Raw genomic sequence first — 137,318 nt, 5'->3', positions numbered from 1 at the left:
GTCGCAATTATAACGCGCTCATTTAGTGCTCCTTATGGTACGGGACAGTTCTGAGCGCACTGCTTAAAGCGGGCAGCTAACTGCGTTATGCGGTCGACTGTAGCCACACGCGAATAGGCTTGTAAACTTAATTAAAACGGAACGCAGTGATTCCGTCAGTTCTGCTCGAGGTCTCTACGACGTCGAACGGTTTTAATGAGATCGATAAGAGTATTGAGAGAGGGAAGGGCGAAGTGCAGCGTCGGCGGATAGAACGAGGGGGGGGGGGGGGGTGAGACCTGAAAAGGAAGGGAAAGAGCGTGCAATGTCGCCTTTCCTCCTTTCCAGCTCCGGGAACCGGTGCTCACCGAGCGCCTTTTGGATTCCAAACAACTCAAACGAAGAAAAAAAAAAAAGAAGAAGGACCGACGACGCGGTCTCCCTTGGGTCAAGGCCGCACACGCCTCCTGGGGGCTCAGGGGAATAAGAAGGGAGAGGGGTGGGGGAGAGAGAGAGATGCTGATCCAACGCTGGTGCAGTGCAAAAGCTGTGTCCGCCGTGCAGCGGTGAACGAACGAATGCAAGGCTTGAGTTGTGGTGGATAATGGTAAACGTGCGTGGTAGAGAAACAGATAGGAAAAGAAAAAGAAAGAAGCGCAGTGCGCTTGAGAAGTGTTCACAGTGCTTTGCCGCCGACACGTGTCTGGAGGGAAGTTGTTTTTCGACCGCACGTAACCTATACCAAAATCAGACGAAAGCCGTGCAGGGGAGACGGAGGCAAGACGAAGAAATACGACAGGGGGTTGCGTACAGTTCGGAACCTCCTCCTGTAATACTGATAATTCCGTGTACAGTCTTTGCCAAAAGTAACCAGGCTGCACGGTTTACTTCTCAGTCGTATAGTTTATAAAGCTATTATGCCAGCCCTCAAGCTCTATATCTCTGTGTGGCAAGGAGAACCCTTGTCATTACTTTAAAAGAAGTTTTTGGTGTTTAGGGAAGAAGTGAGGCGTCTACTATACGAATGAGAAGGAAGCCGTGCAGCCTGGTTACTTTTGACAAAGACTGTACGTGTGTCTCATGATGAAAAGAAAATATGATGATGAGGATGGCGATTGTGAAGGCGTTCTTCTCGTCTGCATTCGTCTAGTACCTGCGTCTACCTGCGCAGTCTTCAGCCAGTTATAAAAGTGGTAGGATTATAACCTAGTTAAACCGAGTAGAAGTGCGAAAGCATGTGTTTAGCCTGGTTAGCTCATGGTTTTGCTGGGTTGTCGGCACTTCTGGCGGCGATAGTAGTACTAGCAGATAGTAGTACTAGTTTATGAATACGGTGTGCAATGCTCAGCACGAGCGTGTGTATATTAGTTCAATGGTGGTATTAGTTGAAGAAGACGACAATGTGCACTGCACAACGCGAGAGAGTGTTGGTGGCCAGCGGAGCTGATCTGTTTTCACCGCCGCGAGTTCGATTTCCAGTCGCGGCAATATTGATTTATCATTTGGCCAAGGTCACCCTCAAGGTCAGGCTTCACACAAACCCGGTACGCCGGTTAGGCCTCGTGAAGCGGTGCATTCGCGCTAAAACCACGTGATCTAAAGCCTGACAGAGCAGGTTCAGAGGGAGTCAACCTTGGAAACATTTTTACTGCATTCCCAAGATTTTCCTGTTTCCTTTTTTTCTTTTTTTAGTAAACCCTTTCATGGCAGCGTATACGTATGTTTTGAGGCCACAACACCTTAGCTTTCGAATTACACCTCACTTATCCTCAATTACGCCTCAATTACGCGTTTATCGGGAAACACGAATGCGAATAAGAGCGCTAATACACTCGCGCAAAGAATGTGCGCAGTCGTGTAATGAATGCAACCTCCGATGGGATGCATAACTCTGCGGTGTGACACGGAATACATTGGCAATGGAAGTGGCGTGCGTGCATTTCTATCGGTTCCGGATCACGGCGCTCCGACGATGATCGGACGGGAATAGGATCGGAATACATTTCAAAGCGACCGTTGGGCTTGGGAACTCAACGACAGGAAGGAAACATAACTGGAATAAATTTATACAGGTACTCTCCGAGAGTTCAATGACCTAAACATTTAGAATCAGAATGACCCGCAGAGGTCTTGTTCTTCGGAAAGTAATTTAAACAAATTAACCCAGTAAAATTGGCGCAACTCGTAAAGTACCTCTCGGAGACTTCAGGCGTAGGAAGAAAATGTCGCGAGGACAATTTTAAATACTTGACCAACACAAAAATTGGAGGCAATAAAATCGGAATAAATTTTAAATCTTGGTCATTATTGACAATCGAAGGGAATACAGTTGAACCTAACTAAGTTTAAGGGGCCCGGCGATTACTTCGTTATAGCCTGTGTTGACCGAGCTTCCAAGGGTAATCGTCATTCCTTCGCTATATCCATTATTTCGTTACAAACCGTTTCGTTATAACGAGGTTCGATTGTACAAGTCGGAGTAATTTTCAACCCCAAGTGTTGTCTTGTCCAGTTTATCCACCTAGGGGGAGTGAAATCCGAACAAATTTCGGTGGAGGTGTTGTCGGCCTTGTTGCACATATGTCATACGCAGAAAAAACATTCATCTACAAAAAAAATCATCCATCTTTCACTGTAAACGTTTTCTGCTCCCATTGTACAGTTCCCAGTTAATTGCATACGTCATCGGTTACAGGAAAAAAAGATAGTTCGGGAACACATCGTTCTCGTACTTGGGCGAACTTCTCATATTTCAAACGCGCAAAGAAAAATGCGAAGACATGAGAAACATTTTGTTCTCTGTTGCTCCACCTTTAATTCCTGTCTGCCGATCAAGGTTCAGCAGCTTTCAAGTGACATGTATGCTTAAGTAATTATACCAGTGTAAAGTAACACATGTTCGTCTTGGTTGTTTTGAGGACACCGTGAACTATGCAGTCGCCATAAATCTTAACAATCCCCATCTGTGGAGTCCAGCTGCCAAGCCTAAAGTCGAGGGTTCGATCCCGGCCGCGAGGGCCGTGGAAAAAAGGCAGTGGAAACGTAGTAACGGCTGCTGTTACAACCTTTTTTAACCCTTACTACCTTTGTACTATGTTCCTACGACCTTGTTACTACCTCAAAACAAAAATTAAGTAGTAACAAGGTCGTGGCTTCTGCTGTTACTATGGTTTTTGGCAGTTACTACACCTCACTATAACCCTGGTAGTATCCATTACTACCTTGATCTGGAAATAGATGATCGGAATATGCACATGTGTGTATACCAACATTCCTGGTGACATTGCTACTCAATGCCCCATGTTTTTATATAATGAAAAGGGTTTCCTGAACGGCAGCAAATCGAACAATCTAGCAAATCTAGCAAATGTGACTGCAGGTAGGTACTGTTGCTACCTCTCCAGAGGCAGTAAATGTTACTACCTTGCAGTTACTACGCACAGTTACTACATAGGTAGTCATATATGTGACCGCCGCGGTGGCTCAGTGGTTATGGTTCTCGGCTGCTGACCCGAAAGACGCGGGTTCGATCCTGGCCGCGGCGGTTGAATTTCTTTGGAGGAGAAATTCTAGAGGCCCGTGTACTGTGCGATGTCAGTGCACGTTAAAGAACCCCAGGTGGTCGAAATTTCCGGAGCCCTTCACTACGGCGTCTCTCATAGCCTTAGTCGCTTTGGAACGTTAAACCACATAAACTAACCAACCATATATGTGACGGTTGTTGCTACCCCAAAATGCAGTAACCTCAACTACCTTTTTTTTAGAGTGTAGAAGACAATAAATTTGAAGGAATGTTAGTAAAGCTGCCGGTTTCCCAAAGCACTCAACTGTTATGTGACCTTGCGCCAACGCTTTCTTCGCACTTGTCCAATTTTAGCCCATGATTACAGGTGCGCGTCTCCTTTGGCATGTTATTTGCAAGGTGGCCGCGTCAAAAAAAAAAAAAAACTGTTACTGTTGGCGGCCGGAAACGCTCGCGCGGCCGCCGTTAGCGGCAGTGAGTTTCACTAATATTCCCGCTTAACGACAGTGCGCGGCTAACGCGCCTATAGCTATGATCTCGTTCCGGCCGTTCACGAGCCTGACGTTTTAAGGCCATGGGAAAACACACGTTATACTATGTCCTGGCTCACTAAGAGCTTTGCGCGACAGCTCATCGGGAGCGCTATTTATAGCTTACAGACCAACGTTCTACGATGTTCCGCTGTTTCGTGGCAAATACAGGTTTTAGGAGTATTTATTTTTTGCTTATTTAATCACAGTACCCCCGTTAACTCATTTAGAGGGTATTACGCAGGGGGACGGGGGGAGGCGGACCCACGAAAGTATGAAATCGAAACGCCCTTAGTTTTCACTAAATGACCAAATTCGTACTTTACTCATTCGTACCACATGTAAAAGCATCAAAGGAATAACGCGTTCGCAGACGAACTACTCAAAAAAGTAGGCTTTTCGCTGGTAAGTCTTTGAATAAAATTATGAGATGGTTAGATGTCATCACCGATGCAATGCAGATGAAATTGAGTGAGATCCGGGAGGCAGTGGAGGACCGGAATGCCTGTCGTGCTTTGGTACATAGGGTCACGGAGAGTCGTACGCGACTTAACTACCGAACGTCGACCTGACCCGCTATGGTTGGACCGAGAGAGACGCACAGGTCCGGAGGCGAAAAGGGATTTGAAGTCACTGATATTGGTAAATATTTTTGTACATGAAGCGTATACGTATAGCTTTGTGCAAAGGATGGGGATTGGTTCTGTGTTGAGCAATACAACGCAAGGGTTCTTGAGTGTTGTGCGAGATTCTCGTTTGTAGGCACGGAATAGCCATCCTTCTCTGGCGAATGATTTGTGTTCGAAGACGAATGTACTGTTCACTGTATACAGTGGTATGAGTGGACTGCGTTTCTTCTGACGGAAGAACAAGACGTCGTATGCTACCCGGAACACAAGCACACGATGTTACAGAGCAGCTCAGGGTGACACCGCCCTTCCATATTCCTTGTTCACATCCGCCGTCAGCTATCCGGAACATAAGCAGAAGACGCCGCAAAGCAGGCGCCATATCCCTTTCGTAATAGTTGAAGTTGCACGTCGTCAGCTACCTGTAGCACGGGCATAAGACGCCACTGAGCAGCTAAGCGTAATACTGTCCTTTCCGTACGCTTGAGCCTGACCATCGTCAGCTACCCAAAGCAGACGACACCGCACAGCAGCTAAGCGTTACACTGTCCCTTCCGTATTGCTTGAGCCTGCACATCGTCAGCTATCCATAACACAGGCAGACGATGCCACAGAGCAGTTAGATTAGTTTAGCAGTTAGACCCGTGTACTGTGCGATGTCAGTGCACGTTAAAGAACCCCAGGAGGTCGAAATTTTCCGGAGTCCTCCACTACGGCGTCTCTCATAGCCTGAGTCGCTTTGGGACGTTAAACCCCATAAACCACTAGAGCAGTCATGCGTGACACATACTACCGTAGTGCTTGAGCCTGCACATCGCCAGCTATCCATAATACAAGCAGACGACGTCACAGAGCAGCTAAGCGTGACACTGCCCCTTCTATATTGCTTGAGCCTGCACATCGCCAGCTATCTGTAACACAAGACATTGCCATGCATGACACCAAGGACCGCATTTTGTTGCGATCCATATCGTTTTGATTCATTTGGTCCTCCGTCATTTTTCGCCGCTCCCTGTGACATACATAGGCGGTGGGCATTGTGGCAGGAACGCGCCAATGAAGCCACTTGCATTATCCGCACTCCGCCGAGGCCGCATCGACGGACCGCTGCCGGCGCTTACGAATGAAACAGCACGACCAAGCCCGTTTGACACGCCTGACGAGCCTTGTCGACACTTATCCAATCTCGGGAAAGAAAAAGAAACTATGCGCTGGATGTGCGACGAAACTGGTGGAGTACAATGGCTACGGCTGGACTGAATGCAGTGGCGTCGCGACCCCACAACACGCGTGCCTGTGATCGATGGTTCGCCTTCCCGCGTCCTGTTGCTTTTGTCACGATTGACGACACGGCCAGATGAAATAAATAAAGAAGAAATTACAAAGGACGATCCTAGAAAGCTCTTCCTTCAAGTAAGAGACGCGCTGTATTCCACACCTCAGTTGTCGAAAGCTGCGAGCTACATTTTTTTCAGCGCACTGCACATAGCGGCCTCCTTGAGCGTGCCTCGTGTTCAGCCTTAAGGAAATTTCACAGCTTCACTGAGACAGTGGTGCCGATTTCCTCGGGCGTGGCAACAACACTTAAGCACTTCCGCTTTGCGCAATTTCAGTCCTGTGCTCGAGCGAGGCTGCGTATACAACATCAACAGCGTGAAATTCCGCTCGCCCGGTACACCCTCTATACCGCCTTCACTTCGGAGTCTGTGGAGCGGTTCTTTCGACTCTGTGGAGCACGAAGTCACGTTGGCCGAGAGTATACACACACTCGCTAAAGCCTTTGTTACAAAGGAGGCGCTTTTTATTTCAGATTATTTTTTTCTCCCACTCTGTCACGCTTCGCTCCGTTTTGGGCCTCCCTGTTCGGAACGCCGAGCCGGGTAATTGCAGCCTCGTTCTCTCTATAGAGTTAAAAAAAAAAAACTGTTTGGAGAGAGGCTGCGTATCTACAATTCCCACTCATTAAAGTGCCGGCTCTGAGGTTATCGATTAAATCCACTGGAGGACGTAATCCGAGGCGTCGACAACAGCTGAGGTGTATTTTAAACGCGGCTATGTGGAAAAAGAGGGCGCTGCAAACATACACACGGAAGTGGCCCATAATTGAACACTTAGCCTGAACACCAGGGGGCGTTACATTCCTTCCTCAAATAGAGCCCCTGCAACTTTATCCTCAAACCGCGAATGCGATGGAAGTTGAAAAGCGGTTTGTATATGGTATTGATGAAGTTGAAGAGACGCATAATACTGCCAGGCAAATGCGGGTCCTTACTGTTTATATGTACCTCGGGCTGAAGGTCATGCACGCGAACGCACTTGCGTGGATGACATAACAACCGTAAAGGGAAGCAGTCGTTAGTAGAGAACGGCGACTTGCCATGCAACGAATACGTCTCGCTTAAACGTTCGTAAGGCAAGCATATGAGGCTTTTTTTTTTTTTTTTGCATAAAGAGCATCTTGAGGTCTGTTGCATTATCGTGCTGTCTCATTCGTACACGTACGACTGACAGAAATGCGAAAAAACATATATTAGTGCTCCTTTGTACCGAACGCACTGTCTCCATCTTTATTACATCACTTACGAATATGCATTCCGAATTCATTTTGAACATTACTGACAGCCTAATGACGCTAAAGTATCTCGACAGAAGCCCATTTAAACTTTGAAGGTGTCGCCGCTATAAAAACTACCTTTCACTCAAAACTAATTCTGCAGAATTTGTAATATATCACCATTGACTGTAAGGACATCAGAATTGTACTGCATTTGTTCCGTGCCTATTGCTTTAGACTCTCTGCACGGGTTCTATATTGATGTAAGGAACTAATTCAATAAAAATGTTTGGTCAGCGATTAATCTTTATGAAAACTATAAAGTTTTCATCATGCAGCCAACATATAAAGCCACTCCGTAGCAGCACGATACAGTGTCTTGAGTATAATCGTTGATTACATCGATATAACCAACTATCGGGACTGGGTCGTGTTGGGTGTGTTGAATGTACCTTGAGAAGTTAAATGGCACATAAACTCTCTCTATTCCTGATTATTACATACATTCATTATACACTGCGTTGTCTTCTTGAGAAAGATGTTCCGAAATGCAAGCCGAGCTTTAGAACATATTCCCTTTCAGTGTCAATGCTAATCATTCCCTCGCTGAAGCGGCTGTGATCACAAGGTAAGAGACTGAACAGGCAGCGAGCTCTCAAGTCTGTTTATACTGGCCGCAGGACACATTGATAAGCAAAGGTTTTGATAGTCGTCCCTAGAACAAAAACGTTGAGATTACGCTTCTCCTCTGCAGAACAACTGGACTTTTTCTTAGCTCCATACAGTTATAGCAGCGAGGCGTCTTTCGGATGTCTCTTTCGAGCGTTGCGCCTTTCAGTCCAGTACATGGTGTCGATTTCCTCGAATTCAAGGAAGATATAGAAGCACGCCTCTGTGTTTCCTCCTCAATAGTCTCGTACGATGCTAACATGATTCCGCGAATACGGCATCAGACAGGCACAAGCCCATCGACGAAGCTTGCTGACGCTCGAACGCAGGGCGATGCGATCAACTCGTCTACGGACATTCAAAGTGCGGTCACCAGTGACACCCACGCCGACAACATTCGACAGAGACCAAGCTACACTGGACAATGGTCACCAGCAACGTTAGACAGCGCTCACCCGTCGTGTGACAAAGATCACCGATAACTGATCGAAGGGACGCTGATTACGATTGCCGATAGTGTCAAACACACAGAGGTTATATATAGCCCTAAGCGAACTCTGGACAAGCTTCGTGAACGTGATCCTCGCGTCGGCACAGCAGATTGTTAACGACGAAAAAATAACACTCCCGAGAAGTGTTCGCGGTCTGTCCGGGTGTCATACGTCGCACATATCACTCCGCACAATGAAGAAAAACCACCGCAGAACAAGCATGTTCGCTGGCCACTACACACAGTAGTGCGCACGACCACAGCGCGGCGAGCGGTTGCCGTCGCACGGCGGCAAGTCGTCGCTAATCCTCGACTCACCCGAGCGCAGTCGGCGGGTGGCGGCGCGCCTTGGGCGAAGCAGCGGCACGGATGCCGTCCTTCCCCGGAGAAAGCATGTTCCACGCTCGTCGTTCGCAGTGGCTGTGGGGGCCCGGCGCGTCGCTCTCCCAGTTGCGAAACGTCCCTGCCGCCGCCGCCGCCGCCGCCGCTGGCTCGTCGAGGGCGGGCGAACTCTGCCGCAAGCGGGCGCTAGTGGTCAGAAAGCGTCCTCCTCGTTCGGCTGGTGTGCGCTACCATTAGGTGGGCGCGGAGAGCGGGAAAATAATTAGCGGGAGGAGGGCGTACGAGCTCGAGTGCTCGAGGTGGCTTAGTGGCTCTCCAGTACGAGCGCTGTCTTTGGTGTGGCACGTTGTGTCACCAGTCGGATACAAGTCGAGAAAAGAGAGGTTTTGCCCCCGTCAAAGGATCCCCTTCCAGCCAATAGCGTCGGCCGATTATCATGAGCCTGCTAGAGGGAGTAACTTTACAACGCAGAGAAGGGACAATCACCGACAATGCAGGGAGAGGACTAACCCCTTTCATCTGCCTCTCCCTGCATTGTCACGTTAGCAGGTTGATGAGAATCGGCCGACGCCATTACCTGGAAGGAGGTCCTTTGAGGGGGAGAAGCCGCTTCTTTCTTGAGTTGTACCTACTATAGCAGTCCTTTATCTCAGCATCGTTCCTCGCCTCTCGTCATAACGTAGTGCATTGCCCTCCGATTTTTTTTTTTGTCTTTCGAAGACCGTTATAACGGCTAAACTGCAATGTGAATCCATGGAGTGTCGGTGGTTACCTTATGACCACCAATAACGTCAGGCATCCAATAAGTCCAATAACATCCAGTAAGTGATGGATTTATCGCTACATTGGTACAATCATCACGGCTGTGCCGATGCTTCTCTTATACAGGGCAGTACTACTACCTTTACTTAATTATAATGTCGAGGTGTCTGATGCCCAATATTGGGTGTAACAAATATTGATTATTGGATGCATTGGATATCGACACAGATGAGCGTGGCTTTCAGAACCATTATTAAGTTACGATGTCGAAATGGCTGACAATTATTCGATATTGAATCTTGCCAAGCTCTAGCACAGGTTAGGAGGGCTTCCAGGACCTTTATTAAGTTACAGTGTCAGTGCGTCTGATTGATATGCAATACAGCTCAGCAGGGCTGGCACAGTCTTTGTTAAACCACAACGTCTGAGATTCTGATTGGCATCATATGCTGAATGTACCTAAATACGAGCCCCGCTCACCTGGGCTTCTTGAACTTTCGTTACCGATTCTCCGTCCGATTTTTTTTCTTATTTTTGCCCCGAATACTTCTTTTTTATTTTTCCGTGTTGTTCGGTCACGCATAGACAAACTATTATCCGTCCCCTAAACTCTCCTTCATTCTGTTGAACTCTGAGAACCCACGACGACCAAATGTCGAGCTCCCCAAAGTTCTAACGCCTTGCTTTTAATGGCAGCATACCCTTCTCCCACATTTCATGTCTTGAATGGAGGAATGTGGAGTTACAGAAGCTGAGTAGAAACATTTTATCCATTTCGATATTCTTCCCCCCTCTGTCCCATCCGCATTTCCCAATCTTCTCTCTTCAAGTTCCCCCTTTCTTTTTGTATAATGCGTATCTGTCGTCGACACGTGTCGACCTCATCCTCCTCACACTCTCTGCTTTCAGAAGGCGGGAGAAATCAAACTACTATCAACTGCAATTACCGACAAACCTGGCTCCATCCGCTGCTGGTCCATCCTCACTCACGCAAGCACACACCCCTTCCCGTCTACCTGGGACGACAGCGAGACGTACCCCGGCAGCCTGTGAAAAGCGTGCAGCACTGCGGAAGCTGCTTCACGCTTTGGAAACGCTATCTGTATCTATCTATAGCTTTATATCATTTACCCTCTCATACATGGCACGAGTCACGAATCGTTTTAACTCTTTTTAATAAGTCCCACCATACGTAAACCTTCTTGTACAGTGTCCTGACTGGAAGATATACAGCCGTCATTCCAACTGCTCACGGAAATCTCCCAAGGTGGAGCGAAATGCAAAATCCTTCACCTTGGCTACGCGCAGCCGGATATTAACTGCAATTATTCCTTACAGATGACGCCAGCAAATTGGAAGGCGAGGGCCGGAGTGCAATACAAGTTGTATTGCACTGACCGGAGTGCGATACAAGTTCGAACAGTGTAAAAGGGAACACTGTGTTTGTTCTCAGGAGGCAAACTTTTGTTTACTTCTGTACATAATTTGGAAAGACGTTCAAAACTACGCACAACCTGCGATTTTTTCGCTCGTACTTCAACGGTAAATAGTCTGTTTCCTTTCATATTGATTCGGCCTGTGCTGGGCCAAATAAACAAGAACAACGGTACAGAATAGATTGGACCGCAATACAGAATAGAACAGGCAACTTAAGGTGACCTACATTTCTGCTGTATTGCACAATGGTGAGCTGTTCTATGTCTTTATGCGCCAGACTGAAGCTTTTTTTTTCTTTCTTTTGTAAGAGTGCAAGAGCATGGTTGCGATGTGTATGTACTTCTTGTTTGTTAATTTTTTTAAATATTCAATTGCTAGCTAGCGCTAATCTCTAAAAAAATATCTGCACTCAGCCATGGCACGCACAGCATGCCGGGAAATTAGGCAGTATGCTCACAGGCGAGTTGATACCCGAAGCATTCGGTCCCTGATGTGGCTGGTTGCAGCTGAGGAACTGCACGACAGCGCGGTAGCGTGTAGCCTTCCCAGCACTGCATCGTTTTAACGATACAAAGCGTGGTTTCCAACGTTTCTTTTTCCCCACGGTCCGTTACTTTCGGTTTACCAGGAAGTAGCGGGCGAAGAAGGAACGCGTGTGTGAGCGCGGCTTACGCACCAAGAAAGAAATCCGGCTGACACCGCTACCCCGCGGCCTCCCCTTCTCTTCTTGGCGGATCGCGCGCCGCGGGCGGCGAATAGTTGTACTAGCGAGATTAAGGACGACCTGGGCAGGGTCGTGCCCGGCTCAGAAAGCAAACCGACGCCTAGGCACACACGCATACTTGACTGAAGGCTCGCTTCGCCGCTATGTACCCGTATGTGTGTACGGTGTAGGCCCCCGGGGGCGTCCTTTGCGTCTCTTCTTTCTAGGTGTACGCGGTCACTCTCTCCCCTTCTTTTTCTCTCTCTCTTTCCCTCCTTCCTTCCTTCCCCCGCACACACAATTGCCGCCCACATATACACGCCACGCAGTTGCATCCGGATACCTCTCTTCACAGAAATACCGCATTGACGCGTTCATAACAACCACCTCTCCGAGCCCGCCACCATATTATCCAGCAATTCCTGTCATTCCTTATTTTGACGACCGAATTTTGTGGACAACACGAGCGAAAAGTAGTGCTGAACTGAACCGCGCTTGGACTCAAAAGAACACCGGCTTCCTCATGTTCTTTTCTCTTTTTTCGGCAGTATTCCAGGTTCCTGCCTTCGTCCCAACCAAATGTAATTCCAGGGCATGCGCTTAGTGAAAAAACAAACAAACAAAAACATACGTAAAGGGAAAATAGTGAAGGCCGCTTAAATTCGGGTTAAAACGGTATTCTTACGGAGGCGCAAGCTTGTTGCAGCCGGGCGCGTGGAATGTTGCTGCTGGCGCAGAGGTCTTGTACATACACGACTCTCTACAACCATCCTGACCCTCTCACCTCATAACACAACTGCCCTGCCACAATATCTCCGAAAAGGAGAGTCGGAAAACAAACGAAGAACGAAAACAAAATATACATGAAAAAAAGGAACGACACAGGTGCGCGAATCTATTCCACGGGTATACGTATGTATCTGACCTCCGATCACCGCTGTGGCCGCCTGCCTTAGGAGCAGCCTCGGTTGAGGCCCGAAGACGTGCCACTGATTGCAACGAAATCGGCGGCCACATCTAGCGCACTCGTGACGACGTCGCTGTCGCCCGTGTGTCTGTATATTCGCGTGCTCAAGGGTCGGCCTTCGCTCGAGAAAACGGGTCTTCCGGCCAGAGGCAGCTAATGGGAGGACGACGGCGCGGTTTGCTCAACCTCCTGCTGCATGCGAGTTTGTCGTTATTCCGAGGCCCCTTCTTCCAACGCCGTTTCGGACGGTTGTTGGTGGTGACAGCTCGTGCAGATAGACGCCGTGCTTCCAGTTTTGCTGCTTTTAACCTGGAAGGGAAGATCGTGGGGTCGTTAACACCGCAGCGCCGCCCCCGGGTCATGCCCACGAAAAGGTAACGCTCATATATAGGTTTCTTGGGGAGAGTTTTAGCGTAACGCTACTCCGCAGCCGTAGGCTGCGCACGTACAGTCTTTGTCAAAAGTATACAGTCCGAGGGATCTACTTCTGAGCCCTGCAGCGCGGTTCCTCTTGCATAGTCAGGTACCCTGATCTCACGAAAGCAGGAGGAACTGAAGTCCTCAACCCTGCCAAGCTTAAGACTGTTAAATGTGCTTAAGAGCCCTGCTACACGACTTGGAAGCAAACCCCTTGGGCTGTATACTTTTGGCAGAGACTGTACATTCTTCAGATTCGCAGTTCCTTGCAGGCTCGGTAACGTCCAGTAGCGGTAGAGCAGGAACAAAGTGTTCTAAGGTCTGTTCACGCAGTATAGTAACCCGTTCGTATAGCTTGTGCCTGAAGGTAGTGGTATGCGGCAACGCTATGTTAAAACTCCAAACTACAGTTTCAGCCTAGAGCTTACATGATGTGCTAAAACTCTCGTTATTCGGGTTCTGCTAACGGCTCCCGTTGTTGGTCCTCCTACAGTGCGCACTCGCTTAATAAGCTGCAGCTGCCTCCGACTGGGTCGCCAACGCGCAGGGGCACCGCACCACGACTAGACTGGTGGTCCGCTAAAACTCTCCAAAAGTCCGGCACTCTGTTTGATGTGGCGTGTTGCATGTATCCAGCGGTATAATAGAGAGAGATATGGCGGGGTGTTCACGATGCCCTAGCTTATGGCGTGGTGCAGACTGTAGATCGACACTATGTGGAGTTCGTGGTCCGCCACAATGCTTCAGCGATATCAAGATTCACGTGACGTTATGCTTCGCATGTCTGACCCTTTGCTCCCGAGGGCAAAACTTTTTGAAAATAGACTGCATTTAGAACTGGAATTCACCCGTAGTCGATATATATACCATATCAAAAATATTTCCATCAGAATGCATTTGGAACTTTAGCATAGTGCACTGAATTGTGAGTGTTTTCACTTTGCAAGATCGAAGCGCTCAGCCGAAAAAAGGCATTCGCCACCTTCTTCGGAACACGTCCCGGCGACAGGGCAGCTTTCGTGGCAGAGACATCGGCTCCCTTGCAAGAGTTCTATCTCAATGAAAGCTGCCATGCCACATCGTTATGACACATACCGGCATGATTGAGGAGATGGAAGTATACAGGTGTAGTGTGATTGCTTGCGTTTAGAATATGAGTCGAATTCTGCTTCTGCTGTCTGTTTCGAGTTCTCCCGCGGCTTGGTGGATCTTTGACACTGGATGACAAAGAAGAAAGTGGAAGGCAAGGCAACGAAGACAGCGGCAATCTTCATCAAGGCCGGATCGCACGCAAGCAAACTAAGTGATTGATTGATTGGAAACGTTTATTGGAAATCACAAAAAGTATTCATGGTAGAGCATTTTGGGTCCCTATTCCAGGTCTCCACTATCTCTTGCAGCCTTCTCAACGGCTTCGATCAGATTTAGCTGGTCGTTGAGGTCAGAACTGGCCAGCAGAGCCTCTCGCTGTTCTCGAGAAGTGCATATGCGTTTTCTCAGATACAGCTTGCGCTCACATTTCCACGTTATGTGGTCTAACGAAGGATGCGAGTCGTCGCACCAGGGACAATCCTCCAGTCCGATACATGCGGTTATACAAGAGTAGGTTTGGATAAACCCCATTTGAATTTTTCGCGGGAAGCCTGCAGGGACTTCATGAATGGCATGATCGACATGAACACCCTCAGAATTATGAAGCAAGAAGAAAATCCAAATTCCACGCCGGTATACATTTATTGGACGCCGGGGTATGAAGGATTAACCGGAAACCAGGGAGCAAATAGTCTAGCTAGGCCGCGGCGGCTGGAATTTCTTTGGAGGAGAAATTCTGGAGGCCCGTGTACTGTGCGATGTCAGTGCACGTTAAAGAACCCCAGGTGGTCGAAATTTCCGGAGCCCTCCACTACGGCGTCTCTCATAGCCTTAGTCGCTTTGGGACGTTAAACCCCATAAACCAAACCAAACCAGTCTAGCTAGAGCTTACACCAACCGTGCGGCACCTATGCGACCCTCAACACTGGGAGTCACGTCCTTCGCTGACCGCCAAAACAAAAGGACCCAGCTATAGCGCGAGAATATCCAGCAGTGACAGCGATAAGGCCATGTACGGACATGAATGCTCTCGTCACGGTGACACACTTCATTCATGTAGTCGGGTGCAGGTTCGCCACATGCGTGATGCATCGAGCAGCGTTTGACGAAGCAGGGCATGTAACAGGTCCGCTGATAACTTGCAATTCACTAAGCCGTTTTATGCGTACGTCTATGTGAAAATGCGTCAAATATTGGGATACAACTCAAGAACCAAGCGACAGACGCCACTCAGAGCAGATGCTCCAGTCAATGGAGTCGACCAATTGTCATGAAGTCGTGAATAATCGGGGTAATCCATGGTTAATCCTCCTGTACTTGCCAGCCCGTTGCAGTATGCAAGGGGATTACCCGACAGGAGGGATTAACGCGAGAACAGGAAGTGGACGCGGAAGAGCCCCAGTGCTGAGACTAAAAATGAAATAGACTTCATACTGTGCGTTCACCCTGGCATCGAGGAGGATGTGGAGGTCCTCGGAAAGGTCCGTTGTAGCGACCACAGAATGGTAAGGACTCGAATTATTCTAGACCTGAAGAGAGAACGAAACAAAAAATAGCGAGGCGGAAACGCATCAACGAGTTACGGTAAGAGGGAAAGTAGAGGAATTCAGAACAGATATTCGGCTTTACTGAGAACGACGACATTAATAATCATGCAATGAACGATAATCTCACAGCTATCACTAGCAATACCGGCAAGCTGTTTAAGGAGACGACAGATCTGAGTTAAGAAACGCCAAAGTATGAAGGAGTCTATCCCCACGGACAGAACAGAACATGGCCGCGCTATTAAAGCTAATCAACAAGCGCAAGGTAACCGACATAAGGAAGTTTAATACGGAGAGAATCGAGCATGCTCTGAAGAACGGGGGTAGCCTAAAAGCGGAGAAGAGGAAACTATAGGCATAGGCAAAAATCAGATGTACGCGTTAAGAGACAGAGAGGGCAATGTCATTAGCAATATTGATCGGATAGCTAAAGTAGCCGAAAAGTTCTACGCGAATCTATACAGTAGCCAATATAATCATGACATTAGTGATAGAGAGAGTAGAGCACAGCGATGGGATGTCCCGTCAGTAATGAGAGAAAGTAAAGACAGCCTTAGGAACAATGTAAAGGGGGAAAGCACCTGGTGAGGATCAGGTGTGGTAGAGATATGGCAGAGGCCTTTGTTCTGCAGTGGGCGTTTTCAGGCTAATGATGGACCATGGGGATCGACCGAAAGCTAGGGGCTTAACCTAAAGGGGATCAGATTCATTCATTTGCGCCATTTTTCCTCAGTATACACTCATAAGCGACAATGAGGTTAATGAACCACAGGCACTAAATTAAACCGGAGCCCTCCACTATAAGGCGCGCCGTGTAAAATGCAATATTGAATGAATCGACGCATAAGTTAATAAATCTATTCTGAAAGGGGGGTCCATTGTCATATAATGGAAAAGTGGTTGGGATTATGTTATAGGATTTTGTTCCTGGGGGAGACCAAGACACGCCATAGTGCGAGCGGTTGTACGACTGCTGAGTCTTATTCCCCACCAGCTAACTAGACGCCACACTCATGATCATGTGAAGCTTTGCTGCCGTAGAGTCCAAGCTTCTCTGGGAAACGGCGGACAACACAATTCCCAGAGTATCAATCCAATCCAATCAATCAATCAATCAATCAATCAATCAATCAATCAATCAATCAGTCAATCAGTCAATCAGTCAGTCAGTCAGTCAGTCAGTCAGTCAGTCAGTCAGTCAGTCAGTCAATCAAATAAAGGAAAGACTGGACTGTGCCCATTTTAAGAATGAGAAGTTAACGGTAATGGTAAATATCGACTAGTAATTCCGTCCGTGAATACTTCACCACCGCCTGCTGAAGCCGCCGCGGTGGCTCAGTGTTATGGCTCTCGGCTGCTGACCCGAAAGACGCGGGTTCGATCCCGTCCGCGGCGGTCCAATTTCGATGGAGGTGAATTTCTAGAGGCCCATGCACAGTGCGATGTCAGTGCACGTTAAAGAACCCCAGGTGGTCTAAATTTCCGGAGCCTTTCACTACGGCGTCCCTCATAGCGTGAGTCGCTTTGGGACGTTAAGTCCCCACAGACCAAACCAAACCACCTGCTAAGACAACGAAGAGGGAAGCGGAAACGGAGTGTGGGTTTGTAAGGCCAACAACAGCGGAGAGACGAAGACGAAGAAATGGCTTCGTCTGCAGCAGCTCGCTGACACCGCCAGCGTGGTCATAGATCGCGCATAGTGGCGGGAGGCCGTGGTGCCGGCATGCGGCTCATACTGGCCAACGGGCTCTTCTGGGGCAATGCCCTGGTCGCCGGCCTGGCAGTGGGCGTGGCAGTGCTGGGCGCTGGCTTCGGCGTCCGGTGGAAGAGACACATCCTGGCCCTGATGCCCGGACACCACCTGTCACTGGTACGTATAAGTGCCGGCTCTATAGAACCTCATTAAAGGGTCAGCGACCGTACGCAGCTTGTACTAGTTGGACTTGATCTAATAACAAAACCTCATTGAGGTTGTGAAAGCCCTCTTCAGGTTTGTCCATGTTGGAAGTGATCCGATACTCAATATCTCTCAGACGACAATAGCGAAACTTGATGAGCTGTGCAGCTTGCCGTCTCTGCAATTAGTCGCTGCTTATTAGCGCCGGACGTACACTGCAAGTTTAAATTACGAAAGACAGTACTATAGAAAAAATCTAATTTCATCCCCAAATTTTCAGGCGCCCTGGAATAGATATATGCAGCTCACTTTTTTGATTGTGCGGATTGATTACACAGTGCAGTTTTAAAATTTTAGCAGTCCGCCGCCTTCCATAAACTTTTGACGACGGGCACGTGTACGTTAGAAAACTAGTGTGGCAGACAGTGTCAAATCAGCGAGGAAGGGAGTGCAAGAAGTCACACTGTGCCCAGCGACTGACATTCATTCATTGTCATATAGACCACGCATTTTTATAATAACCCCAGGTGGGCGAAATTTCCGGAGCCCTTCACAACAGCGTCCCCACAGCCGGTCGCTTTGGGACGTTAGACCCCCAATAACCGAACCTAACCAGGAAAAAAAGTTTAGGGAGGAGAGGGTAGTGCTCGCTGAAGGTAGTGGAAATGAAGGGGGGGGGGGGGGTGCACCTGTTATATGGGCCTGATTGCGTGGCAGGAAGCCTTCATCGGTGGTGCAACATTAGCTTGTATAGTCGTCCCGACAGGTGACGTCACAACGCGTCAATTTACGTCACACAGCCAAGGTATGCCCTGCAACAGTTCCACCGGTCGGCCACTGCGGCGGCGCAGGTCTCCCACTTCTTGGTGGCCAGCGGCCTGGTGCTGTTCGTGGTGGCCGTGTTCGGGCTGTGCGTCTCGTGGCGTCTACGTAGGCGCAGCGGCGACGGCGCGACGGCTGAGCGAGGCGCCCGCGGCTGCGGCGTCTACGGCGCCATGGCGCTGGTGGTCATGGCCAACGTGATCATCAGTTCGGCGATCGTCTACCGCTACGTGATGCAGGCCCGGCTGGACGTGGACGAAGACCTCAAGTACGCCATGTACCAGTACTTCGTGGACGCCTCGTCGCGAGACAAGCTGGACAGCCTGCACCGCGAGTTCAAGTGCTGCGGCGTCAAGAACTACACCGACTGGACCATGGCCACGGCGGGCGCCGTCCTCGGGGGTCGCAAGTGAGCCCAGTCGTCATCGTCATCACCACTATTTCACTGTCATCATCTAAGCTCATGGAGGAAGGAAAGCTCAGGAGAGGCTCTTGCTATCCGAGCTGCACGTCAGAGCCGGAAGTCACGTGCTTTCGCAAGGACTGCTGGGAGTCCTTGGCCAACCAATCAAGCAGTCAGTCAGTCGTTCCATGGATCGATCAACAACTAGGGGGACATTTAACGCAGCTCCATAAGAGTGGAATGCGATAGCATTAGAGATCCCCATTGGTGCTACTTTGGTGTGTCTTGTGTCCGAAGCAGCGAACTGGTTCTAACCGGATTTGCCCGCCGTATTTCCTTGATTCTCTTAATTGTCTTCATTGCTCTTTCTGCCTTCTCTTCCTTCCGTAGGCAGGCTGGTTCTACGTCACCAGGTCACACGACCTCTTTCTGTCAATCATTAATTTAATTACTTTGCACTTGCCCCGGCGGGCAGGTTATGATGACGTCACAAGACCTCCAATCCCGTGGGCCTGTTGCCACCTGCCACAGTAGGCAGGTTCTGACGACGTCACAAAGTCACGTGACCTCTCTGAGCCAATCAGCGAATTTCGTTGCACAGCCCGCCATTTTTTCAGAATGTGGACTAATGCTATCGCATCAATAGGTCAGTCGCTCAGTAAATCAGTCAGTCCATCATCAACTAATCGATCCCTCTTTCCACCATTTTCTGCACGCAGGTCGACAGGTTCGTCTGCGCATACGTTCGTGCCCCGCACCTGCTGTGTGGTGGAGAGCGCGGAGGGCGCCTGCTTCAAATACTACGAGCAGGGCTGCCGCGACGTGCTCGTAGACTACCTCAACATGATCATGCCGTCTGTGCTCTTCTGCGCTATCTGCGTCGCTGTTTGGATGGTATGTGCGGTGCCGCGCGACGCCGCCACTTCCCGCTGAGCGGCGCCACTATAGATATTTTCATCGGGTGAGGGAGGTGTCGAAACGCGTCCTTGCTGGGCTGTTGCAAACAGGTTCCGCCGCCATTTCCACCGCGCTTGCGCGAAGTGCACACAACATCACAACGGTTGGGAGGGTCGGGCCGTGTCTGACGCTGGACCACGCATGCGTGCGCGCAGCCGGGATAGATATCACAACACGCTATCACGTGGCGCGATCAGGGTGACCGACTCTCTCTTTTTCACTTTTTATGACTAGGCTTCAAGGCTATCGCCGGACGTTCCCTCCTGAGTTTTCTTTCCTCCATGGTCATAAAATTCGAGCATTGGCTGGAATGATATCACGTCACCAGGTCAGAAGTGACGTCGCTTCCTGTGAAGGCACCAACATTTGCTAATGATTTCGCATTGTCAACGCTTAATAGAATTTGGTGTAACTCTGATATTTTATTTTTTTTGCCATCAATTTTGTGTGCACTAGTTCCTGAAAACCGCGGACGCACGGTTTCTGTCTCACGTTGTCTGCCGGGGATTGGCGCCTGTCCGTTGTCTCCTCGTCTCTTTTTTGTCCGTGTGAAATTACCAAGTTTCAAGATGTTGGCTACGCTGCTCGAGTTTCATTTCTCCCGAAAAGTGCCGTTTTTTTTTTAGCTGTTAGCCGACGTCACCTGGGGCACTCGTATATACCGATTATAACGTACCTCGTACTACTAATAAATAGATAAGCAACGCAGGTATTCCTAAAATCGTCGCTTACACAACGGAGAATTAAACTAGCTCCGGCAGTTTCGACAAAAGCATGTACGCCAATCATTTCTAAGACAATGTAATGCATGGTCAGCAGTAACTTTATATGGTTGAGAATATAGAATATGCATAATACTGTGTTGCGCATTTACATGATTTTTTGCGTACAGCTATTCCATATCTGTCTGGGCACTCTGGCTATAAGTTAACTGCGCATTTGGCGATGCTTTATTTCTCTTCACCAAGTTTTCACGGCAGCAATTAATAGACAAGCAACAATGTTGAATTAAAATGTATATCTCTCTAATTCTTTGGCTATTCAGAAAACAAAAACTGCAATTGAAAACAAATCAGTTGCAACGTGTGCCACTTAGTTTCAGTCAGGTTTTAGGAATTTTTTATTTTTTGTTCAGCAAAAACAATTCTTTTATTTCCAGTTATATAGGCAATGCAACTCAAAAAGAGACGAGAAATGGGCCAACCAATTTGAGCATGGTCGGTCATACATAACAAGAAAAATAATGATATGGTCGGATACTACTCGAGTACGAAGCGGCGAATATGGTCGGATACTACTCGAGAACGAAGCGGCGAATATGGTCGGATACTACTCGAGAACGAAGCGGCGAATGCCCCTCAAAAGAGGCACTTCAACCATGGATGACTCCGACCGATGGCGTCGATCGATCTTCATGACGCTGCGGTTATACCACGATGTCATGAGAATCGGTTGACGCTGTTAGCCGGAGTTCACCCATTGAGAGGTGTTTTCGCTTATAGTTTTTCAGTTGTATGCGACTGTAGTAACACAGAAGGGGACATGTTTGTGTGTGGCTTTAAGAGGGCAATAATTATCAGTAAATTGTTAACACTGTGGCAGAGATGTTTGAGGTGGAAACGAGTTATCGCAGAATGGAAGAGGGACGGGGAGTTGTATCCCGCAGACAGCGAGGAAAGGTTGGTTATGAAAGTGGGAAAAAGAAAAAAATATTGAAAAAGGTGGAGGGGGGGGGGATAGTTAAAAATCAGTGAAATCTTGATATATGGCCCAATTCAAAGCCGAAACTATTCTCTCTGAAGTGTCGAAATGAAATCGTAGAGTATAATGGTGGGAACGAAACGGAGGAAACTAGATCAAGAGAAAGAACAAAAGCAGACGGGTTTGTATATAAGTGAAGGGAGCCATTAGACTGTTGCCCCGCGGTGTTGGGCTGCTATGTCACTGGACTAAAAACGATGCATTTCGCTCGTCTTGAATGTGATGACTGCCTACCGGCCACGCGCAAGCCTATCTTTCGGTTCCGAGTCGGTCGTGTCAAACGTTCAAACGGGCTCACCACCCACTCAGCACTGTTGACAAATGCCTATACGCTTCTTTGGGGTTCCGCATACACTCCATCATGATAATCAGTCCGCACCTTCTTGAAAGAGTGGGCCAGATCCACGCAGTACCGAAGCATGGTAATCCAAGGCTGGCTCATGTTGCGTCCCAGACTTGCACAAAAGAAACATCAAATTCGACGCCGCAGTCAAGGAAAACGTGTTACGCTGTTTGCCGCTTTTCACACAAGCTGGAAAAGCTCCCGTGTGGAAGCGGGAGAAGTGGTCAGCGCTTTTAATAGCAAAAAGAAAAAAAAAAAACTTGCGGCCACGTGCTTTGAAAGTTTAATAGTTTGTTAGCATTTCGCACTCAAGATTTCAGATTGCAAGAAATGTTTGTGTCGCGTGTCATGTAGGGAGAAAAAAAAATTAAGGTCTCACCGAGATTTGAACTCGGATCGCTGGATTCAGAGTCCAGAGTGCTAACCATTACACCATGAGACCCTAACCATATTCCGACGCCGGGAATCGAACCCGGGCCTCCTGGGTGAGAGCCAGGTATCCTAGCCACTAGACCACGCCGGAACGGGTGGCGCAGCGTTTACTGGTGGTTTTATCGACATTTGAAGCCTCTTTCTGAGTTTCACTTGCGTTTTATAATAATAAGTTAAAGCTGTTGATATCGGTGACTGTTTCAGCCACGTTTCAACGCTTGGCATGCTACGCGCTCATGTCAGTAACCCTAACGCTTTCTTAAGTGTGGCCTCCGAGAGCATAGTTTTTCGTGAGAGATATCTCAGAGATCAGGTCTTACCGTGATTTTTTTTTTTTTAGTTCTAGGCTGTCGTTTTATGAAGCGCTGAAAAATTCAGTCAGCTAGCGTAACTATTTTGCTGCGTCATTAGAAGTTGAAAAACTGACGCAAATATTTCGTTAACAGAGATGCCCTGCCACCTGTCGGCGCTTCTCAACACTTTAATACATTTAAGCTTACTATCAACAGATGGCGCGACAACGTAATAAATTTTAATATTACTGGAACTTTGTTTTAAATTTTAGCGCGATGTTGTTTTAGGCTGCCTTGATGAGGACGTGTATAAAATTTCAAGATAATTTCAAGGACGTCGTGTGCCTATCGGAAACGCAAGCACGTTTAACGTGTGTAGCACACAGTTGCTTCACATTCATTCTTATGAGCCAATGAGCCCAACGTTACACGCACCAGCTATCTGTACAGGTAAAAACTGCTGTCTTATTTTGCAGTCCTCTATGATACTGACGTCTCATCGGCTGCGTAGGATTCTGCTCGAGAACCCAAACCTGTAAGGGTAAGTTGATGGTGCACACTTGCATGTACTGCACCACCTTTGTGCACGAATCCATGGCCTTCTCTTTTGCCGTTACAGGTGCATTCATCGAAGCTCAAGACCGGGGCAATAAAAGGCGAAATCTTCATAATTAAGTGCACGTATTCTTGGTTTCTTCCTCAAAAATAACAGTAGTCACGAACAAAAAGACGATGCGACGGCCGGGAATCGAACCCGGGTCAACTGCTTGGAAGGCAGCTATGCTAACCACTATACCACCGTCGCACGGGTTCCGATCCTTGAGTGGGAGGTAGATAAAGATCAGGATAGCCATTGCTTTTAAATAATGCACGTCAGAGGGAACGTAAGTTGCCAAAATATGCAAGAAAATGGCAGCTATTGTTATTATCATTTACGTCATATATAAAGGAAACTGACGGCTGCGCCAGTGCTTTCTGATTTAATCCTGAAACTGGCCGCAGCACTTGTGCAAAAACTCGCGCCACCTAATGGTTTTTGTTGCAAACTGTTGTGAGCAAAAATGTTAAAACTAATTATAAATACAATTATCTAATTTTTTTTATTGCAAATTTTTTTAGTAGTTATTAGCTTAGAAAGTGGAATTTCGCAACTGGCATAGTTAAGGGCTTTGGGCCTTGCTTTGGGCGGCGCTGCGCGTCTTCCGCAACTAAAGTCACTTTATCCGCAACAAGCCGAGCCGAGCGGCGAGGATCGTCGCGAATTTTCTAGATACTCTCCGCTGGAGTACGGGGCCAAGCGTGAGTGAACGGCGTCGGTTAGTTCTGCGCGGCTGCTCCTGCGGTGAAGGTTTGTCTGTCGCGAAGCCAAACCTACCTGTTCGGTACCAGCGCCTAGCGCGAGCACACCTCTGAAAATGGCCAAATGGGGCGAAGGTGACCCGCGTTGGATTGTGGAAGAGCGTCCCGACGCGACCAACGTGAACAACTGGCACTGGTGAGCAGCACGCTTGGTTTCCCGCGAAGAGTTTTCTAAATCCACTCATCCATTGTCTAGAACAGTACATTAACTGCACGGTAGCCTAGCTGTAATGAGACACCGGACGTGACATGTGCATGCTTCCCCACGCTTCAGAATGAATGGGCAAGTCACTATCATCTCCGCTTTGTCCCCTTAGGACCGAGAAAAACGCTTCCTACTGGTCCAAAGACAAGCTTACCGAACTCCTTACCAACCTGGAAGTGAGTGATTCGAGAGGTAAGTCTTTCGAGGGGATCTCCCGCTTTTTTCTCAGTTGCAGTTTGTATCGGGCGGCTCGCATTCGTGCTTCCGTCCGCACCTCGGACGCTACACGATGAAATTAGCTCCGAGTAGACAGTTGCATTTAGCATTTGAATTTTCGTTTCTTTGTTTCACTGTTTGCGAACGAGTTTACATGCTTTCCGGCGTCGTGTCATTTTCGGAAGCTGCGGCCGCGGTTATGCAACTAGACGCGGTAGAAGCCTCCCTCACCTTTTCTACAGGCCTTTTTGAATGTCGCCTGATAACTGCGATAGTTTAGTGCGAGTTAAAATGGTGAAATTGGTTTTCATAACTCTGCACTGATTTCGTTTCTGGTCAGTGCCCCTTAAATGGCCCTGCGTGATGCACATGGCAGCCGGCCCATTCGAATAACGTGCTGCGTAGGAGGTCTAGATTTAGTGCAGTATTGTGTAGTGCCGTGGTTGGCAACCGTACGAGGGCTGCTTTGTTTGCGCGTTAGATTTGTTCAGCCGATGCTTGCAGAATGGGAATGGCGGTGGCTGTTATGTGTAGTCAGTCGCCCACTGCGAGTTGAAATAACATAGTGTCCGCTGGCCCTCTGGCGAGCTGTACGGGAATCGTTGCTACCCGGGCTTGAGCCTCAACAACAAACACCTTCAGAACAACGAGTGTTGTTCTGAAACCATAGAAAGAGAAATTGAAAGATAAGGACCTTTGCCAATGCCGCGAAAGTGTAGCGGGCTGCAAGTAGTCATTTACAACCGAAACTTGTCAGATTTCGGCAGCAGTGAGCTTCAGGAATCTGTAAATTGGTTTGAGTGAGGAAATAACGGTACAACCTCGTGTTTTGATCATAGGAACCTGCAAGATAGTGGAGATGCCGAGGTGCGAAGGAGAGGCAGTTGCCAATAACAGAAAAGCGAAGCTCATCTTCTTCTACGAGTGGATCATCGAACTCAAGTGGCAGGGTGAGACTGATGACAGCGATGAGACCATCGAGGGAAAGGTGGAGATACCCAACCTGAGCGAAGAACACGACCCGGAGGATGTGGATGTAAGCAGCCGTTGTGCGGACCATTTGCACTTTTCCATAGTCACGCTGACTATGGAAAACATGGTTGGCTCAACTATTCGTTGAGTGTGTCTGAAAAATAGAACCCTGTTCAGTCTTTATTTCTTTGTGAACAACTTATGGCTTAATCATTTGTCGCTGCAGTTAGTGGTTTGCCTGAATGAAAGTTCTGTGACAATTTGTAGCGCTTGAAAGACACAAGACAGATGCACAGTAGACAACACGTGCGCCAATTTCAACTGAAAGTACACGTGTTGTCTAATTCGTATTTGTCCATGTCTTTCAAGTGCTACAAAGTTTCATCATGATGAACCAACTCATCCGAAAGTTCCGTGACAGTTTGTAAACACTTCTGCTGCTACAATTGCTGCTGCAGTTGTCTATCCTGATGTGCTTTAGAGTGACAAAATAACGTGACATGATCTGTTACTAAGAAAGAATTGTTCGCAGTATTAGTAGGCCATTGAAGCTAGCTTGGTGAGCTAAGTTTCAAGTCAAGTTTTGACTTGAGCATTGATGTGAAATTTGAAGGAGAAAGCCCTCTAGGCTTAAAGCTGTTTTATGCTCAACATACGTGAAATAGCACAGCTGAAGGACAGTACAAAATATACTTTACTTTTGTCGTGGCCTTTACAGTGTGTTTGAAAACTGATTTCCCCATTATATTAAAAATTGTTGGCGGTTATTGCCAAATTTCAGTTGCTGAGTTAGTGTGGACTTGTTGATTGCTGTGGAATGCTGAACTCTATATAGAAAGATGTAGCCAGTTTAACCAAACTGCCTTTTTTTTTTCACCCAGCATAGTGTTTCATTCTTATGCTAGGAATGCCGTAGTCATGTTTGGTTGTACACTATATTTGCTTGCCTACTTGAAAAGCACTTTTTTTGCTTATTTCGCATTGTGAGGAGTGAATGTTCATACTGTCTCACACATTTAGGGTGTACTGTAGTAGTACATTTTTATTACAAAGCTGGAGTATAGACAATGCTTGTGCAAGCTGAGTAGTTCAAAAGAAATTAATTGTATATCATGGCGTTCACTTCTGGAATGCATCATCCAGTGGTTATCGTAAAGTTTTTTGAATGTTACTTTCTAATGGGAACCTAAAAGATGCATGTAGAAAGTAGTGACATTTAGATTGTGCTGTGCTCCTTGTGGCGTATGCCCTGGAAGCGATGTGGTGAAAAGTTGTGCTTGTGTTCGAGGTACATGTTAGGACCCTTCTATTGATAACACTCAACCTCATCTCTTCGCTCCAAAAACACTTGTATGATAAAATCATGATAAGAATCAGTGCTTATTGTCACTTTACATAACAAATTGTTAGCAAAGAATTTTCATTATAGTGTTGAAGAGCATGTCGAGAGTTCCTGCTGGATGTTCGTGGTTATCTAAGAAAGAAAGTTGTTTGTGCAATGAGATTGTCATTCAATGGATCCTTCATGACAGCAATGCACAAATCCTCGCTCCACTAGTTGTCAGGGTTCTGGAAAGCTAATCCCGGGGCTTTAAAGGGACACTGAGGAGAGCACTATTAATATTTTTTTTATAGTAAAATCCGATAGTTCGGCATGTCATGGCTTTGTTGCCACTTGGCCGGCAGCGAAAGATGCATGTATTTGTAAGAAATTTGGATTCGAAGTTGAAAAAGTTTTTCCCGACTCTCTGATTCAAACTTGGGATTCTGCTATGACGACACATGACTAAGCGACGTGAAACATGACGTGCGCATGACGTACCGCAGACTCCGTGATTTCTGGCAGCCAGCAGTGCGGCTATGGTGGCTAGCATAGTGCGGCCTAGCAGCAGCCGAAAAGAAAGCTACCGCCGGCCGCACGTTGAATGCATCTATCGGCTATTGCGGCCGTCGCTACAGTCGCTTCGATTACGTTTGCACTGGCGTTTTGCCAGCGTTACGATGGATCTCGTTCTCGAAGTCGTCAACGAAGTTCTCGCAAATAGACACCTTTAGCATACCGTGTACCTTGTTACCGCTAGCGGAATACCGGGAGCCCGCCTACGGCCGGAAAACAGGCGCTGATTGGTCCCGATGCTTCAGGAGCGCGTAGTTGCCGGGCACGTGGCGCCATCTGGCGAGGTCAAGGACATTTGCGCATGCATTGGCTGCGCCTCAGGGATTTGTGGCTTCTCGAGTCCTAGAGTTGCTAGAACCATTGGTTCTAGCAACACTGCTTTGTCCTATGACGACATCACGCTTGTACTTGCGAGTTTGGCCTGTGGCGGCGATACCTGTATTTTGGTTCTTGCTCTTTTCTACGTTACAAGTGCTTTGTTGTCAGTATGAGTGGCGTTTTTGTAATCAGGAGCTGGTATTCTGTCGATACAAGCCAACTTCAATTTCTCCTCAGTGTCCCTTTAAATTCTACCCAGAGCCAAGACTGGGCACTGTAAACCTTTTTTCTTTCATTTTAAAGTTCATTATTTCACTGATTGGCCAATATCCAAAACCATGACACAGGCTTCTGACATGTTCTTAGGTGAAGATTTGTAGCCAGGCAATGGGGTGCTGGAAACTGTGTGTACATTCTCAAAATTCATACTTAAACTTGTCAGGCTCTGCACACATCTCAATGCATATTTGTCATTTATGGGATTTAAAAAAAAAGTACCTTAGTCTAAGTGCTACTGACAGTCAAAGAGTGCACAGCACTCCCACGTAGTCATCTTTTCAAGAATTGTGTAATAACAGGGACACTCTGAGCAGCGTTCCAAGTTGGTTCATTTGTCTCAGTCAGATTTCTGCTCCCAGTAGCCCGATAGTTCTCAAGTTTCTCACGCTTTACCATGAGAGTATTTATTTTGATTTAGATATATATTCTGTTGTGTGTGTATTTAGCTAAATATACTTCATGAGACGTTGCATGTTCCTGTAAGCCCAGAAACTCAGAGCAGAGAAAATGGAGAAAAACTTGCAAAGGAAGAACTGTTGGATCTAGGGGTGCAAAATTGCGTGTATATTCATGGAAACATTCAGACTTGAGAAATGTATTTGGATTAAGACTCACCAGCCAATCTTTTGCTCTGGCCTGAGAAGGTTAGAAGGACATGCAGAACTCTAAATTCTTCTCTCTGGAACAGTCCTTAAGAAGTTACTGCTTCCGAAGCGCACCTCATAGTTTAAGGGACATTAGCACTGCCTTTGAAACATACCAACAACGGTGGTATTGAACTGTGTAATCTTACTCTTGCAGGTGACGGTGACAGTCTCGTCATCGGGTGATAAGGCTGACGCACTGAAGGAACTGATGAGAAGCAAAGGCACCGAGCTGATCCGGGAAAGGCTAGCGACCTATATATCTGCACTTAAAAAAGGTATGGTGTCTGCTGTGTTCACTGTATAAGTGAACTGGTTTTTCATCTAGCTTTGAATAACTAACCTTGTTTGGTCAGTATTTTACTACAGGCTGGTACCGTATTTTCCGGTGTATAAGACGCACCCCTGTATAAGACGCACATGCCATATATGCAGGCTGTCATTGAAAAAGTTGGTATATAAGACGCACTCGTGCATAAGACGCACCCCAATTTAGCCAGTTAGGCTAGTGAGGCTTAATTAAACACGCTTGCGTGACCATCACGAAATTCACCGTACTGGTGAGAAATTCTTAAGCAACGCTAAGTGATCGAAAAAGGCAACACTCACGCCATACCCGCCCACGTTTTAGAAAAAAGAAAGAACAAAAGAGCTCTACCATATGTCCATAACAACATTTTATTTCTATTTAAAACCTTCGAAGTCTTCATCTTCAAATGTGCTATCAAAAAGTTCGCCCATTTCTGGAGGCAACGCGGCTGACACATTCTCTTCTCACTACGTACACGGAGCAAAGAAAGTTGCAAAGGGTGGCTAAAAAAGAACGCCGGCTTGTCTTGGCTTGTCCTGACAATGGTGAGAAGCGTGTTTGTCGCCATCTTTTGGCATTTCACATTACTTTTGCTTGGGGCCTCGGAAACGGTGCGTGTTTGTGATCCAGGAAGTCGTCATCCCCGTCGTTTCATGATAAAGTTCACTTAAAAAAAGTGGCGCATGGCGGTCCACGAATTGAAGTATTAACCGTGTTACAACAGCGTCATTGGTAGTGATATTTTTTCGGTGAAAAAAACTTGAACAAGAGCCTGAGTAATTTCTGAACTCTCAAAAAAAGGAAAAATTAGCGTATAAGACGCACCCTTGTATAGGACGCATCAGCAAAATTTTTGAAAAAAAGCCGCGTCTTATACGCCGGAAAATACGGTATTTATTTCACTTGCTTGTCTAAGCTTTGCTCGTGGTGGTGTTTTTTTTTTTTTTTCGGTGCATTTGGGGGGGGGGGGGGGGGGCTTTAAATCTTGTGCAAGTGTTGTATTACAAACTCTTCAGTGAAGATGTTGTAACATAGAGCAGTTTAGAATGTTAGTTTGCAATTTTGTCTAAGTGCTGACTGATGTTGTTGGAGTGGTGCTTAGAGCCCACATGAGCAAATTTTGTTTTTTTTTGCCCTCTCTACAAAGGCACAATATGTGAAATTTTGAATAAAATGAGAATTAGTTTTGTAGCCTTCCAAGAGGAGAAGGCAGTCACATTTCTAAATTTCTTAAGTGCCAAACTATTAGTATTCTACTCTGTTCCTTTCAAGCAATAAATTTATTGTCTAGTGGTGAAGCTAATTAGTGTTCTCAATGTGTGCAGAATTCTCTCAAGGAATGATTTTGCCTACAAAAACGGATTCCATCAACCAGGTGAAGTCGACGGGCACGACTACAATCAACTACAAGAAAACAGTACGTAGCTATATTGAACATGCGAGTTCGTGAACATTTTTATATAGTATGGCGGACTTCTTTTCTTTTTTGCACACCGGGTTTTGCTGCGCTTTCTTAGGCTATTTTAACTGTACTTTTGTATAATGTTAGTTTTAAACAATTTAAATGTGTAGGTTTTGGTTTTGAGAAAAGGAAAGAGTGCAGTAACTGGCTCATTTCTCGGTGGATAGCTGTACCACGCCTTGGGGGAAGGGATAAAGGAGGGAGTGAAAGGAGGAAGGTGGAAAGAGAGGCCATAGTGAAGGGCTCCATACTAATTTTGACAATCTGGGGTTCCTGAACGCGCACAGATATCACATAGAGCACGGGCATCATTTGCATTTCGCCTCCATCGAAACATGGCCGCCATGGCCTTCAGGCTTGGCAGCTGAGAGCCCTAACCACCAAGCCACCAGGCTGGCTAATTCAGGCACATTCAGTTCAGGATTCCTGTGCTCAGCAATTAAGATAGCACTGTTTTAAAGCTGTGTTGACTGTGCTTTGAAGAGGTCTTAAGAACTGCTGAACAATCACTGTTGCTGTAGCTAATATTTTTAGTAACCCAGCAGTACCATGGCATGTTGTTTCGGTTTGCTTTTAACTCTAAGGGGGAGTTGGTTCTTAAAAAAAAAAAAATTGTTAATCTAGTTAGTTATGGCATCTTCAGGGAACATGTATTTTTGTGTGCAGATTCCAAAAATGTCATTTAATTTGATGTAAAACAATTCCTTGGGCACTTTTTTAATTGTTTTATAAGTCCTGTGAGGAGCTTTTAGGAAAATGTACAACACGGAACTTGCTGAAATGTGTGTTATCGGTTCTGTTAACAAAGGAATGTAATAAGGGTAAGATTGTCTTCCTGCCTGTCATAAAAGTTGAGTTATCGTGTTTTGAAACTGTTGCATCAGATATGTGAAGAAAAGTTTGTATTCCTGTTTCTGAAGTGTCAACTTCAATGCCCTATAACTCAAATTCTGTGACTGATAGGCAGGATGGTAATTTTACCCTTATTGCATTCCTTGATGTCACGAGAACACAAGGCATACATTTTAGCATGTTCCTCTAGCAAACTTTCTTGAAAGCTCTTCACAGAAAACTTTGATAACAATTACATAAGTGCTCGAGGAACTGCTTTACATGAAATGAAGTGACATATAATAGAATGGCACGCAAAAATACATGTTCTCTGAAGATTTCATAACTGTGACTACATTAATAACAATTCTTTTCCAGAGACTGGGCTCTTCCCCCTCAAAAATATTAGGTGCTCTGCAGAAGTGTTTGTATTGCACAACAGATTGTCAGAATTCATTGACTATTGTGAACGCTCCTTTGGTCAACCCCTCAGCATCTCTGCCAATGATTTAAGGGGGGAAGAGGGTCTTAAAAATAAATTTTTTAATAATGAAGTCGCAACTATGAAATCTTCAGGGAACATGCATTTTTCCGTACTGATTCCAAATATGTAATTTAATTTTATGTACGACAAGTCCTTGTGCACTTATGCAATATGTTAGGTAACTTTTGCCGAGGGTTTGAAAGAAATTCTACTGCAGGGAACTTCTTAGATTGCATGCCATTGGTTTCTCTTGACATCAAGCTATGCAATAAGTGTAAAATTATCATCCTGCCTGTTATAAAAGTCAAGTTATAGGATTTTGAAGTCATCAGTTTCTACCCGTTTGTGAAGTGGCAAATTCAAAACCCTGTAACTCAACTTCTGTGATAGGCAGGATAATAACTTTACCCTTATTGCACAGTTTGATCTCAAGACAAGCCAATGGCATGCGTCCTAGCAAGTTTCCTGCAGCAAAATTTATTGAAAGCTCTCGGCAAAAGTTACATAGCATATTATATTAGTGCACAATGACTTGTTTTACATAAAATTAAAGTTACTTATTTGGAATCAGCGTGCAAAAATAAATGTTTTTTGAAGATTCCATTATTGTGACTTAATTAACAAAAAAAATTTTTTTTTCTAAGTACAGCTTCTCCCCTTAATCCGATTTGAGCAGTTTGGTTGGGAACTTCAAACCGTTTCCCAAATGAAGCATTGCCCTTTCTTTTCGTCTTTGCAGCCATTAAATGGATCATCAGGTGACAGGGCAGTAGCGCACTCCAAGGTGGACACCACGACCATTACGCAACAGGAGACGTTCAAATGCACGGCTGAGGAGCTCTACAGAGCCCTGACTGTCAAGGAGGTGAGTTGCTGCAGCCAGGTTGCTCTAATAAGGCCACAAATTGTACATTCCCTACACCGCTGGTCAGTCTCTTGATTCAGTACCATTTGCACCAGCATTTGTCACCACTATGTCACCACTAAACTGTCTGTGGTCGCCAACTTCTTCTAGTGTTTTTAGTTGTTGGTTTTGTTACCGTATTTGTTGTATTGCCTTACTAAAAACTATTCTGTGTGACACTATGCACCCATCTCCCACATTATTCCAATTATGTGATATTCTTTTAGACCTATTCCTATTATTATGTAATGCTCTTTTAGACCTTAAGTGGTGCGTAATTAAATGGTGGTGTCTTTGTGCTGCAAGAAATGTAAGAAATGAGCTCCTGTGTTTTATGTTCCTATTATGTAATGTCCTCTTGGACCTTAAATGGTATGTAATTATATGGTGGTGTCTGTTTGCTGTAAGAGTTGAATTAGTGAAACTGATACAAGCCAATTGGTTCAGCATGGCCTGTACGACCGACTAGCATGAATCACAGTAGCTTGTATTCTTGCTGAGGAGTTGGTGCTGCTATTGCAGAAACTCTGGCTATGTCGATGTAGTGGGGCTTGATTGATGAAACTGAGCCATTTTTATTTGAAGTAGTTAACAGTGAATCGAACGTGTGTCGAGTTCACAACATTTTGTCTCCGACAGATGGTGCAGGCATTTAGCCAAGGCTCGTGTGTGTTGGAATTGGAGAAAGGAGGCAAGTTTGAGTTGTTTGGAGGCAACGTCAATGGGACTTTCTTGGAACTGGTGAGTTCCTTGTTTTGGATTTATGGCTGGTGGATAATGCCAAGTTGTCGTCTAGAATGTTAACATAGTAGTAGAAAAGCTTTGCAGTATGACTACATTTGCTGAATTTATACATCTCATGTTATTTTTGAAAATCATTCACAACAGTTTTCAGTAGCACTCCTTTGTTAGCAAAAAAAAAAAAAAAGTGCTTGCTTAGGATTTATATCAGTGCACTCAGTTCTCGATGAACAGGCAAGTGCCACAGGCAGCATAGTAACGAATAAAGACAGGATGTGTATGCAACCGCTTTCCTAAGTGCCTAACATGCTTTTATTGGGGTGTTAGTGTAGGCAGGATAGAGTTTCACTGTGTTTTATTACGTTCGTGCATGTTGTCTTTCATCTACGAGCAGTATGGTAGAAAGGTGTGATAGTTGACTGAAGAGCTGTTCAGCTATGTTTGGCAATGGATTTAATTAAGCCAGCTTTTTTTTTTCTACTTTTTTTTTGCTACTCCGGCCAGTTATATGTACCTTTGAAAACACGCTTTTGGTCTGTGGTGCGACTTGGCTGCTGGAACTAGCTTGCATGGTTCTCATTGTGTACAGCATCTTGTCAAATGGTCGTGTGATTCAAGGTGTATGGCAGCACGATGTAAATAAAGTATGGCTATGTGAATATTTGAAGTTTTCGAAAAGCGAATCAAATATCTTATTTGATTCGATGAACAAATCAAATAGTACATGTTCTACATTATTTTAAACTATTCGAATATATCTTCAAGTTAATCAGATAACAGGTATTAAGAAATAACTTCTTTCACCAAGTGTCCCGAAAGCAGTGCTGCGATGCGGTCTGTGTGTATGCCAGCGTTAATAATGCACATATGTGCGGCCTCAAGCTTTGCTAGCCTGGCTGCAATGGCCAGTCTCCGAGGCTAAGTATCATAGCTCATGCCCCTCTCATCTGCTGAGGTGGGGGGCTAGTTCATTCACTGTAGTCAGCAATAACAGAAGTTATTCCTAACATGTGTCATGTGGGTGTCAGAGTTAATATAATGACTATCTGTTGCTTCTTTCCGCTGCTATGGCTACAACTCCAAGAGTTATAGTGCTTTACCGCAGTGCTATCGCTAGCGCTTCGCTGTTTTTGCTCATGCACCATAAGTCCGGTAGAATGTACTTAACATTTGTATAAACTTTCTATGTTCAATACAGTTTTAAAAAAGCACTTTTCGTACACCCCTAAAATAGCAGCTAGCTATAAGCCTCCTCTGTTTTACTTCACTATCATTGATGGTGCCCGTGAACCGCTGTGCTTTGTCATAGCTTCTTCCTTCATTTGGTGAGCTCAAGTTCACTCAGTAAACTGTTTTCTTTGTACGAGTTTGTCATGCTTCATCTCCTTCATCCATCAACACTGTGTTATGGACATCTTAAATCCAAGCAGCTGTGGCGAGATGTTGCTTCCTTACTCCTGCAGGGTCCTGATTACACATTGTCGATGAGTCTGTCATACTTTAGTACTCTTCTCTACTACTAGAGAAGTCTAGTCTAGTCTCTAGTCTAGTCTCTAGTCTAGTTCTTTTGTGCTCTAGTCTGTAGTCTAGTTCTTTTGTGCTCTAGTCTCTAGACTAGTTCTTTTGTGCTCTAGTCTCTAGACTAGTTCTTTTGTGCTCCAGTCTCTAGTCTAGTTCTTTTGTGCTCCAGTCTCTAGTCTAGTTCTTTTGTGCTCTAGTCTCTTCATCTTTAGTGACAATGAACACCGTTTGCGCAGGTTCCAGACAAGAGGATCCGCATGCGGTGGCGGTTTGGCAGCTGGCCCCAGGGGCACTTCTCCGAGGTGACCATCGACATTCAGCAGAAAGACGACTGCACCGAGCTGACCCTGACGCAGGAGGGGGTGCCCCAGGGTGAGGCTGACCGCACGCGAGACGGCTGGCAGCGCCACTATTGGGACAGCCTGAAGCGAACGTTTGGTTTCGGAGCCATCCTGCTCTAAGAGCAAGGATGACGACTGTGCCTGCACTCGCGAGGGAGGACAGTTGGTTCCGGAATGCTCCTGACGTGTTGGAGCCACTCCGTATGGGTGCTGCAGAAGCGTGGGTTGTGCGCTGTGGACTTGTGCAAACGTGCTTGTTGTGTTCGCGATGTGGCCGTGCTCTGACTGGGATTTCTGAAGGTATTAGACTGTGCTTATCGGGGACTTTGGCAGACGGATAGGGTCTCTGAACTAGCTAACATGCACATTTCTACTGCTTCTCATTTTGCATCGCTCGCTCTGAAGAGAGCATCACGTATCATTGATGACGGTATGTGCGCCTCAGTGAGGAGTTTGTTTCATCCCTCATTTTTTCTAACTGCCTTAATTCTCTGCTGAATTGAAGACCTTACCGATCATGAAAGCTTCCAACAGCTGAGATGAGTGAAATCACTCGATTGTGGCACATTTACAAACCATTTTTCTGCACAGTTTGCAAACTGTCTTGCAGCTTGCTTGTGTAATGAACTGAAACCACTGGCCGTGGGGTACTTTGTGATTTAGCAAAGTCCTGTTTTTTCCTCCTATGCTTTTATGTTATTTAGGCCTCTCCATGTCTTAACAGTCCTGCGAAATTTTACGACTGATGATGTGTAACTAGTACCGGTTTCAACGCGTTTCACAAACAGCATTTCAAACTGCATGGAGCCACGACGTAATGAAATGCAGCGGGCAACTCGGTTCTACTCCTCAGACATTGTCCATTTGCTCGGAGACTGTCCAGCTCCGGTGATAACTCCCAAAACATTTGTGTTCAAGTGTTATTGGAAGGGTGTAAATAAAGTTAACATAAATATTCCTCTGCTGTGGTGTGTGCGAAATTAACACAGATTCTTTGGAACAGTTTGACTGTGCGACACTATGTCAAATTTCACCTATTTGAAAGCTGTGCAGTGATTCAGCGCGTTTTTTTAAACAGATGAGTCATGAAGCTTTCATATCAGGAAATTCGTCAATGACCAATGGGTGTATAGCTATACACTACACTTTATGGAATATTTTTTAATTGGGAATACTGAAAACATGCATCGTGATCTCTGTTGGTGTATCGTCTGCTTTATGGTTGATTTTTCATTTCTTCATGCAGTCAGGCCACCAGTACTGAGTCATGTCAGCGAATGCTAAATGGTGCTACAACAGGAAAACATGTGCATTCCTCTCTTCGCATTCATTAACAATGCATCGGGTAACAAGTGGGTCATCGTTGCTATGGACTACCTCGCCCAATACGCGGAAACATCAGCTCTGCCAAGTGGCACAGCTGTGGAACTTGCAAAATTCTTTCACCGCAATGTTCTGCGCTTTGGCACCCTGGAAACTTTACACTGACCTGGGTACTGCATTCACAGCTCAAATTTTGCTGCACAATCATACAACCCACTGGCGGACATCATATCATCCTCAAACGAACGGTTCCACCGTTTGTTCAAACGACTGAACAAAACGCTCTCTGACGTGCCCTCAGTGTGTGTTGACTTCCTGCATAAAACCTGGGACAACGTGCTACCGTATGTCTCCTTCGCGTACAGTATGGCAGTACAGGAAACAACCAACATGCCACCATTCTGCCTAGTTCACAGCTGCGAAGTACCCAATCTGGACGACGACATGCAGTCTAGGTCTATGACGACATGCATGCTATGCTCACACTTTTCTGCACCTCGCCGAAGAGGCCGTCAGCTGGTAAGGGTGCAGATTCAGAACCAACAATGTCAAGATGCTCTGTACTATAACCTCAGAGGCTGTGATGCTCGGTACACAACTGGAGACCATGTATGGGTCTGGTTTCGCAATGGCTGATGAGGGCTCAGCTAAAAGCTACTCTGCCGATATTGTGGACCGTACCGAGTAATAAGGCCAGTTGGGGATGTAAACTATGAGGTCATCCCTGATGGCTTTCAAAAATCCCGACTATCTGTGCTCCCTGAGGTGGTCGACGTGGTCCGCCTCAAACCTTATTACGGTCAGTAGAGTTTGGCCTTTCTTTTTGTGCGCAGAACTACTCGTCTCTGCACCATTTTGTTTTTAGGTGCACTCTTTAAGCATCTGGACGGTGCTTATTTTTGACAGGGGCCAATGACACTGTGCATTCTTTGTCTTTGCGCTGTTCTCAAGCACGTGTCTCCTCAAGGCAAGGAAGCTGAAGTAAATGGTTGAGCAGCTGCTGTTCAAACGTCACAGCCTCACCAAGCTCTGTGGTCCTATGTCCTTTCTGGCCTTCTGGTCCTTCCTGGTTCCGTGACAATGTGTATTAGAAAAGTGATTCACACAGAGGCCCTTTTGTTCTGTTTAGGCTACCATCTTGCAAGTCAACCAACCAAGGCCTAGGAAATTTTTGTGCTTGGACAGAACGTTGCAGATGTGACCAACACCAACGTCGTCCATAAATAGACATTAATGCATGCCTGCATAAATACACAATATATCGGCACACCCCTGGTGTGGTTCTAAAAGCAATGTACAGCCATAGCAAAAAAGCAGTGAAGACTTCCTTCCTTTACCTTTTTTTTAGTGAATGCAGGAGGCCATGTAGCATTGCAAGGTGCATGCAGTTGCTTCATTGCAATTTTCGACTGGTTTTGGTTTTATGGAGTTTAATGCACAAAGCAACAATGGCTATCGGAGGCATCGTTAGTGGAGCGCTCCGGACAATTTCGACCACTTCCGTTCATACATAAATGCAGGTCGAGAAGCGTTAAGATGGTTTTGTGTACCTGTTGAAAATGACTGCCTGTACTAACCATTGTAAGTGTGACGACTGACAGTCCATGTGCACTGTGGCCGCATCACCACATGAGAAAATGCAGAGGTTCTCTGTAATGAGCGCAACTGAGCACTGTAGTGCAAGGCGCAAGCCTTACTTCAGGGAACTGACAGCTACGTGAGGTGCAGTGGATCATACTTAAATTATCTTTGTTAATTAGAGCAGTTTTAAAATCCAAGACCTTGTCTTGCTTCAGTGCTGGGCTACACTGGTTTCTATGCTGAGCGATATTTTTTTGACAACAGTGTTAACTGGCACAGTGAGAAAAACTTTGAGCACTTCCAGTTGAGCAAAAACTCAAGGATTCTACTGTGCAGTTTGTTAAATTAAACCACTGCAGAGCTCACAAGTGGCCTAATAGCTGTTAAGACTAGACTTTGCAAAACAGCATGTGCAGTTTGCTTAATTTCATGTAGACTCTAGACCTGGTGCTTATATTTGTATAACACGTTTCCAGCCAGTTGGTTGTTCATTGAAGACCAAGAACAGCACAAAAACGACACAAAGGACAAAGAAACGGAAGACGAGATACTAGCAATGAATTTGATGATGTTACAGCAAGCCATCAGGAGCTTGCCTTGTCGAATCAAATGTAAACTCCAGTCCCTTGTACACAATTCTAAGTATGTTTATATCACGGTGTAGTTTATATGGAAGGTTTTTTTTCTTGTTCACAAACATCAGCCCCCCTCCCCTTTCAGCTCGCAACGAATTCTTGCTTCAACGCTTTGTTGCATCTGCAGAGCTCTTGCTTGCAATCTGGGCTTGGGCTGCCGCGCAGGCTTCGGCTAGCGTGATTTTCTGCACGAGTTGTTCCTTCTCCACACGCATCCGCTCGATCTTGTCTTGGTTCTGCCGCAACCGGTTCTCCAGGCTCTGGAGCAGCGGACCGCTCACAGATTCCGCGATGTTGCACAGAGCCCTGACGAAGACTGAAACGTGAACAACACTGCGCTCAGTAACGAAAATGAATGACACAAAAAACATAAAGCGAATTTCAATTAAAGGGGCTGCGGAACACTGCTTGGGGGGATACCGGCTATACTTCAGGTGGGTTCTTTATGTCACACAGATGCCGACTTAAAAAGAATTACAGGAATCGATGCACAGGAACGGGAGTTATTCAGTGAAGAAATTTGAAAATACAAGCAAACAAAACACTGCCCTCAACTCTATTTTGGCGGGGCTTCCCACTTCTATTTCGCTATCCCAATGACGGCACCTGGTGCAACCAATCAAAACAGCCAGCCAGAGCACTTCGCGGAAGTTTGCGCTCCATGGTTGCCTGCTCTCTAACTCGTTCTTGCTGAGACTGGCAGCGTCGTTTCCATGCCAGAGCGCCCCTGGTGGTGTATTTTTATTTTACTTGCTTTGCAGGGCTTTTATCTAAGACGAACAAGTTGTTTTTGTTGATCTAATATAAAACGCAGACAGGTGACAAAATGTGTCTCTATTTATTCACACAATTTGCAGTATATTTACTGTTTGTCCGATCATCAAGCTCGCGCCAGGTGATGTCATATCCGCTGCTAAAAACCCGCCACTGTGTGGCGACACCATCAGAGCCATGAAGTTGTTTTTGGGAGGACATTAAAATATTAAAAAACGGAATATACGCGGTATTACTGACGCTAATAGCACCATTATAACTCACTGTATGCAATCAACAGGCAAAACCGTTAACTAAGATTGTGTTTCTGGGCCCCTTTAAGAGTTAACTTCGGGGACCTCCAAATTTTTTGTAACATACCGGTGACAACGAAAAAGGATACAGTCCTAAATTTTGGAGACACATACACCCTTTCTCTGTTATAAAAGGGTGTGCCTCCAATTTCAGAAACAGCAGTGCGCACCAAACAAGCACTTCAGTGTCATAATCATCATCAGCCTGACTACATCCACTGCAGGACAAAGGCCTCTTCCATGTCTCTCCAATCAACCCTGTCCTTTGCCAGTTGCGGCCACTGTATTCCCGCAAACTTCTTAATCTCATCCGCCCACCTAACTTTCTGCCGCCCCCTGCTAGGCTTGCCTTCTCTTGGAGTCCACTCCATTACCCATAAGGACCAGAGGTTTTCTTGCCTTCACTTCGGTGTACAAAACTGCAATCCCATATTTTAAAAATGCAGAGGGCACACAGCCACAATAGGATACACCCCCTATTCTTGGAACAGCCACGTGCGCAAACAACACGTGCTCGTGCATTCCCTTTCACATCTCTTGCACCTGTACAGCTTGACACAAGTGGCTCTGACCTGAGTTGTTGTGCATTCTGGTGAGAAGGTCCAACCCCGGCACCTGCTTGGTTAAGCTGTACATGTCCTGCTCCTCTTGGCACAGGATCTCAGGTAGCCTCACCAGGGCGTCCAGGCACGGGTTGCTGATGTGTGTGCTTGGCACAATGTACAGTGGAATCTCCATTCGCACATACCTGGGCGGGCAACACAGTTCCAATTGTGGCAATGGTTCTACTCTACAGTAAGCACATGCTACGTCTGTCAAAGATCACTTCATTTGACCGCAACAGATTAGAGCACTTAGAGGTGGACACTGAAGATTAAAGGGGCATGAGGACAACCAATGAGCAGCCAAAGAGAACTGGTAGAGGTACATCTTTGGGAGACGAGGCTGTCAGCAAAGACAGCTCAGGACAGGAGGAAGTAAACGACATTCACTGGAAAAAGCGACCCCACACAGACAGGTGGGTTAAGCTGAAAGAGAAAGGAGACTTCAACACCTGACTCCATTTTCACATTTTTGGACCCAAGCCACCAGCTAAGCTTCAGTTGCTGCTCGCGTGTCCTGGAAACTTTTGGCACTGACAGTACATGAAGCAACGGGCTAACTACTGCTTTCTGACAACTGCGCTTCAAAATTGCATCACTGTTGCAATGGAGTAAAAAAAATGTGCAATAGAAAGGGCTGTAAGACAACACATTATTGGCACCCCATTTCACTGTGCTGGTAGATTAGTTGGCAAATCAATGGGGAATTTATCTGCTGGTCTATGGCTTGCTTTTGAGGACTGCTCCTCGTAGTACAGCGAGTGGTGTGAAGAGCAGAAAAGCACTGCAACAAGGCTTGAAAAAAAAAAAAAAAAGCTGTGCACTCCTTTACTCCACTTTAGAGATAACTGGTAAATCATGTTCAAAATTTACCGTGCAAGCAAGGACATGGATGACAGGCAAGAATGGGACATCTTACTTCCAAGATATTGGTAAGCTGTTCGTTTGTTAACCATGACATCATTTTGTGCAGTATCCATTTAGCATGTGATAGTGCTTTGGAATGGCCTTGTTTATAGCCCACGTCTTCACCAGCACAAGAACTTGTGAAGCAGACTTTGCGTAAAGTGCATTACTTTGCCATCAAGTATGACGATTAACAGAAACTATGAATGAAAATTAGAGCCACCACCAGGGCAGCCCTGTGCACACTTACGCCTAATGCCTACATCAGATATTGCACTGTAAATTGCCTGTCTGCTTACCTCATTGCCCCGTTGTGAGCAAGGCTCTCGTGCGGGAACTGAAACATTCTCAAGCTTTTTATTTTTCCATTTATGATCGGTGTTTCTCATTTTCAATAGGGGTTCACCTGATATAAGGCTGCATACAGCAGTAACATCCCCCTATACATTCTGTGCTGGAATAGCAAGAGCATGCTAATGACCAATTTTCAGTGCGGAACAGCCTTAGCATAACTGAATGAGGGACGCAGTAGTTTGCATTTGGTCTTTTTAATTGGTACAAAACTGGCAAGCAACTTTTTGAGTGGGCACTGAAGTGCATTTGGGGGAAAGCTTAAGCTCACCTCTGTGCTTCACCATCGGTGGCCTGGTTGACCGACTGGAAGCATGTGACTTGGACTTGGTTGAGCTGCATCAGCATACAACCAAAATGTAAAACAGTTTGCTGGCGTGGCGCACTTCAAACTAGACGTTTTAGTGTAGCTCCTAGGCACCAATACTGGCTTTCACATCGTTGCCGACTTAACTGGCCGAGCTATAGCAAAGTGAGGAGCACCACTTTAGATCTGACCATATCAGATCCTGCACTGTACAGCAAAGCCTTGGTGCACAAGTGTTTTTGCACTTTGCCTCTACCGAAATGTGACTATACCGCCAACAGGAAAGTGTAACAACCAACACTTCAAAAATGTTCGAACGACTTTGTGTGCGGCAAAGCTTGGCTGGACACTATTCAGAATGTCTCTTACGGTGCTTGTTGGCTTACCTTGGAGGTTGCGTCTTCACTGAAGACAGAAAATATGAGGCCGACGAATCCTTCGTCCATCATTTGGTATATGGCTTGCGTCTGGACATCTGCGCCGAACATTGTGTGTGAAAATGTTGCACTTGTAGGAATATGAGAATTCACGCACGAACAAAAAACAAACAAACAAAACTCACCAACGTGTGAAGGCCACACTGTGATGTGTGGGTGAGAATGGTACCAGCCTAGAACCCTCATCGGCTTCCTGAGGTTTATAGCCAGCGTCTAAAAGAAAACGAACACAAACATCGTATAGAAGACACCCATACAAGACTTGCACTTTACAGCTCATTGACAAAACGAGGCAGCCACTGAATACTAAAAATTCGCAACACACCTCAGCCTGGGTAGAGGCGTCCGAGAGCTGTTCGGGCGAAATTTCGACGCGATCTTTCCGCTTGTCAGACCTCCGGAGCAAAATGACCGCAGATATGTGTGCCACCCTCGTCTCGTCGATCTGAGAAATATAAAATGAGCGGCGTAAGTACCAGCATTTGAAGCTCTCACCGCCGTTTTCTGGGCGTGAGCGTGACAGAGTAGGATAAACGATCCGAAACTTCGCGACATTACCTCGCCTATCAAGAGTCCCATAACCTCTTCCTTCTCCGTGGAAAGTGCATGGCTAAGGCAGACCATATACACATCAGCTAACAAATTAACTCGAACGGTTGCCATTACTGCAGCTGCAGAGCTAAAATGAACAAATGTAATGGCCTAAACAAAGCTGTACGAATAGCAGCCTACTACAACAACAGCCATGACAGGTACTTTGATTTTGGCTTGACTAGATTGCCAAACGACCATTACCCTACATTATCCCCCAAAAGTAATGTTTAAACTAAAACACTTTTATAAATGTATTTTTAAATAAATACATTTGTAAGTTTTTAGGCTTTAACTAACATTAAACTTTTTATTGAATTATTAACAAAATTGATCTTAGTATTTTAGTATGCTATCATCATCATTATCTTAAAAACGCGGCGGACAAGCATGGAGGGCGACCTGCTACTGCATGCTTCGTAAACTCCACGGTTATTTTTGTGAAAGGTTCCAGTGGTCCTAAGATAATCGCGTCATATTTTAGCACCACATGTTCGACAGTTAAATCGGGCGTTATACGCGGCCAAACCTCTCTGCGTGGGCATATTACGTGTACGTTTTCTTTCATTACTCGTCCAGTTGCATTAGGTTACGGCATGACGATAGTGTAGTCGCGCAGGAACGGAGACATCATACTGTTTTGCCTAACTTGGATTTGCAGCCGTGTCTCCTGCATCATCACCGCCGACTCGCAAGCTATAATGGTTCTACCAGCTTTGTACGCCGCCCTCCGCGTCTACGCTCCCTACATCACCTTCCCGGTGGCTGTGATCGTCGGCGTCATCGGATACAACTTGGAGGGCATCATCTCGGACCGGCGTACGCCCAACAAAAAGCAGAGCATCGATGAAGAACGTAAAGAGCGACTGCTACATGAGTTGGACTCGCAGAAGGACGTCACGCGAGTGGATCCGCTCAAGGACAAGACTTTTGTGCCGAAAACCGTGCTCGAAAGGAATGTCTCGCCGTCGCTCAAGACCCTAGACACGTGATCTGGCAAGACCTGCAGTTTGAATATGGTGTGCTTCGGGGTTGTCTGTCCCTTGTATGGTTTTAGCAGGATAAGCAGTAACGTCGCAGAACTGTGACTAGTTATTTGTGTCGATCAAAGATGAAGAAAAGTCTACGGACTGTTCTAATGTAATGTCCGGACGGGAAGGAGTAGGGGTCCAGGAGCACTTCCTTGTGCACCTCTCTGTTCCTCAAAGCGCTTACTGTTGCCAGCAGGTTGCTATGGGACGAACACAGTGGATGTGAACCATTATGAGCTGTGCATTGGAAGTGGAGGCAACTTTCTAAAGTAGGCCATGACCCTTGTTTCATTTTGTGGGACAGTTTATTTGTTAGCATCTAGGAATAAAATGAATGGGAATCACAGTAGTATGTTTTGCTTGTCATCGGCTTCATGGACATTGTCACCGGTCTTGTTAACCTCATTGGCCACTTCGGTGAAGAGGGTGTCCCATGTCCATACAACGTCTGGCTGCAAATGAAAGAAGTCATGTTACGGATAGTGCACCAAACCAGCATCATGGCCAGATCGCTATAGAGTCATTAGTTATTAGGAAAAGCGTAAATGCTAAGTTTACATCCGGCCTTGAGGTCCAGTACTGAGGTGCTATTTCTTCCAGTCATTGTCGTGATGCCAGTTTAGTGTCATTGTGGCTTCTTTGCACGGCCTGTGTTCTCTTGTAAAGAAAAGCTTTGTCTATGATCGTGGTCGAATGAATCATGAACAGGATGGTGCCCAGGTTTCAAAGGTAGAGGAATTTTGGTTGATGGAGGAGGACTGATCCACCATTAGTCTTTGCTTACAGTGCATGACCACTCTTGACAAGTGAAAATGAGCTCGACCGAAATATTTTTATTTTTAATTTTCCTATGTATTTCTTTTTTCATGTTTTGCTTATGCATAATAGTGCAGAAAGGTTTTGTGCCGAGGCTTTTACCTCTTTGAGGTATTCTTCCGGAGTCAGGTACTTTGTGAGCAATCTAAGATCACATCCGTCCTGTGGATGAAGACGAAATGAGAAAAGTTAATTCGCATACCAGAGAAAAAGGATTTCGTAATTGCAGTGGCACACAATCCAGAGCAAAAATAAAATTGATGTAGCGCCTCTTTGTGGCTCCTTAACGTTAAGTGTGTCAGAGTACTCACAAGTGTAGTGAAGGCTGCCTGCTTGAGCAGTTCATTGTCCAGTTGCTGAAAGGTGTCGGCCTGGTTCATAGAAATGCTGCAAACAGCAAAAGAGTACTTAAGGAAGACATGTTTAGATGGTGAAACAATGACTACAAAGTTCTGCACAAAGAGGTCACCATACAAGGGAGAAATGCTAGAGTGATTACTGGAACCCACTTATTTCGAACCATTCGCTGAAAAATATTCAGCAAGCCTATCAAATAATCTAAGTAGATCAGATGGTTTGAGCCTAAGCATGTTGTCTTGTGCTCCAGTCACTGTATGTTTACTATGGAGCTTGTTTGAACGAAAAGTTTTCTGTGCTGCTGTTTAAAATGTTATCTGCACATTATGGTTCTTACATGTCATTGTCTGTTAGTGCAGACTGCTTAGACCAATTTTCAGTTTCAAAAAAAGAAGGTGCAAACAGAAGTGTGATAAGAAATTTCAATTTCCTGCTACAAGTAAACTGTTGTGTTTGATAGATGTATGTACATGATCAGGGGCTCCTCTAGTTAGTTTCGTGCATGTCCTCAGTTGGTGGAAAGCCTAAGTTTTTGTGCAGCAAACTTTATTTTTTTAATTTTTTACCTGGGGGCTTGGGCCACCTGAGTGGTAAGGTCCTCACGTTCAACATCTCCTAGATCCGGTATGGTTGGCATCTCTGAAAATTTTTTGCAGTTTTTTTTTCAGTGGGCCTATAAGCAAAAGAAATGCTTCACTCTCGCCTGACCTGAGTCGGAGTCATCCCTTTCCAGAACAGTCTCATTCCTTGTCATCTTCGGGGCCTCTCTAAGGAATAGGCGACAAACTTGAAGCCATGTCTGACACATGTACTTTCTAACACATTTGCGTGAAACTTTTTACTTTTGCTAGGTCACTTGTGATCTTCATCAATGTGGTCCACACCACGTACTACACACAAGTTACAAAACAAAAGTTTAAGTACCAGGTGCGTAGATGGTGCATGCATGTTGTGAACTGCAATGGCCAGATTCATTTCGACGCATATTACAGAAGAGAGCCACATCATTTGCTGTTGCAGAAGTGCCGACAATCTCGACAACAGCCGACGAGAAAGGTGCAGGATAATCACATTGGCCTGTCAAGAGCCCTGTTGTGACAGGAGGAGTGTGACTATCATCGCAATCTTCCTCCACTGTTTATGCAACAATATCTCGGGGACATACCACTTATGGAGCTCTGGACACTTGGGCCAGTCAGCAAATCTTCGCCTTCTCATTCTGGTGGTATTTACAACATACTAAAACAATTGCCTTTTTTTTTTTTCGCAGGCAGTATTGTTATATGCCCTGACACTCGATCGTGACAGGTATCCATATACACCCTCACGCCATACAATCAATTTGTGCGACTTAACATCGACTTTTCGTTGTTAGTGGCAACATTGCTCGACAGAGTTGCCATGGATCAGGAAGAATATATATATATGCATGCCAAGTGGGAAACATGCACGAAGACAACACACAAATGACTCACATCGGGACGGTGCTCTGGGGACGTGCAGTAGACGACCGCCTGAAGCTGTGAGTCGGCAGAAATGGGAGAAATATTGGCCATTGAGTTGTGCGGTTTGGTGCCACGGGTAATTGGTAGAGTGCCCCGTGCGTACCACTTGTCATTGGAGGTTAGGGATGTGGGTTTGATAGGAAGGAAATTGGTCTATTTAATTCATCCTGTCAAAGAAAAAAAAAAACGAACCGAAACAAACCGGACGACGAATTATCTTCAGCCCATCCGCTGTTTCTTCTTGGTTTAGGAGGAGCTTTGGAACTGTCACTACCCTGCAAAACGAAGCAATATGCATGGCAACGGAATGTACGGCTCAAAAAAAAAAAAAAACAACTCTGTAACCCTTCGACGCACCCCATTCGAAGTGAAGGCATTGGTAGGTATGTCGGTAGAGTTGTTACCGAATATGTTCAGTCGGCGCGCACGACTGGTAATGGTCTGAAAAAGTAGCAGTTAAGATTTGAGTGAAATTGATTGCATCTCTTTCAGTACACTGCTTTAGAAAACTCACTTTTTTCACCGGAGACTCCAAATCGTCAAGCTCGTCTGCATCCATGGCGAGGTGTAAACAAATTCGTTGCTAGGCAACAAAAGTGCTTTAAAAATATATAATGTATGTAGTTATAGTATCATACTAAATTAACACTTAAAGATTACTATAAAAATAAAAGTTTATTATTTGAACAGTTATCAAGGCGTAAGACCGTGATACACTGGAAAAGCTATGCTGTGGACCGACTGAAACCGTGTACGACTTCATTTGAGGTGGCAAGATGGCAGCTTGCGCACTGGGCCGAGGAGTTTCGAGGTAGCTGAAGCTTTTTCCATTTCCGGAGGGCGATCATGGACGACGCCCTCGCTGACAAGCTCCTAAACGAGCCGGCGGTTAACCTGTGCTTCCACAAAGATGTTTTCATGCGTGTGAGTGCTCAGTGAATGCTTCTTCTCCCTTGCCGAGATCTTTCGGGGTGGGCCGGTGCAAGCTGTCGCACCCGGTTTCGTCCTCTTTACGATAGTTTCTGAAGTTTGCCGCTCACGAAATTCACCATCGCTTTCTTTGTCGTGTTTTTACAGGAGAACTTCTCTGTGGACACATTCGTCAGCGAGCACAGGAAGCGTGCTAGTTTAGAAAAGCTGCGGGACGACCTCGTCGTTCATCTGAAGTTTCTCCGATCGTCCATGATTAAACTCATCAACAAAGATTATGCAGATTTCGTTAACCTGTCAGCAAATTTGGTAAGCACCGGCGAAACCTTCGCTTCACATTTGAAGCGCGAACCGTGGTAAATTGTTGCATTGTGTTCCTGCTTTCAGGTTGGGTTGGACAAATTCATAAAGAACATCTCTAAGCCACTTGAAGAGCTCAAGCAAGAAGTGAACGTATGCTTACTTGTTTTCTGACAGCTTGTGTGTGACTGACGCTTGCGAAATGAGCACCTATTCTGCAGAGACTAACGCCATGAGAGCTTCGCCTAATTAGAGAAATCGCATTTTCAGGATGCCAATGCCACCTTCGAAGCGTCACTGGCCCAAGCTAAGAATGAGCTGGCCGCTAGACGCGCTATTCAAGAAAAAAAGGTAAAGGGTTTTGTCCTCTCATTTCTCTGCCGGCTGCAGCTAAAGTAACCCACGCAATATGTAAACAGATTGGTATGCTCCTAGCCATGCCCACTCTTTTTGCTCTCTGGGGCATGCAAATTCACTTTTAACTTTTCGGCAGTCATTGGAAGCCGTTTAGCGCTTCCATTTGAATTTTTGGCCAGCTTCTGTAGCTCTTGACTTGTGGTAGTTGAAAATTTGACAGTCGCTGTTCTTTAGTGGAAAGTGTACGATAGAAACCAACAGCCTTTGAAACCAGATTATTGTCTAAATTAAGCGTTGGATGTGGGGCTGGTAGTCAGTCTGGGAGCCACACATAGCATAAATACCTTACATAGTAGAAGGTGGGACAGCCTCTGACATGGCCTATTTGGTGTAGCACAGTACACCTTATGTGGTGTGGTCGCAGTTTGGCCACTGCTGGCTTGTGGTTGTTTTCTCTTGTGTTTAAAGTGACTACTGAATTAAATAGTAAATTGTTAATTATGGGGTTTAACGTCCCGAAGTGACACATGCCGTAGTGGAGGGCTCCGGTTTATAACAGACCACCTACGGTTCTTTTAACTTGCACGTAGGCATCTTTATATTATGCCTCCTTCAGAATGCGGCCGCTGTGGAAAGAATCGAACCCGCGACTTCGGGATCAAGAGCCAAACACCAAAGCCACCTGAGCCACCATGGCAGACAATTGATTAAATTTCCTTTTCCCGGCCGCGGCGGTTGAATTTCGATGGAGGCGAAATTCTAGAGGCCCGTGTACTGTGCGATGTCAGCGCACGTTAAAGAACCCCAGGTGGTCTAAATTTCCGGAGCCCTTCACTACGGCGTCCCTCATAGCCCGAGTCGCTTTGGGACGTTAAACCCCATAAACTAAACCAAACCTTTTCTGTGCATCAGCCCCACAAAAGTACTACCTACACATGCTTCTCTTGATTTCAGAGGCTGTTGGCTTCATTTGTACATGTGTCCTAACTAGTGCCTCATCTGCCCTGTTCTTGTCTTGTGTTAATACAATGCTAATTCCTTCTTTGGTTCTTTCCGCGTAGGCCTTGTTGCAGCAGGCCATAGCCGTTTCCAAGAGTGTGGACAAGATAGAGCGGCTGCTTCCATCTCCCGATCGCATGGATAGGTGAGACATAAATGTCAAGCGCTGTTTGCCCATTTCAGATGGCTACGTCCAGCCATTATATAGCAGTAGCTATATGAGGGGCTTCCTATGGGGCTTAACGGCATCTGCTGTTCACTGGTGGTGATGTTGCCCATTGTTAGTGTTGCATATCACTACGAAAAACTCGTTTAGAATGGGATCCATGTGGGCTGTGCAGTCCGGGCAGTCTGGACAGGGAGCGAAAGAGAAAATATCTTTTACACAGCACCAAAGCCAGCATTAAGAATACAGCACAGCTGTAACTTGCGTAATTAGGTCTTCCTGGCGTGTATTTCATTTCATTTTATTACCTTAAAGGCCCAAAGAAGGGTGCTACATAAGGGTTGGGAAGAATAAGAAAACATAGTCGCAGTGACAGGAAATTTTTTTACATTTTCAACCAACTGTGAAGAGCAGGTGACGATGACAAACATAGTTTGGTGGTTTTCATTTAGTTTTCTTTTATTTATTCAATCTGCCAGTCTCATCAGGGATTGCAACTCAAAAGGGCAATGAAAGGATGCAATGACAGAGATGATGTGAGGTATCTAAAGCCGTTATAGCCGCCGCGGTGGCTCAGTGGTTATGGTGCTCGGCTGCTGACCCGACAGACGCAGGTTCGATCCCGGCCGCGGCGGTTGAATTTCTTTGGAGGAGAAATTCTAGAGGCCCGTGTACTGTGCGATGTCAGTGCACGTTAAAGAACCCCAGGTGGTCGAAATTTCCGGAGCCCTCCACTACGGCGTCTCTCATAGCCTTAGTTGCTTTGGGATGTTAAACCCTATAAACCAAACCAAACCTAAAGCTGTTATATAAAAGCTTCGACAGGGTTTCCATTTTTAGGGCTCTCTCTCTCGGTCTGCCCATCTGAAGCTTCGGTTGACAGGTGGCAAAGTGGAAAGAGGATGAATTGGTTTGTTTTGGATGATATGAATTTTTCCGCGCCCACCGGGATCTGTATCATCGAGATTGCGCCGTAATTATTTTTTCAGGTTTATAGGAGCAGCAGCAGAATGAGCATGACATAACAAAAAACTGGTTTTCCTCATTAATCATGTCTGTGCAGTCATCGTGCATTTATCTATTTGAGATACCATAAAGGCATAGTTGGGCATTACATAAAGGGTTAATGGGAAGGCATAAGAGAATCAAAACAACCAGCAGGATAGGAGACCTTGTTGCTGTCGAGATAAACCAGGATAATATAGGATATCTGCAAGTGTAAGGAATGTAATGAGAGACAAACGATGTTTGAGAAAATTGAGTTCGAGAAAAAATTCTCACAAAGTAGCATTAACATCTTAGGGATGGACTGAATGAATGTGGGGGCAGTTTCCATAAAAACGAGGCACCAAAGCACATGCCAAGCTTAATATGAATGTTACTGTGAAGAGTTTTGCGATACCCTGAGCTTCGTTCAAGCTCAGTAAACTCGGAAGGATTTGTTGCTTCTGCACACAGGTGGACCAATGAGCAAGTGGAGCAGGTGGCCATCGAGGTGAACCAGGTGCTCTTCTACCTCAGCAAATGCAAGCAGGTTAAGCTGGCTGGAGCACTGGCCGAGGTGCGTTCCTTGCAAAATATTTCGACCTGGAAGTTTAAACGCGATTTTAATTACACTGCACGAAAGTCACAGAGTGAAGAGGAATAGGGAAAAGTGTGCCTGCCTGTTTTGACACGCCATTTCATTCCCTTATCTTCTGTGTTAAAAGGTTGCTTGAAGTGATTTCCCAGCACACGCCACTACGTTTTAGATTAAGCTGCGTAACCGTGCTTCGCGTTTATTTATTTGTAGGATGCAGGTAAAGAGAGAACACCTGATGACTTAATAATTTGTTGTGGGAACAACTGCTTGCAATGTGCTAATATCTTGCATGCTGTTTTGCCTGTGTTGGATTGGCTGTGTTCAGTTTAATTAACTGCTGATGCTATGTAAGCATTTTGACTTTAGAGAGCCAGGCCTATAGTTTCTGTGAGATCTGTGAGGACTGAAAAATTGCCTCTCAATGTTGTCACTATACTGTCACAGAAGATGCCACTTAGTGAGTGAGGGAAACGCAAATTGCCTTATTGAAGTCACTCTATTCATAAGAAATATGCATGCAAGTCAGTGGTGGTAGTCTGGAGGCTCTGACCTCTTGTTTATAGGAGCTTAATGGAGAATGCATGAAACCTTCTTTCATTTTCCTTCATCCATTGTGCCTCTGACATGGTTGATGAAGAAAAGTATGGAAGGGCGCGAAGAAGAAAAGCCACCACTTTCTAATTTCGTGGAACTTAGATCCCTAATTTTAGAAGCACATTGCATCAAGTGATTCCTACCGACTGATCACTTATTTTAATTAAATACGTTCCCAGCACTGGCCTTTGATTAGTTGATCACGTGACAGAAAACCATCTTTTCAACTGAAACAGGTAGGTTAGCATGGAACCTGAACAGCCTTTACTGGGCAAATATGCATCTTCACAGGAAAATAAGTAAGACAGTGGCAGTGATAATGACACTAGCACATAGGTGGTCAGTGGGTTCATATTAGCGGTGGCTGTGAGTGCACTGTGTTTAAGCAGGACTCTGTACTTTTGAGACTGAACTCGTACTTTGCTGTGAGACCAGTCTGCAATGTCGTAGAATGAGCCATGTACAATTATGGTTCTTGTGAACGATCTGGCCGTGTACATCGAACATGTTCCGGTGGCCTTGCCTGCGTGCAGAACTGAAAATGATAAAGCCTTGCACTGGTGGCAGTAAACATATAGTAATGAAGAAATACCAAATACTTTGCTACTATTCCAACAAATGGTGTGACTTCTTTCATTTTGAATGATTTTGTTGCGAAAGTAACACTCCGACAGCCAAAGCAAGACATCGGGTGGCCACCGTTGCGCCGTAGCTGCGCTGACCTTGTTTCAATTGGTCGAAATGGTCATGTCGTTACAGTGCACAAATTTCAAATGGGGCCAATTATACTTTGGCTAGTAACCATGCAACCAATTAAAGGGATCGTATAGTGATGCTCCAAGTAAGTGGGACTGAGTTTAGTTAATTGCTTAAATAATCAATTAGCCTAATTAACCTTTCTAGTCAGTCCAGATAAATAAAGAAAACCGAGTAGGAAATTGGTCGAGTTGGGGAATCCAACCAGGGTCTCCGGAGTGCGAGAGGAGCATGCTAACCACTCTGCCACGCCAGCTGGATGGTTTGGAATGAACAAAGGCGTGTCTAGTGAATAGGGCGTCTTCGTTCACTCCCATCTTCCTCCCTTCTGGTTACAGCGAGGTTCAGGTAGATAAGTGAGACAGATACATTTCCTTTCCTCAAAAACCAATTTACGGATGAGCAAGGCGTACAGCTGAATGGGTGATGGCGTTCTGTGGACTCCCTGGCAGCGTTGCAAGACGCTGTCGTGTTCCACATTTAGAGGCGAAGCTTAACATCTTAACCACACATCAGTGACACAAGCAGCAACACCATGCTTGAGGCGAAATTTAGGTCAACAAAGTGCCCCCCTGTTTTTTTTTTTGTGAGTGTGGGGAGGTTTGGCTCTCAACTACTACTTCAGTTGTCTGCAATTGTCTTGGTGCAGAGGGTGAATGCGGTGACGGAGCTGCTTCAGAGGCACCTGGAGGACAGCTTCCTGCACGGCCTCAAAGTGGACAGCCAGTCTGAGCTGAGCTCTGTGCTCAGGATCTGCGCAACGCTCGACCGAGTGGAGGCGGTCGAAGAGCTCTTCCGCCGGCGCATTGTGACGCCCGCTCTGGACGAGGTAGGTGGGAACCACTTGTGGGCTAAAATGGAGAGCTCACGGTGTGGAGACACCTAGAATTATCTCACCTTTGTTTCGCTCAAAGATGCCGCCTCAAAATCAGATTGCTCAAGTTGCAGCACCTTCTGAAACCAATGCAGTAATTAGCAAGCTAGCTGAAATGTTAGTACAGAGAAACCTCGATGTAACGAACCTACATGTAGTGAATTCCGCGATGTTACATAGTTTCTGACTTCCCCAACCTCGCTTTCATTGAAGCATGTGTATCGTGAATGAAGTTGTTGCGGCGGTTGATCTTGATGTAGCGGATTCGCAATGCCGACTGCATTAGGTAATGCTGCCTTGCTTGAAATTTGGTTGAACCATACATGTTTGATTGCTATAGAACGAACTGCCATGAAAGGAACGTCTAATATCGCAACGAGCAAACACTGCAGTTTGACGCGCAGCATGAATCTTCACAAACAGAGGCCTACCAGGATCTGCACCGCATATTTACCTGCGCTACCCAGCCATTTTCAAATGCGGACATGCCTATGAGCCATTCCTATTGTGTATGGCTCGTCATCAATGAGTTGCTGATTGAAGAATGGACCCTTTACATGGAGTGATGAGTCACACTAGCTGCTTGCTGAAGCTGAACACTACAAGCTGAACATGAAAGGTCATGTTTCATTCACAGATGGTACTATGGTTTAATTCCAGCCTGATATACTACAGCATCCACAGTGCATGCCTAGAAGCATGAATACAGGGGGCCAGTACGAGGTTGTTGAAAAATAAGAGCCGGATTTGAGAGCTAATTTCAATGTGCCCTTTAATTCAAACGATTCAAACTGGTCTTGCGTGTCCAGACTGAAATGAATTTTTAAAGATTTGTTGCGCATCATAGCGTTTCCTCAATTGAGAGCAATCGCTTCAAGTAACTGATGAATTCTTGTCCAGATGGTGACCGAGAGAGTGGTTCAGGAGGTTGGGCTGGATGGCGTCTACAACCAGGTCATGATGTTCGTCAGTACTCGGTGTCAAACACTTCTTGACCTCACTCTGGGGGCTGCCAGGTTTGTGATGTTCTCCACTGCTTCGCTTCTTTTCATTTGCCTGCCACACACTGCTTTGCATTTTTCTCTGCCTGATAGTGCAGGGAGGCAGCATGTTTTTTTACCTGCTCGCTCTGTTTTGGCTATTTTGCTTTTCTTTTTTGCTCTTTGTTTATCATAAACGAACTGTGTAATCATCGTAAATTGTTTTCGCATTATTTTTGAAAGCATATCACCGAGGTACTTTATGTAGAAGACAGCTAATGATGTTGATGATGGTAAAACATACAGTGGTGCTGGAAACACTTGTTGTGCCATGATCGTGACTCCCTAACGAACAATGTGGAAGATAACAGAATGACTTTTGCTTCCCAAAACTAGTGTATGACCTCTTTTCCCCTTTTCTCGATGTCTCGAACAGTGTCGCAGATTCAAGCGCCAGTGGGTACGCGTTCCTGGAGCGCGCGATCCTGCCCCAGCTGGTCCAGATGCTGGAGGACCGGCTGCCCTGGGTGTTTGGCGCGGGTGATCCGGACTCCTTCCAGCAGCGCTTTGCGGCCAGCCTTGCGTTCCTCGAGCGGCTCGAACGCCTCTGCCACAATGTCTCCCAGGTGGAGAACCTGCGGGCCCAGCCATGTTACGTGCGCTTCCTGTCCAAGTGGAACCTCGCCATCTACTTTCAGATCAGGTATGCACGCACTGACACCTTGAAGCGTGTTTCGATATTTTTCAAGCTTTGCAAGCATGCCGCCGCGGTGGCTCAGTGGTTAAGGTGCTCGGCTGCTGACCCAAAAGACGCGGGTTCGATCCCGGCCGCGGCGGCTGGAATTTCTTTGGAGGAGAAATTCTAGAGGCCCGTGTACTGTGCGATGTCAGTGGACGTTAAAGAACCCCAGGTGGTCGAAATTTCCGGAGCCCTTCACTACGGCGTCTCTTATAGCCTTAGTTGCTTTGGGACGTTAAACCCCATAAAGCAAAGCAAGCAAGCTTTGCAAGCTGTTTGCAAGCTGTTTGCAAGCTGTTTGCAAGCTGTTTGCAAGCTGTTTGCAAGCTGTTTGCTTTGCCACATAAAGAGGCAGCTAAGAACTTGCTGAGTGGTTGCAGCAACTGTGGCATTTTGTGGCTTGGTGTGAGCCCACAGGTTTAATTTGCGGCCATGATTGTCATATTTTACTAGTTTAAATAGTAAATATAAAACACTCATGCATTGTGCCTTTGGCACCTGTTAGGGAACCTCAGGTGTGGTCAAAATTGCTGCAGGTATGGTAAATAAATCCAGAGCCTCGCTACGGCATGCCTTTCAACTTAGAACTTAATTGCCCTCTACGAGTTCAAGTTATTGAGTGTGGATTGTACTGTTAAATTGGGAAGCTTAATGCCTAGTTATATAAACAGAGTTGCATGCCAAAGCACTTGCGTGTTGCTAGTGTTTCTGAGCACTTGTACAAAATGCGTAGTATAAAAAAAAAAAAGCAACTTGTACACAAATCCTACCGCATGTATCAATTTTTTTAAAGCTTTTTTTGTCTCATGAATGAGCCCAAAACTTAAATAATTTCATGTTTGACTGGCAATCATCACGTTTGATGGAGAGTTGATATCAACACAGCATCAATCACAAACATTCCCAATGTGAAGCATCTTTATGAGATGATTTCGAGAGTCATGATGCTATGTGTTGACAAACAGTGTTAAGTTTATTTTGACGTTGAGTTTTGATGAAGTGTTTCAAGTTGCATGCTTTTTTTCTGTTGAACGTTTTTGCATTAGGTTCCAGGAGATAGCTGCTCAGCTGGAAACTGCCCTAATCCAGCCGTCACAGCGTAGCAAAGGTAGGAAAAGCAAGTCATCGCCATCAAAGCTCTAATGTAAAAGCATCAGTATATGCCAACTTTAAGTTCCTGTGGTTGCCCATTGTCTTACATGTGGGACGCCGTTGAAATGTCCTAGTAGTTACTTTTGATAAGTTAGTGCAGGAAGGCATTTTCCGAAAGTTGCGTCTTTGGTGTCTATATCTGTGTATCAGCTATTGAAGTGTAATTGAAGGTATTCGCTGAAGTGAAATTTTAAGATTTCATGAAGAGAATCATTGTAACTGTTTCCTTATTAGAAACCTGTTCGACGCAGCTCAGTTGAACTTGACAGGTTAAACTTAAATTCTGTAGCTTTTATACATGATAGCATACAAACAGCAGCGTATACCTGTAGCCAAAATTCTAACAGAAAAGATAATAAGCAATTCACAGCTGTATTATTCAATTAGTTTGTTGACCCATAATTGTGGCGGTGCCCTTAAGAAATGTAATTCATATTATATGCAGACATAATTGCTTAAATCCGTTTCGGTGAAAGTTTTACAGTGCAGCCTGCCAGTTTGATATATTGGTTGCAAAATGATGTGCACAAGAAGTAGCCAATTTTATGTCCTGCACAAAAATGACTGCTTATTTTGAATTGTCCTTGGCTGAAAAGCATGATGCGATATAACCTGAATTATGGGACCTCTTGTTGAATAACCCGATTTGCGCCCGCATTCTAGCCGGAAAAATATCGCCCGATTTTTACCCCCCCCCCCCCCCTTGAGTTCCAGAAAACTCAAAACCCGAAAATGAAGGGCCCTTTTTATTCATCATTAATATGTGAGAGCCATTAAAGGTGCACTGAAGAGGAATCTGAACTCTTCTTTTTGCCGCGGAAACTCGATCTACACGTTCCAAGCATTCTTATAAACTTCGACTTATTGCTCTGTATGGTCGTTTTCCGTAATTAAATCGAATTAACGTCCGGCTCCCGCCTTTATTTTTTGAATTCTCCCCATACGGTGGGCGGAGTCGACCAACGCGTGGAGTGCCTTTCAGCCAGCTCCATGGAGGCTTTGCTTTCTCTTTATTTTGTTTTTTAGGTTTCCATGAATAAATAGTTTCATTCGCAGATAACATAGCCACAGAATAAGCCCGCAGAAATAAAAATGTGCGCAGACTATTTGCCTCTACGGATTACTACGTATTACTCCGCTGGTGGCAGAGCGGCAAGCCGCCACGGGACTGGGTGAAAGGCACTCCACGCGTTGGTCGACTCTGCCCACCGTACGGGGAGAATTAAAAAAAAAAAGGCGGGAGCTGGACGTTAATTCGATTTAATTAGGGAAATCGGCCACACACGACAATATATCAAGGTTTCTAAGAATGCTCGGAACGTGCAGATTGAGTTCCCGTGGCGAAAAGACGAGTTCAGATTCCTCTTCACTGCACCTTTAATCAGGTGCTAAGATGAGCATGCAGAGTTCACATGGTGAGCCATAACACGTGGACCGTGCAGGTGACGAGTTCTTCCTGCTCTGTCACGAGATGCTGTGGGGCGCACTGCGGCGCTGTTGGGACGAGGACGTCTTCCTGCCGCCCCTGTCGCACCGGTTCTGGAAGCTGACCCTGCAGCTGCTGGCTCGGCACCGGGGCTGGCTGCAGCAGTACGTGGCTCGGACAACCGGCGCCCGAGAGGAACCGGCGCCGGCACCCGAGGCCGGAGACAGTGAGGACAGCATGTCCTGTGATGCATCGCTCGACCTCGCCAACCCGCAGGGAGCTGTCCTTCTTGTGATGCTTCACTGCGACACGCACAAGGCCGCTTCCATGGTGAGTTGAGGCTGCCTTTGGGAGAATGCCTGTCTGCCTTGCCGCTTAGATTAGGCGCGCACATGACGCTGACAGCCGTATCTACATGTGTCTAAATTTATGCTCCCAACTTTAATCTTTATGACTTGTGATTACTGTTCGTCCCCTCTTATGTAATGCCCCCTGGGGCCCTTAAGGGTAAATAAATGATGATGATAATGATGACGCCATGCTTTGCATTGTGTAATATTGAAGGAGGAGCAGATTCTCAGTAGCTGACATAGAACAAAGAGACCAAGCCTATCAATTTGCAATTAGAGTGCCTATTTATACTTGGAGGTCATATCACATACACATACATAGGCAAAATAGTTAACATAAGATAACACTTTGGACTATACACAAGGTTTCTTGTACTTGGTTCCACAGAACCCTTGGAGTGACTCAACCGCTACCCTCCCTATACCCTCCTTTCCTTTTTCTTTCAAAAGGAGCCTTATTTTATTTGCTGTACTCTTTATTTTGTTACATACTGTTTCATGACACAGTGAGAGCTCCTTTCAACATCTGTTGTCAGGGTCCAATTTTCTAAAGGCCCTGCAGACTACTAGTTTTACGTTGCCACTCCGAAGCTCTTTAGTGTATTTTCGATGGTTGTGGGGACTAACAGATGTTTACTATTCCTGTAGAGCTTGCCTGAGTTCTGGTAGATTTGCTTCTTGACTTTAGTTTTCATCTACAGTAGACCCCAGATATATCGAACTCACATACATCAAATCATTATTTATATCTAACTGTTGATACCTAACTATCTAGCTGTGGCGCGCTGCTAGCATGGGTACACAGATATGGGCTACAGATAAGCTTATCTGCTGCCATGTTTTATATATTGATATGGCGAACTATTTCGCTATCCCATTCGAGTTCGATATATCTGGGATCGACTGTATTTGGCTATCTAGGTATTTGTTTTTGCAGTCTTGAAATAGTGAGGCTTGGCCCAGTTGTTTAGAGACCACCTGTCCATTTTTGTTTGTAGCTGGGGTCCCTCCTTACAGACACGGTGCAGCCCAGATTGCAACAGACAGGCTTCACAGAATTTCAGCTGTTGCAAGGTAAGACATGACTCTGCTTTATATCCTCAGGTTTCCTGGGAACCTTTATCATTTGCTTTATAAGATCTGTTAGAGTGGAGAAGACATGAGGGCATTTTACACATTGTTTAGCCATGATGTGGTGCTGTTAAATCATTTCTCAACTGGTCACCGTTAAAAAGATTGGTAACTGGCAATCGATGAGCAGACTCATCTTAGTTCAGGTCTCGTTGAGTTCTGCGACTTACCCGGCGAGGGTAAGCACTGGTGAATTGTTTCCTTACATCATTGTTACTTTATGCACTAGCTCACACTAATTGCCAAACTCACTAACTCAGAGGCTCACTTACCTTTGAATTTGCAGTCCCCCAATTCAAGGAAACAACTACCTATCTATAATTAGGTCATTGGTCAAAATAGCAACTTTCACTTTAATTAGCTGTTCCTGCCCATGCACGAGTACACAGAAACACCTTTTAAGATGGAAGACTTTAATGCCTCATCGTTGTAAGCAGAAGCTGTCGACAGAAATGTCACGCTTTTCAATTGGTCGAAATGGTCGTGACATCACAGTGCGCTATAATTTCAAACGGGGCCAATTGTACTATGGCTACTAGCCATGCAACCAATTAAAGGGATGGTATAGTGATGCTCCAAGTAAGTGAGATTGAGTTTAGTTAGTTGCTTAATTAACTAATTAGTCTAATTAACCTTTCTAGTCATACCAGATAAATAAATAAAATCGAGTAGGAAATTGGTCGAGTTGGGGAATCGAACTAGGTTCTCTGGAGTGTGAGACACGCACGTTAACCACTCCACCATCAGCTCGATGGCTTGGAATGAACAAAGGCGTCTAGTGAATACAGTGTCTTTGTTCACTCCCATCTTCCTCCCTTTCCTTACAGCGAGGTTCAGGTGTCCACTGAGATATGAGAGACAGATACATTTCCTTTCCTCAAAAACCAGTTTACCGATGAGCAAGGCATAGAACCGAACATGCGATGGGGTTCTGTGGACTCCCTGGCAGCGTTGCAACATGCTGTCGCGTCCCACTCTTAGAGGTGAAGCTTAACGCCATCAGTGACTCAAGCAGCAACACCACGCTTAAGGCTTCCGCCTCAGCGCACTTTAGGTCAACAAAGTGCCCCCTGAATTTTTTTATGCCTGATCTGTGAGCATGGGCTGTAAACTATCCATTCCTTGTATTTCACGTGATAGATTTTAGAGGTTGGCACGTCATACCTTTTTTTATCTCTCTGCGATTCCAACAGAAGGGCTGGATGAGTGCTCGCAGCTTCTCACCGGTCTGGGGCCCAGCATATCTGCCCGCCTGGTGTCTGACGTTGCCAGGGCCTGCTCTGTGCAGCTCAAGATGGTCTCCGACATTCCGCGACTCTACCGCAGGACCAACCGAGAGGTCAGTTGTAGATATTATTCATTACCGTTGCAGTCGCATTCAGGAAGATGTGGCGAATGTCAGCCCAAAATGCAGGATTTCGGTTTCTTGTAGTTTATAGCTAACTTTCCGGTAGCTCTGAGGAAAGTTACGAGTTGAAATTATTGGTGTACCTTTGGACCCTGTATTTTCTCAGGCCCTTGTGCTCACGCCTCTCTGTGGATAATCAGCAGATTCTTAACTCACTCTTGAGTGTCTCGTCTTGTGTATCAGAGCATGAGCTGCTTAACATGCACTTCTTTATTGGAAATCTGAATCCACGAACTTGTAGGCAGTAAGAACTTTCGCAGCTCTGCTGCTGTTACAACGTACGAGCGCAGAGTATGCTGTGCATTGACTGTGGAGTCCTGAGCAAATGCCCTCTTTGCCACCACTGTAATCTAAATGCCACCTAGGGATAGAAACCCGACTTTTAAGGACAGGATGAATAGATGCCATTTGGAGTTGATTTCAAACGTACAGGTTTACGTGCACAAGTGTAGTCTTGGAAATAAAACAGGAGATTGCCATTTCTTTTTTGGCATAGTTATGTTTATTAAGCACCTACTTATGTAGTGGCGTGTGTGAATATCTGTGCATTTTGTTAGATTAACATACCCTGCTTCACCTTCAAGTGCTTCTAAAATGGAAACACAGCACGGCGCATCATAATTTTGGCTGTGCAGTGTAACAGCACTAGTGAGATATGAAAAGTGCTTGCTATCAGTCTTAGGGGGGGAGCCTGGCCTTGAAAAAAAAATTATATTAATGGAGTCACAGTTAAGGAATCTTCAGGGAATATGTATTTTTGTGTGCCGATTCTAAATATGTCATTTATTTCATGTAAAATAATTCCTTGAACACTTATGTAATTTTTATGCATGTATTTTGGGAAGAGCTTTGAAAAATATTTATTGCACAAAACTTGCTGAAATGTATGCCATTGGGTTCTCTTGACACCAAGGAATGCAATAAGGGTGAAATTGTCTTCCTGCCTATCATAGAACTTAAGTTATAGGGTTTTGAAGTTGTCGCTTCTGAAATGAGAAGAAAAATGTGTATTCCTGTTTCTGAAGTGGCAGCTTCAGTACCCCATAACTCAAGTTGTATGATAGCCAGGATGATAATTTTACCCTTATTGCATTCCTTGGTGTCAAGAGAATCCAATGGCATGCATTTCAGCAAGTTTCGTGCAATAAATTTTTTTCACAGCTCTTCCCAAAATACTAGCATAGAAAGTGCATAAGTGCTCAAGGAATTGTTTTACATGAAATTAAATGACATATTTAGAATCAGCACACAAAAATACATATTCCCTGAAGATTTCTTAACTGTGACTACATTAATAAAATTTTCTTTTCAAGACCAGGCTCCCCCCTTAAGCTGAATGTGTATCATGATGTGGCAGTGCAGTTTTTGATGTGGTAGCCTTAGGAGGGCCATGAAGGTGAAAACTGTACGCCACCTGTCCCCCTCTCCTCCTTTCCACTTGTAGGGGAGAGGAGGGAGGTGCCTGACAAAGAATAACTGAACAAATTTGAAAATGGTTAAGAAACTTATACCCCTGTCAAGCGGGCAAGTTAAGTGCACTTACAGAGAGTGTACTTCGCTGTAAGTACACTTTGCCGCATCTAAACGACGCAAGTGAGTGTCACTCGCGGAAGAGTGCACTTCGCTGGGAGTGCGTTCACAGACCACACTTTGCTGGCCGAGTGCGTAGCCTCGACGCCAGTGATTCCAATGGTACCAAAATTTATAGTGCATAAAAAATACTTACAACTTTATCTTACGTGCTATAACACTGCTTTCAGAAAAAGTTTGTTGGTTATAGCTACAGCGAAGCAACAAAACAAGTAAACGTGATCAGATGCAACATCGCTGCCTTCCGCCATCTTGTTTGTTGTCAAAATTCTGGATAGTCTTGGCTGGTCTTGGCTTTTCTTCTGTGTATTTTCATTTTGTTTTCATCGTTAAAAACTGTTGAATCTCGTTTTATTTGCACTATCACGTTAAGCAATCAGATATTATGAGTCTTTATTTCTTTTCCATCGTCCTGTTCAGAAATTCCGCTCATTTTCTGTCGGCATTTTTTTTTTACTACGAGTGCACTTTGCTTTCCCGTTTAGCACTGCGTAGCCCAAAGTGTCACTCGGGATGCCGAAGCGCACTCCCCGTAAGTGCACTTAACTTGTGCGCTTGACAGGGGTATTACTCAGACATGAGGCCTACATGCTAAACATACAGCCCCCTGAAGAAACCGGTAGTGGTATGAAGGCTCACCGCGATCTGTCAGTGTGACACATTTTGCGTAGTTGCATATTCAGAACTGGAGTGGAATCAGAATTGAATAGAAATTGGGGAGTGAAAGGCAACGAACTCAATATTGGAACAGGATCAGAACTGGCGACTGAAAGAAGAATGTTATCGCATTTCCTCTGCATTAGTCCAGTTGATCGCCCGTAAATTTTTATTTCCTCTCGCAGGCTGGTCGTAAAAATTTTCTCGTCCTTTCAATCGTTATCTTGCAGATGCCATCCAAGCCGTCTGGTTATGTCCAGCAGATCCTTATGCCACTGGCAAGCTTGAAAGATCTGGCCGTGCAGAATTCCAGCCTGAAGTGGGACCCCAAATGGACCACATCAGTCCTTGAAGAGGTCACAAGACAGTGAGTTCTGGCTATTTGCGCTACTTGTCCCATTACAAGACGGACTTGTGTGGACATGCTGCACATACTAGCACAGTAAATTCAGTGTGGAGAGTGAAATATACTTGTGTGAGCAAACTTGAAGTCATTACATAACTTGTCTTCTTTGAATAATGGAGAACTTATTGCCAACCTGAGATACGTGATGCACTTTAATGGTGGCTGTTCATCAGAAAGATGGTATGTGTAGTACTAGTTAGTCCATTGTTTAGGGGGAATCTCCTATGGTGGAGTATGTTGGTAAAAGGGAGTAAAAGAGAATGCCCCATGGTGGAGTATGTTGGTAAAAGGGAGTAAAAGAGAATCCCCCATGGTGGACTATATCGGTAAAAGGGAGTAAAGGAGAATCCCCCATAATGGAGTATATTGGTAATAAGGAAGTAATTACTTGTTAGCATCCACCAAAGAGGAACCATACAGCTACAAAGGAAAGCTGTACAGCTTTCTCAGAATCTTTTCAGTTTTTTTGTAGCCATATAGCTTCGCTTAGGGGGGATTCCCCTAAAAACTGGACTAACACAATTCCCTCTTCAAGTTTTTGATCAACTTGTTCATGCTTTACTATCCACTGGCCGTTCTGATTAGCCAAGTTTGTAGAGCAACTGACCCAGACAGGCGGTAGTCCCCAGACCAGAGCGAATTTTTCTTTAGCTGCAAAGATTCTGTGAAATCTGCATATCTTTCCTTTGTAGCCGTATGGCTGCTCTTGGGTGGATGCTAACGAGTAATTACTCTCTTATTATATATCTATAGTTGGTGCAGCTTTTATTATATATGAGGTCTGTTGTAGTGCTTGATATGAATTTCAGTGTATTTACATAGTTGACCGATCATGGCACCATATCTGAAGTACAACATGAAGAATCATTGCTTCATAGCATTGGAACATGAAATCTACTCTGCGCAGTGCTAGTAAGAGTTTGTTTTAGTTGTTTTATATGATCCCTAACCCTATGCACATGTACATTAAGCATAAGCACAGCTGGTTCTGCATAGTTTATGTTGTGAACGCAGAGATTCGTTGCCGCAGTTTATGAGACAGAAAACTTAACATTGCTGTCACTAAAATGCCCTCATGTCTTGACCAGGAAAATTTCCAATGCTTATTTCAATTTCCTTTCATACCAGGTACATGACTGTGACAAAGGATGTGCTTGTATCAGTGAAGAAAATGGAAGACAGCTTGAAGAGGCTCAAGCGAGCTCGGGACCGAACACCACTGCCAGAAGGGGCTGCGTCAGATGACGATAAAATCCGCCTCCAGCTCTACATCGATGTGGAGCACTTTGGCATCAAGGTGAATAGTCTCATCTGCACTATGTTTCCTCAAGGCTTACTCTGTAATTGCAGTCATAGTAGGCATCATCAGCTGAATCACATCCACAGTCTGACATGGTTGCGTTCCTATCTTGAACTAGTTTTGAGTGGGGGCAAGTGGCACCAGCTGGGCTGATTGGTACCTTACAGCTTGCAGAATGCAAAAGGAACACACAAGACAAGGCCCTACACTGTTCTATAAGAACAGTGTAGAACAGTGTAGGGCCCTACACTGTTCTAGGTAGCAGCTCCATTCAGATAGTAAATGCTGTCCATTGTACTTTGCATCCATTTTAACATTTTGGTCACCAGTATCAAAAATCAACCTGTACACCATAGTAATCCATTTTGGAGTAGCAACAAGATATTTTTATCTCTCTCAACAGGTGGAAGAACTCGGCACGCCGAAATCAAAAGTTCCAAGCTACGGAGCTCTCATGGAGATAGTGGAAGCAGCCAGAAGTTCCCCAGCCTTGTGATGGCTACGACGTGACCGTTGACACTTTTCCCAGTGACTGCACCAATCCAGCAACGAATTAACGGGACTGTGATCACTGGCATGCAAAAGTATCAGTCTAGGGTGCCTTTCTCCGAGAAGGCTTGTGTAAATACTGGTGGCGCTGTACATTTCTGTAGAATACTGTGGCTTGTATTACTGCTGAGCATGTGTTTTTTTTTTTTTTTTTTGCATCACACTGCGTCCGGTTATATAATGGGTATTATTGGCCCATGCATATGAAAATAAAGTGAAAGTTCGAAAAATGGTTTGATTCGGGCATATTTACGAAGATTTAACTTCCAGACTGCTTGTTTTGGAATAATACATCGCACTTCCTCCTCATTTATTTGTTTCTCGTGATGTTCGGGGCTATACTGCAACTACTTCCAACAGTCGTCATTAATCGACTGCCCCAGCTACACCTAGCAAGGTACGGCAGCTTTGCTTACAAGTGTACATTAACATGCAAATCAGCGCATATGTAAATAGACAGTTGAACATGAAGTGTCACGGCAGTAACACAGGCCCACATCTGACATATACTTGCCGGTGAAAACGGAGATGTGTTTATAAGGCTGAAAGTGCAAGCAGCAAGCACAGCACGACAAAAAAAAAGAAAGGGGGGAACGGGGACGTGCCGTAGGTTCAAGCAAAACATTGCGCACCGGATAAGAAATCCACGCTTCGGTCCTTCGTCAGTGCAGGGGCAGAATACCCATTGTCAATTGCCGCTCCAAATCCTGCGCTGTCAAGGACCCGTCAATGGCCTCCACGTTCGGATTGAACACCGAGTAGGCACTAAGCTCGCCGCGCACGCGCGGCCTCTTCCGGAAGTTCGTGAACATCACGTAGAACACGCTGACCACAAAGAACACGGCGCCGAACTCGAGCACCACGAAGAGCGTCATCAAGAGGCACCACAGGGTCAGTTTGGCCGCAAACGTAGCCACGTCGAGCTTGGTCCAACGCGTACAAGATTCCTCATCCACCACAGGTTCGTCCGTAATCATTATGCGAGAAGTTGACGAAGCCATCGGGGTTTCGGTCACGGCACGCTTCCTTCGAAGCTTGGTCAAGCTGTCTTGCTGAAAAAGAAAATTTGAAAGAGTGTCAAAACGGTTTGACAAACGTATTTGTTGACATCGAACATATGGGTTTCGCGACATTAGACGAACAGGCACCTCACCGTGTTTTCGATGACGCGATCAGTCGTGTTCTCAGATTGAATTGCTGACTCAGTAGGATCTGAGAGTCCAGGTCGCTTTTCGTTGGATTCCTTCTGTTTTTCTCTGAGACGCGCTCGAAATTTAGCTAGTTCTTCTTCCATACTTTCCATTTTCGCGAGCTGCTCATGCTGGCAGCTCGTTCGATCGCCCAGCTGTTACTTCACAATGTTGCCGGCTCTTGTTTCGTTTGTTTCCCATTCTAGTTGTCTTCATATTTTACTCGCTCTAATCGCAACTCCATCTTTTCGTGCGCCTTTGGGCGAATTGGTGCTTGACATTAAACGCATGACGCTCAATTTTCTTGCGAATCAAGAATAGTATAATTTTGTTTTTATGTTGAGTCCTTGCTCTGCAAAGGGCAAGTAGGACGACTCGATCTCGCAAGCCCCCAAATATGCCCTAGCGAAAACGCGCAGTAGCAGCAGTGATGTCGGTGCGTTCGATGGCGTAATACAGACGCGTTTGAAGCTCGCGAGGCGCGCTTCGGGCCTTCATCGGTCGGCCTCGTCAGGAATAAGCGTCTACCAGGCAAGTTTTTGCGCTGCTGTTTCGGTGGGGCGCCTAAATTCGCGATTGTGTGCAACCCCTGTTGCTTCCTGTCCACGGCTCTTCTAGGAGCCGACACCCGAATTCACAGTACCGGCCGTCACATACGGGCCATGTGAGTTGACACCCTGTTTTCTAACTTCCTTCAGGTGGAAACCTACAGTAGATGCTGTTCAGAGGTGTCTTTGGAGTTTTCCTAACGTCTTGTTTTGCCACATTTACAATGGCGTGGAGGTCACACGGCAAAAACAACCTCGATTTGGTGCGCAACCTGAAGCGTAAGTACTGCACCTACCTGCCAGCATCGGGCAGTGGTCTCGCTTCGTGCGGGATTTTAACGCCGTGCTAGACTTAATTGCGTGCTTGCGCTCTGCAGAGAATGGTATCATCAGGAGCCACAGGGTAGAGCAGGTAATGAGCAGCGTTGACAGAGGAAAGTACTGCCCCAACAACCCCTACATGGACTCTCCGCAGAGCATCGGATACGCTGTCACAATCAGCGCACCGCACATGGTATGGCCCCGTTAACTCAGCACAGCCATTGCATTTAAGGAGAAAATGGTTTACGAAGTGTAATTTCGGTTACCAGTTAGAGATGCGTGCGGGTCTGTTGATCTGTGTCGATGTGTGCATGCATGGTCACATTTCAGTGTGCGTGCATTGTTTTTAAGTTTTGCTACCCTGAGAAATTTGGTCTAAGCCAAGAAGAGCCGACTGCGTTGACATGCTTAACACTTCAGACCATGGTTTAAGCTCTAGTTTGGTTTGGTTTATGGGGTTTAACGTCCCAAAGCGACTAAGGCTATGAGAGACGCCGTAGTGAAGGGCTCCGGAAATTTCGACCACCTGGGGTTCTTTAACGTGCGCTGACATCGCACAGTACACGGGCCTCTAGAATTTCTCCTCCAAAGAAATTCAACCGCCGCGGCCGGGATCGAACCCGCGTCTTTCGGGTCAGCAGCCGAGCACCATAACCACTGAGCCACCGCGGCGGCACCAAGTGTACTGGGTGTTTTACAACTAACAGCTACAGAAGTACCCATCCAGAGTGTCAGTTCCTGAGGTGCGTTTATGTCAAATTTTCTAGACCTTTCCGAGATGAAATTTTGAGGCGTTTACAGTTTAGTGACAGTTTATTCGCTGTGAAGTGTGACCTATGGCTTCCGGGCCTGTGTGGGCTTGAGAGTTCTAGTGCATGTTTGCCATTGTCCAAGGAGCACACATTCTGGCACATCAGCGTAAACCATGGAAAGGTTCATAGTTTGCTTTTCTTGTGCAGTGTGCATTTTATTTTATGTAGTGGAGGGCTCCGGAAATTTCGACCACCTGGGGTTCTTTAACGTGCACTGACATCGCACAGTACACGGGCCTCTAGAATTTCTCCTCCAAAGAAATTCAACCGATCCCAGCCGCGGCGGTCGAATTTCTATGGACGCGAAATTCTGGAGGCCCGTGTACTGTGCGATGTCAGTGCAAGTTAAAGAACCCCAGGTGGTCGAAATTTCCGGAGCCCTCCACTACGGCGTCTCTCATAGCCTTCGTCGCTTTGGGACGTTAAACCCCGTAAACCAAACCAAACCTATGTCGAAAATGCTTCATTAGACAAAATCTTTTACTGATTCCCCATTACAGTGTGTTGAAAGGTTTGGTTGTCCTTAAACCGTTCGGTACTTTGGTTTTCAACTTTTTCTATTTATTTCTTGAGAGTAAAATTGTCATTAAATGTAGTTGACTATTTTTTCTGGCAGTCTGCTTTTATTGTATTTCCTCGTTTCTCCTTAAATTAATAAGATTGCTCTTGAAAATAAGGGGTCAGTTTTAAAGCATACTTTCTATAGCCTCAGCAGTAGGCATGAAAGAAAACTGCGTAGAAATGTGGTCTCTAGTTCACTTACTTCTTTAAAAACAATTTGCACATCACATCCATATGTGATTGAACTATCCCTATGTCCTTTCTGAGTCTCTTGGATTAATGTGACGCATTCTATAGTCGGATGCAACTTAAGTCTGCAGTGAAGCTCCTCCCACATTCAGCCTCCGCGCACAGAATTCCTCCACGACGAAAAAGTAGTCCGCTGGTTAAATGTTTCTTGTTACGTAAACAAGAAGCTTATGACAAGAAAAAAAAATTATGAGCTCTATTATTTTGATATGTGGATTGTTTGATATAGTCAAACATTAAAAAGCTGATTTCGTTTACAGTTGCGATTGGCCAGCGGAGTAATACAGGACGCCACGAACCGCGGCCCAGTGTTAGCAACTGCTGTTTTTTTAAGTTGTATCCTACTACAGGATTGTGTGCTTGGCTTTCGCCGTGCAGTCAAAGCTGGCTTCCGTTCGATGCGCATGTGCTGTGTGTTAATTACGCTTTCAATGGAAACGAATGAAACGGGTGTTAATATTTTCAGTCTGCATACCTGTTGCTTCTTCTCTGTTTGTACAGCATGCTCAAGCATTGGAGTCCCTTAAGGACCACCTCAAAGAAGGATCCAAGGCTCTTGATGTGGGCTCGGGGAGTGGCTACCTCACAGCTTGCATGGGACTCATGGTGAATCCTTTTCCATAGTTGTGCATGTTATGTGTTTTTTTTTGTTGCCTGTTGAATGTGTAATTATATACAGAAGATTGATGTAAAGCTACTGTTCTGGAGCGCTATGTGGTTTAATATGTGGAGTCCTAATTTTTGGGATCGTTTGCTCTTCATTTTAATAAGTGTTTTTACTTGAACAGTATTTTTGGCTGCTGTGCATTATGAGAACAAAAGCTTTGTTGTGAAATACAACAGTTTGTTTATTTAAGACAATCTAAGGGCATTGCAGTACGCTAAGAAATAAGACAGGAAAACGGATTAGCACAGCAGCTTAGAATCGGGGCTGAAAGAGAGTGATTGGTGCCTTAGGCCGTTGCCAATGTTTCAAATAGGCAACTTTTCTAAGAAGTCTGCTTCCCTTTTCAGTATGCAGAGGGTGTTGAACTATGTGTGTGAGAACCTAGTTAACATTCCTGAATTCCCATCATCTACTGTCATTCAAACACCCTTGTGAATAGTTTAGTTTGGAACCAGGGTAAGGCGCTACCATCCTTGTTTGGTGGGAGACAATGAATGACTGGCTAAAAGAACATGCCATGTGAAGCTGGTGGATTTTTTGTTAGCTGGCAGTCTCCATGTGCATCCTATGAATGCTTCTTCTGTATTGTCAAAAAATGCAATCTTTTCCAAATGTGTATGCAGACAGTGCAGTAAAACTAAGGTAGGGGCCCTAGCTGGTTACCAAGGTTACAGTTAGAAGCCAGTACGTGTGTTCAAACTTTGAGCTTCAGGTTTGAGTACGTAGGAAGACATTTCATCTTGGTAATGTGCGCTTTGTATTGTTAATTGCACCCTTGACAATGTACACCCTTCTACTCCCTTGACTTGAATTGCACCCTTGACAATGTACACCCTACTACTCCCTTGACTTGAATTACACCCTTGACAGTGTACACCCTACTACTCCCTTCACTTGAATTACACCCTTGACAGTGTACACCCTTCTACTCCCTTGACTTGAATTACACCCTTGATAATGTGAACAAAGGAGTCCAACCCATGGTGTTAGCAAGGGGTGCTGGTTGCTTGGGTGGACAGCATAGAGCTCGTTCGTTTTTTGTCACAGGAGTAACATGCTACTGGGAAGGACAGTTTGTCAGCTAAAGGTTATATATTTAAATGAAGTGGGCAGGAAGGCACAGTTGGTCACTCCAGCACTTAAATCTCGACAGGTGATCATCTAGTGCCCTTCCTTGAGTCTAGTTGAAGTGAATGAATGGAGAGCCCAGAATAATGCATTGATGTTAGACTTGAGAAAAAGGGATGTAGCTGCCATTAAAATGTACAGTCCTATGTTGGTGTGTGCTTCCAAACCCAGATCCTATATTTATTTATTGATACTGCATGCCAAAAACTGGCCCTAGAAGGGGGGCACTACAGTAAAAGGTGGGAGAATGCAAAACAACAATAAACATATATCAGCACGGTGTTTTCATTTTGAGGCCTGTCGGCTGACGTCAGCAATGTGTTGTGGCTTGTGTTTGCGCAGGTTGGCGAGACTGGCTTGGCCGTAGGCATTGACCACATTCCAGAGCTGGTCAATGAGTCGATTGCCAATATAGAGTCCGACCAACCTGATCTGATCAAGTCCAAACGGGTCAAGATGGTCGGTGCGTAGATGCTTGTTTATTGTGATCCGTGGCACTTGCTCTTTGTACAGATAACACTGTAATGGTAGATGCATCTTCTTGCTAAGAATTCTGCGTATGTAGTGATCACTCATGGTGGATTGCAGTGAAGAGTCCATCATTAAACAATAATTTAATTATAACATGGTTCTTTTCAACGTGGCTTTGGTTTTCAAAGCTGTGAGGCTGAGTGCTGTTCACAGTTGCATGACATCGCTAAAAAGGTGCTGAAATACTGCTAAGCATGCAAAATAGCTTAGTGTGGTGAGAATTCAGTACAGGAATACATGAATTCTAGCTAAAACAGGATTGAAGAATTGCACATTAAGATGCTCATCTTCTTCCAGACTACATAATTGGCGCCATTTACCAGTAGCATCATGCTGAGTTGCATGTAGCACTAAACACTTCAGATGAGAAAATCAGTACTGTTTCAAGGAAATGGATATTGGATCCTTTTTTTCACTCGTAGCAGTCTCTTTTATTTCAAGCAGAAAAATAAAAACTTAAATTTTTGTCAGTGCCAGTTTAACTCTATGTGTAAAAAAATTGTAGACTGTACTAGAGCCCCAAATGTATTGGCTTGTTTGTGCATTCCTTACTATCCTTGTGCCTCCTTGGGTGTTAGGGCAGCTTTTGTTGGTTCATTAAACGTAAGCCCTCTACATTTAGCCTGTTTTGTTGTGTGGTTGGCAACCAGAGCACACTTGCACATGTAATGATAGTTGTGCAGTGCAAAAAGACCAAGGGGCGGCACAAGAAGACACATGGCAACACAGTTCTTGTGTTGTCCCCTAGTTTTTCATGCAGCGTGAGTATTGTTACGAATACGCCAGTTAGGCCAAATTAGATCTTTATCAACTCATCTGTACGTCATCAGAGAAATGTAATAAAAGAAAGGTAGTGCATTAACATTTGATTGACGGAGCACCATAGCCTTTGGAGATGTGGCTTCAGGCCTGCTCTGGTACCTTCCAGCATGCTAGCGTTGCTGACAGGACAGAAGTCTCGAAAAGAGACACAAGGCAGTGCCAACATAATACAGAGCTTAACAAGGGCACTCATGTGAAAGTTTCATCTTGTGTGTGTGTGTGTTTTTCTTATACGCTTGGAATGATTGCAATGTAATTGCTGATGTGTCAGACACAGTGTCAAACTTGAGGGTGATAAGAACATAGCTCAAGCCGACCCCCGAAAATCGGTACACAGAGTGGAAACTGAGATCCAGACAATAACATTTATTAGAGGTTTTCGGCTGAGTGAAATTTGAGCAAAAGAATGTGAAAAGAATGTTCCTGCACACTTGTCTCTCTGCAGAACTTTAAGAAGGCACAAAAACTCGTCATTCCTTATTGTGATGTTTGTTCACTCCATTTAGAGATCTCAGAGCCATGCTTTGCCACCTCAGCTTCATTTACTTTGTAGGAGACAGTATGTGCACTTAAAGGGATACTGAACCAAACTTTTGGAGCTGCTCTTTTGCATGTAAACGAGAGCTTGACTGCTAAAATCGGTAAATATGACAAGCATTTTAGCGAAAAAGGCGGATAACACGCTTTTTTTCGCGATTTATTGCCGTATCGTTGCACCTGGCGGCCGCCTGTGGAAGCTGCGACTAGACGTCATTACACCCGCGTGCCTACCGTTCTCGCAGAAGCATGATTGCCATCGCTACTTGCGGCTTTTCCATGTCTGTCGTCTGCTCACGGCATACACAGATATGTCAAAATGTTAATCGATGCTGTCTACATACCATAACAGTATGCACGCTTACGTCCGCTAAATGCAGCTACTTTTTCCGGACCTTACGCCATTTCTAACATTCTCACTTTTAAAACAGAAGCCCGACGATGTTCAGACTGGTGGCGCCATCTGGTGGTTAGGAGGGGAAGCATTGTTGTCAACAAACCGACACCCGTCTTAGTCTAAAGGGTACAGAATCGTCACTCTAAATAAAAAATTAAGCAAATTTACTTCTCCTAAGTTTTTTTATGGGCAACAGGAGATGAAGCGAAAGACCGGTTGCCCGTTTATGGCCAGTGAACGCGCTGAAGAAGCCAGTAACAACGACGCAACCAGTCCGAAGCGAGGTTTCATGCATCGAAGGGCGCCGCCATATTTGTCGCCGCGGGAGGGTGCCATGACGTCACGCTCTTCACCTCGCGCCGGCCGGGAGGGCCTGGCGCGCGCTCATGAAACATCGAAAATAAAACCATCCGCTGAAAAATATGCGCAGTGACGACTAGATTTCGGTGTAATCACATTCTGAGAATCTGTTTTCAGCGTTTTTGTTTAATTTTCAGATTTTGCTTCAGTATCCCTTTAAGGGTTGAGATGTCATCATGAAGATTTGGCATTCTAATTGCTTCTTTCTTGCTTCTCCTCTGCAGTGGGAGATGGCCGTGAGGGATACGCTGAGGAGGCACCCTACGATGCTATCCACGTAGGGGCCGCAGCTCCGGACATGCCGAAAAAGGTCAGTGCTGTGTGTTGTACATCCACCATCTTTAACCTGCGCTTACTTCTAACTGCTTTAAGAAAAGATAAATCACCTGATATAGTCAAAGGCAATGTAAGTTTTGAGCCTATGTTTAGCCTATGCCTCAGAAAAAGCTAATGGACTATGCTTCTTGCGAGCACATACTCTCAAGAACAATCCAAGAATTATTAGGCCAGTTCATTTTGCTGCTTAATTATGCTGCATTGGGATAATGCTAGACTTCAAACCAGACTTTCATACCTACTTGTAATGCGCCCTAATACTGTTGAGCCATTGATTTACGTATTTCTTCTTGACGTTTTTTATCGCTGTCCTTATTTGTATTTTTATTTTTGCTATTTTGTGTATCATTTCATGCCTTTTCTTGTTGTTTCTGCCTTTTTTCTCTTTCGGAAATGTCTGTTTTTATTTCCTTATATCAATTTTATGAATATGCTTGCACTTTTAAGCATGAAATGCTTTTAGCTCCCGTTGTCAGCATTGTGGTGACGTCACGCCGAGACCGAGAGCCATCTTTTTTTTTGTGGCGTTTATCCCCATTTCTGTTTACCTTTTGTGTTTTACCCCTGAGGGCCCTTGAGGGTATCCTGAATAAAAGAAATAAATAAATAAAATCACCCTTGAAAAGCACAGCTACCAAAATATGCATGGTTTGATTCATGTAGTGGAGTTTGTAATAACTTTATGTGCCTTCATCACGTCTTTTTACCCAGCTTAGAAAATGTAAGGGCTTGTCAGTTAAAGAGCTTTGTGGATTCAAAATTCACTTCAAAGGCACCGGACTGCTTAAAAGAACGTCTTGCTGGGCAAGTTGCTAACTGTTCATCTTTGGTGACAGGCACGAAATAAGACAAAACACAAGGCAGAAAGACGGGACGAAGCGCCACTCACAACCAGTGAGTGGCGCTTCGTCTCGTCTTTCTACCTTGTATTCTGTCTTATTTCGCGCCTGTAACCAAAGATCACCGGACTGCTGTTTGGGGACCATTGAGTTAGAGCTTTGGGCTTGTCGGGGGCAAACGCTGGGAGACTGGTGGTCTGCAGCAACATGTCTGGCAATTATGAAAGCACCTCAGAGTGCCTTTCTTTTCTTCTTTCACCTCTCTTAAGGGGGGACACTGGTCTTGAAAAGAGAATTTTATTAATTTAGTCATAGTTATGACATTTTCAGGGCACATGTATTGTGGTGCGCTGATTCTAGATGTGTCGTTTAATTTCATGTAAAACAATTCCTTGAGCACTTATGCACTTTTTATGCAAGTATTTTGCGAAGAGTTTTGAAGAAACTTTGCTGCGGGAAACTCGCTGAAATGTATACCATTGGGTTCTCTTGACACCAAGGAATACAGTAAGGGTAAAATTATCATCCTGGCTCTCATAGAACTTGAGTTATAGGGTACTGAAGCTGCCACTTCAGAAACAGGAATACACACTTTCTTTCTCATTTCTGAAGCGACAACTTCAAAACTCTATAACTTAAGTTCTATGATGGGCAGGAAGACAATTTCACCCTTATTGTATTCCTTGGTGTCAAGAGAACCCAATGGCGTACATCTCAGCGAGTTTCCCGCTGCAAATTTCCTTCAAAACTCTTCGCAAAATACTAGCATAAAAAGTGCATAAGTGCTCCAGGAATTGTTTTACACGAAATTAAATGACATATTTAGAATCAGCGCACAAAAATACATATTACCTAATACATATAAGATTTCGTAACTGTGACTTTAGTAATGAAAATTTTTTTCTCAAGACCAGTGTCCCCCCTTAACTAGTTTGCAACTGCGTTGCATCAAGCACATGCTAACGCCGCATGCGGAGTTTAAGCCTGTCATGCTGGTGCGTTGGCGCCACCTTGCAGCTGGTGGAGCAGCTGAAGCCCGGTGGACGCCTCATCTGCCCCGTCGGACCGGCCGGCGCCAGCCAGACGCTGGAGCAGGTGGACAAGCTGCAGGACGGCACCGTGAAGCGTACCTCCCTCATGGGCGTTGTCTACGTGCCACTCACGGACAAGGAGTCCCAGTGGCCTGGAAGGTGGCGTCAGTGATCCTCGCCTCTCTCTCTCTCTCTCTCTGTCCGCGTGTGCGCTCTCTCTGTCTCTCTTTCTCGCTCTGTTTGTGTGTGCATGTGTGAAAGTACCTTTCGTTCCTGCCTCTAGTCAGGGTGTGCATTCACCTCCTTCCTACTTTTTCTTTCTTTCTTCTTCTCTCCTTGTTTCTCGCAGCAGGGTTGCGAAGAAGACGAGTGCCGTGTTCTGATAAGGTGCTACCTCTGTACCTATCATTGCACTTGTGTGTGTGCGGAGAGTGTGTTGCTACCTCTTGCGTCAGTCCTTTTGTGCACCCCTTTCCACTGGCTGCCACCCTTTGTGGCTTTGTTTGCACTGAGGCGATGAGCGTCAGCAGGGATTTGAAATAGAAGGTCATTATTGGCTGGCTCTTTGCTGGAAAAGGCTGTGAAAGAGGTGCAACGTGGTAACGTACGATTGGCCAAGAATCACGAGAATTACAGCTGCTAAACTGGGCCTGTCTTCTATCTTCGGCCATGCTAGTGGTGATTGGGAGAGAGGATAGAGAGTTGACGAAACGACAGCCAGTGACTTGATGGATAGTGGAATGCTGGTGCAGTAATAATGTTACGTGGTTCAGTGTTGGGAGTTGAGAGTTGTTGACTCTATTCGTCAACACCGGTTTGAGCAACACTCAAGGCAGGAGGAGAAGCATGTATTTCGTATATTTTCATGAAGGCACCCTGAGCTCATGCACCTTCTATGCCTCGGAAAAAGCAGCTCAAGGGCACAAGGCTGCAGGTATAAAGAACATGCTGCTGTACCTCACTTGACAGTCTTGTGTACTTACACCATGTGTTTCTCATTGCAAAACCATTGGGTCAAAATGTATACCACGATACCTGGCATGGGTCATTCCCAGTAAGCAGTGGGGCTGGGGAGTGGCTTTGTGTTGTTACAAAAAAAAAAGGTCTTTCCTCATGCCTTGTGAGACAAAGTGGCTGTGGGAGCTGTATTGTACCGTTTGTCGCACCGCATCTGACTTGACAGTAGTTGAAAGCAACATTACTCAAAAGTTGTGCAGCATATCATGGTCTAAAGAACTGAGACAGTGTACGCTTAACGACATCGCACGAATGCCATACCTATGGCAGTTGAAGCCGTAGCTGCTCCATTGAAAAAGCTTGCCAGTGAAGAAAACTGGAATGTCGATGCATACATGATTTGTGATAGGCTCCATGATTAATCATGTATTCCTTCAGAGAGGTATAAAAGCTGCAGTTTCTTTTAGCCCCTGCTTCTTTGAAGGGACACAGTGACTTCAGGCATTGTGTGTGTTTGCCTTGAGAAGCATGATTTGAGTTTCTCCAGGCTGTATTTTTGGTGTTTTGTGCATTTAATTCCTTTTTTTTTTATTTTCCTCGAGGAAAGCACCTTCCGTGAGGTTCTTTGTATTGTCTCTGTTCTCAGCACGGCTAGCGAAATTGTCGTAAGACCCATTGCACGATTTCTGTGTGGTAATCGTTGCCAGGGGAGGTGTCTCCTAAACTTAACTTGGTCATGTTGGCTTATCTCTTTAATGGCATGGGCCAAAAGTTGAGCCAACATGCTTAAGCTAAAATAATCAAAGAAACATGTGATCATTACATCCAGCTCTTTTGTTATGCAGAAGCAACACATTGGTTGCCATTACTTTTTTCATTTTCTTCATAAATGAAAGCTGCGGAGCTTGGCGTGAAAGCCCAGCAGTGTCAGGCATGATGGAATTTAATTGGTGACCTTTTAACGAGTAGTTAGCTCATACGTTTAGCATCAGCAGAGCCAAAGTGGAAACGAACAACGAGCACACTCTCTTACTGTCCCAGGGGCAATGGTCGCAAGCCATCCGGTTCGTTCGGGACGAAAACGCCTGCTTCGACCCCGAAGGATAAGATAAGCGCGTCCCCTTCTACTTGCCTGCACTCCGTGCCGTGCTTCTCTGCAACACTGGTCTTTTCTGCGGCTTTAATAAATCTTGTGCACTGAGACGCTTGGTCACACCATGTAGCTTTACTCAACTCTTATCTAGGTTGTAGCGCTTTGATTTTGTCATAGTGTTGACATGCATTGAGAAATTCGCAGATATTTTCTTTACTTGTTCACTTGGCTACCTTCTGGATGTCGCACGTGTGCAGAATGCTCTGAATGACTGTCATCCTCACATTACCCTACATATCTGGCCGTTTTACTATAGTTTCACTCTCCTGAGGCCACTTCGTTCTTGAAGAAATCACTTTTTTTTTTTTACACTTATCATATTTTTTTTCCCTGGGACAGCAGGGCTTGGTGCCATACTGATCATTCGGAAAGATTGGCGCATTTCTGGCATCCACTCGAGTACTGTGGAGATTTTGTGCTAACACTCTTTATCACTAACCGTATCCAGGTCACAGCTCAAGAACTTGTAAGGTAATCTCTCGTAAGAGATAAGCTTGCAGTGGGGACGTGGGGTGTACTTATTTGTGTGCGCTTTGTGCATGGCTGCACCGTAGAACAAGCTGGACGATCTCACTAACTTTGTATGCATCTAGCCTCAAGATCCTCCGTTCCACTCTCACTTAGCGCAGATATAGCATCGCGTGCGAAGGACAACACAGTGTGGAGTGGGCATGTGGATGACGCTGTAACGAGCTTTTGTGTAGAGGATGTCCTTAAAATTCGCACTAACCAACTGTGCTTGACATCATTGTTTGCTTGAAGATCAAGCTCTGTGAACATTCGTAGTAGGCTATGCCTTCTGTTTTGTCGTGCCTGTTTTGGCCCGAAACAGATTCTCCCGGTGATTTGAAGGTAGTAAAGTCATGTATCGTTTTGCAACGGTTCACAGTAAGCTGCCAGGCAAGGCCTGGTGCAGATCTTTGCTGAGTGTTCTGCTGTCGGCCAGTAGGGCTTTTCTGTCCGTTGTACGACTGACATTGGGAGCTGGCTTTGTCATGCATTGGTCTCCAGGGTTGTCTGCACCACGTTGTAAGAGCCGACTCCCGGTGGCCTGCTTCTTGCAGGTAAATGGCTGCGTTTGACCCCCGCACACAGCCGTGGGTCTTTTTTTTTTTTTTTCCCGTGTGCATGCCTAGTGCATCAGGACTAGACATTTGAGCGGAATTATCGAGCATGTCTCAACCAGTGGTGTTCTAGACTTGAGCCTCTTGTGCGTACGTACATGTTGTTGAGCTGTTTGTTGCAATCTGGCTTTTTCCAGCATATAGAAAGGTATGTTGCACATAACGTGGTGTTATGTTTTTTGGCCAAGTAAGTAGTCGTATATAGTTGGATTTCAGAGTGGCAAATGTAGTCGCGCATTTCCGGTTTTGCAGTGAATTGCAGACGCCCTAGAACAATTTTGCAAAAATTTGAAATTGTTGGCGTGCTTTGCAGCATGGGCTGTTCTCACCCCCTTTGTTCTTTTTTTTCTTTTCTTTTTGCATAAATGCTGGCCATTAGCACTTTCTTTGTGTGCATGAGGGTAGGCATATTCTGTTGGATCTTATGAAAACATGAGCATTCAGTCTTAGGCTTTGCCATCACTGTAATTGCTGTGGAGTGACAACTGAAAATACCGTTTAAGGGGTGTAGAGCTCGGATTAACTGTGTTGCCGGTATGTTTAAAATGAACGGCAGAAGACAGAAGAAAGATGTAAGGGCACAGTTCTTGTCTTTTTTTTTTTTTTTTCCTTTCTACCTTTGCATGGGAACTTTGGTTGCCAATTTTGTTGTGGCTGCCTGTGGAGCCAGCTTTTGACTTCGTGTTCCTTTCTTACTGAGTCGATCTAATTGTCTTGAACACTGTTTTGTTGTTTCCTTGTGTTCATGCTATTTCATTTGTGTGATCTCTTCGTGTTTGGGGTGCAAAGACTTTCTTTATTTGATGCAGAATGATGAGATGAAGGTTTTAAGATAAATTCAGGTGACGCAAGCTGATTGTTTTGTCTGTTGCTCAAAGCCAGCGTTAACTTAATTTCAACCGCAGTCTGTATATTCAAAATCTCGTACAAACTGGGATGTTGGGAGTCAAGGCAGAACTGCTTTTAAAACTGAAATAAAAAAAAAAGCAACAAACTTGCCAGCTTTCTTTAGATGTGTCTTTTAGTGCTCCATAAGCAGAGATTTCCTGTAAGAAAAGTGTTGCTGATATTTACGCTTTTCTGACGCTGTAGTCATTCGTGAGTTGTCTTGATGTCAACTATGTGTATCTGCGGTTGCAGATGAGTTGAAGTGTTGACAGGTTTCCTCCTTTTGGTTGTTTTTTACAGTGGCCGCGGTGATGAACTATAGGAGGCGGGTGGCAGAGCAGAAGCGCAAAGAGTCGTCGTCTCGCCAGACTGAGTCAGCCGACGAGACCTAGTCCCTTCTTATCCTCCAAGCGGCAGCTCGAACATGCAAGCAAGTGGTGATCACACATTTCGCTCCAGGTTGCCGGTGACACCTGACCTGGTTGAAACGCACCCCTCACCACCCTTGATTTTTTTTTCTCCTGGCCCCCCCACACGTGTGCTGACCGTTGACGTCGTATTTATGAACCTGACGTTTCCTCGCCAGCTTGATGTTGCTACACAGGAAGGACTGGAGGGCAATCCTTGAACTGTTGTGGTTGACGACGTTGTGGTGTTCGTGTGGCCGGGGGTTTTCTGAAGGGATGAAGAGAGTGTAAGCTATGGTGTGTTGTTTCCGTACCTCAAAGAATGCAAAAACGCAAACAGGCCTTGTCAATGCTTTTCACCTGTAGCAAACACTAGCTTTGATTTTTTTTTGTGTGTGTAAGCACATGCACTGGCCAGCTTACTTTTGGGGCAATATAAGGTGTGCTGTTTCAATAAACCTCTTGCTATGGGTTCCTTTTGACTGTTCTCAGTACATCTGTGTGATTTGAAATGCGTATATACTTTTGGACCGGTGGGGAAAAGCTGGGTGGATGCTTTAATGTTGTATGACTGAGCCTGGCATTAAGTGTAATGTGGCAAGAATGGTTCCAAGTAAGCGTGGAGTCTTGATTAGCATTCTTGTAGTTCTCTGTGATGCAGAGGACATTCTGTTTGTCCCCTTTGTGGTGTGGATTACATGCACTGCTCAATTTCTCTTTAGGAACAAACGAACAAAAAAAAGATTCTCTCTAAAACAGTGGAAAAGTTCTCTAGAAAGCTGTCACTGCTGAACGCAGTTGCCTTTTGAGACATAATGCACCTTAAATTGTTGAAATTTTCATAGGAAGCCTGCAGCATTGTTGGTGAGTCAATTTATTGCATGCTGAACACATGGAAATTGAAATGATTAGAAATGCTGAGATCTGAAGTTAAGTGATGAGCTAACTGAATCTTGACACTTGTTTGCATTTGTTTAAACTTAGTGTGGTTTATTTATGATGTTATCTTGCTTTTGAAGCTTTCTTCAAAGTAACTGTTGTTTTCATCTCACTGTGTGAGTGAATGTTTGGGAGCCAGAGCTGTGCACTGAATGGTCTGAAGTGAAAGTTTTTTGCTGATCTGTCAAATAAACTGTCAGTGTTACCCGCACTACATCTTCGGTCATTCCTCTCTGCATGAATGTAAAAATGCCCCAAATATGAGGGGTTGTCAAATGTGCTGGGTATTTCGTGGAATGAATTGCTCTAGTGTATATTATTTCAAACTGCTGCAGTAGCTAGGTGGCGGTCGCAATGCACTGCTAAATGCAAGTTTTTGGTTAAAATTCCTGATCATTGCTGCCACATTTGAGTCGTGCCAGAATGCAGAAAAACTTAGAACTAAGGTTTCAGACCACTGCAATTCTGATAATCCATCTAGCAGTAAAGAAAAAATTTCTATGTATACTATATATTTATTCTATGTGAGGTGTTCACCAGAGAACACCTGATGTATTTAATTTATTTATATACCTCTCAGTTACTTGTTCTTTGAATTTATGCCTGGTTTTATATGAATATATAACTGTTATATTCAGTAGCAAATTGCATGTTCATGTGTTAAAAGAGTTTGTTTTCTCTAAGCTTATGCAAATGTTTAAGCATTTTCAATCAGACGCTCAAAGAAACTTTACAATCTGAAAGTGCTTAAAGACGCACCTGTGTTTATATGTAAAAAAAAGAAAACTTGTGCTTATGACATGACAACTGGGGCATATCAAGAGTTCCATCATTTGCAACTTTTGTTTTTATGTGACAAAGCACTTTTGCAGAGATTTTTCTTATCTAATGTATTTGCTGCACTTTCTTTGTTCTTTATTAATGTGCAGTGGAGACGCACAGTAATAACGATGTTGTTTGGTTTAGGGAAGAAAAATATTGCGAAGCTAAATTTCATGACAGCTTATTTAATAATATGTATCTGCAAAAAAGCAAATACATTTTATGCACCGTGAAAGGAGAAACAGCAATATTCATACAGTTTGTTTTTCATATTGAGTTTTAGTTGGATTACTGGCTAGCCCATTTTCTGAATGTGATTAATTCCAACTTGTGTTTTTCTGCTTGCACGTTGGTGATTGTTGATACGAGATACTCTCTTTGATTCAAGAACTGTTCAAACAAAATATTCAACATATTTTTTTCAAGTACGAAATCACTTTTTGCACATACTCAGTTGTCCCACAAATATCTCAGTTCAGCATGATTGTGTACACACCAATAAAATGCAAACCTATGCAAAGGCACATCATGTGGAACACGGAGTACATTTTTTGAAAATTTTTATTTCATCATAAGAACATGAGGACAGCTGCTTGTAATGCTGTTGAGAACCCGCAGAGAATGTACATCCAAAGTTGCAAAAGCAAGCAATATGCATCAGAATCAAGGCAAAGCTGCACTGACATTAGCCTTTACTTGGCTACAGCTACGGCTCGGATTGACAGTCTTCTCTCCCAGACCACAGGCTACCTTGCTGTGGTACATGTCTACAAACCTGCACTTTTAGAGTCATAATGCTAGCAGTTGGCTGTTATTTTTCTTGCAAGAATTTTGGTTTGGTTTATGGTTTATGGGTGTTTAACGTCCCAAAGCAACTCAGACTGAGAGATGCCGTAGTGAAGGGCTCCGGAAATTCCGACCACCTGCGGTTCTTTAACATGCACTGACATCGTGCAGTATACGGGCCTCTATAATTTCGCCTCCATCGAAATTCGACCGCTGTGGCCGGGATCAAACCCGCGTCTTTCGGGTCAGCAGCCGAGCGCCGTAACCACTGAGCCACTGCGGCGGTGCAAGAATTTTGGTTACAGAGTTCAGATTTGAGGTTGTAGATGTGCAAAGTTTTTATTTTGTTGTTATCGTTTTACTTTTTTGCATTAAAGATGTGAGGTAATTAGTGTGCCCATGTTCAAAATGATTTTTCAAGACATTTGAGTGTTTGATTAAGATTGAAGATGTTAGCGGTCATCTAATGCATTATTCCCTGATAAGCTGTTATGTTCCCATGCATTGCGGACATAAAACAAATGACTGCCATATAAAAGCCTATGTTGTTGCACACTACTTTCACTGTACAAATATTCTCTACACATTAACTGTCTAAAGTCTACACCAAGCCACCACTGCAGATTAACAAATATTGACTCTCTTAACATCTTTTGATCTTGTTCTTGCTTTGAGATCATTGCGACGATTTCATTCTTGGCATGGTAGAAAAAGCGAGGATTTTCCCCATCACCTGATGACACAACTATGATTCATTAACGTTTGTCTTCAGCATAATTCATGACTGTTAACCCTGCCGTTAACTGCTGGGGAGGTATATACAGTCAAGCCCACTTATAACAATATTCAAGTGCCATGGAAATACCATTGTTATAACCAATAATTGTTTAACAGGGTTGTGCCGAAAAAAAAGAAAGGATGACAAACTTCAGAGCATTTATTGACACTAAATAACCAGGGGTTTGATTGTTCTAATGCCTGTAAAAGCTCGTTAAATCGAACTTCAGGGAACCGGAACAATGTTCACCGTTCACCGATGACCAAAGCACCGCCATCACTGCGCCACCGGGAGCTTTGCGCACCTCCACGTCACAGGAATCAAGTCGGCTTTTTGGAAGCTATCCTTATGGGAAATTCAAGAAGCATGCAGAACCAAGGGTGCGGTGACAGCTGACAAGAGAAAAACCGCACTGGCTGCATGCACGCGTGCTGCACTGACTGATTAGGGGTACGCATGGCGTGCGTAGCCAATGCAGCAATGCAGCAGCTCTCGTGACGCGATGACGCCTGCCTATTTTGCTTTCGTGGCGTTGCTGCGCCAGCTTAGTCCATTGGTCGGACCCACACACGCACGCTTTTGTGTTGTAAGCATGGTTTTGCTGGTGTGGTTGTAGCATTTTTTTTTTTTTTCTGTAATGGTTGACACTCAATTACCAGATTTGATTGTTATAACCAATAATGTGCCTTGACAGCATTGCTATAAGCAGTTTACTTTACCATAGAACACATGGCAAAGCTGATGGTGCCATGACCGACCATTGTTATATCCGATATATTGTTATAGCCAGTATTGTTATAAGTGGACTTGACTGTACTCAACTTCTGCAGCCATGTTGCCACTTTTAACCCTCATTTCATACCTTTGTATCAAACTGAGGGTCACTAAGGAGCAGTAAATATGTAAAGAGTGCTGATTTACAATACATACAATGTCATTTTTGTGACAAACAAGAATGCTACATCCACAGTTAAGTACGACATCCATGCTTTGTGATGTCACAATTAATGCAGTGCCATGTCTGATTTTTTTTTCAACTTCGTATTATGTAGTATTGTGATTGAGTGCACTTCTATCAAAACCACCCTTGTTGTTCTTGGTCTGTTGAACATTGATAAGCTATTGATTTTTTCATTACATTAATCTCAGGTGTGTTGAATTCTAGCAGAAGCCTTTCTCATTTGTAGATTTATGTTCTTGTGCATTAATTGTAGGAGCTGTGCCTGGATGTCTCTGAGCATGTGATCAACACGAACAAAGTTTCACATTTGATTATGAACACGAAAGTGAAAGTGGGTATTGAAAATGGAGGTACATCCTGGTTGTCCGATGCTAACAAGTAAAACATTGTTTCCTTCTGCAAAGTCCTTTAACTTGCGACAGTATTGTGTGTGGCTACAGGACATATGTGCAACGGTAGCGCCTCTAGCCAGACGTGTACATTTTTAACAGACAATTCATATTAATAGTCGCCTTTAAATGGAAACCGCAGTTTTTTTTTCCCTCGGGAAATGAACACTCAATAGGATGCTGCGTGTTCCAGCCTCGTTACGTGCCTCCCGTGTTCAGAGTAAGCGAGTTTGTCAGAGGTACATCCCGTTAACCAAATAGTCTGCATCATGTGCGAGCGACGAACGGCCGCCTCGGCGTGCTAGCCGGTGTCGAGCCAGCCGAAGCCGGCATCCGACCAGAACCAGCAGGAGCCCTGTGATGCACAGGCCCAACGTGAGTGCCAAGACTGCACTGCCCGATTCCGGTTCAGCTCCGCGGCCTCCTTGCTCGACTTGAGTGAAGCTGACCTGAAAAAAAGAACACAGCAGCGTTCATCTGTGGGGAAGCCAGCATTTCTGGAATAGACTTAAAAGTTCAGAAATTTGACAAAGAATTATTTTTGTAGTGTAGACGGTGCTGTCTTCACCTTCAAGAAAATGTCAGTGCCATGTTGATACATGGGCCCGTACCACAGGAATGATTGTTTGTGCCATACAAACCTTAATTTCAACAACATTTGTGTGTCGCTAAGTGAAGACCTCGTGTGCATTCAAGCATATAAAGTTAGTTTCATTTGTCATCTAAGGTAGCTTCGATATTCTAACTGTGATGATTAGTAACAGATTTCTGCTGCAATGTTTCAGCTCGCAGCATGCCCGCAGTACCTTAGTGCCTAAGCAGGCTGTTGCTGAGCTGCATCAAACGAGAATACAGTACAGCATTTGTTGTAGTTTAAGTTGCTCCACTGCCTACTTTTTAAACAGTGAGTAAGGGAAGGGCAGCGTAGCAGGGGGCGGCAGAAGGTGAGGTGGGTAGGTGAGATTAAGAGGTTTGCAGGGATAGGGTGACTGCAGCTAGCACAGGACAGGGTTAAATGGAGAGACATGGGAGAGGCCTTTGTCCTGCAGTGGGTAGAGTCAGGCTGATGATGATGAAGTGTCTACCCATAAGAACATCATGTTTTTAAGAGCATTAGCTCTTACTTATCACGTTTTGAGATTTCGTGGGTTCTGCTACCACCCTGAGATCACAGCGCCATCTGTGGCAGCAACTACTCATCACGTTTCGAGGTTTCGTGCGGTCTGCTACCACCATAAGATCACAGCACCATCTGTAGCACCAACTACTCATCACGTTTTGAGATTTCGTGGGGTCTGCTACCACCCTGAGATCACAGCGCCATCTGTGGCAGCAACTACTCATCGCGTTTCGAGGTTTCGTGCGGTCTGCTACCACCATGAGATCACAGCACCATCTGTAGCACCAACTACTCATCACGCTTTGAGATTTCGTGGGGTCTGCTACCACCCTGAGATCACAGCGCCATCTGTGGCAGCAACTACTCATCACGTTTCGAGATTTCGTGGGGTCTGCTACCACCCTGAGATCACAGCGCCATCTGTGGCAGCAACTACTCATCACATTTCGAGATTCCGTGGGGTCTGCTACCACCCTGAGATCACAGCGCCATCTGTGGCCGCAACTAGAAAACAGCACATCTCGCATCTCGTTCATATCAATCCTAGTAAACCAAACAGCTAACGCTCGTTACTTCGTCTTCCAGACGGTGGCAGCCTTTTTAACTCTGTGTGTGAGACATAATCGCCTTAGCCTGTTTTAAGTGAGTAAACCCAGCTATCTTGCTCCCTCACTCACCTGCATGTTCGCAACTTCGTGGAGTCTGCTGTACTGAACAGGTCGGTCGTTGTGATGATGCGGCACTTCAGACCCAGCGGCTGCCTTTGCTTGTTTTGCACTGGGCTCTGCAGGAAGAAGAGAATCGCCATTGTGCACTTATTGGGTTTGGCATGCCATTAATGGTCTTCTCTTTTCTGGTGCAAGGTTGTTGCAAGACTCACTCTGCAGATGCTTTGTGAGGTGCTTTGAACTACTTTGATGGGGTGCCGGTGCTGGGGGTGCCACTTCGACCACAGGCTGATAGAATGTGTCTGTGCCAACGAGAAAAGTGAGTGCAAATTCAGAGTGCCAAGTTTGTCCGGTTGGTACGCCTGTCTGAGCAAAAATAGTGCACAGACGGGATGGAAACGTAAGTGAACAATAGCACTGGCAGTGTTTCAACCACACTTTACTTTTCACAGTTCAGGAAGTATGTCATTGAAGAGGGCGAAGAAGTAAATAATTAAAGTTGATTAATCTAGCGGTACCATGACCACCGTATGGAGGAATCCTGTGCAGTGGTATCAATATATAATTCATGCAAAAGAAGCAGCATGCTTAAAAACACCCTCTATTAGCTTATAAAATAGCTCTCATCTCTGACATTATTCAGGTTTGCTTTTTGCATGTATTTATAATCTGGTTCATATTTGTCTGTGAGACTCGTAATCTGTGTTCTGCAAAATTGGCCATATGGTTGAGTTTAGATTGAAGTAGCTGCCTGTGTTGTGAGCATAGGCAGCTACTTCATATTCTTTCAACAAACATATACAAACATATGTTTGTATATGTTGTAAACTTCATATACAAACATATTCTTTCATGCAAAATATAAAAAATGTAGCTGGTTGCATTTGTGTTGCAAAATACAAAGATGTAGAGACCTGCAAAATCTTGTCGTAGCATGATTGGCATTCCATTTCTGAACTCGTTTTTTTTGTGTGTGTGAAGCCTTGGCTCGGGACACTGTCATTTTGGAAATGCAAGTTAGTACATTTAGGTTCATTGCATTTTCTGTGTCTCTTCTGCAGGTCGCATGCATGGTAAAATGTTCTTTTGCCAACGTTAATAAGCAGCTTTGTTTTGAACATGTGCACCATGTGTTCACTATCCTGGCTTGGCTTAGTCACAAAGTTCACTATTTAACACTAATCTCAATTCTATGAGGTTCTTGTGCTTCCAGAACAGGCTTTGGATCATGTGCAGTTCTTCACCTGTACATGCAGTTCTTGAGATGGAAGCATAACAGTGTGCTCAAACTCTTAATGCCTCAGGACTCAGCAGGACTCCTGTTGACAGACATTTTTCACTGTATTTCGCCATTTTCAAAATTTGTCCATTAGCTACAGAAATCGATCTTTTTACTGAGGTCATCTTCAGAATTTTTTTTTACCATTGCTTTGGCGAAATGACGAGGGGAAATTTAAGCTGGATATGACAATTTGTAGATATGTGATTCCTTAAATGGATCAATTTAGTTTTGATTGATGATTGTGCAGCTATTTTGGGCCACGAAGACAAAAATAAATTTTGACCTATTTCTGTCCCATGCAGCGTACTTCACTGCGGTTAACCTGCCAAAAGCAAACGCATCTTGTATCTTGTCTGACAAGTAAAGATTAGCTGAGCTTGCACAGCTGAGCAGCAATTTTTAAAGGGACAGTGAGGAGAGCTCTATTAATATTTTTTTAAAAGCAAAATCCGATATTTCGGCATTTCATGGCTTTGTTGCCACTTGGCCGGCAGCGAAAGATGCATTTATTTCTAAGAAATTTGGATTCAAAGTTGAAAAAGTTTTTCCTGCCGCTCTGATTCAAACTTGGGACTCTCTTATGGTGACACAGGACTAAGTGACGTGAAACATGACGTGCACATGACGTAACGCAGACTCCGTGATTTCTTGCGGCCAGCAGTGCGGCCAAGCAGCAGCCAAAAAGAAAGCTACCGCCGGCCGCACGTTGAAGGCATCTATGGGCTATTGCGGCCGTCGCTACCGTCGCTTCGTTTACGTTTGCACCGGCGTTTTGCCAGCGTTACGATGGATCCCGTTCTCGAAGTCGTCAATGAAGTTCTCGCAAATCGACACCTTTAGCATACTGTGTACCTTGTTACCGTTAGCGGAATACCGGGAACCTGCCTACCGCCGGTGAGCAGTCGCTGATTGGTCCCGATGCTGCAGGCACACATGTAGCTGTCGGGCACGTGGCGCCATCTGGCGACGTCAAGGAGATTTGCGCATGCATTGGCTGCGCCTCAGTGATTCGTGGCTTCTCGTGTCTTAGTGTTCATTGGTTCTAGCAACACTGTTTTGTCCTATGACATCATCACGCTTGTACTTGCGAGTTTGGCCTGTGGCGGCGATACTTGTATTTTGGTTCTTGCTCTTTTCTACGTTACAAGAGCTTTGTTGTCAGTGTGAGTGGCGTTTTTGTAATCAGGAGCTGGTATTCTGTTGATACAAGCCAACTTCAATTTCTCCTCGGTGTCCCTTTAAAACATCTCTGCCTACAAACCGAGAAAAATATTCTACAACGAACATTTTAGATGAACTTGCAATCCTTCACAGGGGCACTACTAAAAACATGATTCTGGTTTCACTTAAACAGCTGACGAACAGAGCATGCCTCACCATCTTCGCTTGCGGCTGGCGCGACTGGCTTTGCCGGCATGACAGGATGTGGCTTGAGCTTTGGCTGCTCCTGCAGCGAGGGCTGTGGCTCCATCTGTGAGTCGGGCTGCGATTCTTGTGGAAGGCTCTGTTGTGGGCCTGGGGCCTGGTCTGCACCCTTGCTGCTGGGCATGTCCTGCGGTCGGTTCAAGTGGCCACCGATGCCAGGGTGCAGGTGTCGGCCGTAGGGAGCCACGGTTGGAGGGTACTGCTGTGGTCCATAGTTGTCACCCTGGTCTACAGGAGCCAGTGGCCTGCAGGGTATCCAGACGTTGTGGCAAAGGCAAGCTGTTCATTCAGTGCGTATGAAATGTACTGAGGGTCATTTGATAGAGTACGGCATTCTTCATTGCCTGAGTCACTTTGTGACGTTAAACCCCTGTAAACTATTTGATAGAGTACGAAGATGTTCTGAGCATCTGTCGCTTTGAAGTTAGAGACATTGCCATTGGGCACGCCCAGATGTCAAAACACCTGCCATTTGGACTGTTGTGAGCAGGTGCAGAAATCTATAGCGTCAGCGCTTTCGTTGTGTGCCAGATTTCCTTAGCACTCTGGCAAGCAATATGGTGACGCACAGGGGCACTTTTTGAAAGGCCTACACACACCATCTATCTACTTTCCTGATTTTTTTTTTTTTCATCACAGAAGGCTTCTTCAGGGCTCCAAAAATACTCACTGACATTTCAGTAACACCCTTATTTTGCAAACATTTTGACACTGACCTAGTTTTTGACCAGGTGGTCAAATTTTTTCGTATAGTTAGGCCTGCAATATGGTGCAGTTGCTGTGTTGCATTGATGCATAAAAAAATGTTCTCGATATCTTTCCTAGAAAGCAGGAAAGTTTTATCGCATGAGTGTTTCACATTGTTTTGTGAAGTTTGTGGTTTCTTTCATTATGTAAACTTCGCATCTAACAACTTCCAAACTACATGCCCTTCTAGGCGTTTAAACTACTGGAAATGAATTATTAAAATAAGTAAATAAATACACCTTCACGCTCACTGCATTCAGCAGATTGCCAGCCTCGGCGCAAGTTGCTTACTGTGTCAAGTGCACGAAATTGTCGGCTCACCCACGGCCCATTTTCCAGTGACTGGGCGGGTAGTCCTGTACGGGCGATGCTTGCTGCTTCTGCTGCTGCAGCTCGTGCTGCAACTGCTTCAGCTGGTGCTGACGAAACTGCTGCTGTTGGAAGCGTTGTTGCTGCAGCCTTTGTTGCTGCTGCTGCTGAAGCTCTTGCTGCTGCTGTTGCTGCTGCTGCTGCTGGTACTGGTGCTGTTGGAGATTCATCCTTGGCTTCTGCGCTCTGAAGTTCTGCGGCTGCATAATGCCTGCACAAGGAAAGCAGGGCAGTAATGGAGGCACTAAATTTATTTATTTATTTATTTATACAAAATACCCCTAAAGGCCCTCGAGAGGGTACTACATAGGGGAGGGGTACAGCCAATTGATTAAAATAAAACAAAACCACAAATAAACCACTTAGCATGACATAAATAAGCAGAAGAATCAAAAGTATGGCAGCGCGGCAAAGAGTGAAAATTACTACAGTATTAAAATTGTACACTCGCCGTCAAAAGTAAATGGAAGGCGACTTTGTCAAAAAAAATTAATTTCTTTAAATCTAAAGCAAAATGGTCCATGCTTGTTGGTGCAGAGTGCAATTCGCAAAATCACAATTAGGCTGCACGTATGTATTCAAGGATGCATGAATTGAGCGGGCAATGATTAAATTTTTTCGTGAATATTGCCTTCCATTTACTTTTGACGGCACCTGTACAAACAGAACACTAATGCAAGAATCATTTTAGTAACATACCCTGCAAAAAAGGAAGCCATGAACAAATAAAATGACAATGTATGCAAAGAGTTAAGGAGTAGTTATTGAAGATATAAGATTAAAATATTTATTAGGATCAGTGGTGGTTGCGATATGCGAAGGCAGAGTGTTCCAGTCAGATATTGTGCGTGGTAAGAATGAATGCGCATAGTTAAATGTTCTGCATGTGAAACGCCTAACTTTAAAGGGATGATCGTGGTGGAGTGGATGAATGGTGAACTCGCTTGTTTGCATTAAAGGGACGCTAAGGACGAATTAAAGTTGACCTGTATCAACTGATTAATGCATTCCGTTGAAGATGCTACCCGCTTTAATGTAATCTCATCACCTTTCGTGAAAATTGCAAGTGTAATGCTTTGGGCTCTAGGGTTGTCGGAAAGCACAGAAGGGAGTTATGTTAACTAATTAATTTGCTGTTTTAAAGTTCTCCCAGCAGATTTCTTAGCATAATGCTGCTGCTGCCAATGTATTCTCAAGTTCATGTGCAAAAAACATTCACTCAAATTTTATTCATCCACTATAACTGCAGTTCATACCATGAGGATTGGCCCCGCCGCGGTGGCTCAGCGGTTACGGCGCTCGGCTGCTCACCCGAAAGGCACGGGTTCGATCCCGGCCACGGTGGCTGAATTTCGATGAAGGCGAAATTCTAGAGGCCTGTGTGCTGTGTGATGTCAGTGCATGTTAAAGAACCCCAGGTGGTTGAAATTTCCAGAGCCCTTCACTACAGCGTCCCTCATAGCCTGAGTTGCTTTGGGACGATAAACCCTAATAAACTAAACTATACCATGAGGATTGTTGGTATGACCTTACCGTCGGCAACCATGGGGTAGAGCTGCGTGTCAGGGTCGTTAATCCAGTATCGGTAGCTCTCTGGGTAGGCCTGTCCATAGTCATAGTACTTGGCCTGTTCTGGTGTGAAGGGTTCTTCGTACGGGTCCCTGTATTCAGGTCGCAGGTGGTTGCGGCCGCTTTCATCTCCCCACCGAAGCCTGTTGTTGTGAGGCAATGGTGGGAAACTGTTGTGGCCACCCAGCATGGGCTTGGGCATCCTTCCTGCAATCAGTGAGACAGAGCGTTACCAAACAGAAACGGGGCTGAGTTGGCGATTCTCATTTCGGAACATTTCACCAGTATAAAGAACGGAGACATAGAGGAGGAGTACACAGTACAACACAGTAGAACAGTCTGGCAACACTGGCATATCAGACAATGGGTACTGTTTGCGAAACTACCCAGTACAACTGCCGGACTGATGTAACAGAAGAATTCAGACATTAAGGCAGAAAACAGAGGGGCCTGGTGTATTGGAAAAGACTAATTAAAGCACAAAGGTCGGCAAAGCCTTATTGTGTTTTTCTTTGACATGATGTTACGGCACACAGTAAGTGGTGCAGCAAACCAGCAGGTACATTTTGCAATTTAAAGGGCAGCTTCGGAGGTTTTTTGAACATTTGGGTAAATGGTCACATCTCATTCCTTAGAGTCCCTCTCTCTGCCACAACAATCCAGTACAACAATTTGCCACTACATTTTGTGTGTATACACACAAAATGCGGTGGCAAATTTTTAAACCAGGACGGTGGCAATTTTTTTTTCACGTCTGCTGAGCACATTGTCGTGCTCAAAGGACATGATGGTGTTAGCTACCTGTTGAAATAAGTACAGTTATATTGCCAGTACTGAAACATCTTATCATAGGCACATCAGGTCTCACAAACATATCTTTTAGCAGGTGTGTTTGACAGCATATTAAAGAGAACTGCTGAGAGCCACTGAACCCCACAAATTTGGGACTTCAATTTTACAACTCTGCAGCTCTTTGAGGAAATGAATGATCAGAGCAGTTAATAGTTTGCACATTTTGCAGTTTATAGAATGTTTCTGCTAAGAACTGAAGGCCTATATAAATTTACTTTTCTTTAACTGGTTGCTTGAGTTACACTCGGTTTATTTAAATGCAACAAGTTTCATTCGAATTAGTGAAGCTAGTGCCTGTAGTGTAGCTTTACATTTCCTGCCCCTCTAAATTGAAAAATAGGTGTTGGATCCGATCCAGAACACACCCAATTTTTGTGCCTTTGCTGTGAGGTTTGTACTGTACCGACCTCCAATGTCCACTGCCGAGCTATGTCGGGGGCTGTCGTCGGTAAGGGAGGGTTGTGGAGAGTTTGCTGGAGGCAGCCTGTCCTGCTGTTGCTGCTCGCTGTCTACTGCGGTCGTGCTTCCCGACTTAGCATGTTCGGCTGTCGTCGGCAAAGTGGTCGTTGGTGTGTTCACAGCAGCACTGCTGGCCTCAGGTACCTCTGTTGAAAAAACACAGAACCCACATATGCCACAAAGAGGAAACAGGAACACATTGCAAATAAAGTTGGGATCTTTTTCAACGCTAAGTATGTGTGACTTGTGGCAAAACATACGAGTTTTATACAGGGTGTTTCACCTAAGACTTTCTGCAATTTTTAAAAATAAGCTATTTGAATTAGATGCGCGCTTTTTCTGGCATAGCATTGTCAGTGGTGTAGTACATCATAATTCAACTAAGACGTGCTAACTAGCAGGCTTGTTAACCAATATTTGATAGTTAACTTTTAAACTATTACCGTTGGGCTCCTTAATTATTGAGAGGCATGCAGCCCACCGTAAGTAATGTCCATATCCGTTTTTAGAATTTCGAGAATGCGATTATCCTCGGCGCTGTGGCCCAATAAATTTCGCCTACATCGCGTCAAAGTACATGCGGTTTGAGAAGCTTGCAGGCAAAGCAACCTCTCCAGTGAACCTAACTCGTCGAAATAGCCAAAATTTGTTGGGCCACAGCGCCGAGGATAATCGCGTTCTCGAAATTCTAAAAACAGATATGGACATTACTTACGGTGGGCTGCATTGGTTGGTAACAACTTTATTCATAGTCCTGCAGAGCTTTGGTGGGCTGCATGCCTCTCAATAATTAAGGAGCCCAACGATAATAGTTTAAAAGTTAACTATTAAATATTGGTTAACAAGCCTGCTAGTTAGCACGTCTTAGCTGCATTACGATGTACTACACCACTTACAATGCTATGCCAGAAAAAGTGCGCATCTAATTCAAATAGCTTATTTTTAAAAATTGCAGAAAGTCTTAGGTGAAACACCCTGTAGATAGCCACCGTAATCTTTACTTGTTTTATCCTTTTTTTTTTTCACATCACTAACTATACCGCCTGTTCCGTATTTATCTGTCCGTGTTAGAAAAAATTCTCCTGCGCAAAGTACTGGACTATATGGGCTCAAACGCCGACTACAAAGTAGCGTATGATGGTCTTCGTCTTTCGATAAGTAATTTAACATCTCAACTTGCCTGCATTTTCAGGAATCAGCGAAAAACTGCATTCGGCTGCGGCAGAACTTTTCGTCTAGGCGAGCAAAGAAGCCAGTTTGACAGGCTGCGCCACCTGGCGAGCGGCGAGGCAACCGATGTCACGGCGTGAGCCCCAAGCCTTGACATCGGTTGCCTCATCGCTCGCCAGATGGCGCAGCCTGTCAAACTGGCTTCTTTGCTCGCCTGGACAAAAAGTTCTGCCGTAGCCGAATGCAGTTTTTCGCCAATTCCTGAAAATGCAGGCAAGTTTAGATGTTAAATTACTTATCGAAAGACGAAGACCATTGTAAGCTACCTTGCAGTCGGCATTTGAGCCCATATAGTCCAGTAGATTGCGCAGGAGAATTTTTTGTAACAGGGACAGATAAATAAGAAACACGCGGTATAATTGAGGTTTTCTGCAGTTTACAATGAGGTAATATAGTAATACCAATGGCATATGTAGTAACATCAATGGCATACATTTGTTTTAATTGGCCATGTCAGGCATTAATGTGGAACGTGACCGATGATGACCTACAGTATAGTAACAAAACAAATTGTGTTCCGGTAAGGTTTTATCATTATAGTGTGAATGTGGGCTTTAGTCACCCTCAAGCTGCATTATTGGTAAATGAGTCTTTAGCTCGCTCATGCTGATGGTAAAGATGGAGCTCTTGAGCTCCTGCTGAAACTTACTAGCTCCAGGGCACTTGAGATCTTCAGCCTCATCGCTACCATCCACGCACTGTGGAATGCCATCGCAGACGTTGTAGACGGCTATGCATTCACTAGAATTCTGGCAGCGGAACTGGTAGTGTTGACAGCGGCGGGCTGCACAGTACATTCAAAGTCACATTATTATTAGGGGTGTGTGGATATCCGAAATTTCAATACGAATTGAATTTGTTTGTTATTTGGTTCATATCCGATTCAACAAATCGATAATAAGGGAGTAATTACTCATTGACAGCCACCCAAGTGCAGCCATACGGCTACAAAGGAAAGCTATACAGCTTTCTCAGAAACTTCGTAGTTAAAGAAAAATTCGTCCTGGCCCGGGGTTCGAACCCGGGACCACCGCTTCACCGGAGCAGTCGCTCTACCAATTGAGCTAACCGGGACGTCAAGCTTATGGTAGGGCGAGAGCGAATTGATCAATTACTCGAAGTGGGAACTGTGTTGGTCAAATGTTTAGGGGAATCCCCCTGTAATAAGGGAGTAATTACTCACTGACATCCACCCGAGCGCAGCCGTACGGCTACAAAGGAAAGCTATACAGCTTTCTCAGAAGTTTCTGAGAAAGCTGTATAGCTTTCCTTTGTAGCCGTATGGCTGCGCTCGGGTGGATGTCAATGAGTAATTACTCCCTTATTACAAATCTACTCCACCTTGGGGGGATTCCCCTAAACATTTGATCAACAAATCGATATTTGAGAATTTTTAAATATTATAAAATTTTTTAATTGTAATATTTTTGAAAAAATAAGGACAACGTTCAATTATCTTTTTTTTATTTTTTTTCATACTGAACACATATTTGATATTTGACTTAATATTCAAAGGAATGTTTCCCTCATGTTCATATTTGATTCGTATTCAATAATTTCAATATTGCTAACATGATGAGAGCATGATTTGTAATATGCTTGTCAGCAATGAGGTGGATGATTATGCAATCATGGCACGTTCCTGGCATATAGTATCACCTATTTAGCTGTGCGGCCAAATACGCACGTAAAATACCTATGATGTGGTTTATTCCTTCATTTTACTAATCCTCAAGGTTAATATTGTATTGAGAAGGAAAATGGTGATTATAAAGATAAACAGGAAAGGAAAGATGAGGAGGTCAAGTAGAGGAAGATTTCAGTTGGCTAGTGAAAGCAGCAAAGTAACGTCTGAAACATGAATGTCAAAAAAATACATATCACAAGTGTCCTAGCTTAGGTAAGAGAAACAACGAACAAACCACAACACTGTGTTGCCCTAGAATATAAACTGTGCACAACTGATTAGTATACTTTAAAATCTTAAGCTGTTGAAAATGGACGAAAATTAAAATATGGCTCCGATCTTCTAAATCTTATGAGAATTCTCCTGTCTGGGGTAGGGTCATGTATTCTGTATCTTCTGTGCGGAAAGGAATAGCTCTTAGCTGGTGAGCTGGCATTTTTCTTTTGTGTGCTCAGTAAGTTACTCATCGATCATGCTTTGCAGTTTGTTGAGAGTTCTTTAGCAAGGCAGTGTCGTCAGCAAATTGCAAACGTGTTCTCCATTAACTCTTATCGTCCGTTATTCTCATTCGAGGTTTGTAAATACCTTCCGTAAACACGCATTGAATAGTACTCTAGAGATTGTGCCTTCCTGCCTGACACCCTCTCTTACTGGAATTTTCTAATTTTATATATCGTAGTTAGATGTTGCTAATTCTTTGCCGGCAACTGCATGACCCTTACTGTCTGATGAGTCTTCTTGGTCACCTTCGGCTTGGCCCCCACTGGCCTGGCGTGGGCTGCTTGTGGTTGTGGCCAGTTTGGGCCCCTGCGTGGCAGCCGAAGGATCTCTCGCAGGACCAGCGTTGGCGAGGGGGTGGGGCTGGCGCAATTGCGTCAGTTCTTGCTCGTGATGGGAGCCGGGCCAGGCCGGGGCCTCGGTGTTGCGTGCGGGCAGGGTCAGCACAGACACAGTGTAGAATGCATGGGCCGTGAACAGACACAGGAAGTGGGAGGGCGGTCCACAGTCGAACAGGTAGCAGCTCCCCTTCCCCTGCATTTGAAAAGTGGCCGAAAAGGTGTTGTTCTAGCTCCCCGTTTAGTGCGGCACTAGTTAATTTAAAACAAAGCCTTCTTTGTTGAGTTTACATGCTTTCATTCAGTCCATCACTTAACAGTTAAGCTGTAAATCTATTTTATAAGGCTAATGATCACATGCGTACATATGCACGTGGATCTTTTAAGAGTACACAATGAACACACCCTGTTTTGGCTTCCTACATTTTTTTCAAAACCTTGACAAATGGAATGTTGCCAGCTGCCAAATCCTATGTACGGGACAAAAACGTTGCCTATTGGGCCAGTTGGTGCATGTTGAACTCAAAGAAAGTCTGTCCCCACTGTCCTGTGTGCACATCTTTGTGTTTCCGCTGGTACCCCCTTTTCAAGTTAAAATCCTAAGTATTCACCTAATTTATTAGAGATATCAAAAATGCATATTACAGCCATTCCTCAGTGAAACACGTCCTGATATATACATTTTTGGTGTATTGTCATTTTTCTCTAAAAATTTGAGAAGTTGCATGACTATATGCCACTTGTATACTAATTACGAAATTAGTATTGTATACGAAATTGTTTACGAAAAAATTAATCCTGCATTCGATTGGTTTCACGAATCCCCTGAACTGTGAGATGTCAGTGTGCATTAAAGAACCCCAGGTGGTCAAAATTTACGCAGCCCTTTACTACGGCATCCCTCATAGCCTAAGTCGCTTTGGGACGTTAAGCCCCTATAAACCATAAATCATAAGAGAATTCCCTGAAATCAAGATTGGTGTCAAACGACCTTGAAAGTTTGACTGCATTATGTTTGTAACAGTGTAATGAAACTAGAAACAGAAATAGAAACAGAAATGGCAAACTGTAATGAGCCTATATGCTGACTGTTCGTGACTTAATTTGGTTAAAATTCAATTTAGTATGTCTTTATTCTACTCTAAGCAGAATTTGCTGTCTTCTGGACCTTCACAGGTGAGGTTTCATTTTCTCAAATCACATACACCATCTGAACTGAATGGTATATAATGCGATGTGTCGTACAGTCTCTCTCTATCGGAGACACATCTCTGTATATTTCTCCACTGATATAAATGTGTATATACAGCTGGCAGTGGCTGCGTTGAGCAAAAGAAACTTACGCTTTCACTTCACTTCAGTGTGCATACCTTTTCTTCGAACACGGCTACATTGCAGCTGGTAGTCTCCCAGCACCAGAGCAGGCAGTCGCGGTTGGAGCTCAGTTCGGTTTCATTCAGGTAGCGCGCTCCCATACGCCGGGAGTCCTCGGTGCGAATGATGCGGTTCTCGTTCACCTGGAAATTTTCCAACGCGTCCCTCGCCGCCGCCGAGATTGGTCCCGCGAGCGAAGGCGACGGGTTGGGACGCTTCTTGAGCGTCCGACCGCCGCTGGGCACAGCCGCTGCCGCGGCTGGTAAGGGTGGCTTCGCCGCGGTAGCGGTAGGTCTCGCCGTGAAGCCCTCCTGCGCGATCGCAATCGGCAGTGCTGCTAGGAGGAATGTCGCAAGAGCGAGTCCAGCGGCGTTGCGGAAAGCCCGACGCATCTTATGAGCTTTTTAAACGCTCCTGTTTATCAACCTCTGAAATTTAACCCGACCCTGGTTTCCTGCGCATTGTACGATGTTACGCCGCGCTTTCGCCGAAGACCGACATCTTGTTTATGTTTTTTTTTGCGTGTTTGTATGTGTGCTTGCTGCTCGGAGCTCATAATGAAGCTGTGCGCATGCGTTCCTAACTGTAAGCACCCGCTGCTTGCCAATTAAGATATTATTCTAAATTATTACACCTCATTTTGCTCTTATGCAGCTGCAAGTTCGAACCAAATCCGATTTATTCACGCGGCCACCTTTCAGCGCGCGCATCCAAAGTTTCGCTTTCGGTTCTGGTCCATCCCAAAACTAGATATCTCGTGCTTTATTATTCCCAACTTTAGTGACAATAACGTAGCGTCATCTTTTAGATTGTAAATTGTTCACTCGCGTTTAGTAAATCGTGTTTATTTCTTGCTCATGCGTGTGCGTTAGTGGGAAGTTTTTTCCGGCATGTGCCGTTCCGGGTTTTCCTTGCGTCGCCGCGCGTTGCTTGTGTTTCTCCGGCGACGGAGCGAAAGCAAGCGAGACATCGCGACGGGTCGTGGAGAGCGGAGCTCTGCTGTTCGCGATTGTCTTGGTGCGGGTCGTTCACATTTGGTGCCGAACGGATTCGGAGTATACGAGGACGTCGAATTACGCCGTCTCTTTCTTAAGGTAAGCTCTCACTACCGTTTTTTTTTATATAAACCCAAATGCGTGTCCTCTAGCCTTCCGTATCTTTTTTTCTTCCTGTTGGCACAAAGGCGGGCGCGCAGGCGTCATGGACACACGCGGGGTCTATTTAAAAATGAATGAAGTCTTTGTTTTTTCTCGTCGCGATAGCGCCCACGCTGCTTCGTGCGTCGTGTATAAAATCTGCAAAGTCCTTGTGAATGTCTTAACGGCGCACCTCGTCGCCGCGTCTCGGAAGCAGCGCTAGATCGAGGCGCTTGCAGTGCTGATACGGTGGAAGATCGCCTCGACGGCGGCACACGGTCGCGGTGCACAACTGCACGCGTGCTGCCTTGTTTGGCTTTTTTTCCTCCGTTTGTCTGGGAACAAAGGGCAGGTGTGGTGCGGTCGTGAGGCGATCGTGAAGGAGGCTTCACGGAGAGCTCTTCACAGCTCCCCTCGGCCATTGTATCGCGTCGGAGCCAGGGGGGTTGCTTTCTTCTCGTTGTTTATTTCCTGAAGCCTCTTCGTCGGGTGGTTGCCTCGGGGAGCGAAGAAGCTGGTTCGTCTCATCGCACGATCGCGTATAATCGCTTGTGCATGACGGGCGCAACTATCCGTTTCACTGCGGCCGCTTTCAGGAGGAGGGGGGGGGGGGGGGGGGGGGGGGGGGGGGGGGTGCTCTTTGGTTTGAGCCTTTTTTTTTCTTTTCACCGGACACTTCCCGCTTTTGTTTGTGGTGCTTCCGTCGGGACGCGCGTGAGTTATTTTGCCGAGCGTCATTATCGGCGAGCGCGATGCGGAGATAACGCTGCCTGAAGTGGAGATAAAGATTGCTCCGTTTTCTTTTTTTAATTATTTGCTCTTTCGTGGAGCTTCGGGGTCACGAGAGAGGCGTGGTGGCCCGGCCCTGTCGCATGCCTCGAGTATGTGCTGGCCGCAGTTTGTGGTGCTTGTTTGGTGAAAGGCGCCCTTGCAAAACTGGTCCCCCCCCCTCCCCGGCACTCTTTTATAATCTGGCACCCGCGGCTCTTTTGAAGAGCGCCCTGCCTCGGAGCTCGTCTGCTGCTGATAGAGAACTCCGTCGACGTCGCGTGCGCGGTGTGAATGCGCAATTTCAAGGCTTGCGTAAAAGGCGCGCTGGCGCGCGCGCGCCTGCATGAAAGTTCGCATTTGACGCAGTCATTTACTTTCGGGCGCGACGAAAAGAAAGCGCGTCGAATATTGCTTGCTGAGCGAGGTTCTCCTTTTTTTGTGTGCGTGTGATCTTGCGACCGAACGAGAATATTTACGATGCCACTATACGCTGGCGGTCGCCTAGCTATATTGTGCTTTGCGAAACTCGGCCAGAGAATGAAATACGCGTAGCCTTGTCGTAAATCCTGGCGCTCATTTCGCTGTGGGCAGGCACTTAGTGCAGCGTGCTACTGCTGCGAGCTTGGGAAAAGGACGACCGCCGATTTGTCACGGCGCAGTTCCACCGGTCGTTTGTTGGGAGAAAATACGCTTCGCTAATTAGCTCGCGTAGAGAGAGAACCGAGGGCGCGTTTTTGCAGCCTCGGTCCGGTGGCCGAGTGCCCCTTTGCCACTGTGCAACCGAGATGCACCGTTTAGCGCGCGACACGTGAGAACGGTGTCGCAGCTCGGTATGGGAGGGAAGAAGCGAGCGACAATTGCACACGCGACGACCTCAGACTCTCATTATTATTAATCCGGGCGCCCAAATGAGCGGCGACCCTTGCTCCAGAAAACGCGTCGCGGCGCGCCGTTTTGTCTGCGCGCCGTTGCTTGCGGCAGTAAAAGGGAGCGCGACGCCCGTTGCTAGGTTGCTTCACGAAGCATTGTGCCGTTGCGCAAATGGGACCCTGGCGTACGTGGGTCGCCGTGCGACACATCCTGCGGACTTGGCGTTTCCTAGCTGGCGACGATCGGGCCCGGGAAAAAAGGGAGCGCCCGGAAGAGTGATCTGGTTTTTTTTGTAGCGCGCCCAAGAGGGGGTGGGTGGCAGCCTGCTAGCCTTGTGGCACATCGCGGTTGCACATGTATAAATAACTGGGCTTTGCTGGGTGGCGCGGGTTTGAGAGGGGCTTCGAGCGAAATACCTCCACCTGCGCGTCAGCCGGTGGTGGGGTGTGTGTGTATATATATATATATATATATATATATATATATATATATATATATATATATATATATATATTTCGCGAAAGTCGGTGAGTGGGTGTGGGTGGCTTCTAGCGATTCGCTTGACGACGGTCGTTTTTTAGTTTTTCTTCTGCTTCGTGCGAAGAGCGGCCGCTGCCGTCGACCTTGCGGCGTTTTCTCTGGTTGCAGGCACTCGCACGCATCGTGGCCTTGCAAGGTTATCGGACAAACGACCGAGCGGCCAGCTGGCATTGAGGCGGTGATTTAATGACACACTGCGGAGGCCGGGAGACCGGCTCTCGCGCATTATGAATGTTCATGAAGCGCGTGCCGAGTCTGTCCTCAGATTGAGAGGGAAAAAATGGCTAGAAATAAAAATAAGGAAGAAAGCAAGAATCACACCTCTTAGAAGAAACGCAAAGCGCGCGTGTCGACTCGCGTCAGTGGCGGCTGTTTGCTCGGGGAGGCTCTGCGGAGCGGTCAAGCGAGGGTTCAAAGACCCGCTCTGCATATTGTACGGCACGCGCGTGCTGTTGCTGCCGGCAGAAGCGGGAGCGGCTAGGACCAGTTTCCTGCAGGTGGGGCCTACTGGAAGCGTTCCTTGGCATGCCGGCGACACAGTAGGAGGTGGAGGCATTGCTCCCTTCTGCTGCTCGCGTTCTTTTTTGTCATTATTATTTTTCTCCTCCTCTTTGAAGCGTCCGTGACGTCCCCGTCACTGTAGTGGGTCGCTGCTGTTTTTTTTTTCGAATGTATTTGTTTATTATTTTCTTACTTATCGGTTACAGAACCGCACATTCGCTCCACTAGAATGCCGCAGTAGGAACATCATGAAAATGTCAGTCTGGGACAAACCGTCCAAGTGCTTCATGGTGAAATGCCCGCCTAGTGACTACAGGAACCCATTGCTATATTTTTTTTAGACGTTTGTTTCTTATTCCTTTGCGCTCCACCTCGAATTTCGCAGCAGGCATATCATGAAAATGTCAGTCCGGGACAAACCGTCCAAGTGCTTCATGGTGAAATGCCCGGCTAGTGCCTACAGGAACCCATTGCTATTTTTTTTAGACGTTTGTTTCTTATTTCATTGCTGGTCGCAGAGCGGCACGTTCGCACCACCACAAGAATGTCGCAGCAGGCATATCATGAAAATGTCAGTCTGCGATAAACCGTCCAAGTGCCGAGTAGTGCCGACAGGAACCCATTACTACTTTTTTCTGGAAATTTTGTTTCTTATTTCATTGCTGGTCGCAGAACTGCACATTCGCTCCACCGGAATGTTGCAGCGGGTATATATTAGGAAATTGTCTAACTGTTACTACCTGGCCCGTCATCGATCTGGGAGTTTCTGTTAGGCCATTTCATCTGGTTAATATATTCCCCCAGGAGCTGCGCAGTACTAAGTAGATTTGACTATACTGATACACTCAAAATACGGTGTGCAGAGTCACTCATATGCTTGCATAGTGTGGAAAAGCGGTGCAATGCAGAGCGAAGAATGCGAAATATGGCAGCATCCAGTGGGTTCAAGCTGCAGCACTTACTTCATTGTACCTAGCATGTTTGTGTAGCTGTACATGTTCGCAAGCTTTGCTTGTTGGGACCCAGTGGCCATTGTCAGACACTGGCTATTTGCTTGACAGCGCATAGATTGTGAGCTTTAAACAAGTGTGATTGTGTTATCAGGGCAGGTCCGTTCGGCATCCTCTTGAGTGCATGCTGGAAACAAGGAGTAACCTTGTCAGCCAGAACAAAGGACACAGAAAATAAGGAGTGGTGAATAACACATTCAAAACACACTGTGGGAAAAGCTGATTTCGACTTAATACAAGCAGTTTGTGTAGCTGGAACAAGACTGCAAAGGTGTCTGTTTTGTTGTTCTTGTCAACGTTATGTGTGCACACAAGCAAACATTTGTCATAGAGATGGGAAAGTTATGTGCTGATAAGATCTTTCCTTAGTTGCACAGATTTCGTGCACCAGATATGACTGACAGGAAATTAATGCAAAAGAAAAAGAAAGGGAATTTTGTAAGCTCATCATTCTGAGCTATATCAAAATCTCTGACCTTCAGAAACCACCACCACCACATGTTGGCGCTAGCTAGTAAAAACTTAGCCCATGATTGAACCAATATTGGCCCGTTGTTCGTGGGCATCGAAACCAAAAGCCCATGTACATAAACTGTTCAACTGTAAAGCATGTCTGTTTACCACTAGAGAGGTGCACTGCTTAGGGATTGCAGTTGTTGTCCACACAGGAAATTCCGTCAGATATTTTTATTTCCTTTTGCAATCTCCCAAGTAGTACATGTAATCTGCCCAATATTGCAAGTGGATAGTTTCACTGGGCCTATGTTTGCCAGTCTGTTTGCTGCTAGGGTGACACAAAACTGTGCACTGGCATGCTAGGAGCCGTAGCTGCTGGCTCAGCATACATAGATGTCAGGAAAAATTTCTGCTTTTCAAGAGGTTGGAGAGGTGATAAATACTGATATAGCGCAAACAATAACGAAACACATCTAGAAAGACATACAACCTTATCTTGAAACCTTAGCTAAATGCCTTACCTATCGTATGTTGTGACGCACTTATTTCTTTCATGGCCATTCGGTTTGTTCTCTTTTTTGTGTGTGTGTATGAATCTGCACTTGCATCTCTGAGGTGTCTTTGGCACCAATAAACATGAGCTGCAAGTGGTGCTTGACTGTCATCCTCTCCTGATACGCTCTTGCCTTTCCTTCATGTTGTGTCGACGTTTAATTTTCCCTCTTAACTACCTTTGCTGCTTTTGAACGAACAGAGCTTGTCCTCTGCAGTTGTGCTTTATTTAATGGTTTGTGGGGGGTTTAACGTCCCAAAGCAACTCTGGCTATGAGGGACGTCGTAGTGAAGGGTTCCGGAAATTTCGACCACCTGGAGTTTTTTAGCATGCACTGACATTGTACAGTGCACGGGCTGCTCGAATTTCGCCTCCATCGAAATTCGACTGCCACGGCCGGTATCGAACCTTTATTTTAGTAAGAAATTCTTCAGGCAGCTTTTGGACAGTGCAAACCTCAGTTCATTTCTGCTCTAGCAGAGTTACGGCAGAAGACTTGCACTTCTAGTAAAGAAAACATTTCATACAGAAATTTCGGGTGGTTTAAAGGGGCCCAGAAACACAATCTTAGTTAACTGTTTTGCCTGTCGATTGCATGCAGTGAGTTATAATGGTGCTATTAGCGTCGGCAATACCGCATATATTCCGTTTTTTAATATTTTAATGTCCTCCCAAAAACAACTTCATGGCTCTGATGGTGTCGCCACACAGTGGCGGGTTTTTAGCAGCGGATATGACATCACCTGGCGCGAGCTTGATGATCGGACAAACAGTAAATATACTGCAAATTGTGTGAATAAATAGAGACACATTTTGTCACCTCTCTGCGTTTTATACTAGATCAACAAAAAAAACTTGTTTGTCTTAGATAAAAGCCCTGCAAAGCAAGTAAAATAAAAAGACACCACCAGGGGCGCTCTGGCATGGAAACGACGCTGCCAGTCTCAGCAAGAACGAGTTACAGAGAGCAGGCAACCATGGAGTACAAACTTCCGCGACGTGCTCTGGCTGGCTGTTTTGATTGGTTGCGCCAGGTGCCGTCATTGGGAGAGCGAAATAGAAGTGGGAAGCCCCGCCAAAATCGAGTTGAGGGCAGCGTTTTGTTTGCTTGTATTTTCAAATTTCTTCACTGTATAACTCCCGTTCCTGTGCATCGATTCCTGTAATTCTTTCTGAGTCAGCATCTGTGTGACATAAAGAACCCACCTGAAGTATAGCCGGTATCCCCCCAAGCAGTGTTTCGCAGCCCCTTTAAGGGCTTAGCCACGAAACCGACCTTGCCCACAGCTAGTCTCCTCATGTCTGACGGCCCCATTCCTTGCAGGAACACTCTTCTCAGTGCCGCCTGAAGACCCCGCCAGCGGCCACGCGATGGAGTGTGGTCTGGCAGCAGGCGCAGCAGGCCTCAAGGGGGAGTGCTTGGCCCCCAAGACGCTGCACGTCAACTTCGAAGGGGGCGACAAGGAGGAACTGCAGGATCGCAAGAAGAAGTACCTGACGGCAAAGTACGGCCCGCACCAGATGAGCCTCATCAAGAAGCGGCTGCGCGTCGAGATGTGGATGTACGAGCAGCTGCAGCGGCTCTTCGCCTGCTCGGTGAGTGCGCCCCCTGTGGGTGTTTTATTCTGGGTGTTTTAGCAACTATTGCCGACATTCCAGTATAACTAACATTAAGGCTTCGTTATCCCTTCCATCCTTATAATCTCGCAGAACAATAGCACTTATCTGCCTCTTCCATAAAATTGTTTACAGCCATCATTTCTTCACACTACCCCTTACAAAACCTGCCTGCACATCTCACCGTTTGCATAATAACCTCAGTTTTAAACGCCTTTCGGGAAGGACCACTGCATTCAACTCATCAGCCCTGCCCCGTGGAAGCATTTATTAGAATAGTCTTCCGGACAACATTGTTCACATCTCAGATTGTTATTTTCAAAGAAAAAATAAGTATCATTTTGTTTTGAGGTGTGTTTTTTTTTTCTGAAGTGTGTTCTGTAGTGTGTTTTTCAATTTAGTTCTATTTTCTGGTTGGTTGCTTGTTATTTGTATACCGATGTTAAAATAACCATGTTCTACTTGCTTCTTTTTACCACCCCAGTTATGTAACCCCCCTCACATAATACTCCAGTCGGAGCCCGTGAGGTATTTGAATAAATAAATATAAGGCTGAAGCTAAGCAGTGCCTGCGCTTGTATTGTGGATGGGTTGAAATGAGCTCATTTGTTGCCTGCATTGATGCACGCATTGCTCACACCCTTTGCCCTGTAGCAGCTCTTTAAGTAATGCTGGAGAACCCTTGCACGCTTCGGCCCATAGGGTTCACAAATGTGATGTGCCCTCCTGTTTTTTTTTTCTTCACAATAACTGTGGGTCACAGTTGGTGGGGGACATTACAAGGGCTGTAATGTTCATAGTAGTGGTTATTTTATTTTACACAGAGCACGAGAATACAATGATGACAGGTTAACTCCTATATAATCAGTATCTCCTGCGTAAACTGTGATTGAAGTTAGTAGCAGGCATTGATATCAAATTCATCGGGAAGTTTCTTTCCTTTTTGTGTGGTCCCATGTGTGTTAGTCGATGCGAAATGAGCATGAAAGAGGTCTGATATCTACAAGGTGCTGGTAAAAGGGTGTGATATTGGGGTCATCCCAAATACACTTGTCAGATTGCACTGTAGCTTTCCTGAGCTCATTTATAGAGAGCTGTCGTGGTGGCATTAGCTCCACTACAAGGACCCTGTACTTATGTTGACCAGAAGCTTATTAGAGTATAAAAGAAAATTGAATTGAGTGCTGTAAATGCCAGCTTGTGAAAGATGTGCGACACCTAGCAGCTGCGTTGCTTTCTGTTTGTTTAGAAAAGGTTTAGAAAATGTTTTTCTTGACGCCACCATTTTAGCGGAGTGTTTCAGGAAAAAGGCCTTTACAGATGGCAGCATTGACATTTCGAATATTGGCCATAAACCTTTGGCATGCATGCGAAGCCTGCGAGAGGCAAATGGAGTCTGGCACTCATGATTGAATGAGTAGGAATAGTGGCTGCAGAAAGTGGTTTTATGCAAGAATGCCAGACTAGCAGCAGTCCCATTTTTACATTTGCCATCTGAAATGTTTTAAGATGTGAGAAAGAACTGGGGAGAGATGCCCCCCTCCCTTTGTACTACAAATGGTTGCTGAATGAATGAGGCGGATGGGTGGAGAGGAGGACCTGATCTCATTTGTGCGAGACGACAGGAAGTGTCCCGTGGGGTTGGGTGTGGGAGAGCAATCTGTGGTTACGCTCGAGGAAGCGTGACAACAAAGCAGCGACGCCAAGCACCACTTTTGCTCTGGGGAGGAGACGTCGACCTCCCCCACCTCCCACCCTCTCCTTCGGCGTTTCTTTTCGTTGAGCAGTCTCCTTCCGTTACGTCGTGCTTCCTTGGACAATGTGACAGGACAAAAGAAGATACTCGAGGCCTTACGACTGTCTTAAAGCAGAGCAGGCCTGGTCTCTCGCTTCAGTGGGGACATTTGAATTGTATCGAGAGGCTCCACCATTGTTGCACCGTCGGTAGCTTTCCCATTCTTTTGCTTGGTGTCTCCGAGGCACTGACCTGTGTGTAGTAATGTTTTATTTGAGCTGAAGTAGTAGCTCTAACATTGTTTTTTCCTTGCGGTACTTTGGTAGTACAGGCAGCAAAATCATTTGCATTTTAAAGGATACTTTTGTATTCAGTAGAACTCAATATTTTTTCATATTGATGTGCAGCTTAGCTGCAGGAGAAGTGTAGGCTTCACTGGAGTGAAGCAAAGGCAACACCCAATGCAAGTAAAATGTGTAAATCCTTAAATAATTTCATAGTGAATGTAAGATGTGTTGTTACATGTAAGAATTTTTTATTTTCCCATTCTGCATAGCTTTTTCTTGCTATGCTACTACTTTTTGCTGTATGGAGATAAAATAAATCCTAGAAGGACACTGTAGGCGTCATGTGCTGACTCACTAAACACATTCTTAGGCAGGTTTTTTATCAGGCTATTTTGAACATGTTAAAGAGGATTTGAAGTACCAAAAATTTGTCTGTGTGAAGCATTAAATCTTTTTTAGGGAGGGTAAGGGGAGAAAATGGCTAAGTGGACAAGTGAAGTAAAAAAGTAAAAAAAGCAATAGATTGCTCTGATGTCATCGCTTTTTTTTTTCCGCATGGTCACTTGGGCTCTCAGGCTAACCTAATGCAAGAAGAAAGAAGTGTGTTTACTGCAGGCAGCCAGGAGATTGCGCGACGTTTAACGTAAGCGTTACGCCTGTGAGCTGTCCTCCTCTCACGTCCACTTCCCCGCAGTTTGTCGGAGTGTAGCGTCCTTTCGGCGGCAGCGATCCTGCCAGACACGCGCGCACTTTTCCTGGATAGACCGCTGCCAACAGGAAGTCTATTCGTCTGCTGCCCCCTGCTTTCACTAGACTCGTTTATATGCGCGGTTGGCGACCTTGGGAGCATCCTTTCGTGTTTGCGTTTGAGGACGTTACTCATTTCGTTTCGCGAGCACGCGATGTTGCGCCAGGCACGCCGTTTTGATTCCAGCAACTTTGACACTTGCGGAAAGTAGTGGTGGTTGAAAAAAGCATCAAAAACTCTTGTGTAGCTGCTGCCTATTCCTTAGAATCCTCTCTTTCTTTTTCCATAGTGCCTCTTTCTTGGCTTGCCAAAGATGGAATAAGCCTATTGGCCAACTTTTTTTTTTTTTTTGTGCTCGTGTTTTGAAGAAATTGCAGACTTCTTTCCTGTTCTGTCTCGAAGTTTTTTTTTTTTTAGTTTTTCAATTTTGGATAAAAAATGGGCATGTTGCTTGTTGCTGCCATGGTTCTGTTGCCAACTGTCATTGCTCATAAGTGTCGGATGTTATCAGATGATGCTTTGGTCAGCCAGAACTGAATTTTCCTAAGCCATTTGTTACTGTAAATGCAGTCACACGTGTACCGTAGTCTGGCTGGTCCTTGAATGCATATACAAGGTGCTTTTTATTTTATCTTTTACAGATTTTTATTTTTAAAACTGTGAGCAGTTCGTCGGTACAGTCTGCTTAGGTGGATTGTACAGCATGGTGGATATTGCGTACGTGATAGAGCTCAGCTAAAAGACAATTTACTAAAATTAACTAATGAACTTTAGTATCGAATGCCAAAATTATGTATTTTGTAGCTTGTTGAGTCGGCTTTCCTGCATCATCTGTATTTGATGGGTTAGGAAAGCAAGCAGGAAAGCCAACTTAACGAGGTTTAAAATGCATATTTTTGATGTGTTCAATATTGAATGAGTAAATTTAACAAGTGGGTTCACCTTCGATGTTGATGGCCTTCAATCTCGCGATATAATCTTTCCCCTTTAAATAAAAATCAAGAAGTTTATTAGTTAATTTTAGATCATTAGTTTCTAATTGTTCAGCTATATCACATACCTAATGGCCTTGGTGTACAATCCACCTGCAAAGACTGCACCAACATATCTGTAACAGTTTTAAAGTACAAACCTGTAAACATTTTTTTTAAAATTGCCGAGTATATACTGGCTTTGTTCAAAAACAGATCTCCATTTGTGCAGAAAGTGTCATACATTCTATGGTAGTTTTTGTTTTTATTCTCCATCTGTACTAATTCTGGAATGTGAAAACTATATGCCATTGTAGTGAGCACTTTTGAGCAAAAGCCCGTTTCATTTACTTCACACAGGTATGCATTAGTTATGCGTAGCGTTTGTTGGAACTGAAATGGAGGAGCTTCTGAACACTGGTGAGATGCGACTGTGCACAGTAGTTTTAAGTTTGCTGCATTACATGGTGCCTGGACGATCAGTCTGAAATGCAGTGTAGGGGCTGCACCTTGTTAGGTTAGCTGAGGCCAATATGGTAAACATGGGTGACAGTATGTTCTCTTGTGGATATCTAGTAGATGGTGTGCCAGCTTATTTGTATTTGTGCAGTACAATGCTGTAAATTAAGCAGGTTTATAAAATGTACTCTGTATGATTTATGTCTCTTTTTTCTTTCCTTTATAAACCTACTATAATATTAATCGCCAGACGTAGATTTTAAAATATAATTTCAGTTCCATTTTTAAAAGTTGCTGGAATGTATGCTTGGTAGGTTTGTGTGCTGAAGTGCACTGATGCCACAAACGCTGAAGCTATACCAGAGCGTTTTTTTTCTTTACCTGTGCAGGATGACAACCATGACATTGAGATAGACTTGGATGAGCTCCTCGACATGGAGAGTGACCATCGCCGGAGAGACTTCCTCAGGGTGAGGAATCTGCCCGACTGCTGCATTGTTGCTTCCGCCTTAAGCTATGTGTTCCATTGCCGCGCACCAGATGTTTAGTTCGATGCGAAGCTTGGCTCTTAGTAGTGAACACGTGCCCTGTCGCTGTAGTGGAGAGCTAATGTTGGACTGGACTTCACAAAGGAAATTTAAGGGGAGGGGGGGGGGGGGACTATGTTTCTCATGTTCACGTTAGTGACGTACAGTAATGGGTTGAGGTAAATCCCTCATGGTGGAGTTATACTGTGCCCTCCGAGTCTAAGACTGCTAGCTTTCCTGGTTAGCTGGTCTGGTGGAGCAACCGAGTCGGCAGTGGCAGGAGAAATTTCTCCTGCCACTGGACAGGAATGATTAGTACTTCTGTGGCAGCTGCTGCGTTTGTTGCTGCACTGCTCGTGATAAATGCTTTCCTTGTGAATCAAAAAAGGTCGCCTTGTGAAACCAGGAAATGTATCTCTATAAATGGCTGGTACAGCAGGCTAACATGAGTAATTTTCGATCAAAATTTTATTACGAATTCATTGAAAAAGTACGCAGTTATAAATTTTGCTGGTGAAGGCCGCAGACCAAAAATTCAATGATCGGGCTTTCTGCGAATGGTCATGAATGTGGAGGAAACAGGGAAGGCAATAAAAGAGCACAATAAGATGTCGTTATCACACATTGTTTGTGGTAATGTACGGTGGTGTGTGTGAGTTTACGATTGGTAAATACCGAGTACTTTAAGCCTATAAGAAGGTGTCGCGGTGGCTCAGTGGTTACGACGCTCGGCTGCTGGCCCGAAAGACGCGGGTTCAATCCCGGCCGCCGCGGTCGAATTTCGATGGAGGCGAAATTCTAGAGGCCCGTGTGCTGTGCGGTCAGTGCATGTTAAGGAACTGCAGGTGGTCGAAATTTCCGGAGCCCTTCACTACGGCGTCCCTCATAGCCTGAGTCGCTTTGGGACGTTAAACCCCAATAAACCTGTGCAATAGCAATTTTTTTTTTGGCTTTGCAGGCAAAGCTGGTAGGTGCCAAACAGTCCCGGGACCAAGTCGAGGTAAGCCTTCCATTTTGTACTCGCAGGTGTGAAGTGTGCATTATTTACACTGTACCTTGTTAAGGGTGCACTAGTATTTCTTTGCTTAAGTTCACTTTCTGTAGATAACATTCTATGACACAGATGTGGAAGCTCGGGCCAGGTTATTTTTGCGAGTGCAAAAAGCAAGGATCAACAGACACACAATCAGGGTGTTTAATTTTGCACCCTTCATTCAGCTTTGTATTTTTGGGGTGTGATTGCAGTTGCAGTGAAATACTGAGAAAGAAATGCATGCAATGTGTAGGCTGGGTGAAAGTAAAGTTGATAAGTGGTTCATTGCCACACAGGACCAGTGACGACTGTTGAGAGATTAATACTAACGTAAACTGTAAACAACTCATTTTTCGTGAATTTGGGAAAAGTCGCAAAATCAGAATATTTTGTGAGCTGTAATTTTTGTTGTGTTATAGGCCCCTCAGCACTCTGATCGCCTAAATTATTCGTGGGACCAGCTCTTTACAAGGTCTATGTTATTTGCAAGAAACATGAAAATTAGGTGCTAACAAAAATTAAGTCATTTTCAGTAGACAGATGTCTGTCTTAATATCTTGAATGGTGGAAACTATATTTAAAATCGGATTTATCAATATTTTTCAAGGATCGGTGATGAAAGGCAGCATAAGGTCGCTAATGCTCTGGCAAGAGTAAATACAAAGTTAAAGTCGCCAAAGCCCTTGGGGACGGTAATTGCAGCTATTAGTTGTAGAATAAGTTCACTTGGTGACCCCACAAAGTGTGCATGCAGGTTTATGTTCATAGTAAAGTGTTGTAGACAACATTAAGCACATTGCGCATTTGTTTGGAGGCTTGAAATGAACAGCTAGTAAGTGAAAACAGCAGGAATGGTATGTGCCCCAAGCTCCATTGTTGCTCATCTTTTCGGTATAAAATGCAGTAAAATGTTTCTTATTTCTCAAGCTTTGCCACACCCATTTTGTATTCTGTTTGCTTTTTAACTGCACTCTTAAAGGGACACTGAGGAGAAATTGAAGTTGACTTGCATCGACAGAATACCAGCTCCTGATTACAAAAACGCCATTCATACTGACAACAAAGCTCTTGTAACGTAGAAAAGAGCAAGAACCAAAATACAGGTATCGCCGCCACAGGCCAAACTCGCAAGTACAAGCTTCATGACATCATAGGACAAAACAGTGTTGCTAGAACCAATAGTTCTACCAATAGTCCTAGTGTTGCTAGAACCAATAGTTCTAGCAACACTAGGACACGAGAAGCCACGAATCACTGAGGCGCAGCAAATGCATGCGCAAATCTTCTTGATGTCGCCAGATGGCGCCACGTACCCGACAGCTACGCGCGCTCCTGAAGCGCCGGGACCAATCAGCGCCTGCATGCTCACAGCGGTATGCAGGCTCCCGGTATTCCGCTAACGTTAACAAGGTACATGGTATGCTAAAGGTGTCTATTTGCGAGAACTTCGTTGACGACTTCGAGAACGGGATACATTGTAACGCTGGCAAAATGCCGGTGCAAACGTAAACGAAGCGACGGCCGCAATAGCCGATAGATGCCTTCAACGTGCGGCCGGCGGTAGCTTTCTTTTCGGCTGCTGCTGGGCCGCACTGCTGGCTGCCAGAAATCACGGGGTCTGCGTTACGTCATGTGCACGTCATGTGTCACGTCACTTAGTCCTGTGTCGTCATAGGAGAATCCCAAGTTTGAATCAGAGCGGCGGGAAAAACTTTTTCAACTTCGAATCCAAATTTCTTAGAAATGAAGGCATCTTTCGCTGCCGGCCAAGTGGCAACAAAGCCATGAAATGCCGAACTATCGGATTTTGCTATAAAAAAAATATTACTAGAGCTCTCCTCAGTGTCCCTTTAAGGCAGCATTGTTACAGCCAAGATGGCTTGAATGTGATGACGGCATCTTCTGACCCACTGCAGATGTTCATCGACGAGCTGATACAACGCGCCAAGACCCTGTGAAACCTTCCACCGGCCAGGTGTTGTTCGTCCTAGTCATCAGGACCCATGTTCTTTAAAGAAAGTCTCACCACCCCCATAAGCTTGTACACTGCTCCTCGACGGTGTTCTTGACATGTTCCTTTTTTTTTTTTTTTTGGCATGCTGTTCACATTGTAGACACATCTCCATCATCCCACTACTCATGTTCACCAAAACCTCTTGATCATTTGTGGCAGCTTTCCGTTTAGCTGGGATCCGGGTTTCTCGAGTAAATCGAGGTGCACCCAGCCGACGAGGTTAGTCGCAGACAACCGAGACCACAGAACCGCATCAGTGTCCGAGTTGGCTGAGGACACGGGCTGACGCCAGCTAGTTGAGCTTGGTGACGTACCTGTACAGCCAGGCAGTTTGGCCCAGTTACCCAAATGTTGTCATCGGCACTTGGCATCGAAATAGCTGATCTCTGTGGAGTGGCTCGTCTACACTGGCTCGAAACATCAACACCAATACACTGCCATGTGTTTTTCGCCACTGTATCCCAATTGGTAAGTTTGGTGCGGAAGTGAGCAACCGTTAAAGATCACTTGTAGGTAGGAACACGATTAATTCTAACACTTTGGTGGGTATTCATTGTTGTTTCCGGGGGCAGTCACATTGGCACTGGCTGTCTTACGAGGGTTGCGGGAGTGATTTCTCTGCCTGTGTGAGCAGTGATGCAGCAGAGTATTTGTCTTGGAACTTCTGTCGTTGAGTAGATGTATTGGTGAAATCCACCGCTGTTGAAGGTCCATCATTTTTCGAATGTGAAGTCAGCAGTCGGGTCGCAGTTTTGTCGTAGAGCTCTGTTGTTGGGCTCACATTGCACGTTCAGTGCTCTGGAGCTCGGGACTACAGGGAGAACTTTCGTCCTCAGTCCCCGGACCTTTGGACCACTGGGAGTGCTACAGTAGCCCTGGCGTAACACTTGCAGGGAGCTTCGGCAGCAGTCTCGGTGAACATGGTTGATTTGAATGTACATTATGATCCACGCTTAAAGGGAACAACTCAGCAGTATACCAGCTCTGTTTGCAGCTTAGATTTCGTGTCAAGTCCTGCAGGCTAATCTTTCTTTTGGTAGTAACTGTATGACATATCATATCAATCCTGTTATTTTTTTTTCATCAAGAAATTGGGAGTTATTGCTACTGCTGTAGGGGCTTGAAAGAAGATTAGGTGTTCCCTTTAAATGCGGACTGTACTGTACAAAAAAAAAAAAAAAGAAATGGAAGGACGTTGCCAATGGTAGACGCATGAGGGGATTTTCAAGCACTTTAGTGCACTGTGCTTCACAGCCTTTGGAGTTTTCGGAACTCTTTGGAAGCAGCGTGCACAAGACAAGGAACATGCCTGTGTTGCACTGTCCACACTTCATTCTGCGCAGTATTTCGTGGGTGTTGGTAGTACTTGAGGGGTACTTCGAGAAACCAGCACATCACTCCTTGTCCGCTAGGGCAACTCTGCTAACGAGTCCACGTGCAGAAATAGTTACGAGAGAAACTTATTAAACGAATTCAAGCAAAGAAAAACATCTTGGCTGTCTCTCGGGAGGAGGGGAGCTTGAAGTCAGGCTCATGCGCCCGTTCTGATATCTTCGTGTCTCCCCACACTGTGCTTTGGCTGTTTTTGGCAGTGCAGGCATCTGGATAAAATGTATCCGGCACTCCTTGACTGGCAGCAGGCTGCCAGTTTCGCGCTGCTGTGCTAAGCGCAAGTGCTGCTGGGCAGAGTACGTCGCTTGTTCACTGCTTGGGATTTGGTTGTGTACAGCATTAACTAGCTTAGGTAGCACTACGAAGACACGCACAGTGGTTTATCGTATTCCATTTGCTAATGTCCGATGGCCGAACCTCTGCCGAATTCTTTTACCATTTCGTCTGATCATTGTTGTCACCCTTCTATCTTTTCAAGATTCCTTTTTCTTTTAGCGATGGGCACTGTCACAGAAGAGGTTGCACACACAAGCCACCCGCGACGAGTCTGTCTTTTTTTTTTTCATCTGCTTTTGTTCTTGTTTGTAACCGTACAGCGATGAGGGTGGTGCTGAAATTTCACTTTCTGTAGCCTGAGATGGCACACATTTGAGTGTTTGGATCGAGCTTGTTTTCGTTTTAATTCATCTTTGCAATCAACCAAAGACTGGTCACGTTGCATAAATGGTGGAGGAAATGTGATGATGCCGACAGAGCTGTGCGAAAAAGGCCGTAATGGTAGACCTTGCGAGGGGGCGCAATTTATGCTGGCCACACTAGCTTTGCATTTTTTTCTCGCTGCGTGCGTCTGGATGATGACGGAGGATTCCTTGACTGATGTTACGAGAATTGTGAGAAAACATTTGCTACCTTTGGAGAGCGCCCTAACCTCTTTCTCCATTTAATTCTACAGTCATGTCACTTCATGCGCTTTTCTGCCAATTTGCTAGTGCTTTCGAAGAGTTTTTTAAAGGCCTAAATTGCTTCCACGAAAGCTTGTCCAACATTTTGTACACGACATACTATAATGGAGTCTTTGGCACATAAAGCGTGCATAACACTTTTTGCTCTATATATAGATACCATGCTGAATTGCAGGTTGCCTGTCATTTCAATTAAGTGCTTTGATAGTTTCTATGCATTTTCAATTTGCAGCTACAACTGTTATTAAGCTTAAAAAAATTTCATGTTGCTACCAGCTACAAAGGAGAGGACATGCTGGTCTTGTTGCTTCGACAAGCTTGTTATAGACTAGCTTATATTGAGACTGGAGGAGCAGGTATCGGGCTCCCAAGGCCATTTTACACGACAGTGTTGTTTAGACTCGCCATGCTGCCTTAATGCAGAAAGTTTTGGTATTTGGTGTAGACTAGTTGTTATCTAGTTGGGTGACATGACCCCCACCATGGTGACATGGCCCCTACCATAGTGGCGTGGCCCCTACCATGGTGGCATGACCCCCACCATAGTGGCATGACCCGTACCATACTCCTCTACAGTTACTTAGTCCTTTCCCAAGTAGTGTACTGTTCGTGTAGGCACTAGTGTCTTAGCTGCTGCACTTTGGATTGGCTCTATGAGTAAGGTATTGTTTCCTTGTGCTGTTCTAGTAGAGATTCTGCCCACATCAACAGACTAATGCTTGTGGGATTGGAGCTCCTTGAAAGGTTACACTGAAGTACAAAAGCTTATTTTAAGGAGTGCACTGCACGTAAAAGCCATTAGCCGGGATGTTTGTCATATAGTCTATGAAGGAGGAGGGGCTACGGTCGTTAAGACAGCATCAAAGTTCTGGAACAACTTAAAAATGACCTGAGGTAGACGGAAAACGCTGCTTTGGTGTTTTTCGCTCGAGAGCCTGTCTTTTTAGAGTATTGCTGCTTGCATAAATTTAACTCTGCTGTAATGATAATCTGTTGTCCCTCCAGTCGGGTTAGTCGGCCTTTTCTTATCAGTAATTTCGAATTGGGAATAAGGGAAAGCCTTGTTGAGACACTTGTGGTACTAGAAACATCTTTTTTTTTTTTTCTCCGTTCCTTAGATGCTTCAGAGCGCGTACACTGCCGTTTTATTTCGCTTGTTTGCAGTTTATTTTCTTAACCTGCTGGTGCAAGACTCATTTTCAAGGTGCAAGATGTTTTGATGTGGTTCTTTACACGCACGGGATATTTTTGATGTACAAATGCTGTTTTACTGAAGTGTGGTGGCTAGGAAGATATTTGGCCTGAGAGACTGTGTGATCGAGAACACTAGTGTTGCATCATTTTGAGATGCATGTTGCTTTAAGGTGGTCTTTTTCCTGCTGTTGCTGCCACAACTACAAAACTGAATCTTTGTTGTTGGAAAGAGAACACAAGACTGCTATGTTTATGATTACAACACTCTTATGTGTTGAAGCATTGTTAATAGAGTGTTGAAGAGTATGGGACAAACATGTCGCGATGGGTGGGCATACAAGCTGGAAGAGTTGAAGCATGTTCAAAGCTATCAAAATGTCTCCTCCTTATTTGTTCCTTTCTTTTAAACTATTTTAACGAGGGACATTGTGGATATGTGCCATGAACATAACCATAAGTGAAAAGTTTTGCGAATGCTCTTTCCATCACTTTTTTGCCTCACGTTTTTTCTTTTTGTGCGTGTGTGTGCATATGCACCTTCACAACACAGTTAGCTTCCGAATGATTAGTGTTGTGCTGTCCCCATCTGTATTACTGCGAAATGCAAATGATTCACATTCTAACTATTCACCGGGCTTGAGTGTTCTTTGCAAAGGTGAAATGTTGTTGCGGCTTCACTTACGCACCGCTTCTCTTCCATTACTGGTCATCCTGTAGCCACCGAATTTGCCACTTGGTGTTCAGGGCTCGCAGTACAGCATAATCGTGTCGATGCTGGTTGCTTCGGTTGTTGGTAGCTGTAAGCATGGGCAGCAGCTTAATGTTTTTACACGTCGAGGACCAAGCATGTAAATGCTGGTGCCACGGAAGACGAAATTCTAGGCAGGGAGGTTGTACAGGGTCCGTCAAAAGTTCCAAGGCCACAGGGTTTGCTTTTGAGCAGCATAGTTGGGCTGTTGAGAAACCCTCGAAGCTCAAAATATCTGTAGAGAATAGAAGAAGGATCGTTCTACCACCTGAGAACCTCGATAGCTCTATTGGAATCTTAAGTGCCAGGATATACCGATGAAAAGCGGACCATGTGGCCTGGGAACTTTTGACGGACCCTGTACATCATTCATTTTTATCAATGGCTGATTAGTACTTGCAGCATTGTGTGTGTGTGTGGTCACCGACTAATATGGGTAGATAAGACGATGAACAGTGCTGGTAGTTAGCTCTGTGTACTGGTTGTGGAGTATGTGCTAAGCATTGGTTTTCATGTCTGCAGCGTTTTTTTTTTTTTAATGAAGAGAAGTTCAGAATTTTGCTGAATGTTCTTGCAGAACTAGCTGGCTTGTTGAAGGAGTAGACACTCCAAAATTTTGGATGCAGGTTTTTCTTTTTCTTTGCAGTGATACGCTGGACAGAGGTATTCATGAGTCACGACGCGGAATTCATTTATAATTGAATTTTTTTTTCTGGTGTCATTCTGGTTGCGGTTTCAAAAGCCAAACGACGGCTGTGACATCACGATATTAGGTCACTTGAGGCAGGCAAAAAAATGTGACACGATCGGTGGTTGCTCATTTTATGTCATTCAAACACTTGGGCAGACTTGCATAATAGTTGGTCTAAATTAAATTGAAAATAGCATTGACCATACTGCATTTTTTGTATGCCTCTTGTGACCTGAACACGTCTTTGGCATTGCAACCTTCGTTTGGCCATTAAAGACAAAACAGATTCAGGAAAAAAATATTCAGTTGTAAATTATTTACCGCTTGTTGGCGCAATCCACGTGGCGGCTTTGGTCTTATTATAAAGAGCAAAAACGATTAGATTCGGGCGTGTCTATTCCTTTAAGACTAGCAAAGGAGAGCTGATGTGGCAAGCGTCCACACATGCACATCCACCAGCTTTTTATGTGCGTTTTTTTTTCTTCTTGTGATGGACTGTCGAGCATAAAAGTTACAGGTAGTAGTTATTATGAAAGGTGGTCATGGCCTGATTTTGTGAGAGGGGACAAGCCAGTGCTTAAAAGAAAAAAAAAATTGTTGTCATTTTACAATGTCTCATTGTATTTATTTGCAAGCTCATCTACTTAAGGCAGAACGTTGTACAGATGTTTTTACATGCTGTGTTATATGAGTGTTTTTGTCTTCTATACACAAAATGCTTGTCACCAAACGAAAGTTTGAAGGCAATAAAAAAAAATGTCACCACTAGATGCAAAATCTACTTTCTTTTTCATGCCTGGGGAGGCTTTCTCAGGTATTCCACAATGTCAATTAGAGGCTTCCCAAAGTCTATCTTGAGTTTCGTTCGGCCAAAGTAGTTGTTCAACTCTTGCCACCGCTCCTTGGGGATATGCTCCTCCTTATAGATGAGTCCTGGGTGTATAGGAAAACAAACATGTTGGCCACAAGACCACTTGCAAGTCTCTTTTCGCCCCATCCAGATTAGTCTACTTAGCATGAGATGGTGCTGTGAGTCTGCTTAACTACCGACAGTGCTGCCACATTCCTTTTTGTTCCATTAACCCAATATCGCATTGTGTTGCCATTGAGTTCCCACTGTTGTGGGACACCCCTGAAATAGCACCTTTTGGCGACTTCGCCAACAAGACGTCCGCGAGACCAGCAGTGCTGAACCTGTTCTTGATACATTCAAGGTAATCTTGACCAAAAGCAGTTTGGGTCATTAAACTAAAACCACGGGAAGCACACTGTGCAGCTGGACTGAAATGAACCCTTCTCGTAATTCAATTTGGCTTTCACGCTTTGACCTGATAATAGCTTCACCAGTTTTTGCAAAGTGCTCGGCTTGCACAAAGCAGCACAATGACAAGTTGTACATCAACGGTCTTGAGAAAGAAGCGCAAACTAGGATCTTTGTCCCTGTGCTGTGGAGATTTGGAGCCTTAAAAGAGATCTTAAAAATAAAGTGCAGTTTGAATTTTCCAGTGGCCCACGAGATGCAAAATGGCGTCCCACGACTCGATGATCTCCTACTACAACTGTTGATGTCGCCTGAAAGCTGCTGAAGATTGTTTAAAACGAAGCCCGGGCTATAGAGAGTTTTCTTCACAGCCATTCAAACAACACGACAATAGTAAGGTGCATCGACGGGGAGCTTGGCACTTTAAATTAGCAAACCACGCAAAAAAAGGCTACACCTCGGACATCTGCACTTTCCCGCTGCCTTTTGTTGTCCTGCACAGAATACATGAAAGGAAAGCTCTGGTGGGAGCAGTCAAGGTTTTGTTCTCGTCGCTGTGCATAATAAACGCAACAAATGTACATGGGTCCCAAATGAACTGAATGCCTTTTCACCCTCTCCATTGTCCGGACAACTATTTCACACATTACCCAGGCGTAAATACATTGAAAAAGTTTGGTCCCCAGAAAAACTGTCCATAACTCGAGTTGTCCACATTAACGGGGCACCCCTGTAGAAGTATCACATGATTCCTAAAATTATGATAGCCAGATGAAAGCCGGTATTTTAAGCAGATACTGGTTCGCATCCAGGTGATGCCAGTTTCATGTACGGCACATCCCCAGGACCGATCGTGGTAGCCTTAGGTCCGGTCAACGCACTGATCCGGTGTACCCAGTCTCCTCAACACTCCGGCGTTAAGCAGTGAAGCCAACTTAGCAGTCAGCCACCGCTGCGTGGCTAACTAATTATTGTTATCGCAAGAACGTTGGCTGTAAGTACCTGTTCTTTGCGCTTGGTAGAGCAGAGTGCTCACGATCCTGTGCTGCTTAGCGCAGAGTCCGGTTACATCCCGAGGCAGCATGTTTCCTTGAGAGTCCATGAACTGGCTCAGGATCAACACATCCTGGTGGAGGACATCAAGCAGTGGTTCCTTTAGCACCCTAAGATCCACGCTTGCGCTACTCGACTCACCGTGTGCTTGATTTGTTTGAGTCCCAGCCTGCATAGTGGACACGCGGAACTGGTGTGCTTAGGCTCGACTACCCGGCCTTTGCGAGGAGACTCCACGAACACGCCTTCGATCACTGTCGTGTTGCCCTCTTGCGACTCTCGAACTGAAAAAACGAAGATGGCAAGGAAATTGACACTTACGCAGTTAAATAGTATAGCACGGCTTCTTACTCTCTTTCACACGAAGCGCCGTAGCAGTGCTTAGCTGCCTTCCTAACGATGCGCAACGAAAGATGTGTCCCAGCGTAGGACGAACCACGCTTACGGGCATCGCCATTTTTTTTGCAGAGGCGAGAAAATTAAGCCAAGCCCCGGTGTCATAGGAAAAAACAGATTCGAGAAATTATAGTAGACAAGAATTTATTGCATCAAGTTTATCTTCTCAATTATTATAAAATAATTTAAATGTTTTGTTGGCTCTGTTACGTTCACATAGCAAATTTACTTTCTTTTTGACATACGCAACTGAAACGTAGATTCAGCCATTTCGAAGATATCGACGTTGTGTGATCGTCGGTGGCGTTCGGGAAGTTGGTGCTGTGTGGTACATCGCGTGCGCTGATATAAAGTACTCGCTGCATGTGTGTTAAGCCCCACGACTTGCACTATGATTTCTGCACTTCCTGTCAGTATTCTAGCGCACCGAAGTTGTACAGATCTTTTCATGGTTTCGCCAACTTGTGCCGGTAGTGGTTAATTTCCATGTAAACGTCTCCCACGCCGAAATTTTGTTTCCCGGGAAAGCCCTCGTGGCATGAGACAGGGCCCGTTTCTGTGAAAAGAAAACAAGAACTTTTGTCACCACAACTAGGAGAACAGAGAGCACCTGAAGCGCCAAGATGGATATGTCAAACTTCAGCTTGAACCTGGGCACTCCGCTGTCGGTGTCTGCTCAGGCCGACAACGTCGAGGAGCAACATCTTCAGCAACTCGCGCGGCAGATCCAGCCGTCCCCGCTTCAGCCTCAACAGCATGATTCACCCATGCACCAGTCGCCTTCGACGCAGCAGCGAAATGCGAGTGTCATACAGCCCTATGCGGCGAGCACGGGACTCACGCCGCAGTCGCTCATGCAACCGCAGACGCCTGCTGGTCATGTTCACGTAAGAATTACACTTCCTCTCAAACCCGTCGCACCGCCTCATGTTGACCCATAAGAGAAGTTTATTTAAACTCTCGATCAAAAAGTGACATCAGTCCCTCTACAAAAACAGATACATTACGGCAACTGATGTCGCCCTATGCACACACACTCACAGGGAACGTGTGTCCAAAAACAAAAAGTGTCCAAGAAAGTTCTAGTGGGTCCATTTTGACGAGGCTCAAGATCAACAGAATGCCCGCAAAGCTTATGAAATGCGTCGATCCAGTATATATCCCGTCTGGCAGGCGTCTCAGTCGGGCCACTTAGACCAGACATTGGTGTAAAATTTGTGGGCTAACCGTTTACCGCAGAATGTTCCGGATAGTGTCATACGATTTAGCGTTTCGTGCAGCACAAACTTACTAGTGAAGTTAGAGCATAGCTCGCGGCAGGGATTCGAACCGGCGACCTATGTACCCCCAATTTCACGTATTTACGAATCTTCATATGCACATTGCGGCTCAACCGTTCGTCGCAGAGCGTTCGAGGTGGTGGCATAGGATTTCGTGTTTCGTGCAGCATCAACTTGCTAGTGAAGTTGGAGTCTAGTTCGCGGCAGGGATTCGAACTGGCGACCTATGTTACGAGTGTTAATGCTCGATATTCGATCACTGCCTCAGCATCTCCTGGGTGGATGCTTGGTCCCCTGAATAAATGGACGCTTGATGGTGCTGAAGCGAGTTCCTGTGACTCCTGCTTCCAAAAAAAACAGTAAAGATGGTACAAAGGTGTCAGAAAGGCTTTCGCCTAAACGCACGTAAGGTGACTTAAGTGCTCCCCTGAATTTTTGCTACCTTAGGGTATGCACAGTGGTGAATACAGGCATAGGGAAGAAACAGGACAGGTGATGTTGGAAACTACTACTCCAAATGTATCCACAGTTGCCATGTGACAACCTTAAATATAAGCTGCTGCAGTAGCTCAGTGGTTATGGTGCTTGGCTGCTGACCTGTAATATGCGAGTTCAATCCTGGCCGTGGCAGTCGCATTTCGGCAGAGGTGAAATGCTAGAGGCCCCATACTGTGTGATGTCAGTGCACATTAAAGATCCCCAGGTGATTGAAATTATCCGGAGCTCTCCACCACGGCGTCCCTCATTGCCCAAGTCACTTCGGGACATTAAGTCCCATAGAACCAAACCACAAATTTAAATCTACCCGCCTTTTGGCTCAGTGGTTATGGTACTCTGCTGCTGACCCGAAGGACGCGGGTTCGATCCCGGCCGCGGCGGTTGAATTTCAATGGAGGTGAAATTCTAGAGGCCCATGTACTGTGCGATATCAGTGCACATTGAAAAACCCCAGGTGGTCAAAATTTCTAGAACCCTTCACTACGGCGTCCCTCATAGCCTTAGTCGCTTTGGGACATTAAACCCTAATAAACCAATAAACCAACAACCTTGAATCTGGCTCACATTGTAAGACTGTTGTGTGACCATGGGTTCAATGATTTTAACTGTGCACTTTGAATGCTATTCACGCAACGTGATCTTACTTAAAAACGTAACACGTTAGGTTCACGGTCTAGATTTAAACGCTTTTTTTCTACCATTGGGCATGAGTGTTTAGAAATGTGTGCAGTTTTTTCTTGTACCATTATGGAGCTTATGTGTAGCTAATGTAGGTTCATATGCAGTGAGCAGGTTGTAGTCAAAACCATTGTGAAAACAGGATAGAGCACGGGGAGACACTGATGAAGGCTCTCGCCACATGAAAAGAGCTATGTACTGCACTTGTCCTGGTTAATGGAAAGTGCTATTCGAATTTCATCCGAGTCGCCTTTGTCTTCTGTAATTGGTGTTACTCTTGTCACAAGGATCAGATGCTAGGGTGCTAATGAATAGTGCGACGAACTGAAAATAATACGGGTGATTTCATCACGCTAATCGAGGAGGAAAAAAAGCTGAAACTTTGTGGAGAGTGTCATCTCATGTTGCGTACTGTGCTCTTCTGCTGCAGCAGTCTTCGTCTGGTGCAACGCCGACTGGTGCTGGCTCAACACCTCACTCGACGAGCGCTAGCATCTTTCCTTCCACACCGGGCCCGCCTATGACACCCATCACACCGGCGTCGGCAGACCCTGGCATTGTTCCACAACTCCAGTATGTCGTGCTGCTTTTTTGTGGGCGCACCCTTTCCATAATTGTTAAGCTGGCTTCCCTACATTGCACTTTTCTTTGTTAACGGTGTTACTGTTGGCCAGTAAGATGAGGATAAAGTGCTGAGCATGCGTGCTTGTGCATGTGATGTTGCCCTAGGAACTACCGTATTTTCCGGTGTATAAGACGCACCCGCCATATATGCAGGCTGTCATTGAAAAAGTTGGTATATAAGACGCACCCCAATTTACCCAGTTAGGCTGGTGAGGCTTAATTAAACATGCTTATGCGACCATCTCAAAATGCACCGTACGGGTGAGAAGTTCTTAAGCAACTCTAAGTGATCGAAAAAGGCAACACTCATGCCATACCTGCCCACGTTTTAGCACAAAAGAAAAAAAAAGTGAACGAACTCTCTTTATGTCCGTAACATTTTATTTTTGCATAAAACCTTCGAAGTCTTCATCTTCGGATGTGCTATCGAAAAGGCAACGCGGCTGAAGCATTCTCTTTGCACTACTTACTTGCAAATGGTGACTAAAAGAAAACGTCGGCTTCTCTTGGCTTGTCTTGACAATGGCGAGAAGCGCAACTGTCGCCATCTTTTGGCATATCACATTAGCTTTGCTTGGGGCCTCCGAAACGGCCGCATGTTTCAGACCCCGGAAGTGGTCAACCCCGCCGTTTCATGATAAAGTTCACCTAAAAAAGTTGCGCAAGGCGGTTCCCGTATTGAAGTATTAACCATGTTACATCCGCGCTATTGGTAGTAATATTTTTTCGGTGAAAAAAGCTTGAACATGAACCTGAGTAATTTCTGAACTCTAAAAAAAACCCGGAAAGACGCACCAGCAAGATTTTTGAAAAAAAAACGCGTCTTATACACCGGAAAATACGGTACGTAGACATATCTGTCACTAGAAGGGTGCACAACGATGAAGTGAAGCCGGTGTTACAGTTATGAAAATTGTCTATATTTTCCCTTCCTTCACTAGTCCTTGGTTGCATAAGAACTGTCTTTCTCTTTTTTTTTCAGGCATCATTCATCAGAGTTGTCATGAATCTGAAAGCATGTGCATTTAGCTTATTTTTTGTTTATCACCAAAAAAAGTATTAACAGGCAAGACTACAATGTGATGCACAAAATAAAGTATGCAGTATGGTATGGTGTAAGGTATGAACACAAAAAAAGGGCAATTTGTTTAATGTCACGAGGTAACTGTTTGGTTAACTGGCTCCAGCTTTTTTGCATGTGAAGAACAAAAACTGGTATCATAGATGTCGAAGTGTTTTTGCTGAGTTTGAAGGTCAGGCTTGTGTTGCCATGTTTGTTTGGTTGCCAACACAGATAAATATGGGCACGGCATAGTTCAGACTTGTTGGAAGTGTGGAAGAGGCATGGTGCCAAGTTCATATTAAGGGCCAGAGAAATATAATTTTTTTGGTAGTTTGAGTATCTGTGTTGGCTTTGCAGGTATTGCAATGGTTGAGTCCATTGTTGAATGATTACTGTAGATTCTCACTGTCTGCAGAGACAGGGTGAAACTGTTAGTAATTCATAAGAACATGGTTTTCGGGTTAAAACAGCATTTTTTTCTGTATAATATTGTCACCCGTGGCGGGCATCAAAAGGTAGGTGGAACATACTAACTAGCAACCTAGTTAACTAAAATCTAATGGTTCACTTAACTATTAGAGCTAAATGCCTCCTTTATTTAGAGATTTGTAGCTTGTCGCTAGTGATATCCACGTCAGTCTTTAGATTTTCTCAAATAAATTTTGAGCTTCCAATTGTGTCAAACCGAAACCGCTTGGCTGAGGAGTGCCTGCAAGCGCGCGTCACACGGTGGCGTGTGTGTCATGCGCGAACTAGTACGAGAAACCTTGCTTGCTGCTCCCGCCTGGGTATATCTAGTACATCTATCTATATATATCTAGTAGGGTATATCTAGTAGTAGTATATCTAGCCTGGGGGCCACGAGGAAGTCACACAACATGCATGCTGCCAAATGACGTGCGTTTTCAGGCGCATTTGCAGGCTCCAAATTTCCTTTGCTGCAGCGCTGTCATGGCATGCGTTTTTGAAAATCTAAACACTGATGTAGATATTAGCAACAGCAAGCCACAAATCTCTGAATAAATGAGGCAGTGGACTCTTAATACTAGTTAAAAACCTAATGATTAGATTTTAGTTAACCAGCTTGCTTGTTGACACGTCCTACCTATTTCCTGATATCTGCCATAGGTGAGAGTACTATAGATAGTTTTACATGATGCCACGAGTGCCATCTTTGGGTGCAGCAGAGACTAGGCAGGAAACGATCCTTTGTCCCCATGCCGCGGGGAGTGGCTTCCTCAACACCAGCGACCCCGCACCCTCTCTCCGAAGTCCTCCATTCACCCCTCCGCACCCATAGCCTGAAGTCTGAACAACGGGCAACCCACTCTCCACAGCACGGGGACAAAGAACTGTGTCCCCAAAAAGTTACCAGTTGATGATAAACGGTTTAGGAAAACAGCCAAGATTTCGCTGCGCTTTCTGGACCCAAAGATGGTGGCCGCTGTGACATCGATGCAAACTATGCATACAGAACAAAGCACTCTGTTAGCTTCAGTAACATGTTCTTTAGAATTATTGACAGTCTTTGTTGAAACGTCCTGTATGCTACTTGTTTCTGAATTCATTCAACTTTTCTGGCATTACATTCACGATGCGAGTCTCGACTAAAATGAATATGTCTTCCCGCAGGAATATCGTCTCCACAGTAAACCTGGGCTGCAAGCTAGACCTGAAGAAGATTGCACTGCATGCTCGGAATGCCGAATATAACCCAAAACGTTTCGCCGCCGTCATCATGCGCATCCGAGAGCCCCGAACTACTGCCCTCATCTTCAGCTCGGGCAAGATGGTGTGCACTGGAGCCAAGAGGTACTAGTTTCTGTCCTCCTCCTCATTCCTGGTGGCCTGGACTCTAGAGAACCTTCTTTTCTAGGCATTTGTGCTGGACTAGACCCGCTCAGAACAGTGTTTAGCAAGGATATTTGTTTTGTTTTTTCGCTAGTGCACCAGTAGTTGTGGCACACTATGCTTTGTGCTGTGGCTTTAGCTGTACCTCATGTCAAGTCTGATTTGCCACTGGGACTTCACTGACAGAAACGACTTTTAGCTGGGAATAAGTGGTCGCCCCTTTGGCCACAAATTGTAGCTGTGTCATGGATAACAAACAATTTGTTCCCAAAATTCATCAATACAGTGAGTGGTTAATCAATGTATGTAAGGTCCGTCTTGTTGTTCTCCACCTAACTGTCACTTGTTTAGTCTGTTGGTAAGAATCTGGCAACACAGACTATATATATATGTATATATGACAGAAGCCAACAGCCACAGAAACCAAGGGGCACAGGGGATTTTTTTTAAAATTTATTCATTTAATTTGTGGTGTTGATCAATTTAGAATATTACTGAATATGTTATCGCTTAATGCTAATTGATAAGAAAAGCAGAAGAAAAAACAACCACATGCCGCCGGTGGGATCCGAACCCACGACCTCCGAATTACGCGTCCGGTGCTCTACCTCTGAGCTACGGCGACGGCTGTCAAATCTTCTGCGTGGGTTCGGATCCCACCGGCGGCATGTGGTTGTTTTTTCTTCTGCTTTTCTTATCAATTAGCATTAAGCGATAACATATTCAGTAATATTCTAAATTGATCAACACCACAAATTAAATGAATAAATTAAAAAAAAAATCCCCTGTGCCCCTTGGTTTCTGTGGCTGTTGGCTTCTGTCATATTTATAACGAGCCCCTCATTCCCCTTCCCTATATATATATATATATCTGTCGTGTCCGGTCGCTGTGTTGAATGCAGCGAAAGACGCACACGGTACTTTTAGACTTCGTTTATTTAAAGCTGAAGAGGGTGCGACCAGCGTCGACCGAGGCAGCAGCCGAACTGGCCGCCCGAAGAAAGGAGGGAGCTGAGAAGCGTCCACGGGAGGGAGTGGCTTCCCAGAACAGGAGGAGGGTGCGGGGGCGCACCGTGGGGGGGCATCTGGTGACAGCGTGCGACGAGGGGCAAGCGGTCGTTAGGAGGAGGATTGAGTGGTCGTTAGGAGGAGGATGCGAACTGTCGTTAGGAGGGGAATGCGAGTGGTCGTTAGGAGGGGGCGCACACACACAAAAGCAATAAGGGGACACAACACTTCCTTCCCCCTTAGAAAGTTGCCTGGTATCGTGCAGGGGGTCGGCGCTCACGCGTGGAGGCGCGCTGGCTTTGTGCGCTCGGGGGAGAAACACTTGTAGGCTGGCTGTTGTTCGCTGTGTCTCCTAGGTCTGTCCTGGGCGAAGTCTCTTCTTCCGGGAAAAGGTGCCAGGCTATGTGGGAAGATGGTGCACGTGTTCTCTCCGCTGGCGGACAGCTCTCAGACGGCGTCGTAAATCTACGCAGCTGGTTGAGATGTCGGCGTGCTACTGTGCCATGTATGTTGACGAGCCAAGAGCGCAGGCCTATGCGTCTGACAATTGTAGCTTCCTCCCAGCGTGGCTTTTTCAGAAACTGTCGGGCGAGGACGGGCTGCCCCTCATTAAGCGTGCCACAGCGCGGAATTGCTTTTTCTTCCCGGAACGTCTCTGCCTTTGGCTCGGGGAGGATGGCTGTGAGCTGGGTTCGCATTTCACGCTCGAACATCATTTTCGAGGGGGTCTCGCCTGTTGTGCTCTGAACCGTCGTGTGCTGCTTGAAGAGAAAGCGCGCAAGGCGGCGCTGCAGCGAGCCTGTCTGATCTCTTTCAAGGGCGCGTTTTAGCTCGGCTACGTAGCGCTCGGCTTGTCCGTTTGTCGCTGGGTGGTAGGGGGCCGATGTAACTGATGAGATCCCGTTGTCGCGATAAAACTTGAGGATCTCCGCAGACACAAACGGTGTTCCGTTGTCCGACACTACCTTGCGCGGCAGGCCGAACGTTGCAAATAGTGATCGGAGGTTGTCAATGACTGCTGCCGAAGTCGTCTGTCCCATTTGCCTTATCTCAAGCCACTTTGTGTAGGCATCTACGACCACAAGGAAAGTGCAGCCCTCAATTGGTCCTGCAAAATCAATGTGCAGTGTGTGCCATGGTGTGTCTGGCTTTTCCCATTCTGGGACAGGAGCTTTCGGCGGGGCGCTCCGGCTGCTCTGGCAAGGCTTGCATTCTCGCACCACTGTTTCGATGTCGTTGTCAATTCCAGGCCACCACATGTAGCTTCTGGCACACTTTTTCATTGCAACGATGCCCCGATGTCCGGCGTGGATGAGAGACATAGCTTGTGCGCGTAGTTCTCTCGGCATCACAACTCGGGACCCAAATATGATGCAGCCGCGATGGGTGCTCAACTCTGTAGCTCGCCTGCGGTAAGCGTCGAAGTTGTCCCCTTTGAGTTTATGCACGTTGCCTTGTTGAACAGCTGTGTAAACTAGCCGGAGAGCTGCGCACTTCTGCGTAGATGCTGCAACTGTGCCTGCTGTAAGCGGAGGTTCTGGCAGTGCTTCGAACATCAGAACGTCTCCTGGTGGAAATGGTTCGTCAAAAGTTGCGTCTAGTGGCAGACGGCTTAGCGCATCGGCGTTTTGATGTTTACTCCCATTGCGGTAGACCAGAGCGTAGTCGTACGCTGAGAGTTTGATGGAATGCTGCGTCGGCTCGATGACACCTTGCTGCTCCAGTTTGTCCAACTCTTTTTCAACTGAATCTCGGAGAGCAAACGGCACCGGCCTGGCCTTCAGAAATTTGGGTTGCGCGTTGTCCAACAACTCCAGTGTGACCGGGGGCCCTTCGTTTCCTGGAATCTCTTCCGAGAATACTCTTCCGTATTTCTCTTGCAGTTGCTCAACCATGTTCTGGCTCGGCGTCTGGTGTATGCCGCATATCATCACGCCTAGTGGAGAAAACCAGTTTCTCCCTAGAAGGCTTGATCCTGTGCCCTTCACAACAAGCAGAGGTAGCGTATGGGTCTGGCCGTTGTAGTTAACCTGCACGTTGGCAGAGCCCAATAGTGGCAGATTCTGTCCTGACCACGTTCGCAGGTGCGTGTCGTCTTGTTGCAGGGCGGGTGCGTCAGATGGCCATGAAGTTCGGAACGTGTCCTCACTGATCAGAGTACAGGCTGCGCCGGAGTCCACCTCGAACTTAATCAGCTGGTGATGTACGCTTACTTCTGTAAAAATCTTCGGTCGCGTGCCGAGATTCATGGTGTTCAGGTCGTACAACACAGATGGTGTTGCTGATGTTGTTCCATGGAGATCAGATAGCGGCGTATTCTCTGAGGCGTTGACGCTGTGATTAGGCTGGGAAGGTGACTTTATCTTGGCACGTCTCCGTTTCGTAATGCATGCTCTTTCGATATGCCCTCGCTTGTGGCAAAAATTACACGTGGCTGACTGGAATCGACATCCCTGGGGGTTGTGTTGGTCGTCACACCGCCAGCAGCGTTGTGCCTTTTTGACCGATTTTACAACAGAAGGCTTGCGCACCTGGTTGCTTGTCTGGTGTACCGGCTCGGTGTTCCGGCGAATCCCTCTCTGCTGGTGACCGGCGCTCTCCGCTCGAACGGCGATGTCGTAAGCTTTGCTGAATGTGAGGTCCTTCTCAGCGAACAGGCGCTGCTGCAGTGACTCGTCACTCAGTCCGCACACAAATCTGTCGCGTAACATCACGTCCAAGGGAAGCATGGTGGTGTTAGCAGAAGAAGCTGCGTCTCCCTCCTGCCCGGTAGCTGTTGTCGACAGCGTTCCAAAATTGCAGTCGGCAGCGAGCTTCTTGAGCGCGGCTACGTAGGCGCTCACAGTTTCTCCTCCCAGTTGATCTCGTCGTTGGAAGCGAGCCCGGCTGTAGACCTCGGATGGCCTTGGGTCGTAGTGCTTTTGCAGCGCTTTTACGATGTCGTCGTAAGACACTGCCGCTGGTGTGCTTGGCTGAATAAGGGCGCAGACAGTATCGTAGGTCTGCTCCCCGCACAGCGTCAGCAGGTTGGCCCTCTTCAAGGCTGGGTCTGTGATGTTGTTAGCTTCAAAGTAGAACTGAAGGCGTCCAACCCACGATGACCACGATGAGCCGTTGAATTCTGGTATCTGATTGGGAAACCCTCGCGTAGCCATGGCTTGTCAATAGCGTTGCGTAGCGCGGGTCGAATCCACTTTCTCGTCGCCACTGTCGTGTCCGGTCGCTGTGTTGAATGCAGCGAAAGACGCACACGGTACTTTTAGACTTCGTTTATTTAAAGCTGAAGAGGGTGCGACCAGCGTCGACCGAGGCAGCAGCCGAACTGGCCGCCCGAAGAAAGGAGGGAGCTGAGAAGCGTCCACGGGAGGGAGTGGCTTCCCAGAACAGGAGGAGGGTGCGGGGGCGCACCGTGGGGGGGCATCTGGTGACAGCGTGCGACGAGGGGCAAGCGGTCGTTAGGAGGAGGATTGAGTGGTCGTTAGGAGGAGGATGCGAACTGTCGTTAGGAGGGGAATGCGAGTGGTCGTTAGGAGGGGGCGCACACACACAAAAGCAATAAGGGGACACAACAATATCTATATATATAATGCTGAATGTGGGGTATGAATGTAGCTGGCAGAGCACTTCAAAGGATTTTTTTTATTCAGCTGGTGTGGTAATAGTAATGCCTATATGTTTGTCAGAGAAGCCTACATTGAGAGGTGTAAAAGGTTTTAAAAGAACTTCCATTTTGCATACAATCACGTAGCCTTTTCTGTAATGTTTAAAGCTGTTGCAATAAGACTTTTTCTCTTTATGGAAACAGCCTTGCAACGCATTGATAGACCTAGACTAGAAGCTGCTAGTTATTTTATGGTTGATTTAACTTGTGTAGTATGACTTGTTTAAAGCCCTGTGTGTTTCAGCAGAGCAGTGTGTTACAAGCAACAGCAGGGATTTGGCATGTGTCTCAATTCCCCCTCCCTCTTGCATCTTTTCTTTCTTTTTTTAGCGAAGAACAGTCAAGGCTGGCAGCTAGAAAATACGCCCGAATCATCCAGAAGCTGGGTTTTGATGTATGTATTGTTTTTGAGCAACATTTCTCAGAATATTTCAGTATTTCTTGATATTTGTGGCTAATACTCTCCTGAATGTTTCTTATTCCTTCTTATTCAATGTGTCCTGCTTTATCATAGCACCGAGTAATTTGGTGTGCAATATATCACGAAAGAGTTTTTACCTACGGCAGCTACACTTGGACTATGAGGCACAGCATAGCGAAGGGTACCAGGGATTGTGGCATGCATTAAACATCCTGCTGCGCATATGTCCCAGCACCTCACCTTATCGAAATGCAACCACCAGAGCTGAAATAAAGCTTCACGCTCAGTAACTGAACTGAACTCCACATCCAATGAGCCACCATGGCCAGTTTTGACAAGCTGCTATCAAGTTAGCAAGTTAAGCTGATTTCTGAATGCCTTGGAACAGTATAACTGTGCGCACATATTCAGGCGCTAGCAATAAATCGATAGCAAAGGTGAAAATCATCTCACTGCCAACTGAGGTAACAGTATGCCCATTGAAATTTTAGGTTATTTTGCTGGCAAGCTTAGTTTTTGCAGTGAGGGATTTCCCAGTGGGCCTTTGCATCTCATGCCACTGACACTTGGACTTTGCATTCCTGAATATGTTCAGAAATGCAGCTTGTGCAGTACTTTGGGAATTTGGATTTGTTCTGCAAACGTAAAAACTCTGCATTTGTGCAGTCTGTACTGTACTTGATATGGAGGGAATTACAAGGGTGAGTGTATATTCAATCAAAATGGAGCCATAGAAGGATGAAACACCTATACTTGTACTGAAGGGAATACACTGCAATAGACTGCTTGTTGCTTGTCATTATGCTATTGTACAGCAATTCTCAAGAAGTCTAGGGTGCGATTTTTATATCCTATGTAAGGGGCACCAATGACAATGAATTTGACCCACATTGATAAATTACTGCGTTCTTATGACAGTGAGGCTATTCTCACTGAAAACAGGTGCGGGGCTATAAGGTGGGAAGCGACGTAAAATGAAATACAGGTATTGCGGCCACTAGCCCTCTTAAGAAGTGCACTGCGATGGCATCAGTGCTTGTTTGCCTATTCACGAGGCCAGGCCGCACCATCGTTCATTATTCTGGGGTGATCCTGCAGGGTTTCTCGTCGCTGGAATCTAAAGTTTGAGTTGAGTGGGGGAATAAAGAAATGCTCCCTTTTTTAATCTGATTTTCCCAGCAATAAATGCTTCTCTTGCTGCGGAGCAAGCATCAACATAGCCACAAAATGCCATTTTTCGCTAAGGACAAAAGCTTATGGCACAGTTTTATGAGTGGGTAGTGCGAATATGTGAGCGCAAGCTGTGGTGTGTGACGTTCGAGTTCACACATTTCAACATGCATTGCCCTGTGCGCCGTGCCCGTTCCACACCATCTCGCCAGTGGTCTAGACATACATACACTTGTGTACCAGTGTCTTGACGTGCTTCTACATAAGTTCACATACGTGCCGTTACCAGCCTGAAGCATTGTGGCGTGCTGCCAAGATCTCTACCGCAGACCATCCTAGAGAACTAGCTCTTCTTAAAGGGGCCCAGAAACACAATCTTAGTTAACTGTTTTGCCTGTTGATTGCATACAGTGAGTTATAATGGTGCTATTAGCGTCGGTAATACCGCGTATATTCCGTTTTTTAATATTTTAATGTCCTCCCAAAAACAACTTCATGGCTCTGATGGTGGTGCCACACAGTGGCGGGTTTTTAGCAGCGGATATGACATCACCTGGCGCGAGCTTGATGATCGGACAAACAGTAAATATACTGCAAATTGTGTGAATAAATAGACACATTTTGCACCTGTCTGCGTTTTATATTAGATCAACAAAAACAACTTGTTTGTCTTAGATAAAAGCCCTGCAAAGCAAGTAAAATAAAAAAACACCACCAGGGGCGCTCTGGCATGGAAACGACGCTGCCAGTCTCAGCAAAAACGAGTTACAGGGAGCAGGCAACCATGGAGTACAAACTTCTGCGACGTGCTCTGGCTGGCTGTTTTGATTGGTTGCGCCAGGTGCCGTCATTGGGAGAGCGAAATAGGAGTGGGAAGCCTCGCCAAAATCGAGTTGAGGGCAGCGTTTTGTTTGCTTGTATTTTGAAATTTCTCCACTGAATAACTCCCGTTCCTGTGCATCGATTCCTGTAATTCTTTCTGAGTCAGCATCTGTGTGACATAAAGAACCCACCTGAAGTATAGCCGGTATCCCCCCAAGCAGTGTTTCGCAGCCCCTTTAAAGAGCTAATGCTTTAAAATTGGATGGAGTTATCCACAGAGTCCCTTCAACGCAAGTTTTGTTGAATCCTTTGCAGGCTAAGTTCCTGGACTTCAAGATTCAGAACATGGTGGGCAGCTGCGATGTTCGCTTCCCAATACGTCTCGAAGGCCTCGTCCTGACCCACAGCCAATTCTCAAGGTCCACACTTGCCTGCTTACTCTCCACTCATTCTTTGAAGACATGGCAGCTACTGTACTTCTTGTAGTGCTGCACTGCTGGCGTTATCATTTCACTTTACTTTATTTAATTTGATTGTTATTCACACGAAGTAACAAAGAGCATTACAGAAGGAGATGCAGGAGATGAGAGCAGGAAATTTTACAGTGCAAGACCTGCGTCTTTTTTTTTCTCTCCTAGCTGTTATCTTTTGCTTTCTTTTGTGGATCGCTGCCAATTCGCCCTACTTGCTTTTCTTCTAAGCAGCTTCGTGAGCCGTTTATCACTTGCTCCTCTGCTGATAAGTTGTTCCTCGATGTTTGGACAGTGGAAGGGCACCAAAGCATCTCTTTGCTCTCGAGACGGGCCATTACAGGATTTATAGCCATAGGCATATGCTGTTGCTGGCAGTTGACTTGCTTACTAGGGACAAGAGCTGAATTTAGGCAATATGGTGGATGGGCCTCAGCGGATGCACACCTATCTTAGCCTTTTTAAGTGACGAGTGTATATAGATTTGATTGCAAGCAGCATCTGTCTTTCTGTTTTACAGCTACGAGCCTGAACTTTTTCCGGGACTCATCTACCGAATGGTGAAGCCCCGCATTGTCCTGCTCATCTTTGTGTCGGGGAAAGTCGTGCTCACAGGTAAATAGATGGATGATGTGTTTTAGAAATGAAGAATCGATACTATGCCAAGTGAGTTGGTAATGTGGAAGCCTTTGCCTTTAGTTTGAGAGTTTGAGGGCACCTTTTATATGGATCAAAATCAAATTTCTCGGTATGCGTTAAGAAACCACGTCAAACTTCGATAAAATGAACATGGACATCACGAACTGTTGGATGTATCGAATTCTTCACATATATATTTGATGAATGCATGCAATTGCTAGTTAATACATTGAACGCAGTTGGCTATGAAACGGATATATTGAACTCTCCAGCGCCAAACAGTGCCCGTTCGGATGGTAGGCTTCACTGCACTGCACAAGTGACTGGTGGTGAAGCAGCAAGTGTTCATGGCATTTGAACTTTTATCTTGCACTCACCAACAGCGGCGTGTAGGACACTGTGTTAGAAGCTGCTCAAAAAACTTGCAGCGGTTATTTGTTGCCTTACACACCTTTGGAGCTTGCTCATTTACACTCTGCATACTTTTGTGTGAAGTTTAGAAGTGTCCATGCAAATTCACTTCATGTGCAGGTGCCAAGGTCAGGTCCGAGATCTACGAGGCGTTCGACAACATCTACCCGATACTGAAGGGTTTCCGCAAGCAGTGACCAGTGCTCATCGTTTATAAGTGGATGTCGTTAGCCATGTCGTTAGCGCACAATGTGTACATCCCCCTCTCGATGCACACGCCACCAAGGCCACACCTGGGGACAAGAACTGAGCTGTGCTGTGGGTAGTCTCCGGAGGCATGCATTGCCGTGTTGTGACATGGACACAAAATTTGTGCTGTGTTGGACTTGAAAGGAGCCATTGATGGCATCACTTGTAAAACGTCAAAGAAAGTCGGCTTGAAGCATTTTGATCCCTCTTTCATATAACATGTGCTTAGCGTCAAAAGACTTACTTTCAGTTGCATTTCACATTCACTGTTGACTCTGTATAGGATCATTTCAAGCATGTTTCAAATGCTGTTGGTGTTGCATGTTGTTCTGTAATGTCCAGTAGAAAGGTAGGGTTGCATTAAAGGGACGGTCTGTCCATACCTATCTCAAGTCTTCATGTGTACTGTGTATCCTGCATTTATAACATTATGTGTGTAATTTTCTGCAACCGTTTATAGCAGCAAAAAAATGATCGGGTTGTAACATAGTTAAACCGAGTAGACGTGCGAAAGCATGTGTTTAGTCTGGCTCGTGGTTTTGCTGAGTCGTCGGCACGTCTGCTGATGATATTAGACTCGGGTTAAGCTCTGATCAAGGTTTAGTTGATCTGATCTGTTCGCGCTGTAGATGCAAGTTGATGAAGGCGACGATGTGCAATGCACGGCGTGAAAGTGTGTTGCAGTTAATGCGAGACGAGTTTGGCTGCGGCGAAGCTGATCTTTTCGCGCTGTCGCGGGTTCGAATCCCAGTCGCAGCGATATTTATTTTATTTATTTTTTCAAGGTCAAGGCTTCAGCGATGGCCCAGCTTTTGCAGCTTTGGTCATGAAGTAGAGTGTTTGTTCTAACACATTCAAAGCTGGCCTTTATTCATGGCATGCGCAGCTCCACGCATGACACCATCAGTTCTGATGACTTGTGCAGTGTGCAGCATGACATAATAAGCCTGCTACGGTGCTGTATGTTTTCACGGGCAACTGTGGGGAAACTGCAATGGAGCAACAGGGCTGTAAATCCAGAGTTGCGAAAGATTGTTCAAGTAAGAAAAATTAGGTCCTAAAGCGGATGTTTTGCATCACACCATTGCGCAGCTGTAAGTCACCGGCCACTGCTTGCATAGGTTCCTCGAATGGTAAGAAACATGTTGAAATTGGCTGCCATATTGCACTCTTAATAAGCCATTCAGTATAATAGTATTTTTATTTCTTTTTAAACACCTGAATTAATGCATGGGCTGGGGCCTTTTATTGTTCATTCTTTTCTCTGCTCTACCATAGCATTTATTAGTGTGAGAGCATTAGTTGGCTCATCGACGCGAAACTTATGTCACCCAAAGAGTGACGGCGGCGGCGTTAAACTAGCAACTGGTCAGAATGGTGTGATGTCATGAAAGGTGAGAAAATATGAAATATTAACCAATAATAGAACTATATACTCCGTTTCATACATAGCAGGCAATGCTGCCAAAGCAAGTGTGCCTGTTCGCACAGGCTAAGTACGCGCTCCCAAAAATAGTTTTCCACTCAACCAAAGGGAACACAAGCATATTTCATTGCGACAAACTATAAGTGATGTGGCCGGCACCTTCTGGAGTTCGTTTGACCTCTT

The 137,318-nt window shown here is 45.4% G+C and overlaps 13 protein-coding genes and 3 non-coding genes across 27 annotated transcripts in view; 7 read left to right on the top strand and 9 right to left on the bottom strand.

The window, feature by feature from the left end:
• LOC149332555 (beta-1,3-galactosyltransferase 1-like) overlaps nt 1–8,849 on the bottom strand; it is a 36,068-nt gene extending 27,219 nt beyond the window's left edge. Inside the window, exon 1 of the mRNA XM_089558178.1 lies at nt 8,693–8,849. The gene's annotated coding sequence lies outside the window, so the exon portion shown is untranslated. The remainder of the gene's footprint in view (nt 1–8,692) is intronic.
• Nucleotides 8,850–17,131: 8,282 nt separating this feature from the next.
• LOC149332552 (CD63 antigen-like) lies at nt 17,132–23,288 on the top strand. Of its 2 annotated transcripts, XM_089555801.1 has the most exons (4): nt 17,132–17,511; nt 18,390–18,769; nt 19,483–19,657; nt 23,026–23,112. In XM_089555801.1, exons 1-4 carry the CDS (start codon nt 17,365–17,367, stop codon nt 23,086–23,088), a joined length of 765 nt encoding a protein of 254 aa, XP_089411927.1. In that variant the 5' UTR covers nt 17,132–17,364; the 3' UTR covers nt 23,089–23,112. The 2 variants fall into 2 exon arrangements, 1 of the variants encoding a protein (XP_089411927.1); XR_016284899.1 differs by lacking the exons at nt 17,132–17,511; nt 19,483–19,657 and adding an exon at nt 23,169–23,288 and having other exon boundaries at nt 18,744–18,769; nt 23,026–23,090.
• Nucleotides 22,195–22,266, bottom strand: TRNAQ-CUG (transfer RNA glutamine (anticodon CUG)). The gene has a single exon. It is a non-coding gene; the product is annotated as a tRNA-Gln (tRNA).
• Nucleotides 22,276–22,347, bottom strand: TRNAE-CUC (transfer RNA glutamic acid (anticodon CUC)). Its single transcript has one exon. It is a non-coding gene; the product is annotated as a tRNA-Glu (tRNA).
• Nucleotides 23,283–23,354, bottom strand: TRNAG-UCC (transfer RNA glycine (anticodon UCC)). Its single transcript has one exon. It is a non-coding gene; the product is annotated as a tRNA-Gly (tRNA).
• A 420-nt stretch (nt 23,355–23,774) lies between these two features.
• On the top strand, nt 23,775–35,991 carry LOC149332550 (activator of 90 kDa heat shock protein ATPase homolog 1). Its single transcript, XM_089558170.1, has 8 exons — nt 23,775–24,044; nt 24,226–24,305; nt 25,169–25,365; nt 28,597–28,717; nt 30,075–30,166; nt 32,266–32,391; nt 33,070–33,171; nt 34,929–35,991. The coding sequence occupies exons 1-8, from the start codon at nt 23,965–23,967 to the stop codon at nt 35,151–35,153; spliced, it is 1,023 nt and encodes a 340-aa protein (XP_089414296.1). The 5' UTR covers nt 23,775–23,964; the 3' UTR covers nt 35,154–35,991.
• A 2,572-nt stretch (nt 35,992–38,563) lies between these two features.
• On the bottom strand, nt 38,564–42,991 carry LOC149332549 (lys-63-specific deubiquitinase BRCC36-like). Its single transcript, XM_089558171.1, has 7 exons — nt 42,801–42,991; nt 42,568–42,687; nt 42,368–42,455; nt 42,192–42,280; nt 41,770–41,834; nt 40,212–40,387; nt 38,564–38,888 (listed from the first exon to the last, which is right to left on the bottom strand). Exons 1-7 carry the CDS (start codon nt 42,903–42,905, stop codon nt 38,677–38,679), a joined length of 855 nt encoding a protein of 284 aa, XP_089414297.1. The 5' UTR covers nt 42,906–42,991; the 3' UTR covers nt 38,564–38,676.
• Nucleotides 42,992–43,198: 207 nt separating this feature from the next.
• Nucleotides 43,199–44,210, top strand: LOC149332548 (small integral membrane protein 12-A). The gene is made up of 2 exons (XM_089558174.1): nt 43,199–43,385; nt 43,495–44,210. The coding sequence occupies exon 2, from the start codon at nt 43,535–43,537 to the stop codon at nt 43,823–43,825; it is 291 nt and encodes a 96-aa protein (XP_089414300.1). The 5' UTR covers nt 43,199–43,385; nt 43,495–43,534; the 3' UTR covers nt 43,826–44,210.
• IFT43 (intraflagellar transport 43) lies at nt 44,168–47,127 on the bottom strand. 2 transcript variants are annotated; one of them, XM_089558173.1, is made up of 9 exons: nt 47,057–47,127; nt 46,900–46,983; nt 46,735–46,817; nt 46,513–46,557; nt 45,746–45,804; nt 45,604–45,676; nt 44,992–45,067; nt 44,783–44,842; nt 44,168–44,316 (listed from the first exon to the last, which is right to left on the bottom strand). In XM_089558173.1, exons 1-9 carry the CDS (start codon nt 47,099–47,101, stop codon nt 44,206–44,208), a joined length of 636 nt encoding a protein of 211 aa, XP_089414299.1. In that variant the 5' UTR covers nt 47,102–47,127; the 3' UTR covers nt 44,168–44,205. The 2 variants fall into 2 exon arrangements, with proteins under 2 accessions (XP_089414299.1, XP_089414298.1); XM_089558172.1 differs by lacking the exon at nt 46,513–46,557 and having other exon boundaries at nt 47,057–47,117.
• A 178-nt stretch (nt 47,128–47,305) lies between these two features.
• Nucleotides 47,306–65,023, top strand: Cog2 (conserved oligomeric Golgi complex subunit 2). Its single transcript, XM_089558153.1, has 16 exons — nt 47,306–47,466; nt 47,620–47,781; nt 47,860–47,925; nt 48,043–48,123; nt 49,191–49,273; nt 50,753–50,855; nt 52,876–53,055; nt 54,001–54,116; nt 54,517–54,783; nt 55,866–55,927; nt 57,414–57,727; nt 58,746–58,821; nt 60,072–60,217; nt 62,764–62,900; nt 64,068–64,236; nt 64,643–65,023. The coding sequence occupies exons 1-16, from the start codon at nt 47,389–47,391 to the stop codon at nt 64,733–64,735; spliced, it is 2,133 nt and encodes a 710-aa protein (XP_089414279.1). The 5' UTR covers nt 47,306–47,388; the 3' UTR covers nt 64,736–65,023.
• Nucleotides 63,836–66,396, bottom strand: Saysd1 (SAYSVFN motif domain containing 1). Its single transcript, XM_089558166.1, has 2 exons — nt 65,942–66,396; nt 63,836–65,840 (listed from the first exon to the last, which is right to left on the bottom strand). Exons 1-2 carry the CDS (start codon nt 66,089–66,091, stop codon nt 65,451–65,453), a joined length of 540 nt encoding a protein of 179 aa, XP_089414292.1. The 5' UTR covers nt 66,092–66,396; the 3' UTR covers nt 63,836–65,450.
• Pcmt (Protein-L-isoaspartate (D-aspartate) O-methyltransferase) lies at nt 66,322–80,796 on the top strand. Of its 8 annotated transcripts, none has more exons than XM_089558156.1 (9): nt 66,322–66,509; nt 66,677–66,805; nt 66,904–67,040; nt 68,971–69,075; nt 70,607–70,727; nt 73,136–73,221; nt 75,104–75,276; nt 77,116–77,186; nt 79,540–80,796. In XM_089558156.1, the coding sequence occupies exons 2-9, from the start codon at nt 66,694–66,696 to the stop codon at nt 79,629–79,631; spliced, it is 897 nt and encodes a 298-aa protein (XP_089414282.1). In that variant the 5' UTR covers nt 66,322–66,509; nt 66,677–66,693; the 3' UTR covers nt 79,632–80,796. The 8 variants fall into 8 exon arrangements, with proteins under 8 accessions (XP_089414282.1, XP_089414283.1, XP_089414288.1 ...); XM_089558162.1 differs by lacking the exon at nt 77,116–77,186 and adding an exon at nt 78,239–78,291 and having other exon boundaries at nt 66,323–66,509; nt 75,104–75,281; XM_089558161.1 differs by having other exon boundaries at nt 66,323–66,509; nt 75,104–75,281.
• Nucleotides 80,797–82,252: 1,456 nt separating this feature from the next.
• Nucleotides 82,253–98,458, bottom strand: LOC149332543 (uncharacterized). 2 transcript variants are annotated; one of them, XM_089558150.1, is made up of 10 exons: nt 97,936–98,458; nt 96,452–96,761; nt 94,692–94,826; nt 92,761–92,958; nt 91,466–91,708; nt 89,885–90,143; nt 88,769–89,061; nt 86,322–86,411; nt 86,119–86,225; nt 82,253–84,770 (listed from the first exon to the last, which is right to left on the bottom strand). In XM_089558150.1, exons 1-10 carry the CDS (start codon nt 98,329–98,331, stop codon nt 84,555–84,557), a joined length of 2,247 nt encoding a protein of 748 aa, XP_089414276.1. In that variant the 5' UTR covers nt 98,332–98,458; the 3' UTR covers nt 82,253–84,554. The 2 variants fall into 2 exon arrangements, with proteins under 2 accessions (XP_089414276.1, XP_089414278.1); XM_089558152.1 differs by lacking the exon at nt 86,322–86,411.
• Nucleotides 98,459–98,868: 410 nt separating this feature from the next.
• Nucleotides 98,869–118,922, top strand: LOC149332542 (protein phosphatase 1 regulatory subunit 14B). The gene is made up of 5 exons (XM_089558168.1): nt 98,869–99,033; nt 105,101–105,372; nt 109,983–110,063; nt 111,079–111,120; nt 113,070–118,922. Exons 2-5 carry the CDS (start codon nt 105,148–105,150, stop codon nt 113,109–113,111), a joined length of 390 nt encoding a protein of 129 aa, XP_089414294.1. The 5' UTR covers nt 98,869–99,033; nt 105,101–105,147; the 3' UTR covers nt 113,112–118,922.
• On the bottom strand, nt 118,758–120,950 carry mRpS18A (mitochondrial ribosomal protein S18A). Its single transcript, XM_089558167.1, has 4 exons — nt 120,820–120,950; nt 120,610–120,752; nt 120,418–120,541; nt 118,758–119,087 (listed from the first exon to the last, which is right to left on the bottom strand). The coding sequence occupies exons 1-4, from the start codon at nt 120,923–120,925 to the stop codon at nt 118,945–118,947; spliced, it is 516 nt and encodes a 171-aa protein (XP_089414293.1). The 5' UTR covers nt 120,926–120,950; the 3' UTR covers nt 118,758–118,944.
• A 176-nt stretch (nt 120,951–121,126) lies between these two features.
• Nucleotides 121,127–136,095, top strand: LOC149332540 (uncharacterized). Of its 2 annotated transcripts, none has more exons than XM_089558154.1 (7): nt 121,127–121,751; nt 123,751–123,893; nt 126,640–126,819; nt 131,858–131,921; nt 134,256–134,359; nt 134,931–135,025; nt 135,581–136,095. In XM_089558154.1, exons 1-7 carry the CDS (start codon nt 121,488–121,490, stop codon nt 135,655–135,657), a joined length of 927 nt encoding a protein of 308 aa, XP_089414280.1. In that variant the 5' UTR covers nt 121,127–121,487; the 3' UTR covers nt 135,658–136,095. The 2 variants fall into 2 exon arrangements, with proteins under 2 accessions (XP_089414280.1, XP_089414281.1); XM_089558155.1 differs by having other exon boundaries at nt 121,129–121,751; nt 123,754–123,893.
• Nucleotides 136,096–137,318: the final 1,223 nt, after the last annotated feature.

This window comes from Amblyomma mixtum, chromosome 8 (genome assembly GCF_055824585.1).
Source record: "Amblyomma mixtum isolate Tamu chromosome 8, ASM5582458v1, whole genome shotgun sequence".
In the NCBI taxonomy this organism is placed as follows: Eukaryota; Metazoa; Arthropoda; class Arachnida; order Ixodida; family Ixodidae; genus Amblyomma; species Amblyomma mixtum.
This window is presented reverse-complemented; position numbering and strand designations above follow the sequence as displayed.

What these genes read in the sequence shown, in the direction of transcription:
- LOC149332552 (XM_089555801.1), top strand. Translation starts at nt 17,365, where the DNA reads ATGCGGCTCATACTGGCCAACGGGCTCTTCTGGGGCAATGCCCTGGTC. An exon ending in GCCGTCCTCGGGGGTCGCAA is followed by an intron (nt 18,770 to 19,482) that starts GTGAGCCCAGTC and finishes TTCTGCACGCAG; the next exon opens with GTCGACAGGTTCGTCTGCGC. An exon ending in TCTGCGTCGCTGTTTGGATG is followed by an intron (nt 19,658 to 23,025) that starts GTATGTGCGGTG and finishes CTTATTTTGCAG; the next exon opens with TCCTCTATGATACTGACGTC.
- Pcmt (XM_089558156.1), top strand. Translation starts at nt 66,694, where the DNA reads ATGCTGTTCAGAGGTGTCTTTGGAGTTTTCCTAACGTCTTGTTTTGCC. An exon ending in CAAACGGGTCAAGATGGTCG is followed by an intron (nt 70,728 to 73,135) that starts GTGCGTAGATGC and finishes TCTCCTCTGCAG; the next exon opens with TGGGAGATGGCCGTGAGGGA. An exon ending in GACCCCGAAGGATAAGATAA is followed by an intron (nt 77,187 to 79,539) that starts GCGCGTCCCCTT and finishes TGTTTTTTACAG; the next exon opens with TGGCCGCGGTGATGAACTAT.
- LOC149332542 (XM_089558168.1), top strand. Translation starts at nt 105,148, where the DNA reads ATGGAGTGTGGTCTGGCAGCAGGCGCAGCAGGCCTCAAGGGGGAGTGC. An exon ending in AGCGGCTCTTCGCCTGCTCG is followed by an intron (nt 105,373 to 109,982) that starts GTGAGTGCGCCC and finishes TTACCTGTGCAG; the next exon opens with GATGACAACCATGACATTGA. An exon ending in AGTCCCGGGACCAAGTCGAG is followed by an intron (nt 111,121 to 113,069) that starts GTAAGCCTTCCA and finishes GACCCACTGCAG; the next exon opens with ATGTTCATCGACGAGCTGAT.
- IFT43 (XM_089558173.1), bottom strand. Translation starts at nt 47,101, where the DNA reads ATGGATGCAGACGAGCTTGACGATTTGGAGTCTCCGGTGAAAAAA. An exon ending in ATGCCTTCACTTCGAATGGG is followed by an intron (nt 46,818 to 46,899) that starts GTGCGTCGAAGG and finishes TTCGTTTTGCAG; the next exon opens with GGTAGTGACAGTTCCAAAGC. An exon ending in AGGCAGCCTTCACTACACTT is followed by an intron (nt 44,843 to 44,991) that starts GTGAGTACTCTG and finishes CTTCATCCACAG; the next exon opens with GACGGATGTGATCTTAGATT.
- LOC149332540 (XM_089558154.1), top strand. Translation starts at nt 121,488, where the DNA reads ATGGATATGTCAAACTTCAGCTTGAACCTGGGCACTCCGCTGTCGGTG. An exon ending in TCCAGAAGCTGGGTTTTGAT is followed by an intron (nt 131,922 to 134,255) that starts GTATGTATTGTT and finishes AATCCTTTGCAG; the next exon opens with GCTAAGTTCCTGGACTTCAA. An exon ending in ACCCACAGCCAATTCTCAAG is followed by an intron (nt 134,360 to 134,930) that starts GTCCACACTTGC and finishes TCTGTTTTACAG; the next exon opens with CTACGAGCCTGAACTTTTTC.
- Cog2 (XM_089558153.1), top strand. Translation starts at nt 47,389, where the DNA reads ATGGACGACGCCCTCGCTGACAAGCTCCTAAACGAGCCGGCGGTTAAC. An exon ending in ACAAAGATGTTTTCATGCGT is followed by an intron (nt 47,467 to 47,619) that starts GTGAGTGCTCAG and finishes GTGTTTTTACAG; the next exon opens with GAGAACTTCTCTGTGGACAC. An exon ending in TGACGCCCGCTCTGGACGAG is followed by an intron (nt 53,056 to 54,000) that starts GTAGGTGGGAAC and finishes ATTCTTGTCCAG; the next exon opens with ATGGTGACCGAGAGAGTGGT.
- LOC149332550 (XM_089558170.1), top strand. Translation starts at nt 23,965, where the DNA reads ATGGCCAAATGGGGCGAAGGTGACCCGCGTTGGATTGTGGAAGAGCGT. An exon ending in AACGTGAACAACTGGCACTG is followed by an intron (nt 24,045 to 24,225) that starts GTGAGCAGCACG and finishes TTGTCCCCTTAG; the next exon opens with GACCGAGAAAAACGCTTCCT. An exon ending in ATGGGACTTTCTTGGAACTG is followed by an intron (nt 33,172 to 34,928) that starts GTGAGTTCCTTG and finishes CCGTTTGCGCAG; the next exon opens with GTTCCAGACAAGAGGATCCG.
- mRpS18A (XM_089558167.1), bottom strand. Translation starts at nt 120,925, where the DNA reads ATGGCGATGCCCGTAAGCGTGGTTCGTCCTACGCTGGGACACATCTTT. An exon ending in GGCGCTTCGTGTGAAAGAGA is followed by an intron (nt 120,753 to 120,819) that starts GTAAGAAGCCGT and finishes TCGTTTTTTCAG; the next exon opens with TTCGAGAGTCGCAAGAGGGC. An exon ending in TCAAACAAATCAAGCACACG is followed by an intron (nt 120,542 to 120,609) that starts GTGAGTCGAGTA and finishes GTCCTCCACCAG; the next exon opens with GATGTGTTGATCCTGAGCCA.
- LOC149332548 (XM_089558174.1), top strand. Translation starts at nt 43,535, where the DNA reads ATGGTTCTACCAGCTTTGTACGCCGCCCTCCGCGTCTACGCTCCCTAC.
- LOC149332543 (XM_089558150.1), bottom strand. Translation starts at nt 98,331, where the DNA reads ATGCGTCGGGCTTTCCGCAACGCCGCTGGACTCGCTCTTGCGACATTC. An exon ending in CTCGGCAGTGGACATTGGAG is followed by an intron (nt 91,709 to 92,760) that starts GTCGGTACAGTA and finishes CACTGATTGCAG; the next exon opens with GAAGGATGCCCAAGCCCATG. An exon ending in CACTGGAAAATGGGCCGTGG is followed by an intron (nt 89,062 to 89,884) that starts GTGAGCCGACAA and finishes GATACCCTGCAG; the next exon opens with GCCACTGGCTCCTGTAGACC.
- LOC149332549 (XM_089558171.1), bottom strand. Translation starts at nt 42,905, where the DNA reads ATGGCAACCGTTCGAGTTAATTTGTTAGCTGATGTGTATATGGTCTGC. An exon ending in TGGGACTCTTGATAGGCGAG is followed by an intron (nt 42,688 to 42,800) that starts GTAATGTCGCGA and finishes TATATTTCTCAG; the next exon opens with ATCGACGAGACGAGGGTGGC. An exon ending in ACGCCTCTACCCAGGCTGAG is followed by an intron (nt 42,456 to 42,567) that starts GTGTGTTGCGAA and finishes GTTTTCTTTTAG; the next exon opens with ACGCTGGCTATAAACCTCAG.
- Saysd1 (XM_089558166.1), bottom strand. Translation starts at nt 66,091, where the DNA reads ATGGAAAGTATGGAAGAAGAACTAGCTAAATTTCGAGCGCGTCTCAGA. An exon ending in ATCGCGTCATCGAAAACACG is followed by an intron (nt 65,841 to 65,941) that starts GTGAGGTGCCTG and finishes TTTCTTTTTCAG; the next exon opens with CAAGACAGCTTGACCAAGCT.